This window comes from Protopterus annectens, chromosome 5.part1 (genome assembly GCF_019279795.1).
Source record: "Protopterus annectens isolate FY-2018-M chromosome 5.part1, PAN1.0, whole genome shotgun sequence".
In the NCBI taxonomy this organism is placed as follows: Eukaryota; Metazoa; Chordata; order Ceratodontiformes; family Protopteridae; genus Protopterus; species Protopterus annectens.
In genome coordinates, this window is record NC_056736.1 from 21,577,439 (window position 1) to 21,721,617 (window position 144,179).

Genomic DNA, 144,179 nt, shown 5'->3' on the forward strand with positions numbered 1-144,179 from the left:
GTTAATATAAGAGGTGGAATGGTATAGAGGAAGAAGAATGAGGAGTAAGAGTAGTGCAGGGGCAAGGATTATAGTAGGAATGGAAGGCATCATAGAATGAAAGATTGATTAGGGGTGTAAAAAATTAAGTAGGTTAGATAGAGTTAGGTAAGGCAGGTGGGTGGGAAGGGGAGCTGCTCAGAAAGATAAGGTTGGTGGAGGGGGAGGTAGTTTTTAGGGCAGTGGGTGGAGTAATCTAGTGAGGGGATTGGGTGATGTAAGTGGGAGGGAGTATGGGATGGCAAATAAATGTAGGACCACTGGGGGCGGGTGAGAATTGGGGGCAGGGTAGGGGAGCGGAGTGAGCCTGCAGGGCAAACAGAGCGGGATAGAGCAACAGGGCAGAAGAGTCCAGCTGAAAAAGTGTCAGCCACTGCAGGTTGGAGCTGAGGTAAGTAAGTAGAAGTACAGAAAGACTAGGTGGAAGTAAGTAGGGTTTCAGCAACTCGGGGGAAGGAGAAAAACATAAAGGTGGGGAAAGTGGAGTAAGGTAAGGGGAGGTTTGGCCTTCGAAGGATTTAGAGGTGTAGTTGGAATAAAAGATTAGAGTGTAGTAGGAGCAGGCAAAAGGTGGAATAGTGCTGCCACCTAGTAGAGAAAGGAGAAATGGCAGGCATAGAATGATAGGGAGTAAGTTAGAGCAAATGGACCACGCTCAAAGGTTGAGGGAAAATAAAAAGGGCTAAAGGGTAAGTCTTCAGAGGGGTACAGAAAAGGGATAGGGGGCCGGAGGTCAGTAAGTACCACTGAGAGGGGAGTTTTTGTGGTCTGCGATAGGCTGCTGTGTCACGCTCACTGAGGGATCGGCTAACTAATATGAAAGCTTAGATATATGAGTTAGGTATAAGGCTACATACATTTACTGAAAGATATTGTAGGGGTTCCACTCTGATGTTCTTTTTCAAGGAGAGCCCAGTTTAGTAAGCAGAATAAGTCCAGTTGAGCTGCCTGAGCTTTTTGCAGGAGGTAGTCTGTATGTTCGGGAGGTAGAGCAGGACCTTCAGGGGTGGAGAAACTGTAGAGAGAAAGGGGGGAAAAACCAAAATAAGTATTTGGGGGAGAGAGGAAATAAAATGTAAGTAGTAGGGAGAGAAGAGGAGCAGGAGGGGTGTAGATAGTAGGAGTTAGTGTAGAATATGGAGGAAAAAAATTGAAGACAATGAGGATAGATCTAGAAGAAGGGTATGTTTGAGGGAGAGTTAAAATTTTTAAAGGTAAAGATAGAGAAAACAGTTATTGAAAATTGAAGGCGAAGATAGAGAAAAGCATTTATTGAGGGAAAATGCAAGAGAAGGCAGGGAGAGAAATGCAGCAGAGAAAAACTTATGTTTATTGCTATCATCCAGTACAATTTGAGTCAAATGCAGTTATGCAATTCAGCAGATAAATACAGGAATGGTAACACATTATCAATATCAGGCAAACAGATACTTTTAAAACAAGGTTATGAAAGTAGTATACCTATATAAAATATACAAACAAATGACAGGCACTTTATATGGATACTGTCAGAGCAAGGAATACCATAGACTGAGAATCTTCAACAAACATTAGTTTAGGCAGTTAAATAGAAAAAATTCCAGACAACCTGTCAGGTTTTATGGCAAAAATGACTAGGCATTATGTATATTTCAGCTGTTCAATAAGAGGCTAGACTGCTGTTGGTTAGAACAGAAAGGTAGGGCTCTATAAAATGCAATGTTCAATAAGAGGTTAGACTATATAACTATTAACTAAATGAGGAGATCAAAACATTGAGTTATGTTTAACTAAGTAAAAATAGAGACTTGCTGTTGGTTACAACAGATAGGTAGGGCTCTATAGAATGCCTATAAAGGAGAAAATGTCAGGAACTGTGGGAGAAAAACAATTGGTAGTGCTTCTGTGCTACAATGTAACAAAACATGTGATTAATGGGGGTATTAGCTAAGAAAAGTATTACTCTGAGCGCCTGAGGGGGTGCACTTAGTAAAAGGTATCAAAAGCAGGCTCACGAGTAGCTAAAAATGACACCTTGTGGGAATGGCGTTCAAATGTAAAGGGATAGAATAACATTAGGCCTTTGGGGTAACATTCAAAGGTTTTCTTATTTGGTTAAAAAGTAAACCAGCAGGCTTCAGAAGTTATTGTAAGGTCTTAGAAGGCATTGAAGAAAAAAGAGCAAGTCTGCATTTGTAGGCTGCAGTATAAGCTGCGGATGGCTCCTCTAGGAAGGCTATTTTCGAAAAGGCGGGAATTAGGAGTCTGTAGTGAAAATAAAGTAAAAGTTAAGGTTTAGAAAGCTCCAGCAACACTCATGGAGCTCGCAGAACTCTTGGGCACTAGCGGCTTTACTCTAGGAAGGCTATTTTCTAAAAGGCGGGAATTAGGAGTCTGTGGAGAAAATAAAGTAAAAGTTATGGTTTAGAAAGCTCCAGCAGCACAATCTGTATACTGTCCAAATTATATGTTAATAACATATGAGTGGGTGATACAAAGCTTTACTGACATCAGAGACTGTCTGATATTTTGCATATACTACAATGTCATTTCAATAATTAATGGCATTGTAATGGTGCAGATAGTGCCAAAAAATCAGTAATGGGAACTTTGTATAATTATAATGCAGAAGGTTCCAGGGATGGGTTTATCACAATCACATTTAAACCAAAGTCATCTGTTTACATAAATAAACATTCATGCACTACTACACTACACACCTCTTAAACAGTAATTATTTCCATGGATTGTAGTTCTCTATTTTATTTAAGCTCTGCAGTGTACTGTAAATCAAATCAAGCTTTGCTTCATAGGTTCATAAGTTCATAGGCAGGTACTAGGCTATCTGCCCGAGGGCATTTTTAAGCCTAGCCAGAGTGTGTCAGCTTTCATCTCCCCATTGATTAATTAACTGAGCCTCTGTCAAACAGAGCCAATGAAGTGATCCCAGGGGTGTATTTTCTGTTACCCATCCACTCATCAATGCTTCTCTTGAAGAGTGTTAGTGAGAGGCTCTGCCTAATGTAGTTAGGAATTTTGTTCCAAAGCATGGGGAGTCTCTGTGACAGGAATCTATCCCTCCAGCATGTTTTATTTATTGTTGTGGTGAGGTTTAGTTCACTAGAGTGCATGGCTCGCAGTGACTTAGATTTCTTTAGGTGGAGCATGTCCATCAATTCTGAGTTGGACATGGCTTTGTAAGTCAGGCAGAGATCACCTCTGAGCAAGCGATATGCCACTGAGTACAGCTGGAGTTTTTTCAGTCGGGCTGCATAGGATATATGTTTGAGGGCAGTAATTCTCTTGGTGAGGTGCTTTTGTGGTCTTTCCAGCTGTTGGAAGTGTCTTGTGAGGTACATCCCAAATGGGGCATTGTACTCTATGATGGGTCTGATGAGTGACGAGTAGAGGGGCACTATAACCTCTTTATTTCTAGATGCGAACCCCTTAATAATTAGATGGGCCACATAGAAGGATTTCCTAACTACTTTGGCAATATGATTGTCAAAGGAGAGATTACTATCTACCTGGGTCCCCAGATCTCTTATTACCTCTTCTATATTAAGGGGACTGCCGCCTATATGGTAATTTGTGGGTGTTTCATTTTTCCCAAATGGGATGACTATGCATTTTTTGGCATTTAGCTTGAGGCCATGACTTTGACACCAGGTGTCTGTCTCAGTAAGGCCTTTTTGAAGGATGTCCATGTCAGCCGGAGAGTCAATTATGGCTCCCAGTTTGCAGTCATCAGCAAACTTGGTTAGCCATATTCCTCCTGTGTTTGCCTGTACTTCTGAGAAATATATGTCAAACAGTAGGGGTCCCAGATCCGAGCCTTGCGGACACCACTTGTGACTGGTTTAGAGTCAGATCTGGAGCCCGCTATTCTTACGGTGTGAGATCTGTCTGTAAGACAGTTGGCAACCCAACTTGTGACGTAGGGGTTTATGTTCAGGCTGGTGAGTTTTCTATAATATCCAAGTGAGGAATGGTGTCGAATGCCTTGGCGAGATCAAGGTAGGCTGTGTGAACCACCTTTCCTTCGGCTATGGCCTTGGTGACTGTCTCGAAGAAGTCAACCAGGTTTAGTAGGCATGATCTGCCCTTAACAAAGCCGAACTGGGTCGAGTCAAGCGTTTGGAGGTTCCCAATGTCTTTGTTAATGAGTTCCATGATGATGCACTCCATAGCCTTGCAGACCAGGCTAGTCAGGCTTATGGGGCGATAGTTACCAGGGTCAGTTATGGCCCCTCCTTTGTGGAGTGGAATAACCGTTGCTGTGTGCCATTCTATGGGCATGTAGCCTGTGAATAGGCTGAGGTTGAACAGTGTGTTTAGGTGGAGGGTTAGTTTGTTCTGTAGTTCGTGCAAGATGCAGCCTGGGACACCATCCGGCCCCATTGATGCTATGTTTTTGGCTTTTGAAAGGGCTGTTTTCCCCTGTGCTTCTGTGATTTCTGGGACAATACATTTTTTTGGTATTGTGGGTCCTTTTGAAGGAGAGAGGGAGGTGAAGTTTGCACTGAATCTATCTGCCAGGATGTTGGCAATATAAGTAGGTTCAGTATATTTTGTGCTATTTTGCACTAACTCCAAGCATATCTGCGAGTTGCCACTTAGATTCTTGACATAGTTAAAGAAGGCTTTGTGGTTATCTTTCAGATCCTCTGCTATTTTTCTTTCGAAGTTAGCCTTGGATGATTTTATGAGGGACCTTAGTTTCTTACTGATACTGATCAGGGATGTCTTTCCTTCTTGGGATTTGCTTTTTTTCTGAACTAGTTTCCTCCTTCTGTTGTATAACCTGTTTTTGGCAGGGGTCCACCAGACTGGTTTCCTTCTTTTAGGGTAGTGAGTCTTGGTCTTGCTAGGGATGGCATGATCCATGTATCCTTGTAGGTGCTCAAAGAGTGCAATTGTAAAAGATTCTACATCTTGGCAGTGTTATCCTTTAGTGTGGGGGCTGTGAAACTTACCACCTCTGCCTTAAGTAAGGTGAAGTTTGCTTTAGAAAAGTTTTTCACTGTGGTTTCCTTGGTTGGGAGTGGTGGTGGGGTGTGGACATCCAGGCTGATTAGTTTGTGGTCTGATCTAACCAGTGACGGGTTGACCTCTGGTATGGAACACCTGTCGCCCATGTTGGTGATGACCAGGTCCAATATGTTGTGGCTTCTGGTAGGGGAGATTACCAGCTGATCCAGGGCATTTGAGTTGATAAATTCCAGGAAGCGCTGAGCCTGGGAGTTTGTACTCAAGTAGTTTTCCCAGTTAATGGTAGGGTAATTGAAATTGCCCAATATCAGGGTGTTCGGTAGGACCTTCATGTTTTCCAGTGTCACCAGAAAGGCGGAGTGGTGGTCCTGGGTCATGGATCTCAGAGGTATCATGCTATGCCACTGACCTGGAGGTGTGAGTTTCCTTGATGAATATGGATACATCCCCCTCCTTGTGTGTTCTGTGGCCAAAATGTGTGGTATAAGTTGTAGCCCAGTAGTGCTCAAGTGCTCTCTGGAGCCTTGAACCAGGTTTCAGTTACTGCACAGATGTCGACGTTCTCCATACTTAGGAGTGCTTTGAGTGCATGCATTTTGAGATTTAAACTCCTGGCGTTGAGTAGCATAACCCTCATTTTTTTTACTTGTGCTGTTTACGGTGGTGGGTTTGAATTTTGAGCCTTGCCTAATAAAGGCACTATGGGGGCAGTAAGAGCTTTGGCCAGTAATGTCACAACTGACAAAATGGAATGTCATCTTACTTGTCTATCCTCTGTTGCTAGCTTCATAGCAACTGCCTTATGCTAACAGATACTCAGCTTTTACTAAACAAAAATAACTCTTGTTTGTGAGACATGAAAATATTTAAGTGATATGGGAAGCAACTTTCATGAAAAAAAAAAATGGACTGCAACCTTTACAATAGCACACATCATGCCATTCACACAATCTGACACAGTGAAATATCATATGCTGATGCTATAAAGAAATCCTACCTAAGTCTTCCAGACCATTAAGGATTACGTCAGGAAAAATTTAAATCCAACTTCTCATCACATAATACCTCATCTTCAGCAATGATTCAATATGAGACAACAGACCTAATTTGCAGTACACCAGCCCACCCCACAAACAAAAATGATTTAGTAATTGGTGGCTCCATAGTGAGATACATACATTTCTCATTCATTCACTAGGCTGGACAAAAAAGGGTGACAGTAACTTGCGTTTTATGTATCAGAATCTCAGATGTCTCAAGGGCTCTTAAGACCCTTGCACCAGACAAATATACATATGGCATGGAAGTTGTGTATATGGAGATGAATGTCTTGCGGAAAAAAATCATGAGGGAGATGCAGAATGACATGCCGGACATTTCTATTCATGTTGTAAATGCAGGCGAGAACCTAATACTGAGTGGAATCCTCCATTTTCTATGAATGATGCCTACTTACCAAGACAAAATGATTGGCTTCAACAATTGGCTGAATAATTGGTGTCATTTTAGGGGCATATAATATGTGTCAGCTTGGAACATGATGCTTTACTTTCCTACTTGCTTTGAAAGTAATAATCTGCACCTCTCATTCAAAGGCTCCCACATACTGGCTAAAGCCCTTTCTTCCCCCATAGTGCCTTTTTTAAGCAAAGTTAAGTTTATGAACATACTGACATAACAAACACATCAGTATAGAACCAAAATCAAATTAATGTAGTTCTGCACAATGCATGAAATCTAACCAACAAGCTGCCTAACCATGAGGTACTCCTGCATTTGAAGGGCATTTATATATGTGTAATCACTGAAACTTAGTTTGAATGTTCAGAAACTGATCTCTCCATTCTGGGGCTTGGCGCTTTCCAAGCCTTAAGACCTATTAGCAATCATGGAGGTATGTCAGGATTTGTCAGAGACCATATCACCTCTAGGCAGATTCCCAGGGACTCACAAAAAGAATTTATTGACCAACAAATCATACTAAACAAAGTCAGCTATCAGTTTATCACCTATTAATGAGCACCTTCTGTGGCCACTGAAGTTCATATTATTTTCTCATATGACATGGGTGAACTTCACATAGAAAAGAACTCCATCATTCTAGGAGCCATTAACTATTGATCAACTGAGCTGAGCATGTACACTTCAAATGCGGGGATATGCACAAATGTTTGAAGGTCTAATAAATCAGTCTCAATGTACTAGTTTGTTACTCAGCAAAGAGAGCAAAATGTTGTAGATCTGGTACTTAACATGCGGTATCATCATGCATAGTTTCACTAGTCAGACAATAAACTAATAATCTCTTCCTTCAAACTATCTAAACCCACTGAAGCAAATGTATTGGAATCAAATAGTGCTAGCACACAAATCTCCTCAAAATCTATGATGAGATTTCAAAATTAGCAATATTACTCCATGGCATCACTTCTGCCTATAGATTTACAAAGTAGTTGTACACCCAAATAAATAGATGCATAAAACTGGCAGAGCTATGTTAATACAAATATAAAGGAAAATGTAATAAAAGCAAAATAAATCTGTATACAATGTGTGTTAGGTGGATTTAAAACATTTATAAAGGAACATCTTTTTGTTAGTGTTCACCTGGTACAATGTGCTATGCAGAGTTGTTGGAGTACACTATGTATATAAGACATATGATAAATGATTTTTCAGTGTGATGATGTAAGCACAAATCTTTTAAGCATGCAATAATATTAAATGCTTATTGTTTGGAATATCGTGAAAAAAAAGAAAAAAGAAAATTCTAAAGAAAACCACCCTGGTAGTACAATAACACATTTGATTTATTTTATTTATCACTCCGCAACAAAACGGGAAAAAAAAAAAACATTAGAGCATGCAGCAGATCTAAAGACCTCAAGTTGTGTAACATATTAGGAATATAAATAAGAGTTAACAAAGAAACCTGGTAAGGTAGCCTATGAACTCAAGTAAGAATTTGAAGCAAAGGGTAATTACAAATACTTCTGTGTAAATTAGTGTCAGAAAAGTAAGAAACAACATTCAGAAAAGTACAGAGCTCATACCAAATGTCAAAACCTACTTAGACCCGGTGAGCATCACCAATATAACAACAAGTAAATTTAGTGCAAACTTCATACCTGAGAGAACTAATCAGAGCCTCACAATACTCATATCTCTCAGCCCTTATCATAAATAATGAAAATCTATTGAAAATGCTGTCCAAAGTTAAGAACAAGACCTTTATAGAATCGGATAACAAATCTGGAGGTGTGTAAAACAGTACTATACATTCCCCTGGTGGAATCTGTCCATATATTTTATAACCTGAGCTTGCTTACAGTCTCTGTCCCAGATGTGTACTGTTCAGTAATGGTGATGCAACTCCATAAAGGTAATTCCACTACTGAGCCCAGGAACTAGAGGCCCATCGGCATAATAAGCCTCATTTGTAAGACCATGGGACACATTATAAGAGGCTCAGTTAACATAGACATCAAACATCTCATCAGGCTAGATTTACAGCAATTTGGTTTGTAAAAAGTAGATCTTGTTAAACTTCATAAAGATAACACAAGCTGTTGACAGTATACACACAGCCTGTCTTGATTTGGCCAAGGTATTTGACACCATCCCATATGCGAGCATAAGTAACGGACTAAATGTGTTACAATTTGACCCCATATGCAGTTAGATAGATTGCTAATTGGCTAAAAGACAGAACTCATATTGCGTGGTTGACAGGGTCAGTATCAGGGAATATGAAGGTCACTAGTGGTGTTTCATAGAGCTCAGTAATAAGACTATTTTTTTATAATTTACTTCTCTGTCCAACGGGCTAAAAAATAAGACCTGTGGACAACAGCAACCTGGATGTCACTATAAATTCCCTACTGAAACAGAACCCCTCCAGCAGAAACTTACACTTACAAATGTCTGGTGCATTGAACATATATCTAAATTAAATGCTAAAAAATGCAACATTGTCACATTTGGCAGGCAGATCATACTTATAACATATAGCTTTAATGATGCAAGATATCAAATTGAAAGTGTAGACCCTCTTTCCTTTAATCACCACATAGCAACTTTAGTCAGGAAATCCTTCAGTTTGGCCCAACTGATCTCCAAGGAAATATCATCCATATCTAAAAATATCATTGCCCCCCCACCCTTGCATTCAGCATTGGCTGATTATAGAACATAATATCCCCATTGGGATGTATCTGAACAGATATAAATAACAGCTGAAAAGACTCAAGAGTTTCCTAAAGAAGAGCACCACAGACATAAATCCCTTGGTTACAAGAAAAAGTGCAACCACTGTCCCTCTTTTCTATGCCTTATAGGCTCCTCAAGGAAGACATACACCATGCCTTCCAAGAAATCAGGGAGCCAGTAGTCCAGTTTCTCTCTTGTTCATTCACAAATCAAACAATCCCACAAAACGCTGAGCTAGTAACATATACCTGCTTCAGAAAATCAATCAAGGTCTCTTTAAAACCTAAGTTAAAAGCAAGGACACCTTACCATGTAGGTCTAGGATAAGTGGTCATGTGATTTTAATAATTTATTTTATCAGTTGATAGTTTATTCATGTCTGTATTTAAACCAAGATTTTGCTTTTATGTGTATGGTTTGATGAAGTAATGTTGCTACAAAAGTGCTTACCACTGTTTTTTATTTATTTTTTTGTTATTAAAGTTTTATCTCAGTATTGTCTACTGCTGTTTGTAGCACTTTCTAATAATTAATGTTAAACTAATTTGTCTATGATGTTCTACTAAGTCCTTCTTCCCCTTTGCATATATTGGTGTTATACAGGAAGACTTCCAAGAATCTGGCACAAATCTATTTTCTAATACCTCATTAAACAACTGATATGAAATGGGATTATTTATTTCACAAAGATTTGATATCAAGTCCCATAACAGAGGACGTATTCATTTTAACCAAAGCCTTAGCTATCATATTTACAGAAAAACCTGGATATTTACCATATATATTTATTAAGGTATCTTGTCAAGATAGTCCAAATGTTTTGCTATGATTTGTAGAGAAAAGGTTGTGAAATTAATTTGCAATTAACTGTGGGTCACTTATTACTACATTATTTATTATGACCTGACTATTGATTGATGTATCATTATTTAATTAATTTATATAGCTATAAAAATATTGTTTTATTTGCTGTATCTTGAGCTAAACCAGTTTCATAATTATCTCTTATCATTTTAATTTTATAATTTAATTCCTTATCTACTTTATTATAAATGGTCTTATTCCCACTTGTCAGATATTTTTCTCTGTTTTGCATTTTTTGCTATTCTTACTAAGAATTCCCTGCAGTTCTCTATTACATCAAACTGATTGTTTCCCTTTATTTTAAAATGTAGTCAACAATTTTTCCACACTAGCTAATAGCAGATCTTCAAACGTGATAAAATTAATACAATTAAAGATAGAATTTTTTGCAAGAGTCATCCCAGTGTATTTCTTTATTCTGATCTATCAAGTTCCCAAAATCATTTAAACCATACTTGCATTTTTTTTTAAATGTAGCCCTTATTGTGTTTAAATTCATATACTATAGATAGATTTATGTTCAGAATTCCCCAAAGGCATGTTCATAGGTATGTTTTCCATTAGATCAGACTTATTAGTTAAAACATATGAACATGTTCAACTCTTGCGTTATTACCAACAAATTGCAACAGTCCATAAAATTACAACATATTAATACATTTTTGTTTAAAAACTGTTTTGAATGTGAAATTATCCAAGGATATACCAGGTAGTTAAAATCCCCTAAAAGTACCATATGATGATAATTCATAATACTTTCTTCCTTGCCCAAATAATCATCACGCCATGAAGTGTCCATGTTTGGATAACTTTACATTTATCATTTGGCTTGAATAGTGTAAGGATATGTTTATAACGATTTATCCAGCAGTTTCAAAACATCTGACTTTGCAACAAACATGTGGCTTCTTTAAACCAACCAAGGAGATGTCTTGCCTCCACCCTCAGAAATCTAACCATAACAACTGCTAAATGACATCTTACCAAGATGGGAATTTTAACAATACCCAGGAATTCAGTGTAATATGTAATAGCTTTTATTTACCCTTGGAAGATTATCTTATCTTCCCTAAGAACCTTATGCATAATGAGTGCCATCTAACAATTTAGGGAGTAAAATATAGAAATGAAAGATGTGATATGTTCCAAAACATGTACAGCTAAAATATCATCTAAACAATGACTAATCTAGTCTTACTGTCTGGAAAAAAACTTTATCCTTGACTGCTACAGCAGAGTATAGTTTTTAGTATGCATCTTTCAGATTCCATGCTTTGGAAGATGCCAAATAGACAAGACACAACACAAGCTTGACTGGAATGCCTTCTATAGCAACGAATGAGAAGATGCGAACATACTTAAATTATCTTCACTAATTGTAAGGACAGACAACTGATGAAAATCCTTCAGAGTCTGCAATAACACAAGATGAGATAATCAAGTCACTAGTAACAGCCATCAACATTAGTGCACCTCTTCAGTGCTGGTATTTATTGTGGATTTGTTGGCACCTCCTCAGTGCTGGTATTTATTGGGGATTTGTTGGCACCTCTTCAGTGCTGGTATTTATTGTGGAATGGTTGGCATGGTTGTGCTTTTGGCACTGTATTTCCCTGAGATTTTTCAGCCATCAACATGCAAGTACATGTTTCTAGCACTAGAAAACAAGAGAAGGTAGATGAAGCTTTTCAGTTAGGAAGTCAATAGGAATGTTATATACAACTGCTGAAGAGCTTAGTCCTCGGTCAAAGGGAAATGTAAAAGAGGAAATTTCTGGTTAGTACCCCTATTATTTGAGTAGGAAAAGGGCAATGTTCCAGTATCGGCAACCTTCCTGCATTTGGAATCACATATCAGCTTAACCTATGTTGGAATTATCTGGAACAAGTTTACCTCTTTCCAAAGCTGTGTAAATATAAAACCAGTCTACAGTAACCAAAGTTTTAATGACATTAAGAAGGTTTCACCATCACAGTCAAGTAATCTTTGAAGAACTTCTATTTTATGAAAAAGTAAAAAATGTTATCCAGACAGATCGGTACTATACCTAACAGATCAATTAAAATAAATACAAGCAGCAAGAATCTCGATGTTGATTAAATTAGTTGGTCTGTGACTATCTACTGATTGGTGGTTCATACTGGGATTAGACAGGAAAGTAATGGGTTTACTGTCAATTGTGCGAATGACAAGCTGTAGGCATGTATGCTGCCAAAAATCAAATTGTTGTTTGCACGATGTCAAATGTATTGGATTGTCGAACACACTTATATGAATGCAGTAGTGCATTTGCATAAGTGTGTTTGACCAACTGTAATTGAAATTGTGGTACAGTGAGGATTGGAAAATTCATCCATATCCCAACTGTATTGCAATCTTGCAGTTGGAATATATTATTAGCAGGGGGTGTGGGGGTGCTGGAAAAATGTGATATGTCAGATAGGAATTTGATTTACATCAGCTCCTATACAGATATCATGTAATGTTTTTGGCGACAGTGTTGACTCAAATGTGCTGATCATTTGGGTCGACATTTTGTAGGAGTCGAGATTCCGGGTTCTGTGGTTTATTTCAGTATTGCAAATGGTAAATGGTTTGCCTTTCGCAGTGTTGATAGTAATCCAAGTAATGAGATAGCCTAGAAACTCAATGGAAATTATTTTTCAGAACTATCTTTATTATATCCTCATAGATATAGTGGAACACACTCATGCCTTAACAGTTTACAAAGATCACTTGAAAGTTCATCCAATTCTGCAAGCATGTAAAATATCAGATATTTGATTTCTGTCTGAATTTTAGTTAGTGAGATTGACACCTTAAAGAGGTAAGAGAGACTACTACCAAGCTGCATATCCTCATCGGTGTTATTATAAAACACAGTGAAAGAAAGCTAGGAAAAGGTCTATTGATATTGTATCTACCAAACAACACACTATCATTTTAATCTTTCACAAGAATAATATCCTTTCTAAGTTTTTTGTATTTGCCTATTTATGAAAATCCTTTGCAACTGACCCAGAAAATTTTGCACATCATAATAGGAGAAACACTCTTCTTCCTGATAGAATAAAACCATTTTTTCCACAGTTAATTGAAATGGATCTGTGAGAGAAATACAACTCTTGTATAACTGACACTTGTCAGCAAAAGTCTATTAAGAGTGACACTTATGAAAATATTTGAATTTGAAATAAAAGTGTTTATATTTCCAGCAGGGCTTGGTCTCCCTTACATAATGACTTTAGGATTTATGCTCCCTACGCCTTTGTCACTTACATATGCTAACTCTAGGAATACTGGATCTTGTGGTCTATTTCAGGAAAGGAAACATCCCCGAGATACTGCAATCTTTATCTTTAAATATAAAAGAAACAAATCACACATCTGTTACCACACATTACAGTGCTGATCCATACTGTTTTACATTTCAGCCTGCCCTCTTTTGCAAATGTATTCTATAATATAATGAGGGATTCATTTTGCATCATTTGGATTCTTACTTTCAAGAAATATCCCCGTCCAACATGCGTTTATTAGGAAAAAAAAACAACAACAACATTACTCTGTGCTAATTAAGACATTCATACGACTGAAAACTCAAAATATTGAATTTCACTTGATTGAGACTACAATGCATAATTTTCAAAATACTGAAAACTCATTTGACTGTGTCTCATTATACTGAAAGCTTACAATGTTTAATTTCAAAATACTGCATTACTGTTTACTAGTAATTCTTTAGATGGTGTTAATGAATCAGTGTAGACATTTTCTAGACATAAAAATTATGAAGTTATGTGCCTGTAGTATAAGAAGGAGGTTAATGAATATCAGACTGAGTTGAAAATTTGTAAGCATAAAAAGTATAACCATGATATGAACGATTATAAAAGTAACATTGTTTATTCTTGGAAGGCAGCTGTGCTGTGCGTTTTGCTGAGGGTGATAAGAAAAAAAAACTGTTAGACTGAAAAATAAGAGAAGTCATTCAATATTAAAATGTACATTGGATGCAGTTGTCACAGATTCAAGTGTTTGAGTTTTTTTTTTTTGAATACACACATTGACACTGATATGGGTGATTTGGGTGAGGTTAGCTCACCTAAAAATAAGACATTTAATATTTCAAGAAGCCCTTTAGGTGAGTTGGCAGAAAACATTGAAGAATAGGACGAAATGCTGTTTCAGACTATGTTATGAATAATGTGAATTATGATTTAATTATTAATTTATCATTCACAAAATTTACATAATGATGAAATTGGTGTATTAAATAAAGGCTTGGGTTTTCTATCTTATGTTTCACTATACTCTACTGTACTTGATATTAAGTATTTTTGTAGAAAGTAAAATTTAAAATTTTACTTCAGTCAGTGACATACTGAAATGTTTGATTTTGGGATAATTTTTTGTTTCTATAAATCTGAATTTCAACCTCCTTATTACCCTGCTGTTAAGTTATTTGAGCAAAATGCTGCTACTTGAGTTACATAATAATCAGACCATGATTTTTAAAAATTTCAGCCATAACCTAAGTGTAAACCAAAGGGGTGCACTTAAGGGTTTGATTTCTAATGATCAGACTGTAGCTGTTAAGGCTGTTGTGTGGGATTCAGCAGATTATGATAAAGAGGTTTTAAGGCAGATTAATGACAAGATTTCTTACTATAAACTGACCTTTGGACCTACCTGGAATTTTAAGGGTTATATTGATGAATTTTTGTATGATGTGAAAGCCTGTGGTTTTCCTTCTGAAAATCATTATTGTCAGCTTGTAGTAGATGTGCCAGGGATTCAGAGGTTCTACATTCTAACTAAAATTCATAAATCAATAAATAATCCACCTAGTAGACCTATTGTTTCAAGTTGTGGTTCCTTAAAGGAACTTTTATGGGTATATATGGAAAGTCAGTTCAAACCTTTACTACAGTTGGTCATGGCATGTTAAAAGGACACCGCTGAATTTTTGAAACTGATGGCTGATATACAGGTTTTGAATCATGCATATTTTTGTATGCCTCATATCCAGTCTCTCTATGCAAGTATTCCACGAGGGGAGCATAGTGGCGTTGAGATGCTAGCTTAATCGCTCCCAGCTGTACAATAAAGAACACTGTGATTTTTTTTTTGTTCAAACATTTGGGTTTGGTACTAGAACATAATGCATTCATGTACATAAATGGTTGGCATTTACAGTTAAGAGAAACAGTGATGGCAGTTACGTTTGCCTTTATTTATGCTAATTTATTTATTATATATTTAAAAGGGAGCTGGATTTATGGTTGAAATAACATTTATAAACAGTATATGGATATGTGGCACCAATATCTGGATGATTGTTGGCTTATTTGGACTGGTACACTGTAGTTGTTAAAACTTTTTCTCGACTATTTGAATTCTAGCCCTTTTGGTTTAATGTTTGTGGGTAGGTTTTATTCGTTTAATGTGGATTTTCTAGATGTGAGTGTTACAAAATTGATTGACACTATTCTGACTTCTCTATATCGTAAGTCATTAATGAAAAATTCTTTGCTTCAAGCTATTAGTTGCACTCAAAACATATTATTGATAATATTCATAAGTCTCAGTTTCTTAGATTACATCGCATCTGTAGTTAATTGGATAACTATTAGAAAGAAGCTGACAGATCAGATAAAAGATCTTTTTTTCAGGGGCTATGATGCACATAAGGTTAAACAGGCACATTTGTTGTCTTCTAATATTTCCAGATAAAGTTTATTATGGCCTTGTTTGCCCATTGCACTCTTACTTCAAACAGTTTCATCTTAATCATTTTGACGAACATCAAGTTATATCCATGCGGTTAAAGAAATTATTCATATCTCTAAAACCATAACAGATACTAAAAATGTTTAAATGACAAACTTTATACTCATAGCATTCACTAGATTATAGGTCTTAAACTGGGTTGTATAAGCCACAATGAAGTAATAATGTTGTGCAATTTTCTGCAAACAGCTAATGCTATATTAGGAAACACATAAGCTGCTTACATGCTGTCAGCTACATTTTGTGCATGTACATGGGAACATTTAAATGGCACAGGCATTTCTGTATGTATTGCTTGTTTACTGGGATATTTGCAGAAACATGAAAATTATGACACTGAAAAGTAAATTTTCAAATTATGAAAAAAGATAAGTTAGTCTAATATATATATTTGTGATTATCAAAAGTAGTAGTCTCAAAATAGCATATACAGTACATCATTCTGGTTCTGTCTATTTTATGGTAATGACATAGTTAAAGAAGATATTTACACATTTCTCTCATATTACTTTTAGCATGTTTAAAACGGATAATGATTTTTTTTTGTAATATTTACCAGCTCATTCAAGTTACAGGAAATACCATGGTATTTTAAATGTCTGTTGTCATGGTATGCTGAGTTCTAGTAAATTGCATAAATATTCCTCATCATGAACACTCTATACTCTGCTAGAAAACAGAGCAGCATTATTTACTTCCAGTTTCATTCTGAGGCCACCTTCCAGGATGAGTGTAGTTAAAGGAGAGTTTAATTAAATGTTAACTCCTATATTTATGTATTTTGATTATTTTCATGTTAGAGTTCCTGTACTTGTACAGGGATTCTAGCTATGATATCAGTGTGAATGGAGTTATGGCACTGGAAAACTGGACTATCAAGCTACTGTTTAAAATAGATAGAACTTAAAAATCTCGGCTAAAGACCTCAGATACTACAGTCCTAAAAGAGAAATATTTATTTGAAAAATATTTAGACAATCTTGAATTAATGGATTAAAGAGTCTTAGTAAATTCTTCTTTTCATGATAATGAATAAGAAATATAATTTTATGATGAAATGTAGCTATCGTGGCAAATCATTATTTATTAAATTAGTAACTATAAATAAATATTTTTAAAGGTAATAAACTAATATCATAGTATATTTGTTATACTAGGAAGTCAAGACAAAATATATGGGATACCAGAACCTTCAACTAAATTTACAAAACATACTCAGGCATACTATCTAAAAATTTAGAAGCCAATCTGAATTTGCATGAAGTGCTTTCACTTGTATATCTATCAGCTGTTATAAAACCACCCAGAAACCGAATTACTCTTTTGAGGCAAATTATTTACATTATGTTCCTGAAACTTACTGTTCTTTCTTTCTTTTTTATTATATTTAGCACATCATTCATGTTATCTGTTAATGAAAAGGAATTCATGTGTGCATGCAACAGATATCATGATAAAAGTGCATTTCCATATAAGTGTATAGGAAGTGGGTTAGAAGCATGCACCAAATGGGAGAGAATATGAGTTATTTGACAACATGCATTGCAGAACATGTGGCACAAATTCAATAGGAAGGCATAGGCTAACACATGATATGTGCCTGCATGCACAGAGTAGACATGATGTCATAGGTATGTTTGAGTAAAGGAATCCTGATCAGACCAATGCAGGCCTAAATGAGCAACCATGGTATGATGGTGATCCTGCAGAATATTGTTATAAAAAGATGCATGGATAAAATGCATATAGAGGTCAGGAGGCTAGTAGCATAGAACATGATGTGAAAATTGCCATATTATAGCAGTATAAGCAGATATATAAGACAATACTATTATGGACTCTAAAGGTCCCATATATTGCAAGACAAATACAAGCTTTAACTGGAACCCATTGCTAGCCCCTTCTGCATTTTTCTAATTCAGGTCCCAGCAGAAACACTAGGCAGCTAAACTTCTCAATGTGAGCTATTACTATTTGCTGTCAGACCTGCAAGTTACCAACCTGACTCTGACTGATTGTTTCCAGCCAGTAAAACCCCTGGGGTGTTTCTTCCTGCTCCATTCGCCCTGCGGGCTCACTCCACTCCCCTACCCAGCCCCCAATTCCCACCTGCCCCAGCATACCTACCTTGATTTTTCCCTTTGTCCACCAAGCTAACCTAATTACCCAATAGAAGCTCTTCCCTCATTACTCCACCTACTTACATCCATCCCACACAAACACATCATTCTATCCTCCTCTATCCTCCTCTCTAGCAATTAAAGTCCCCTCCTTTTTCTCACAATTCTAAGAAAACCTTACCTCTTTCTAAATTCTGTCTTCAGCATAGCCATTCTCTCTTCTCCAAATCTATACCTATCATTCTCCCTTTGCACCAGTATGCTTTAATTCTCTGCACCCTGCATGCCCCTTGCTTCCTCCTTGTGCTCCTAATTCCCTTATGCTATGCCAGCTCATACTCCTCCAATGCTTGTCCAATATTACCTGCAAAAATAACAACCACACAAACCCATCTTCACCATCTATCTTACTCTCATTTCCACTCTATCTCCACTTCGTTCTTTCAGCCCAACCCTCTGTACCTATTTCAACCTAAAATCGCCTCCACCACAGCTAAGATACTGACACCTAAACCAATCATAGAGCTACCTAAACCCTTACTCTGCAAACCTAAATGGCTAAAGTTTATTTCCTTTAACAACCTAGTCTTAGCTGGAGATATCCCTTCCAACCCTGGACCCAGTTCCTTTATTAACAACACCTACCCCCTACCCCCCCCCCACAACACCCTAAAAATCTTTACTATCATCACCTAGAGTCTTAACAACAAAGTTCTCCAATTTCAAGCTTGGCTAAGCCATAGCCAACCAGACACCTTAGCCATCTCTGAAACTTGGCTCAAACCCTATATCTCCTTCTCTGAGATCCTTCCCCCAGGATTCCATACTCTTAGAAATGACAGATTAAATAAAAAAGCTGGCGGCACTGCCTTGTTCTACTCTAACCTTCTCACCTTAATTCCCCTCCAAATTCCAATACTTCAATTCAGAAACACTGAACTTACAGCTGGACTACTAAAAATGAATAAATACAAAAATATCTGCATCATTGTCCTATATATCTCACCTGGTAACAATATCTCTACCCTCAAATATTTTCTCCTATGGGCATCAACTGAAATTAACTATGAAAGATACATCCTAGGAGATGTAAATATTGACTGGAATAAAGTCAATAGTCCCTCTCCCTCCCTATACATTAACCTCTATAACTTTACACAAATAATCTGCCCCATAACCCGACCTAACAAAACATATCCCCCTGGATCCTAGTCTCTGACCCAAATAAAATAACCAACTCTGGCACAATTCCTGACTCCATTAGCGACCACCTCCCAGCTTTCATTCATTGCTCAACTAGCTCTACCCCACACCAGCACCAATATATTCTCACTCGCAACCTCAATAGCTTCCACCCTACAATTTTCTCAAACATTTTCAAGCAAATTCTAAACACCCTTCCTCTTGACACTGCTATAGACCACTTCAACTCTGTCTTCCTAGACACTTTAAACTCTCTCGCCCCACTAAGAAACAAAAGGATAAAAACCTAATACAGCTCCTTGGTTATCCAAAGACACAAAACAAATTATGCCCCAAAGGGACAAATTATGGAAGCCTTACCAAAACAATAAACTGCCCAATATCTTGCTCCAATATAAACAGCTCCATAACTTTGCAAAACAGCTAATCACTAAGGAAAAAAAAATCCTACTATATCACGCTCCAGTCTGATAACAATAAAAAAACAAGCAATTCTGGAAATCAATAAATGCACTTCTCAATCCAGACTGCAAGAATAACCCCTGTCCTGACCCAAGTAAATCCGACCTTGAACTAGGCTCTGAATTTAACACATTTTTCATAGAAATTATTTCTGACCTAACCAAGACTTTCCCCAACAACAACACCCCCCCACTCTTCTCCTTCTAGCTCCCCTAATAACCCTCCCCTTATGTTCGAGCTCAAACCTGTCTCCACTAACTTGGTAAAAAAAAACTTCTGTCTTAACTTAAACCTTGCTCTAACACACCTGACAATATTCCCTCTTCCTTCTTAAAATGTGCTGCTGATGGTATAGCCCTCCTAATCAGCATCATTATTAACATATCTATAAAGGAATCTTACGTCCCCAAAATCTGGCACTCAGCTTATATTCTTCCTCTTCACAAAGGAGGCAAAAACACCGGCATTTCAAACTTCCACCCTATTGCTTTGCTCTCATCAATCTCCAAAATCCTAGAAAAGTGCATCCAGCTCCAAGTTATGCCTTTCCTGACCCAAAGCCATCTTCTTACACCTACCCAACATGGCTTCCGCCCAGGCCATAGCACTATAACTGCTCTACTCTCTTTCCTAGAAACTGTCAATCATGCCTGAGATTCAGGACACTTGGTTTCTACTGTTTTGCTTGATCTGTCTAAAGCATTTGATAGTGTTTCCCATAAACACCATCTCTTTCATCTCTCAAATCTTCATCTCTCTCCAAACACTATATCCTGGTTTTCCAGCTATCTATCAGACAGATCACAGGCAGTCAATTGGAAGAACTCCACCTCTTCCTTCCTACCCCAACATGTGTACCCCAGGGTTCCATCCTTGGGCCTATGCTTTTTAACATCTTCATCAATAACTTTCACACTGCCATTCCTGATGCCAAAGTCCTTCAATACGCGGATGATTCAACCTTAGTCTGCTCTGCCTCAAACCTCTCTGAATTGCTGACTAAACCCCAAACTGCTTTTTCAACTACCGAAAATTGGATGTGCCAAAATCACCTCTCTGTCAATGCAAATAAATCAAACATTATGCTGTTTCCCCTCTCAAAGACTTATTCCTATGACAAAAATGCTTTCAAAGTCCTCAGTCAAACCAGCTCACCTGTAGAAGTGGCTCTTTCCGCTAAACTGCTTGGCATTACTATTGATGAACACCTCAAGTTTGAGATCCATATTCAACAAAATATTAAGAAAACCCACCAAAAGCTAGGAATGCTATACAGAAACAATCGCTTTCTCTCCAACTCTACTAGACACTACTTATCTTCTTCCTTCCTTATTATACGAAGCCCCTCTCATAACCAACCTGTCCTCCTCTCTCACCTCCAAACTAGAAAAATGCTACAATAAAATCTCTAAATTTGCCACCAAATTCAAAAATTCCACCCATCATTGCCATACCCTACAATCACTGAATTGTCTAGAACTTCCAAACTACCTAGACTGCCTCCAACTCACCACTGCACAAAGACTTGTATTTCACCCAACAAAATGTCCAGCTCTAACAAATATCCTTCCCCCTTACACCCCTAACAGAACTCACAGATCCAAACATCAAAACTTAATTGCTATCCACAAACCCAAATGTCCTGCTGGCCAAATTCTACTCTCCTTCTCACTAGGCAAGAAAATGAATTGTCTCCCTTCCACTCTAAGAACCATACCAAATTCAGAAAACTTAAAAACTCAGCTTTTCAAACATTTGTCTACTAAATGGAAATGTATCTGTCTTCACCCTACCTAAGTCTATCTAAGCTTATACCCCAAGGAGGTTTTCTCCCAGATTCCTAAGCTCTCAAACTCTCAAAGCTATTTTCCTTCGAGTGTATCTAAACTGTCTGCAACCCCTATAGCTACTTATCTCATGACTGAACTGTGTAAATATTGTAAATAGACTCTTACTTTTAATGAGTGTATGTAAAGTGTTTCCACATACACCTCAAAAGTGTGTATGTCAAGTGTCTCCACTCCTACTACATAAGAGTGTTTGCACAAATTAATCTGTATAACCCTCAAGATCAACCACAACAACCCTTGTTAACTATGCATGACACTGAATGTGCATATCTGTTAACTGTTCTATACAATGTATCTTTTACTACATTGGTATCTTTTTTAATCTGTACTGTATTGTGTATCTTGGAGCTTTTCTCCTCGGGCCTCCACTGAAAATGGGTCATCTGGGCCCAGTGGACTTCCCCGGTAATCAAACTGGAAATAAATAAATAAATAAATAAAACATTCATAATGTATTTGATGCAATATTATGTTTACACCGAGGCCACCAAGGTTGTCCACTATACGTGTTCACACCATGGTCAAGCTAACAATATCCATTCTTATCAGCATGTCCTTACTAAAGTATTATATCCTCATTATATGATATGCCCAAGTACAGTACCACTGCCTTTTTATTATCTTTAAAGAATTTCTGGAAATGTTTATACATGCATAATTATTCCACTATCTGCTCAATAATAATCAAGTCTGCACTATACAAAATTACTTCTGTACTGGCACAGATGCAGCCTTTTTAGCTTTAACATAATACATAATCATAAAAACAATAACAAAATAGTTGCCTCATGCTATCCATACATCTCCAAAGATTTCAACACAGTATCATATGCAAATATTATATACAGACTCTCTGATCCTGGCCTATCCCATCCAACCATAATGCAGTTTAATATCTGTGTACATGACAGAGTACTCAGTGTTAAAAGGTTAAATGTCACCTTGCCCTATCTTCTTGCCACTCAAGGGAGCATACTAGTTTATTAATATTCAGCATCTTCAGAAATGACAAAGTGATAGCCTGTTACAGGTCAATAGTAATAAATATGCAGATGACTCTTTTCTGAATATAGTTTGCCACCACCATGTCCAAACTTCAAGTAAGTATTCTGTAATCCTTTTCCTATATATTGCTGTAAATGATTAAGTCACATATGTGGTAATGGAGCAACAGAGTTAAAAGGAAAAGAAGGAAAAAGAGGAAAATTGTGTAACTTACTTTGAAAACTCTCCTCATGCATGCATGCCATGTCCCTCTTGACTGAATGCCAAAAACATGTGATGCTACATGGAAATGAGATATGATTGAGATATATGTTATCATGACAGATGCAACTGTGTTGCTTGCCTTATCTTGTGTTGATTTCTATAACTAAGTGTAATAGTAAACACTGTTTTAACAGTAATGCTTTTCATGTGCTTCCTTTCAGCTTTAATACAATGTATTATTTTTACCTTAAACATAGTGCTATTAGAGCAAACTGTATTTATTTATTTATTTGCTCAATTTTTTTATTTAATTTTCCAATAACAATAGAGAAAAAATAATTTTGCAATTTAAATGACAAATTGTAATAAACTATGTGCAAAATTTACAAAGGCCTCAAAAGCAAAAGAGAAGAGAATAGAAAAATAATATAAACATATAAAGAAGGTTATACAGTATTCAACAATTCTTGTTTCCAATTTGATTAATTAGATGAAAGTGTACCTGGATTCATTGTCTTAATCAGAGAGAAAACTTTCTCCCAAGGATTATTAGTCCATTTTCTAGGAAAAATTCTTAATTCTTTAGCTTTTATTTCCGTTGATACTACTTCGTCCAATAGAATCATGAATTCTTCGAAGGCTGGAATGGAGGATTATTTCCATCTTCTTGTAATGCATTTTTCAGCTACTGCCAAAATTGTCCAAAGAAGATATTTATTTTTGTTATTCATTGTAATAGATTAATTTACATTCAAACAATTTAAGATTTTGATAATATAAAGCAATCAGTAAATATAGCTTGAAGGACATTACCAATATCTTCCCAAAATTTCATAATGAGAGAACATTCATAAAAAAATATGAGACCAATCGGCCTTGCATTTCAGAGAGCATCTCCAACATGTTACCTCCTTAGAAAGATTAAATTTAGCAATTTTACTAGGAGTATAGAAAGCTCTATCCAAGAATTTCCAGGAAAAAATCTTCCAAACTTGTAAATTAGAAGTTCATTTCATGAAATGTAAAAGATTAGTCTTATTGTCAGAGTTTATGGACAATGTATAATCCTTAGTAATAAAATCCCAAAATTTCTGATTAGGGATAGTTTTATAGTTAATAACGATTTTATAAAGTTTTGAAATTAATTTTTTCCAACTAAATTCTCCATGCAGTATATCATGTATAAGAAGTATAAATTTGGGCGAGGATTTAAAGGAAGAATTCTTTATTGTTCTGCACAGACCTTGAGTAAATGGAAGTATACTGTTGAGAGCTAACCAATCTGATTTTGAGAAATTAAATGTTTTACAAATCCACAAACATTACTTAAATACCCAGTTCATTAATTTGATTAATTAGATGAAAGTGTACCTGGATTCATTGTCTTAATCAGAGAGAAAACTTTCTCCCAAGGATTATTAGTCCATTTTCTAGGAAACATTCTTAATTCTTTAGCTTTTATTTCTGTTGATACTACTTTGTCCAATAGAATCATGAATTCTTCGAAGGCTGGAATGGAGGATTATTTCCATCTTCTTGTAATGCATTTTTTGGCTACTGCCAAAATTGTCCAAAGAAGATATTTATTTTTGATATTCATTGTAATAGATTAATTTACATTCAAACAATTTAAGATTTTGATAATATAAAGGAATCAGTAAAGATAGCTTGAAGGACATTACCAATATCTTCCCAAAATTTCATAATGAGAGAACATTCATAAAAAAATATGAGACCAATCGGCCTTGCATTTCAGAGAGCATCTCCAACATGTTACCTCCTTAGAAAGATTAAATTTAGCAATTTTACTAGTAGTATAGAAAGCTCTATGCATGAATTTCCAGGAAAAAATCTTCCAAACTTGTAAATTAGAAGTTAATTTCATGAAATGTAAAAGATTAGTCTTATTCTCAGAGGTTATGGACAATGTATAATCCTTAGTAATAAAATCCCAAAATTTCTGATTAGGGATAGTTTTATAGTTAATAACGATTTTATAAAGTTTTGAAATTAATTTTTTCCAACTAAATTCTCCATGCAGTATATCATGTATAAGAAGTATAAATTTGGGCGAGGATTTAAAGGAAGAATTCTTTATTGTTCTGCACAGACCTTGAGTAAATGGAAGTATACTGTTGAGAGCTAACCAATCTGATTTTGAGAAATTAAATGTTTTGATTAAATTTTGTGCATACAGGGTAACTAAGTTCATTGTGCAATGATACCAGAAAGTACATTTTTCGCTTCCCAATTACTAAGAGTATCTGCACTGATATTATTAAAAAAGTTTTTTTTTATTTTAAAGGGCTATAGTAGTTGTATCCATTGTTTAATATCAATATTGTTGTTAACAAAACTTCTAAAAATATTGTAGATATAGTTAACATAATTTAGATTTGTGGGTTTAATAATATTATATTGTATATTGACACATAGTGCATACCAAAGTTTATTACTCAGATCATTTAGTTGTAAATTTTTTATTAATTTATTTTCATTTAGGGTAATAGTTGCGTGTAGGGATTTCCAAACTGAAGAAAATTTTGGATCAATCCAATTTAATATTGTTTTGAGATAAGAAGCTTTAATATAGGATTCTAAATCTGGAAAATGTATTCCTGCAAGCTCCCAGGGTCTAATATGATTTGATAAAGCTATTCTATTTTTTTTTTGGATACCATAAAATTTTAAGAGAATTCTATTTATTTCTCTTAAAATATTTTTACTGGGTAATATAGGAATAGATAAAGCAAAGTAAGTTATTTTTGGTAACAGAATCATTTTAATTAATTGTAGCCTATCTTCAAATTTTAAATGTAATGTATTCCATTTCTCTGTGTAAGAATTTTTAATATGTTCACAATGTTGTTATAGTTTGTATTTAAAGTTAAATCAATATTATCACATAGTACAATCTCTAGATATTTTAAAGAAGAGACCTGTTTCCCAACTATTTCATTTATAGTCTATTTAGTGTTCTCATTGAGGTTTTTTTTTATTTAATAATATGTGGTTAGATTTAGAACTGCTAATTTTTAATCCTGAGCTACAGTAAAATTTTTTAATTAATAAATCTAATTCTTGTAAGGATTCTTCTAGGTTTATTAAAGTAAGTAAGATATTGTCTGCAAATAGCATTATCTTAGAGTCAAATTGATTATATATATTAAAGCCTTTAATTTTGGAATTAGAATGAATTGCCAAAGAAAAAGGTTCTATTGATAATGCAAATACAATTGGGGACATTGGGCATCCTTGTTTGGTACCTTTAGTAATTTCAATAGATTCAGACATAAATGGTCCTAATTTTACATAGGCTAAACTATTATTATAAATATATATTTTTTTATAAAAGTAATGAATTAGATAGGGAACTTATATTATTCAAGAATTTTAAAAAGAAAATTCCAATTTAAGGAGTTAACAGTTTTTTTCTATATAGAGGGTGATTATAAGAGCTTCTTGATTATCTCTATTTAAGATATCTTTGGTGGTCAGGATGCTTTGAATCTTGTCTTGAGTATATCTATTATAAATAAATCCCGTTTGATTTTCAGTGATGAGATGTGTTAGTGATTTCTTAAATCTGATAACTAAAATAGACATTAACATTTTATAACCGTTATTAATCAGAAAAATTGGCCTATATGAGCTGCACAAATGAGAATCTGTATTTTCTTTTAGTATAGGGGTAATTAATGAATATCTCCATGAAGGTGGAATTATACCTTGTAAGCATGATTCATTCAGAGCCGTATGTAAGACTGATATAGCTGAGGATGGTAGAAGCTTATATATTTCATTAATAATACCATCTATGCCTGGTGACTTGTTTTTTTTTGCTTTCTTTAATTTTTTCATTAATTTCCTTTAGGGAAATTTGTTTCTGAATCTCAATAATTACATTTTCTGGTAATTTTTTTAGTTTAGAAGTCCAGGCCATGGTCTGAAATACTATGTTGAAAATCTTTGTTTTTGTACTGTTCTGAGAAGTGATATTTAAAGGCATCTAAAATATCACTTATGTCAGAAACTTTTTATTATTCCTCCCTTTGTGAACCACACTCACAATATTATTTTCAATGGAACATCTTTTTACTCTCAATGCTAGGTTGCGCATATACTTTGGAGATACAGAGTAAGAATTTAGTTTTAATTTTTCTAGGGCAAAATTAGTTTTGTGAGTTAAAATGTCGTTATATTTTTTATTTAAAGATTCAATTTTCTTTTTCTTATTCGAGAAAATTCTTGTATTATCATTATTAATTAATACAATTTGTTTTTGTATGTTAGATAATTCAGATACCCATTCCTTTGTTTTATTATTAAACCATACAGTAGTTTTGCCATATAAATAAGCTTTCAAGGAATCCCAGAGGATTACTACATTTACCTTACTGGTTAGGTTTGTATCTAGGAAAAATGTTATTTCTGAGTCTAACCAAGGATTAAACTGTTTTAATTTGGTAATATAGGCTGAAATTCTTTTAGTGAAAGCCAATTTCTTAAAATCCGTTTGAAGATTAAAAATGAGTGCATTATGATTAGACATAGGACACGGGGTTATTGTAAAGTATGATATTTTTGTTTTTAGATCTTGGGATATAAAAATGTTATCAATTCTAGTCTGTGTCTTATGTCTAAAATCACAGTGAGAGAATTCTAGTGAGTTATCATTTTTGAGATAAAATAAATCATATAGCTGTAAGTTATCTGCCCATTTTTTAAGATATTTCCCTATAGAGGTAATATGAAAAGGTCTTTTGTTAGAGGTTTCTGAATCATTAAGTAAACAGTTAAAGTCCCCTCCTAGAATCAGGCTACCCATAATATTTTAATGATAAGTTCTAAGTGTTTTTTATTGTTTTTACTCCAGTTCCAGGAAACCAATAAGCATTAACTAATGTCCAAATTTGGTTACTAAATTTTATTATTATAATTGATAGAAGACCCTCCTTATCTTCATACTTGAAAATAATTTGATGAGATATAATGTTTTTCTTCCACAGTATTAAGACTCCTCTAGTTTTTTTAGTGTGTGAAGAATTGGATAGTTTTAAGTATTCATTTGGATTCCAAATAAAGCTATCATTTGTTTTAAAGTGAGTTTCTTGTAAAAAAAAACTACTTGTGCTTTATTTAATTTCAAGAATTTTAGCAAATTAATTTTTTTCCTTAGGTTATTTAAGCCATTAACATTCAGAGAAAGAAAGGTCAAATCCATCTTATTTACTCAAAGGTTAAGAATGACAGAATGATATAATGGCAAGCATTTGTAATATTTAAATATTGTGGATCCTTCTTGGAAAGGTCATATTTTGATGACAAATTGCTAATGTCCATTAAAAAAATATAATTTAAAATTAGATTGAGGTCTGTATCAATTTATTAATGTGTAAAATATATCTGTTTACTGAGTTTAATTCCATTGCACTTTACACATGCAGTGCTTTGCCTTGTACTGTGGCTGTTCAGGCTCTGTTATTAATTTCTGTGTAACCTTTTCTCTGATTGCAATGTATTAATGTATACAAATACATTGTTTTACTATTTAAATTTGTATTTTATTTCACAGGTACACTGTTTTGAATGGCTTTCCTAGTTTACTTTATTTAATTACCAACACTGCACAATGAGTTATTCATCTGAGCACGGAGATTGACAATTTAAGGCATTACTGATTAGTGACAGAGAACTATCCTGTATATCCATCCACCCATAACCCCTTTTTCCCATTTTTGCATGAGGTTGGAGTGTCACTTCAACAGTGACAGTCATCCAGAGCCACAGCTTACACCCCCAGGTAGATAGCATATATTTAATATATATACTTTTTCTACTTTGCATTAATGCTTTGTTTACAGTTTTTCTGTAATGATTACCTAATGAATATTGATGAGGCTCCTGTTGAGATCCTCATGAATATTCATTAGGTATTCATACACAACATCAATTGGGTAGTGGTGGTCTGAGGTTTGGGCGGGGTTTGATATTTTTCATCCAAAGAGGAGGGGGATGAGATACTACAAGCAAGTTATGCCCTTTGTGTCAAAATGCAATTTCATTTAGAATTAATGAGGTGAATGAATCCTATTATTTTACTCAGAGTTGTTTGCAATAAGGGTGTTTTTCAGATCCTGAAACTGTGGTAATGGACAAGAAGATATATTCTAATTTTGGAATTAAAACATTGACAGTAACTGAACAATGTGCTTCAGATGTAAGGACAATATACTGTAGGTTGCATTAAGTTGCTACAACACTTTGGTATTATTTAGTTCAATGTGACTTTGATAAAACAGAGCACAATCTACCGAACACACAGATACCTTTGTTGTTTACTAAAAATGATTAAGGTGCTTGGTGTGTAAGCAATTTTAATGGTGTAATTTTTATTAAGGCTTTGGCAGTGCCAAAACCCACAGCTGTGGATTTTGTTGTATGGATAGTCAGTTTGTTGGTAGTGATCCAGTTCCAAATTAAAAGCAGGTATTTTCTAAGGCTATATTTAGATAAGTCAATAAGTTATAATATGTTGTTAGCACACTATTAGCATCATGTATAGTGATGTTCAGGCTAGGAAAGTTTCAGTAAAGGTTATTTATATAAACTGAAAAGAGTACTGGTCCTAAGACAGGCACTTGAGAAACAATACATGTAACAGTTCCAGTTTCAGATTAGGTCTTGCCTTATCAAGAGTAAATTCTATATGTTATATAAATAATTGCTGAACCATGAGTTGTATCTCCTGGGAAACTGTAGTCTGTTAACTTTTGAATGACGAACCTGAAGTTAAGTATTTTAATGTTCTTTTGTAGGTCCAGAAACATTCCTCATATTAGTAACCATTTTTCTATATTTTTATTAAATTTGGGATGCAAATGTAATGATTGGTGTCTGGTATATTTTGAGCAGCCGCCATTTTAGCTGTCAGAAAACATACCTGATTTTTTTTTTAATTATTCAAGTAATTATTAATAGGTAAGATCTTGTAATGTTTTTATTAAAGAGTAGAAGTTTGGGATCGGTCTGTAATATGGCACATAGTTAGCAGCTGATATCTTAGGAAAACATATAATAATGGCTTGTTTCACACTTTTAGGCATTAAGATTATTAAAGATTATAAATATAAGCTAGGGGTTTAGAAAGCATTTCAGCCTCTATTTTCTTCAGTTTTCTTGAAGGATAAGGTTTATAAGTAAATTGATGAGTAATGAGGATTTATTTATGTAAAAGGGAGTTGAAATCTTGGCCCAGAAGTAGGAACTATGCATGTTCAACATAATTATTGCAAGCTGTAGCTTCATAGCTTCATAGGTGAATACAAAACTAACTGCACTGAAGGGTAAAATTAAGCCTAACCAATAACTTGAGGTCAGAATCAAACTCTGCACATTGTGTCCATAACATGCAGATCTTAACCATTATGCCAAATCTACCCCATGAACATTGTAGCACGAACAAATGCAGAGATGCTGAGTATGCAACTGTGGAAATACTGGGTGTACTTGCATAAGCACAGTTCAAAATATGTTGAGTAACAAAACCTGCATATGTTCCATTGATGGAACATAGTATACAGTTGTTGAGTGTACCATAATATTGTAAGACCCATACAACAGTCACAGCACAAACTTAGGCACAGGAATTTGATAGTAGTATATGGTTTTGCTGGCACACTACATACCATATGCACATCACTGGTTAGAATTCATTCTCTGTCTTTCAGGTAATAGATATGCTTAGTAATTTTTCTGAGGAAATACACTACAAAACAATGATGTCATGGAAGGTTCAATCACATCTTAGCAGGGAATTGTATTTGTTTACATGACCCCAATATTGTCTGTGTTGGTGCACTGTGTAGAGTTAAGAAAGGAAGTGTGGGTTCTGTGTGCTTGTTTCCTGTCTCCTAGGTCTGCACAAGAATACATTGCATTGCAACATAGGATGAAAATAGAGGAAAATGATGCACCTGCATGTTACGTTTGTTATGGGCACAATGTGGGCATGTATGTATGTATGTACGTATGTATGTATAATGCCAGGTATGCATCTAGTATGGTATCGGTACATACTGGGACAGATGCAGTGATGTATTTCATTGCCATTGCACAGGCTATTAGTGACATGTGTCAGTCATACATGTGTACAACCCTGACATCGTGCATCCTAATAAATATAGCAGCTAAACTATTCTTTTGTTGCACACTGTCACATCTCATTCATTGAACACTGGATATTCTTTTCCCATGCGACTGTATATGTGGCATACATAGACATAACATCCAGTGAATGGGCACATTACAATGAAGGGGCATTAAGGAAGATGGGGAAGGGAAATGCATATGCTGTTAACTGCTCCTGCTAGATTTCTGAAGCATCCGTTTTCCAAATAGAACACTTTAAGGAGATGTTCTCAGTCAACCAAACCCAGTCTGGAACAGTGCCAGGAAAAGTGTCATGTATGCACTGTAGGGAAGGTGATGGAGAAAGGATCCAGCCTGTGTGATACAGTTCTGATGCTACAGGCAAGTGTAATATCACATTCAATGTATAATCGTTAAGTGAATATCTGCTTCCACATTGTAGGAGATGTTTGAGCACCACAAGTAAATAACATTGTGTGTGAGAAGTGTGTGCAGTCATGGCTGCTGAATGGTAGGATGCACTGTGAAAGGCAACGTAGTAGAAGTATGATGTAGTGCAACACAATCTTTTTTTAAATATTTATCATTGATACATTGGCATATACATGCCAGTTCTAACCATATTGTACAAAAGTGTATCAGCATCAAATATTATTATGAAACAGTTTCGGTGGTGTAATCCTGTCTTCATCAGCATACTCTATCTTAGCTAAATTAGAACTACATAAGCGTATTAATATTTTAAATATGTCACTGGTTTTGGCTAAGGTAGATTATGTTGATGAAGGTAGTCTTATACTACCAAAACCAATTCATAATTTTAGTCAGTGTAGATACATTTTTCTAGAATACAATAATGTTTGGCATGCATATAACAATGCATCTTGGCCACTGACTTGGACAGAGAACACTGAGTAACTGACAGATCTGTTTTGTTTGTGTGTAGCAATGAATCATTTGAATAGAGACAATCCCAAGTGGCATGTCCTTGTATAGGAATTCACAGTGTCAGTGGTACAGCCTAGGATTCAACGATTATGTAACGACTGCATCTATAAAATATAACTGTACATTGAACTGCCAAGGAGAGAAAAGCATGATTTATGCCACTGTACAGTATAATAGGTGTGCAGCCAAGTAATAGCTGTACATTGATGGAAGCATAGATGTCCCTGCACCCACAGTTAGCTGTGACCATGGCCACAGAAATGTAAAAAGGTGTTTCTCAAGGGAAACATAACAGTGTGATATAACATCAGTATGTTACCTTCCCCCAGTGCAGATGCATACAGACAGCTGGAGTAATATGACTCAGTTTATTCCATGCAAATATCATGCAACTCAACACAGTACCGCCACCTTTTTCACACTATGCAATTACAAATAAATGCAGCAGACCATGTTGTCTGTTTAACAGTGATTACAGCAGTGTACACTGGTGCTACGTTACCCTTGCAGAATGCCATATATTGTGCACCACAACTCGTGGTACAATATTACTATGTGCATAAAAATGTACCTGGTTGTACCTGATAATACATGTAGTATGCAGTGGAACACAAATGCTGGTAATATATGACTCAACATTGATTGTGTGAAGCAGTGGGTATGTCATACTTGTGCGCAAGTGTGAATGTTACTGAAAATAAATATGTCACACTACAAGTAATTATCTTTTGCTTTGCCTAAAAGTATGCACATGCTTGAAGGTTGATGAAGAGGTTACTACTAACTGACACCATATATGCATTATCATGCAATATATTCTTGTTGTTTCCAACTAGCTATTAGCATAACAAATAGTAAATACAGCAGCTGTGCATACCCACCTATGGGTGGTTGCACTGGTCATAAGGAGTAATGTCTAAAATGGCCACAAACTGCTGCATGGATTTATTTATGATGCTCTACCTGAGCATGACCAGTAGGATTCATGACATGTCCCCTGTATTATACAGAAGCCACTTCCTAATACAATGGCCAAGATGCCAAGTGACAATCCAACAAGAGGGGTCCAGTGTAAAATATTATAATAGGGGTTTAAATGCCAGACATCAGACAGGGTCTGCTTTACATGTTGAACATACAATAGAGTGTATATAATACTTGATGTGGAGGGAGGACTAGAATACAGATGGTGTTAATAACTTTGCATGAAATGCAGAGGTGTGAAACTTTTTGCTACACAGGCTGTACAATACTGGAACATGCTTGCAATAATGTGAAGGATAAGGGAGAAAGAAGAAAATGCAATCTCATGATAGGAATCTTTCTGGTTGTGCTTACCCTGTTACACATGGTTTCATAAACAATAGTGAAGGTGTGATTCAAGGAGGTGGTTTGCACACAATTACTACTCAGAGTAAATAAGTGACGCATACAAGTCATTTAGTGCAGACCACTACAGCAGCAACGTATGCGGAAAGATTGCACCATGTTGCTGTCCTAAAATCATTGGGAATTATTGACTGGTGTAGCATCTTACTGCAATAAAGCATGAGCCTTAAAACCGTCTTCACTGTGCTGATGCAAAAATAGACACCACAGTGTTAATTTAAAGGTATTGTAAAGAGACCATTTTATTATGTTTTGTGAGAAAGCCATCCATCAGGAGGTATTTAGCTAATATTACAAATGTTCACTGACCACTACTATTTCACTGCTGGAAAACAGATGATTGATTTTTTTAATGTAATTTTCATCTTTGTTATCATTTCCAAAATAAAAAGGTATTTTAAACTGAGCAGTACATTTGTTTGTTTTGTGTTGCCATTTCCAGTTACCATGGCAATGTTGCACTTGTTATAAACCATTCTGAATACATAATGTAGTATCAGAGCATGAATACCCACTCACTGCTGCTTAAAAAATTCTGCCAAAGCAAGGAATTCATGCTAGGGAGACTCCATAAGTATAGATATGCATACATATATACATATATATGTATACACAAACATGCACACATATAGGTGTGTGTGTGTGTGTGTGTGTGTGTGTGTGTGTGTGTGTGTGTGTGTGTGCGTGCACATACATCTATGATAATATTTGTGTGAGCTAGTACCTATGTTAGTTATACCAGCCACATTATTCTTGCCTACATCATTATTAACATGTTGTCCTGTCAGCTCTGTTCTTTCTGTTCTGTTTTTTTTTTCTCCTGCTCACACTCTCACAGTCTTCTGAGTGTGTGCCAGTTGTCATCAAGGTGCATTTTTGATTCCATTGCTTTGCAGAAGACTGACAGCCAGTCTCAGATGATAAAACTGGATTTTTGCCATTGTCTGTTTTTATTATGGGGTGAGTTGCTTCCACTCCTATGGAAGCAATACACCATTAGAGAGTAAGAAGTCATAGTGAATTCCTTTCATAGCCATTTTAAATGCTCCATTTACTTAATGTCTTTCAGTGTTCCTAGGAAGGGCAAACTCAAGCTATGTGAGCCTTGATGACGAGCAATGATCATTCAGTTATCTGTGTAGTACTGAAAACGTAAACTTAATATCCCTTTATAAAATAAAAACAAGCTCCATTTTGCACACATAAAGATGTTCCTTTGTACTGCATGTACTAGAATTGCCCTATTGTCCTGCAGTGTTGTATAAGAATTAAGAACAGCATGTTACTGTATAGGCTTTTAAGACATGCTAGAACTTACCTGAGTTTCAGCCAGCTCTTTAGTTGTGTTGCAGTCTGTCAGCTAGACTTGCACCTGTTACGTAATCATGAGTAATGCATTCTAGTCTCCCTGGTTCAATGTGCTCTTTTTGAGAACAGTGCCACATCACTGCCATGACAGATTTTGAATTTTAGCCCTAACTGGTTGCAATATTCCATGTGTCCATGCGTGTCAGTAGTCACAGCACAATTTTACAAAGTAATAGTTAAGGTCAGTGCTGTGTAGTTTACATGTCCATGTACTGCATTTTGTAGAAGTGGTATGGGCTTTAGAATTAGTATTATATCCTGCTGTAAAATATTTAAATGCAAGTATTTTTTTTCCTTTTTTATACTTTTAACAGTGCAGTGCTTCTAATTAACTGCAATTATAAAATATTCAGTTTTTGTAATATGACAATACATATAAGACATACAATAATGTTCTTGGTGAAACCAATACCTTTATTTGCCATGTCAGCATGGTAGAGAAATGTCTGGATAAATTAAAAAAAAAATTAAAATGCATTCATTGGCATAACGTGTTCATCTCTTTCCTAATCTGTTACTTATTCTGCTGTTTAAAATGAATTAAACAAGGAGTAAAGTACAGAATAAAGTAAAATACAAATGTTACATGTAACGTGTCACTCGTACTGGGTTTGTTCTAAAATAGGCAATCATTGGCGGATGAAGTTACAGAAGTGAGACTTGTGTTCACAAGTCTTTGTAATTACTCATACATATTTATATACATTTGTTGGCCTTGTATAGTCCTGAAGAAGTTGTAAAGGGTTATAGAGTTACTGAATCTTTTACTAGTATCATTTGCTTTCCCTTACAGATAGGTCAGTCTTCTGTTGTTTTTGTTCTTGCTTCTTGCCTGTTTCTCTTTTTTTATTATAGTTATAAAAAGTTTACAGGAATTCTTTCTTGTATTAAGCTTTCCACATGTTTTTGATATAGCTAGTACATAGCCCGTGCCAGCTGTTCAAACTCAGCGTTAGCTCAAAGTGAGATAAGAACCTGGTGCAGCAAAACCTGTGAAGAACCACACTTCTGCTGTAGTAACAGATGGCTCAGAAGCATGTGCAGACATTCGGAAAAGGAAGTTCTCTCTGGCTAAAATTGTGAGCTGCGAAAATAGCGGGATGTCTTGATATACTTAATAACACTAACAAAAGTACTGTGATGCTGCAAAAATGGAGACGCTACTGGCCATATTCTCAGTTCAGTACAATGGGGTTGCATATGTAAATTGTAGGAATAGAAATAAAAAAAAAAAAATAAAAAAATAAAAACACAGAGTGTAAAAACTCACAGGGGGTTGTAGAAAAATATTAGAGACAGACCTTTTTCCATTATTTTCATAATGCTGCAGAAGGAAGGATACTATCATAAGTCTTAGGGAGATATTTTAGGAATGACTGTAATTGAATGTATTTTTACACATCGCTATGGTTGAATGGGGTAGGCATTGAAACGACATGACATATTTCTGTGTTGCCTGTACGTATTATTCATCTTAGTTAAATGTCGTCAAAGTATTTTAAATAAAATTTCATCATAGCTTTATGTTCCAGGACTGTACTTATTTTGTTTATAAATTTTAATTCAAAAATATATACAAAGAGCAATAGGCCTTTCCAAACCTGGTAAGAGTTTTCCTTTAGAGCACATATGTTTTGCTTTTTTATGTACATTTAGCAGCATTGTATTGTTTCTGATTTTAGCAGCATTGTTTCTGATTTTATTGAAAATATGGAGATAACATCTGAGATTCTTTGACTGTTAGCCATTTGGTAGCTTAACTTGTTGTCAACTGCATAACCTGTTATCTGATGATATGTTTGTAAAACGTTTTGTAAGAAAAATTGTGTTTTTAGAATGGGATAAAACAAAAACGTTTTCCCTTGCCTGACTTTAAAATCTTTGAATTTACCCATTGTACTTTGTCATGCTTCTTTTCAATGCTTGCTTTTACTGTATCAGCTCGATGCTATTTGGGTTACTTTAGAACTTAACTGTCACGATGATTGAATAAAAATATAACAAACACAGTTATATAGCAGACAAATTATGTTACTCACTCTGTACTGGTTAAACTGTCCATTTTTTTGAATTCTAGCCATTATGTTCCAATACGTTTCTTTATTTTTAACCATTGCATAACCCAACTCTTCACCGGAACACAGTACGTCTTCCAGACTACCATTCTTGTGCATTATGCAGTGCACTACAAAATAAAACAGTTTTTATATTTGCGTATTTCACTTGTTTAATGAAGAATTTATAAATTCACTACACATCTTTGTAAGTGTGTTCTGTGACTCAGTACATGTAGAAACACAGATTACATCCTAGGAGATGAATACAGTCCATTGTAGAACTTATAATACATATTGCATAACAGTACTGCAACCTTTAATTTCATGATACCAATATATATTTAAAAGTATATGTATTAAACAAGACTAGATACATAGACAGTTATCTATATATTTAAGAGGTCTACTACTATATGCAAACATTAGTAGCATGTGCATTACAGTTATGTCTTTAAATATAGAGTCCATTATGAATGGTTAGGTTATGAGCATATGAGGAATCACGTCACTTAACACAAATGGAAGAAAAACATGAATGATGAAAAATTACCTCTATGGTTTTGCAGAGAAGCAAGGCCTTTATACCCCTAGATCTTGAACTTCTATATACCATCTACATTGTCACACAAACAGAAAGCAGGGAGAAGTCTCCTAAAGCAAAGGTCTCTGTCCTAGTGCTTGCAGATAAATGAAACTGCAGTGATTTCTGACAGAGAACAGTTACTGGTGTTTTGTGCCTTGAGAATCAGGAAATTTGTTGTTGGAGAAATGTAAGTTTGTTTGTCTTTCGGCTTTTTTCCGGTTAGGGGTCGCCAAAGCGGAAGTTCGGTCCGCTAATGATTGGCAGTAGATTTTTTACATGCAGAGTTTGCCAGCCCTGACGTACAACCTTCAACAAAGGTACGCCCATTCACGCATGTCTCCACACAGAAGACGCTCTAGCTGAGACTCGAACGGCACAACGCCTTGCTGTGAGGTGACAATGCTACTGCACCACCACCACCGTAGTCTGTTGGAGAAATGTAAGTATGCCATCTATATGTATATAAATGGACAGCTAGGCAGACCATATGGGAGTGCTTCGTGTATTACCCAGACCAGACTTCCAAGTAATCCATATCACTATTTTGCTTCTGTGAATTATTGTTTTTCTGTTATTTTAAAGAGATGCAGTCAATTGTGCAGATTGTCTAGTGAAGTGTTTTGCATAGTTTCCTCTAATTTTACATACTTTCTGATTTGGGGTTGGTTTTATTCTTTAACTCTGATGATAAATTATTTATTAATTTTGTCAGGTCATTTTTTCATATGTGGCCAGTCTGTTTTGTGTGTGTGTGTGTGTGTGTGTGTGTGTGTGTGTGTGTGTGTGTGTGTGTGTGTGTGTGTGTGTGTGTGTGGGTGTGTGTGTGTGTGTGTGTGTGTGTGTTTACTTTGTATGTGCAGTACATGAGTTTTTTCACCTTCCATTTATGTTTCCTCTTTTACTATGTGTGGATGGACTAACATGCATATATTTCTACTTGAAGCCTCTGAGTAAAATGTGATGGATATGTGGTATAGGTTTTAACTCCTGTACTGATACATTTAATAATAGATGCAACAAAACCAGCAGTACTGGATTTGACTATATCCACTGGTACCAGTTATCATACAAAGGACAACTGACCTTAAGTTCATATAGTAAATGTGCACTGTAGCTTTTTATAATACCTGGCAGTACTACACCCAAATGAGGTCTTCATGAATATAATACTGATGAAAGTTATAATCAATTATCCAGGATTTTACCCATCCCAGACTGAATCCAGTGGCACTACACGCAAACACAAACAAATCACAGTATAATTTCAGAACAGATTTTTTTTTATTGTCAAAACAGATAACATAATCACTAAAAACATACTCCAGAACAACAGCTATACATATACATTGTGATCAGATATCAAAGATCATAAATAAAATTTAGATGTACTGTATTATATTACATTGTTTTGTGAACTAGGCTAATCTTAGGGTGAACCAAGCTAACAAACATGGTGCAGTGGAACCTTAATTAAAGATCCTTGGCATAGTTACTAATATCTGAGAGACCCCAAGGGGTTTAATTTTCATGTCGTCTACTCCCAAAATGCTAATATGCTGGCACTATCCTGACCCCTCTGGTTATGCTGATATTGTCCGCATGTACTAGTCTGCATCTCTAGTCCTATGTGATTGGCATATTATTATTACAGAATGTTATATGCCTGGTATAGAGAGTGATCCTGGTGACTTCCATTTGGAAACTATATAGAGTCTGGTAATCACTGATTGCTAAAGAAGGCAGATCTTCAGAGCAGCTGTTAATTTTCATCACAAGGAGCATTTAGATGGTGACCATGATCATAATTTTAACATTCAAAATCCTATATACTACATCTACTGTATATCTCCATAGGCCTTTATCCTGCACACAATCCCAAAACATATGCATATGATCAGCGAACTCATCTGTGCATATCTGATATTCAGCAGATTTACTATGGCCTCTTTCTACTATACAGGCTGGAGACCACAGGCCTTAAATATCAGATTTGTTTTATGAGTCAGAGGTCTAGGTGTCTTAACTGAACTCCCATCAAAGTTGTAAAAATGGTCATTTACCATTTGGATAGCCTTATCTAGACTTGCTTTAAAAAAAAAAAAAAAATAAATAAACATGAACACATGAGAAGCCTTTAGATTAGGTATGATAATTCCATGGTCCAGAAAGTCTCCTATTGCTTGCTGAAATGTGATGCATTGAACAGTCATGCAAGCTAAGTATGGGAAATTATATAAAGCCTACCTCCACTACAGATACTTCCAAAGGTCTAAAGAATGAAAACTGTACACATACCAGAGGTGACTAAATGATACAGACCATAAGTTTCCCTTAGTGCTGTTCTATCATTTGTAGACCCCTACTTTTCCAGGACTTCCAGAGAAGTAGCTTGCTATCTGTTTTTAAGTATATGTAACCCAAAAGGGGGCTTTCATATACCAGACATCCAGAGTGAGCTGCCAGTTGTACTAAGTTATGTTTTCAAATAACAGGTAATGATTTTTGTGTTGAGCTTTTGAGCACCTTCGCTTCCAATACAGCCCATAAAAGAGTAGAGGAATTTGATGATGACATAAACAAGTAACATGCTGTTGCTTCTGTCATACTAAAGTAGCCCTTCCCATTCACAACTTCTTTGGCAGAGAAGATCTAACCTCAGTATCTTGTATCTGCTGAAAATTTTCATAATAAAGTGTGGCAAATGATGGCTTTCAGACATCAACAATGCTTACGAATTTATAGTACACTACCACAAGTTAGTCAAATCTATCAGATCATCACCTTATTGTACATACAGAATTTAGCTCAAAATGCAGACATAAAAATCCATAAACCCTTAAGCTAATAAATACATTATCAGCTACATGTGTTTATGGCTATATAATAAAACTCTTTACTTGAAGTGAATAAGTTAACAAATATGCAAACAGTGAAAAAGACTGCACATAAATTTGAAAATAAAATATTCAAAAAGAGAGAGAGGGAATGATGAGAATGACCTAATAAATATTTATTTCTGGTTATAAGACATACTGTGTCCATTTTAATTCTCATGTCTATATTCAAAACACAGTTTGACAAGTCCATACAGATAATGTACTAAGCTTAGTTCACAAGGGTATGCAACAGCAGATAATGCTATGACTCCTATATTTTCTGTGAATCTGTTACCATTTGAATTAATAGTCAGTCAATATAAGTCCTTAAACAAGATTTACTGTGTTTGTTTTACTATTTATAAGGCATTCTCCGAGACTCCTTTATTGTATACTTCAGACAGGTCTCAACCAGCAGCTGTCCAAATAAGTCCTTATCATATGAAATAGTGTACAACTTCCAAGCAGCATTAGTCTTGCAAATCAGATTTTCACAGAGAGGAAACACAGCTTAGGTGTTTTTCAAATGGTAATATATTATTACAGTGACAAATGCACTGGTATGCATTCTACATTGTTTTATTTTACAAATTACACTTTTAAAACCAGTACAATGCCACTTTCTTTATAAAGATTAAATTTGGTTTAGTACAAATTATTCTGTGCTTTGTTATGTACAATATTTGTTTTCATTTTATTGCAGCACTTTTACATGTCCACCGCATTCCAAGACTGAAGTGAATTTTGTTGAGATATCCCAAAGAAATCAAACTTAAAATAATGACATCTCATGATGAATTCAAAGAGTTTCTTGTAGTGACAGGATAGAAGGTGTTTGCCATTTTTACCTAGTATCTCTTAGCCCTGAAAGACAACTCTGCATTTTAATCTATTGTTGCGTCTTTTCTTCTATATGGTGTTTTACTGTCTTGGCAACCTATTGCTTTATCACCTATATTAACACACTTTTAACATTGTTGTTCATGATTGTTTCAGTACCTTTTCATTTCTTTTATAATACTTGACCAATAACAAGTTTTTATTTACCAACCTCTTTGTATGTTTTACATTCATACAGCCTGCAAAAGAAATCCAATGGCCAATCTCTAGAAGTGCCTGATCACAGGACTTTGAGACTCTCAATCGATGCAGTGCTTCTTCTTATTCTTATTCTTTGTGAAACTCACCTTTAGTCCATTATTTATATCACTATATTTAACCAAAATGAAAATAACAAAATGTCAGAAAGCCAAATGGTGAAATTCACCAGGGTAAGTAATTATATGGCCGACTGTCAATGTAACTCGCGCTGAGGTAAGTGAAACCACCCCTCAACTAAATATGCCAACTCTGGGATCACACAACAGTGGAGAAGAGGGCAATCTCAGCCAAGTATTTATTTACCCTAGTAAACAGTCACCATACGGGTTTCTGAAGTTTCATTATTTTTGTCTCGGCTATTTGAACGTTGGTTATGTGGTAGTTGATCATGTGATGTAGACCCATATACATATATATATATATATATATATATATATATATATATATATATATATATATGTATATATATATATATATATATATATATATATATATATATATCTACACACACACACACACACACACACACACACACACACACACACACACACACACACACACACACTCTCAGCCCCTGAGGCCCTTTGGCTATCTCTCTCAAGTTTTTTTTTTTTTTTTCTAGCCTAAGTGCTGTGCTTGCTTCAGCTTTCTCTCTTTGTAATCCTTCAAGATTTTCTTCTAGTGCAAGTCCAATACTATTTGACAACTTTTTTTTTCAGGTTTAGATTTACTGCTATCAGCTATTTCTTCTGCTGATTTAAGTAATTCCAGTGGAGCTCCATTAGCCTCTATCAAATGTAACACCATTGCAGGCATTCACTGCCAGCTAGCTCATTCCTTGATGTGGTCACATTGCTAGCCTCTACTGAAAGGACATGCACTAACTGGTTCTTATTCTTACTATTTTTTAATGTGATTGCTTCCAAACATGGCAGGACTCACCTGGCAAGTGGTACTGGTTACCAAAGTATTTTCCTTTCAGAATATATATATATATATTTATTTATTTGTTGGCTTTTGTTTACCAGGAAAGCCCATACTGGGTCAAGAAGAGACCATTTTCAGTGGAGGCCTGCAGAGAAAAGTTCCACAAAGGCAGTTGGTATGAAAGTACATAGTATTCAGAACAGTTAGCAAAACAAAATGCATTGTGCAAAAACACAACAAAAATGCATTATAAAACCACAAGCAGTACAGAGAAATACAATACAAGGCACATATTATAGTTTAAGCTAGTCCAATTACAATACAGTTCAAGACAAACTTAGATGTATAAGCCATTGCATTCACATGACAAATACATTGAAAACACATGTAGCAAATATAGTATTACAAGGCATGAGTATTGAGTATGCACATTAGCAGGTGTAGTTGGGTACAGGTAAGGTAAGTTGGTAGAAGAATAAAAGGGTGTACAAAATATATAATATAGGAGAGATGAATAGGTTAATACATGAGGAGGGTGAAGTATTGCTATATTAAAATAGCAATATTTGGGTTATAGAGTAGGTAAGGAATTATAATAGAGTGGTTGAGATAGAGCTTATCTGTTGTATTAGGTAAGGAGAAAAAGAGAGGAGAGTTTAGCTATAAATTAGACTGTTTGAAAAGAAGTGTGTTTAAGTTTGTAGAGAAGTATGTGTGAAGGGGAAATAAGAGTGGATAGGAAGGCTCTTGGAATTAGATAATAGCTGGTGGAGGAACTGAACAGTTATAAGTACATTTGGAGAGGACACATACATGCAGGGCAGTTTTGAAGGTGGCATAGCACTGATGTGTGCAAATGCATGTCGGTAGGCTCTTCCATGTTTTAGCAATGACCCAAGAGCATAATAGTTGACCAGCAGGTTATTTGGGTTTATGAATTTGTAGAAGGTGTAGGTTTTCAGATCTTAGGGGCCTATTAGGATTATAATGGATGAATAAGGACTTCAGGACAAGGCAGCCTTGAGGTTTATTAATTAATTTGTATGTGGTACTTAGTTGAAGACAGGTTAAGTATTGGGGGAATTCGAGTCAATGTAGGTAATTTAGGGCAGTGGTGGGTGTAGTGGTGACTATTTGTTGTAAATTTAGCTATCTTGTATAGCACGTTTCTAGTTTCATTTTCAGGGAGGACTGAAGGTTGGTTAATAGCAGTGCATCATAACCTAGGGGAGGAAGTAGGTAAGATGAGGCAAGTCTTTGTTTTGTGGGGAGTGAGAAGTACGGGTTATGTCTATAGAGTAGTCCTAGATTGTTATGGGTCTTACTGATGTTATAAACATGGAGATCAAATTTGAGGTTTTTGTTGATTATTACTGCTAACAGTTTTGCATGGATCACAAATTCAATTGTAGTGGAGTTAAGAGAGAATATTTTGAAATGGGAATTGTTAAGGGGTGTGTTTTTCTTCGGAGTAAAAATCATGAGTTTGGTTTTATTAGGGTTTAAGGAAAGGTGATTGTTGTGGAGCCAAGTCTCTGCAATAGTAAATGCAGTTTGGATGATTTGCTTTAATAGAGTTGGGTTGTCAGTAGTGCAGATTCATCTGCATACTGAACTAGTGATGCCTGCTGGATTGATTGATAGAGATTACTGTTGAAAATGTTGAACAGAAGGGGTCCTAATACTGAGTCTGGAGGGAAGCCAGTAGAGTTTTGAATGTAAAGGGATGTGGGGTTCTGCCATTTGACAGCATGTTCCCTGTTGGAAAGGTAGCTTTTGAACCAGTTAAGAGAGGGGGTTGATAGTCCTATGTTGGGAAGTTGAAAGAAGAGGATAGTGTGAGAGATGGTATCAAAGGCTATAGATAGGTCAAGAATAAAGCTGAAACAATGTTCCCTGAGTTACGAGCTTTATTAACTATGTCTAAGAAGGATATTAGAACAGTAGATGTGCTATGTCCTGGTCTGAACTCATAATGTGTTTGGGAAAGGATTTGAGTTTTAAGGAGGATATGTAGGAGTTGCTTCTGAACACATTTTTTTATGACTAGTGTGTTGGGTACATTGGTTTGCTTTATGGGCTGTGATTTATTGGCACACTGAGTCTGTGGGCTATGTGTCACTTTGGTTGTGTTGGGGGGTGGAGATTGCTTGAGTTTCTGCTTTGGAGGTCTCTGTTGCTTGAGCAGATTATTGAAAACCTCTGTGAATGTTTTTGTGTTTCTATGTGTGGATTTTGGTGGTGTAGGTTTAATGGGACTATGTGATGAGTGTGGTGTGGTGCAAGTGTTTACCTTCTCCTCTTGACTGTCAAGTACAGTCTTGGTTGGAGAGACCTTTACCTCCAGTTTGGCTAGATAAGTGCATCTCTCACAGGTTGTGGTTATGGGTGGTAGGAGGATAGGGTTGTCTGTGTACATGAAGCAATTGCTACATTGCCTTATGATGCCCAGATTCATCAGATAGGAAAAAACACTGGGAGCTAACCCTTGGACATGCCTAAATAAAAAACTACTTTCCTCTAGACAAGTGAGGAAAGTGAGTTTGAGAGCTGTTTTTCTCTAAGCAAGTGAGGAAAATAAGTACAAAAACTGTTTTCCTCTATGTAAAGACGAAGGTTGAGTGCTGTAGTAATTTGTAGCTCATTTAGTGCTAACAAGAAGTTAACAAGTGCTGAGCACGAATAAGCAAATTCAGGTGCTAAAACTAAGATTCTGTACCTGGATCTTGTGGTAGATAGGCTACCTAGTGCTTACCACTCCCACTGATAAGCTAGAATGCTTCCCTCCAACACACATCTTATTTAAGCTATATGGACACCAAGTAGCCTGGGGTGAAACTGGAACCCTTACCGATCTAGTCTTAGACACTATAGCCCACAGTACTTACTGGATGTGCCACAGCTTAAGTCTGAGTCTATACTGTCAGCTGATAGTCTTAAGGTGGATGACATCATCAGGCTTTGCAAAAGACAGCAGTTTAGAATACAGCAGCAAGTTACAGGGCCACAACGTGCATAACCAGTGCAGGCAGATAGTCCATGAGGGCATTTCAGTTGTTTTGCAGACACACACACACACACACACACACACACACACACACACACACACACACACACACACACACACACACAAAGTGGCTTGGAGTGCGATTAGAACCCCTACTTATCTAGTTTCATAGACTATATATTATAAGGTTTATCACACATGCCACAGATAAAGTCTATTTCGTATATGATTGCAGGCACAGTACTTGTGGATTACACAAACTAGGCTTGTGTTGAACAGCATCTGTGGTCTGCAGAGTGATATTGCTTCATACTGTTATCTGCATCTAGTATCCTAGCAGTAAGATAACTAGCTATGTATGTACATTTACCAGTATGGTCATATCTGACTGTTTGCACTTAGGGAAGCAAACATGTGGGCAGGAACAATGTGCACTGTCCATGCTTGCATGGACAACATTATACAATATACCATCTGCTCACCTTTGTCTGCCTACGTGGTGACATCCAGCAGGTACACGTGTCTGTAGGTAAGTTGATTATGTACTATTGCTCCCTTAGTTTGGATCCTTTGAGCAACAGTATGGATGCATGATAGTGCAGATTTATGAACCATTATTTATGGCATGTAGGACAATACAGCCATCCACAGACATATTTATGTATATAACAGGTTTTTATATATATATATATATATATATATATATATATATATATATATATATATATATATATATATATATATATATATATATATATATATGTAGCTGTGTGTGTGTGTGTGTGTGTGTGTGTGTGTGTGTGTGTGTGTGTGTGTATGTTATGTAGATATGTGGGGAGAGTCTGTTTCATTTTTAATATATATATATATATATATATATATATATATATATATATATATATATATATATATATTTGACTCTGCATAGAGATAGATATACTATGTATGTGAGAGAGAGATAGTGGCAGATGGATATGTATACATTTATGTCTGTATGTATAGACATATCTGTACATAACAGGTCATTTTGATGAAGGGGCAACAAAATTGCGTTCATTTTAACAAAGTGTATGGTCTTGGGTCTATTTACTTCGACGAAACGGCAGAAGTTCAAACACCATATGTTCGAACTTCTAGCCTCAAAGTGCAAAACCATCAAAGGCTTAAAACAGCGATTTTTTTTTTTTCCAGGGAAAAAAAAATCACTGTTCCAAGAAACACACATGCCACACAACACAAAACACACAAGCACACCAAAAAAAACAGCAATCCACACACATACACTTAAAATCCTACATCTAACCCTACACTAAACTGTACATACACAACTATCAATCCACTTACTTTAACCCAAACCCTAACCCTAAGGTCCGTCACTATCGCACACTCACTTGACCCGCGTCCTAACCCTAACTAACCTATCCTGCCCTAACCCTAAAGTCTGTCACTATCGCATAGCCATCTCACCCACACCCTAACCCTAATTCACCTAACCCTCACCCTAACCCTAACTCACCTATTCCGTCCTAACCTTAAAGTCTGTCATTACTGCACACCTACCTCACCCGTGCCCTAGCCCTAACTGACCTAACCTGCACCCTAACTCTGACGTCTGCAGAATTGCACACTTACCTGAACCCGACCCGTAACTTTCCACCACAGTGCTGCAAATCGCAAAGCCGCAGAAAAGGCCAACCGAATTATTTTCCCTGGGAATGAATTTGGTGTTCCGTGTCTTCGAGATAATCAGTTTTCGAACTTCACAGTTCGAACATATGGTGTTCGAACTGCTGAAGTTTCGACGAACTGATAGGAACCCTATGGTCATGCCTAGTGGGACTGTCAGTACTTATAAACTGACTCCAGGCCACACCTACCTGTACTCCAGTCCAGGATTTTGTGTGTTACAGACAATGACATATCTCCCTGTTTCTGCAGTACTGCAGTTCACTCAAAATATCCACAGCTTTCCCCAGCTGTCTGCTGTACTCGGTATGTGACTGAGGTTCATAATGTTACACCACACACAGACTGACAGTCTGTGAAACCACCAACATAATAATACCACACATGCAAAAGATGTGACTACTTCCAGATGAGAAGCAACACCAGCACTCATGCTAGCTTCCCTAGTCCACTGAGCCACACATGCTGCTAGAGACAGAAGAGCCATTCATCACAGAATCAACAGCATTAATGTGTACTTTGTTTTTCCTGCATTACGAATGACTTACAATGTGTGACTGAGTTTTATATTACAGCCCTGAGATTGCCTGGTCTACTGATTTTCCATTGTTGACTTACTGTTAAAACAGTTATATGGGAACACTGCTGTGTTGGGGGTGGGGGAACAACAGCACATGATCTGCTGGGATACACAGTAGTCCAAATATCATGTGACCCTACTCTTTAACATCTCCCTTTACTGATGTAGTGAATTCCACCCATGAGGCCTAGTGATTATTAGGGAACACATATTGTTGGACTGGGTATTTGTAGTTCCATGTGGATGTTATTTCTGTCCACATAGCCTACTATATTTCCTTTCATAAATGCAGTAAATCCATACATATGACACCATATTATAGTAATCCTTATAAATAGTGCATAGGTTAGAGACTTACCTTGCGAATGCAGCAATTGACAGAACTGTAGTTCAGGGCTGACTCTGTGTGAAGCAAGCAGTACACAGCCAATACATGGATAGGTACAGGTTGTGTGGGTTATCTGGCATCAACAATTTTAATATATGTATGTGAGTAGGAGAAAAATGTCAGACACTAGGGCCCTAAGTGAATGTGCTATGTGTTATCTCTTAGCCAAAGCTAGGGCATCCCGGCACGCTTACATCTGCCCACAGAGACATATTCAGGGGTTCATCTTCTGAGTCCTCCTGTGACTGTGGCTGTGGTGACCTAAGCACTGGTGGGGGGCTGTGTATCTCTTCCCTTTGCTGAACCTGCTACAACTGTTTCTGCAGGATCATTTTGTGTAGCATGGCACATATTGTGAACATATGTGCACAGGTGGCTGGACAGTATTGCAGGGCTCTACCAGATATATCAAGGCACTGAAACCGTGACTTCAAAAGCCCAAACGCACATTCCATGATGTTTCTTGTTTGTGCATGTGCCTCATTATGGCATTCTTCTATGGGTTTGTGTGCATTTCTGATGGGTGTCATCATCCATGGTTCCAGTGCATACCTAGCATCCACCAGTAAATGGCCATGTGGAACATCCCCCTTGCAAACATCTGGTACAGCTGTGATGCGTGCCAGATATGGGAGTCAACTGCCAAGGCTGCCAGCACATACATTCATGATAATCCGCTGGACATTGCACATGACCTGGCTGTTGATGGAGTGGTACCCCTTGTGGTTGTTGTAGATTTTACCCTCCTCACCAGGTGGTGACTTGATGTACCTCAGGGTAGTGTGCTACATGGTAGAAATGTTGGATATTGCTGTCCCTTGCCTCAGGAGTGAGGGGAAAAATGTGCTCCCTGGCATGTGGTAGCATGGCATTCAGGAACTGGTGGAGTATCCTGGATGCTGATGCCTGTGGGATCCCCATCATGTCCCCAGCTGGTCTTTGGAAAGTACCTGTAGCAAGTATCCTAAGGACAACACATACTTTTGTTTCCACTGGGATGGGTTCCCCTTTGTTAATGCTGGGTCTGAGTTGAGGGTGGTAGAGCTCAGTGAGTTCTTTTAATATGTCCCTGTCCATCCTGTAGTGCTCTGTATTCTCTAGCTCATGTAGCTCCTGGAAGGTTACCCTGGACCTGAACACTCTTCTCCTTCTCTGTCTAGGCTGATTGTCAGCAGCAGCATTGACCTCAGCATCTAGCACATACAGATGTAGCAGACCAGCAGCCACCAGCATTCTGTCACTTAAAATTCCAAAGTCTGTACTCCAATGATGCAGAGTATGGGGGAAAATCAGATTTTAGGGTGTATGCATACTTTATGGTGCTCTGATGTAGGTGCTGACTGTGTGATTGGCTACCTATGATGCATTCCACCTGCCTAGTATATCATTAACATCATTAAATGGCCCTAGTTTAAGTTAAACAGAGGTGAAAACCAATTAATATGTCATTGGCTTTTAGATACACTCAGCACTGCGGCACCCCACTCAAACGCACACCCTTTAGGTAAACAAAGCTTAGCACTTAGTATACACCCCCCCAGAATTCCACACTCAGCATGCTGGTATGCCATCCAAACACGCAGAAACACATGTCCCTTAGCTAAACAAAGCTTAGAAATTACTGCACACCCCCCCCCCCAAAAGGACATGCTCAGCATGGCGGCACACAGCACAAATGGGCAGCTAAGCTGAAATAAGCTTAGAAGTCATTGGACACACCCTCCCCCAGCTACCTTCTCTGTAAACACCAACATGGTTCTCTGATGCTATTCAGTAACTCCTCCTCATTTGCATAGGGATCTGTGCTCACAGCCTGGAAACTACATGATTCATAAGCCCTACCACATTAGCAACAGCACCAATGCACCATTGTAGATACTCCACACAAGGTCCTGTAACACATTTTTGTCATATATTCGTTTTGTTTTTTCCAGAAATTTTTTTTTCATAAAGTATGTTTGCACTGCACAAACATGCCCAGATTATTAAAAAAATTAAATTAATTTACCTTATTTCCTTTTATTTTTCAGACACACAGGAGGATAGTTTCACTCATGTCTGTGTGTGGTATGCCATTTCTGTCCATATATCTACATTTTTACAGCCCCTTTTGTCTGTCTACACAGACACTGAAACTAGGTCTGAAGAGCTGCCTATCTGCTTGCTGGATCACTCTACCTGACTCATTTGCATGACATTCATCTACTTATGAGGTGATTTGCATGCCATGGAACTTCACATGTTGGCTCAACTGTGCGTACTGAATCTAAAACCTGCTTTGCAGCATTGTGCAGTGCCTACATGATAAAAAATGTGTAGGCTTTATTAAATTCCCCCCATGTTTCCCCGATCTCATATGGTTGGTATTTTGTGTATTTCCTAGCATATTCTCCTGTACCCAAATGGTCAGTTTAGTGAAGTTCTTTTGCATAAATGAATGATATATCTGTAACAAATGCAATCATTTAGTGCATTTTCAAGTCATCTGCATACAGACTGTGGATCACCTCAGATAAAAAAGATAGATGTGAAAGATGTAACCTAAATAAGCCTAGGACAGACCCCTGTGAGACACCCTGACTGTAATCTAGAATTTCACCTGTCCAGTTGCTGTATGATATTTGTCATATCCTATTTCTAAGCCATGCTGTTGTCCAAATTATTAAGATTACATCAATAACTAGTTGTTCTAATTTATTGATAAGTGTTTTGTATATGACCTTATGAAATGCTGAAGTTAAATCTACATAAATTACATCACAGCACAATTTTTCATTTATAGCTGTCAATGCATTGTTATAGAACATCATGTTATAGTTGGATGCAGATCTATTTTCATCATATGCATGCCAGCATATGTTTAAAGTCCCAGTCTTTCCAGTTCTTAATATAATTTTTCCAAAATAAATGTGTCATCATTTTTCCACAAAAATAAAATAAAATTATGTCTGTATGACCATGAGATTTTCCTGTTCCACTTTCATTTAAATATAGGATTAATAAGTGCATGCCATCAATCTTGAGGGATCTCTCCATACTAAAATGATCTGGTATATAAAATATATAATGGTGCTGTAAGTTCATGCTGAAGTGTTCTCAGGTCATTATTACTAATTCCAGCTACACCCTGTGCTTCCTTTGGGATACTGTTGCATTGCTCTTTTTTCAATATAATCAAATTTAATTTCAGTATCTGAAGTTACCTGGATGCTATTTGGACAGTCTACACACATTTTATCAGTTTGTATGTCTACCACATCTTACGTATTTGTAAACTGGCTTCTTATTATGCTGAGTATCTTTATATCATTTTTCTTCAAAGTTTTTTTTATCTTGTTTCACATTATGTTTAAAATGATCAATCCGGATTTTTTATTTCAGTTATCAAATTCATAGTTCAACCTTTTTCCAATTCTTATATTTTTTTGTCTATCACCTTAATCAACTATCTTGTTCATATGGAAATAATAGCACCCTGACCTTGTGTACCTAGATCCAGATGTTAAGCATTTTTTTGATTCTATATATTCAAGCAATTTCTCTTTCAAAACCTTAAACATTCTTTCTGCAGTTTTTCCATTGAACTGATCATTGCAGTTAATTTTACATAGTGCTTGTTTTGCGTACATACAGTCTGCTATTAATCTGCAGTACATTGGTTTAGATTTCAATTTTGGCAAAACTATCTAGGAGAAATGTAACTTTTATAACCCCATGACCACAACAAATCAATGGTGGTAAAACTTGACATGAAGTAACAGTCATTTCTTTAGGAACACAAACAGTGTCTAGTCTGTTCTGTTCCCTAGTAGACTATTTTCTGATTGTAAGGGTGTTGGGCATTTATTGGCCTGTAACATAAGGATGCACCCTACATATAGGATGATATTTAGTGGGTGTAAATCATTTGAAATGTCTTTGATAATAAGTGAGAACAGTAATGTCCCTTGTACAGGACATTGAGGGACTCCTGTATGGAAGGTTCCCGTTGTGGAGATTTAATTATTAATGTAAACTTGGAAGTTTCTCTTCCCAAGGTAGCTTTGAAACAATTTTATGATGTTGCCAAAGTTTAATTTTCTTAGGTTATTATAAAGCATTAAAGCCCATATATATTGCAAGCAAACCACTATTTGTACACACATGCAGACCAACACACATGCGCACACACACACACACACACACACACACACACACACACACACACACACACACACACACAAATTGATGCATGCTGAAATAGTCAGCCCAAACCATAAACATACAACTAGTATTGTAAATTTCACACATCCAACAGACCTGACCTTGCACATGCAAGCAAACATAACAAACATTTCAGACCTTGCTCAGTCCTTTAAAATTTGATTCAGCACATACATGGTCATCAAGAAGGAGGATAACACCCTAAATCCACTGCCTTGCAACCAGACACAGATAGGACAGGCTCTGATTCTCCCTCTAGCCCACATTAAATTTATGTGTGTGTGTGTGTGTGTGTGTGTGTGTGTGTGTGTGTGTGTACTTGAACATGCATTTGAGCATGCATGTTATATATATAATTATGCCCAGGCATCTAATCGTAACCAAATTATTATGCGTTCGAGACGTGGATGCAGATGAGTTCTTGGCATCCATGTTAAGAACACATAATAATTGGTTAAGGTCAGTGAAACCTTATCATGACTCTTTGTAGTGCATGCAGTTCTGACAATATGTACAACCAATTACAAAGAAAAAAACGTGAAGTGTTTTACCTACTTTGAAAGCACAGACACCATGTAAATATAATTGGAGAAAAAAATGCAGGAAGCAGTTTTTAAATATTGTTCTAATTTATCTACAGACTGATGTCTGAAAATTTCTGCAGACAGAATATAAGGCAAGATATTCCAGAACAGTTCAAAGTGAAGGATCATCCCCTGAGTCAGACCTGACTGTAACAGCACTTAGAGGGTGTGTAACAATTGCTATACACCTCTGAAAATGCTGTTACAGTCAAGTCTCACACTTCAGAAATGCGTTATGGGTTTATAGGTTTATCTTTTTTTACAATTTTGGAGTATAATCACAGCACTCCATGCACTACATACATACACACACACAAACACACACACACACACACACACACACACACACACACACACACACACACACACACACACACACACACACACACACATATATACATATACATATTTTATGATTGTTATGTGATTTATCACTGCATACATTTAATCACCTGCAGAAGCACTGGAGTTTTCATCTTTGTTATAGTACATCAAATTATATAACAGTCAAACTTCAACAGATTGATCATTACATAGCTCCAGGCATTTTCCCCTTTCTTTGAGTTTGTGTAGCAATGGGGTTAATGCATTTAAATTCCAGGAATGTGTGGGTTGAGGTCACACATCAAGGAATGCTGGCTGTGAAGCTCCAATATAAAAGGTTTTTTTTTTCTATTTTTAATTGCAAACACTAAAACAATCTTAATTTCAACACTTATTTTTACATCAGTAAAATATTGTTTTAGGGAGGATTTGCACCAGTACATCCCATGTTGGCTGTGAAGTACCCATATAAAAGTTTTTTTTTTCTTTTGGTAATTGCAAATGTAACATTTTGCTTTACATTTGCAATTACTTTTTAGATTATTTTTAGTTGTGATTAATGATAACTGATGAATTTTTTGGATGCTTTGTTTTTGATCAAGCTCACCAGTAGTTATTCATTATACATTCTTATACATATATATTTATATGTATGTGTGTGTATATATATATATATATATATATATATATATATATATATATATATATATATATATATATATATATATATACACACATAGCTAGATATAGATAGATGCAAACACTAAAACAATCTTAATTTCAACACTTATTTTTACATCAGAGAAATATTGTTTTAAGAAGGATTTGCACCTGTACATCCCATGTTAGAGGCTCTGGCCACACTGCCAATATTAGCAATGCTAACCTCAAGATCCCTCTACAACTGACTAGGAATTCTTGCTGACATATTAAAATTACTATTCATTTACCTACCTCTGAAGTTGTTTCATTTTTCTGAGGATAACATTTATGGTCATTATGATTTCTATAGATATCTCTTAGATGCAGTAACAACAACAACAAAATGCTTCATATAGAAATAAAAGTATTAAATAGCAATTATTCATTAAATTTATAATAATTTCAAAACTTAAAATAATCAGGTCTGCAAGAATAGTGGTAATCACTGTAAATGAAACATGAGTAAGATAAATGCAAGGTTAGTCTATCCACTGTATTAACTGTTGTAAGACTGGAGGCAAGGTATGTCTACTAAGGAGATCAGACTTGAATGACAGAGATAACAGCAAAGATGTTAATTTTATAAGCATGCTTTCAATAAAACACAAAACTCAACAAGGACACTCAAAGTACAGTGGTGAGGGATCTGCATGGAATTTGTTCATATGATCCACACTGGTCATAGCAGATTTGAGTCCAGCAAGGTAATTTTATATATTTTTTCTAATACTTAATTTGAATATGTTGCAAAGGTCATATAGGTTGTTGCTTTAATTCACAAAGTTACTAAAATAAGACTAAGTCTTACCTCACTAAGAAAAAGAGGGACTTTCTGCACAGTTTAATGACTAAGAAATTAAGATAAGAATCAGTCTGGACTCAGTTATAACCCTTCCACTCAGGCATTTACAACCCTATTAATTTTTACTGTCACTAAAATGAGATCTGATAATAATTTCCTTTTGGACCACCACTGCAAAATTCAGTATACTTTTCTGGATAATATACCCATAGATATTAAGTGACAGGGAGTATTTTGGACAGAGAAAGTAGACAGTGAAGTTGTTTACCATCTCTCAAAAGTGTTAATGATGGATAGGGCAGTTACTGGGCTTTTACAGAAATAATAGATTCCTTTACAGTACGATCATGTCCACCACCATAATATGATCATTCCTACAGATTGTACTATATTGTTGACACACTTAAAGCATTTAGCTTGGCTTGAACATGTGTTTGAAAATAAAATGGATGGCACAGTGGTGCAGTGGTAGCGCTGTCATGGCAAGAGGTTCTCTGGTTCGATTCTCAGCTGGGGTGCCTTCTGTGCAGAGTCTGCATGTCCTACTTGCGTTCATGTGGGTTTCCTCCGTGTGTTCCGGTTTCCTCCCACATTACAAAGACATACGTCTAGAGTGTCTCTCCCTGGGCCTCTGCTGAAAATTGGCTTTGTTCCAAGTCAGACTTTCCTGGTAAACAAATGATAAAGTAAATTAAAAAATTAATTGAGTGCTCATTGCACATTATTTCAATGGTGTTCGCACTGTGGATGCAAATGAGGAGAGAAAAAAGTACATGTCTACTGTCACTTTAAAATGACCGAGAACTGCCAGGTCAAATGGCTGGTCCAGTGAAGCCCATATAGTCTCTGTAAATCATTTTGACCTGGACGGACTTCAAGCAAATTGTAGGCAAAATATAACTTCCTTTATAAGCTGCAATTTAGTGTAAAGAAAATTATGTCTGGTAATATCTTACATTGTTTAGATAATTAGATTATTTTTGGTTACAGAATTAAACAGGGTAAGGCATTATCAGAGTTATTTGAAATGCATTAGAAGAAGTGAACTTGAAAATCAGTGATGAGTAAGTATTATAGAACATACCCCTGAAAATGTAAGTATGCGGTTGAAATTTAATTGCAGTTAAATGCTGCAGTAGTTTGAAGGTTATCTAACCAAGAAATAGAGCTGCACAATGATAGTGTGGGTGCCTAAATAATACAATGTCACATTAAAGGAGGTGTTTCTCATGCCAAGCATAATGCCAAGGTTCAGTAATTATTATTTCGAGAATCCAGTCTTTCTTGAAATCATGCAGTGGCATTTGGGAAAATGAATCGTAAGACAAGAATGCAGTTTACAAGTTCAGTTAACAGGCAGTAGCATGTATGGTGTGTAAACATTCACCCCCAGATTCAGCAAGCCCGGCATGGTGTGTAGGAACAGTGCAGGAGCTCTTGGAGGCAATATGGCTGCCGGGCGATCCAGGAATAAGCTGCAGGGATGTGCACGAGCACTCCTGCACTATTCCTGCACGGACACAGCTCCTATATGCAAATTACCCCATTTGCAGGTGAAAATTATGCAAATGAGGTGAATTTGCGATCCGGGAAGCTGTCAGCTGGCTGTGTTGGACTAGTGTAGCATGCAGAAATGTACTTGGTTAGTAATGGCAGCTCCAAATAAAGGGTGTGCATTATGTAGAAACCATGCCAATGGCCAAAATTATGGCCACTGGCATGGAAAAAAGTTGCAAAAAAATATATATATATTTTTATTTTTTTTAGCCGATTTCGGCTGTTTAAGCATAGGACAGTGGTGCACAAACATGATCGGGCTGAAAATATAAAAAAATAACCTGAAAAAAGCATTGTAACCAAAATCACTATTTTGCCATTATACTCTATGTCAGGCAGAAGACAACATGGCCAGTGAATAGTGGTTGCTAAGTGGGGAGGCTCAGTGTGGGACCTGTAACTATGCATTAGTAGGCAATCCTATGCAAATGAGGGAAATTATACTGAATCCCAGATTTCCCCTCAATGCTAGTCAGCACCCAACAGTATAAGTGCAGAACTAACATGGTTCAAGCCTAAGAGTTAGCTGACATCATAGGGGTGTGTATCAGGCATTCTGTAAGCTTATTGGAGCCCTGTGGCTCAGGTTTGCCCTTAGTTTAGCAGAGCAAAGTAAGAGGGTGTGTCTGTGGTTGCCTAGCACTCTTTACATTGCCTAAGTGGGTGTGCATGCCATGCACCAGGTTTTAAAGGGAAAAAAAAGTAAACCAGGAAATGGCATTTCTGTGCACATGTGAGCACTGTGTTTTTGCGGCATGCCCCTGGGGTTAAACAGGAAGGCAATGGGAAGGAAAAACAGCAGTAGAAAGTAATCAAGGAGAACTAGCATAGCTGGCAAGTGAAATGTATCAGAATCAGCTAATTACACTGGCAGCAGCCCAGCCCAGAACACTACTATAAACTATGCAAACACCTTTCTCTCAGGTTTTAACCACATAGTCTACACCACCGGTATATGCAAGCGGGAAATTTTAACAAAGAAAAACAACAAAATGATAGGGGCTGCAGCAGCTATCATACATCAACATGTGGAAGAGGCTGAGGGTGGTAAGGATGAGAATGCTGTCGACCAACCCAGAGTGAGGAGATGGAGAAGAGTGTACAGACCCAGGGTAACCTACCAGGGGCTACATGAGCTGGAGATAGTTGATAGCAAATTGTTAAGCTGTGCCAGCTACGCCTAACACACAGAACTAACAGAGGGGAACCCCATCCCAGTGGATACCAAGGTATGTGTAGGCCTAAGAATACTAGCCACAGGTACCTTCAAATACCAACTGGGGATATCATGGGGATCTCACAGGCATCAGCATCCAGGGTACTCCACCAGTTCCCAGATGCCATGTCAGCACATGCTGGTGAGCATGTATATTTCCACAACACCCATGAGGCGTTGGCCAGCAATATGCATCTCTTCCACCAAATAGAAGAATACCCTGAGGTAGTGGGTGCTATAGACTGCACGCACATACACATCACAGCACCACCCAGTGAGCAGGGTAGGGTCTACATCAACCGCAAGGGCTTCCCCTCCATCAACTGCTAGGTTGTGTGCGATGCCCATGGCATTATAATGAATGTGTGTGCTGGTTGCCCTGGAAGCTATCATGACTCCCACATATGGCATCTGATGCAGTTGTACCAGAGATTTGACAATGGGGACATCCCTTATGGTCACCTAGTGGGGGAAGCTGGTTATGCACTGGAGCCATGACTGATGACACCCATCAGAAATGCACACACACCCAAACAAGAACTCCATAATGAGGCACACGCACAGACCAGAATTATAATAGAGCATGTGTTTGGTTAGGGATGCTCAAGTCAAGGTTCCGGTGCCTTGTCACATCCGGTGGAGCCTTGCATTACTCACCAGCTACATGTACTCAGATTGTCATCTTATGTGCCATGCTACACAATATGATCCTGTGGAAACAGCTGCAGCAGGAACAGCATGGGGCAGGGCCACACAGCCCCCCACCATTGCCAAGGCCTGCACAGGCACAGAGTGACTCAGAGGAGGAACAACCTGAGCCTGCCCCAGTAGGCAGAAGGAGGCATGCCCAGTATGCCCTGGCCTTGGCAAAGAGGCAACGCATAGCACATACACTGAAACAGTAGGGACCCAGGGAATGACACCTCTCTCTGACTCACACATACTGTAAAAGGGATGCCAAACATGACACTATCTGTGCTCAGTCATGTATAGGGAATGTACTATGTGCATCCGACATAGGCAACCCTCCAGCACCATCCTTAATACTGGCACAACCACAAGGTAAGTCACTTTTCCTAACAATTGCTGAATGGAGTAGTACTTCTTGTTACTTGTATCTATGGTATGGATGTGAGCATGCAAGGTAATCGGGTGGCTAAATGGGATGCCAGCAGATAGTAGACAAACATAGTTGTAGCATGAGATCTGTAACAAATACTGGTTTTACCATAGTAGCCAATACTACACATGATGACAAAACCCACTGCAGGAAATGTACTGGGCCACATGTGTGTCCATATGACACACACATGCCAGTCAGGGAGGCTCACATACCCAACAACACTCTCAGCCAGCATGGCAGGTGTAGACAAACACAAATAAAAGCTGTGTTAAGGCCTCTGATTGATGGCCATGGGTAATCTCCCCCCAGGCCTACATAGACAGACTACAACAGGTCAGGCAGTGGGATGTTTGTTGTGAAGGGTAAGAAGTCAGAAACTGAAATGTAGATCAATCAAACCTAAGACCTGTAGTGCACTGATATGCCTCTAGTCAGCATGATAGGTTAAAATACAGAATGAAATGGAGTACCTGACATACCAGTATAGTCATAGCAAATGTGTACAAGTGACAGGTGTGCCCTCCAATCTTATGTAGAAATGTAGTAACATGTATGTATAGGTATAATAACAGCGGAGCACAGATTACCTGGGCTGGCCAAGGTAGCAGGATAGATTGTAGCACATGTACAATATTCAGGTGTGTGTGTTAGGTTGGTGTGTGTGGTATATTGTGTGAGAGTGGTCAGTATGTATGCATGGTGAGGTTTGTCCTGGTGGACACTGCCCAGCACTGCCAATGACGGGCAAGTCCTCACAACTGCAGTGCCAAACACAATGCTTCTCGGTCTAACATATTCTAGCAGTAAGCCATTGTAAATGTTTGGAAGCAATATGTGTCACCATCTGAAAGATGGACATGGCATGGCTGTCGGGTCAGATATACAAGCAGTACACAGGGGGAAGTACCTCAGGCAGACAGTGTATAATATGTAACTGTCAGATGGACACACCCTTGGAATTGTACATACAGGTTTGTAGCACATTATCTGGGCTTGTAGAAGGGATTACTGATGTCATCTGGCCAAACACTGGCATACCACAAAGTTCATAGGAATGATGTATTGAGAAACAGCTGATGTCCCTGCACAAGCCAACATAAGTGGAATGTCCCATGCATATCTGTGAGACAGATGCAAGTAGTGTCCAAAGCACAGATGTACCCAGCAAACCCAACCACCTCCCATAGGTATCTCTCCGGACTTATCCCTGCTGTTGGGAATGAGTACAATATGACCCCCACCTGTGTATGACAATAGCAAAAGAATGCAGCATGTAGGGCAGGTATCCTATGCAGGTGTGTCCCTAGCTGTAAGCAGCACCCTGCCAGCATCCACACCACTGGATCAATACTGACAGAAAGTACTGGCATGAACACCTAGCACACCTACCCTGTCACCCCAGGGGAATATATGGTATTGCATTCTGGGACTGTAGGACTGACAGAATGCAGAGGCCTGCTACAGCTAGCCTGCATCACTACCAAATGGTCTATAGTCCTCTGCCAAAGGCCTGTGTCTCACCCATACTGCCAATGTATGTTATGTCATGGACTCCCAAATAACATAACACAGTCCACAGAACCCATATGGAAGGCCATTTGGACAAACCACAGTAACATGTTCACCATGTCCTACTGCATGAACTGTGGACCAACAACAATATACAATGCTGTGATGAGGTGATAACTATAGGGAAAGTATCAGAGAATGTTTGCATAATGTATGGAAGAGGATAGAATAATAGAGGAGGGGTAGGAGCATGGGGAGCATGCGGTGTGTGAAGTCTGAAACACAGCCATCTGCACATACTATCTCTGGCTGCAAACACAAGAATGGGTGGCTACAAACCTGCTCTTAAACCACAATGTGTAGGAGTAATGTCCTGAAGTATGACCCCTGCTTCTGGGTAACCTGTGTGAATCTGTACAGCTGTGAGGTATTGCCACAGCAAGAGAAGGCCATAGTGTCATGTCGATGGATGTGCAAGTATGAGATCCTCTGGCACAACTGTACCAAGGTGCTGAACCAGTTACACAGCCCCAGCAGCAAGTGTCTGCAGCTCCCCCTCCAGAATGGCATGGGTTTGCAAGAATATGTAGGCATTTGACCACAATACTGGACACAGCTGCATTCACCCTGTGTTCCCCAGGACATCACTGCAAGCAAATATGTCTACATGATAGTACTTGATGACATAAAACATCACAGTGTATGACAGTACACGTTTGAATATCTCTGCTAACACCAGCACCATGTAGCAGAAGCAGCACAAACACAATTACCTACAGTACCCACTATCCTTTTCCCATTTTGACCACATGTTGTCAACTGATCTACAGATATCCTGCAGAAACAGTTTGCTAGCTGTAGGTGTGGAACACAAAAGTCTGTACTGTAGTACAATCTACCTGGAAAGGATTCACACATTCAATACAGAAAGTCATACTGGGCATGCTCACACACTTAAAGAAATGAAGCCCATATCTGGCAACAACAGTGGACCATACATATCTGACAGTTGCAGATGTTAGTGCATACTCTCCTCAGTATGCACCAGTCATGCTTTGCACACACATTGGATAGGAATACACACAAATATCCAAAGTCAACACACTATAATATCCCAAAAGTACACATATACAGATGTGTGGAAGAGAGTGACAGTGACAAAGAGCTTTCCATCATGAGGTCTGTCCCACCCAGCACACAGCCAAATGGCTACAACAACATGATGTGTAAATGTCACTCACCATAGACATTTGCCTCTGGAATCCCTTAGCATTATAGACTCTGGTGCTAGTGCTAACTGTGCAACATGACTGTACAAAGCAGTAGTCATCTAGCAGTTGTATACACATACCTGGCGAATATAAACCTGTGTGCCTGCGTGTGGTATGTCTGCCTCTAGATAAATGGGTTATGGCCCATCCACACACACTGCCCTCCCCATTGCCCTACTCTGGCAAGCCTGCTGATGCATTAACTTTGAAATACACCTTTGGGGAATGAGTAGCCCAGTAATCTCGTTGGTGCATCCTATAACTGCATAATGCTGTAGTGTGATAAACCAGGGAGGTAGGAGTTCTAATCTCAGACGTGGTTTTTGTGTTTGTAGAGATCAATGCTTTTTAGGCTAGTCACACTCACTGCAATTTCAAATGCCCTAATTTGGCATGCTCATTCACTTTGAAATACACCTTTGGGGAAGGGAGTATCACAGTAATCTCTGTGTTGTGTCATTTAACTGCATAATGCTGTAGTGTGATAAACTAATTAGGTAGGAGTTCTATTCCCAGACATGGCAAGTGTGGATGTTTGCGTGTCTGTGTGTTTATTTTTCTGTGTAGGGAGCAATACTTTTGAGGCTATGCTCATTCACTACAACCTTCATTGCCCTACTCTGGAAAGCCTACTGATGTCATTCACTTTGAAATACACCTTCAGGAAAGGAGTAGCACAGTAATCTTCATGGTGCATCCTATAACTGTGTAATGCTGTAGTGTGATAAACTAGTTAGGTAGGAGTTTTGTTCTGAGACATGGCAAGTGTGAATGTTTGTGTGTTTGTTTGTTTGTGTAGGGAGCAATGCTTTTGAGGCCATGCACATTTACTACAACCTCCATTGCCCTACTCTGGCAAGCCTGTTGATTTCATTCACTTTGAAATACACCTTTGGGGAAGGAGTAACCCAATAATCTCTGTGGCACATCCTATAACTGTGTAATGCTGTAGTATGATAAACTAGTTAGGTAAGAGTTCTAATCCCAGACATGGAAACCTCAAGTGTGTTTGTCTGTGTAGGGATCAATGCTTTTTAGGCTAGTCACACTCACAACAATTTCAGATGCCCAACTTTGGCATGCCTGCTGATGTCATTCACTTTGAAATACACCTTTGGGGAAGGACTAATCCAGTAATCTCTGTGGCACATCCTATAACTGCATAATGGTGTAGACTGATAAATTACTTAGGTAGGAGTTCTATTCCCAGATATAGCAAGTGTGGCTGTTTGTGTGTTTGTTTGTCTGTGTAGGGAGCAATGGTTTTGAGGCCATGTACAGTCACTACAACCTCCATTGCCCTACTTTAGCAAGCCTGCTGATATTCATTTTGAAATACACCTTTGGGGAAGGAGTAGCTCAGTAATATCTCTGTTGCATCCTATAACTGCGGAATGCTGTAGTGTGATATATTAGTTCAGTAGGGGTTCTGTTCCCAGACATAGGAAGTGTGTGTGTGTTTGTCTGTGTAGGGAGTAAGGCTTTTGAGGCCATTCACAGTCAACAGCAGAGAGGCTGGAGATGCCAATCCATACCTCTACATGTGACATCAAGGCCCACTGAACAAATTAGGAAACCCTTTTATTACCCAGAGAACACTCTCAACCCATGTCTCATACACAAACACACTTGCCTAGGCAACAGCCGCTTTGTTGGTAGTACCCTGCATATTGCCCACAAATAGTAACCATGGTGTGATTGCAGCAGACTACAGAGGGCATGGCACCCTGTCCCTTCACAACAATAGGCACATAATTGCAGACAGTGCGCCTTTACTATGTTCCCCACTGGAGTCCTGCAAAAACTGTAGTGCCATGAAATGTGACCCACAAAGGACATAACATGCCTTAAACACATGCCCTTTATGGGCAGATGCCACTGACACTAGGGAATACCTGTATCATGCTGTCAATTAGGTGCAGAGTCAACCTGGTATCCATTGCCAGTTTCCACCACATGAGGCCAGGATTGGCACATCTGATGATAATCTGTGTACACAACATGGCCCAGGCACCCCAGATACAGTTCCACATGTCAAAGAAAATGCATATGGGCCATGTGCACATCCCAGATGCCATCCATGTCATGGACTACAGAACACATACATGGCAAGCATTGCACAGCACTGACCAAACAAAATAATAACCCAGATGACTGGATGGCAATCCAGACACTACATGCCTGAGCCATACTGCATACCATTGTCATGTGGCCTGATGCCAAGGTATACCCTTCACCTAGCCTTGTACAGCCTTCTGGCACAGTCAACCACTACACACCTATGAAGCAATGCACCCATGCATGTCAGTACTGGCCCCCTGTGTCTGTGTGTGTAGAGTATAATGATTTCTACACACACAGACACAGGGGGGCCAGTACTGACATGCATGGGTGCATGTCAGTACTGGCCCCCTGTGTCTGTGTGTGTAGAGTATAATGATTTCTACCCCATTCAAACTCACTATAACCCCAATTGGCTTACTGAAGCATGCCCTCTGATGTCAGACACCTTCACATACCCTTTGGCCATATATCATCCAGATAACCCTTGTGGTGAATGTGATACCTGCGTATTACTGTATTGTAGCAAACTAGCTAGTTAGGAAGTCTAATCCTGACCCTGCCAACTGTGTTAATGTGTGTGAGTCCCTGAGAGAGTGTGGCTGTGTCAGCATTGACACCTGTTGATGTGGACAGGCACGTGCACTACACCTACCTTATTGCTCCTATATCACTGCTGCAGATGTCACTCACCATCAGATATACCTTTGGACAGTTCCCTAACATGTAAGCTATGTGATGCATGCAATAACTGCATAGACATGTTATAGCAATACATAGTCAGTCAGGGGTTTGAAGCCCTGTATTGGTAAGTGTGTGACACACACATGCTTAGGTTTTACTCTCCCACCCCCTCCCTGACTGACTTTGTCTCTGTCTGTCTCTCTCACTCCCTCTCTGGTGGATGTGGAGAAGTACACCTGCTTTGCTTAGGCAGCAGCTTTTATTTTGTAAGTGATGCTCATGATCAGCTGATGGCCTCAGCACGAATTGAAGTTCCCCTCTAACTGACTGCATGTGGAACAGCAGTGGTAACATTCCCATAGCCAGTTGCATGGAAACACACACCAATATCTAAGAACATCATTTGGGTGTTGGGCCTTTTCATTCACTGTGAGCAGGACCTCATGTTGGTGTTTGGCAAACAGCGTCACAGATGGTATTGGGATTTACCTCAAACAAAATACACTGTGGAGACAGGCCAACAAACAGGAGGGAGATGTGCCAGACATGACTGCAGAATGTAAGTGTTGCTCTTCTGCATTTGGAGTAATGTTGGTTTAACAGGGTGTGTGTGGATATGGCTGGTCTACATGATTTAATACCTGTCATGATAGTGTTATGTGTTTGAGGAAACTTCCACCTGTAGGGTTATCTGCAGACTGGGCAGTGTTTGAAGGCTTATGTTTCTTGTGTGAATCACAGATCACCAATCTTAGAACTGCAGAAGCATAGTCTGTGGATTGCCATGAGAGTTACTGACTTCATATCCCTCATAGGACATATGTCAAAACAAACCCTGTTATGACAGTAAATATATAAGGGTATCACAGCAACATGCCGATATTGGCCCAGTGTTTTTGGCTCCAGCCACAAGTCTGTCAACCTTTGTACATATGTCATGTAGTAAGAGGTGCATATGTTCTGTACACCATTATTTATTGATATCATAACTGATAACAAGCCAGTCAGATATCAGACTGCTAGACATGTTATGTAGAGTAGGTGTTATTTCTGAGGACATACAAATATATAGATATGTATGCATATATAGTTATGGATATCTACATATATCGACATAAATAGGTATATCTGTTTAGATATGTATGCACATATAGTTATAGATATCTACATATATATTGACATAAATAGGTATATCTGTACATGCATACATATATATCTATATCTCTATATATATATATATATATATATATATATATATATATATATATATATACACACACACACACACACGCACACACAAACACACACACACACACACACACACACACACACACACACACACACACACACACACACACACACACACACACACATCTATAAATAGTGATATATACGATGCACTATACAGATGTATGGAAATACATATATATGAATATATATGTGTATGTACATGTAGACATATATCTACGTATGTATATGTATATATCCTTGTCATGTGTAAACATTATGGTTGTGTATACCTTCCCAGATCTATCACACCGTATGTATCTGCTATGTGTATATTTTGATATAACAGCATATGTGATGCAACAGTAATATCATTAACAAGTACTACACAATTGTGGAAGTCACAGCAATTGTTCAACACTCTTCAATATGTGTACTGAGAGATATATTGGAAAAACAGTGACTGTCTTCACAGCTGTCATGGTGTAGTGGTTAACTGTTGTGACTGTAGTGTAATGGGTCCTGGGTTCAAGACCTGCAAGGGTTGCTTATTTTATTGCTGGCCAGAACAAGAGCTGTTGGATGCAGAGTGGTTAAGGCAGTTTTGAGCAGCTTTAAGCTGGTTTGTATGGGTTTGCATGAAGCTAAGTGGTGCTTAGGTATGGTTAAATGTAAGGGCACTTACACCATGTAGGCTTCACTTACCAGTGTGCAAATTTGCTCAGCTGTTATATTGCAGCAATGTTGACACATGTGAAGCATGGCTCAGCCCTGGCAACCAGTGCTCACATCCCAGTCTAATAACATAACAGGGTAATAGCATCTGTAATAAGTGTATGTAATGCCATGTACAAAACATGCATCTATGTGCCGTCATTACAGTAGCAAGGGGTGTGAGTGTCATGTCTGGGACACTCAAGTATATAAGACCTGTACGTCACTCTTATCCATGTGAATGTGTTAATACTAGGGTAGTAACCCAGGTTACATGCCATCACACTGGCATGTAGTGTATCATGCCATTACTATTGCTGAGAGTGCTTTCCCAGACAAGAGTAGATTGCTAAATTTAGTACTGGCAACAAGCACCCTGCAGGCATAGCTGGACTCCGAGGCCTCACTGTTGTGTTCTTGGTGTGCGAGCTGTGTCACATTATATATCCCCTACTGGATAATGATCTGACATGTGGAAAGTAATTGTAGACTACTGTCTGTACAGCTCATGTCAGTGAGGGCTTCAAACATGTAGTAATGGCATACATATTGGTGTCAGACTTCTATCTGTCGATACATTCATCCTGCTGCATAGGTAATTGCCAAGATGATGTCTGTCAGTCCCTGTACAGATGTGCAGATGGCAGGTATTTGGCTTCGATACATACAGGCAGCCTATGCTTGACTGACACTGACATGTCTGCCCAGCTGTGTTATAACTGGCACAGATAGGACACAACACCCTGTATGTACAACATGCCATGGGTACCTCCACTATATGACCACAGTCAACAGGGCATGAGTGGGTACAAGTCTCCATCACAGACACTAACCATGTGCTGTAATACATGCTGCATACATGTCAACTGGATCACCTCAGTGGCCATTTGCAGGAGGCACCCAGAGGATTGGCTGATGCATGTCATATTCACCCTGAGGGACACCATATTGGTGTCTGTTGACAGATTGCCTGTTGGCACATGGCAGGCAGCATGATGCCACTGTACACACATCCCCTACACTTCCCATCTCTCCATGGACAATAGCCAGGTACACAGCTAAGACCACCTGCAGCGATGCACCCGACTACTGACAAATGTTTTCACATGCATTACTGAGGATATCAGTGTCTGTGTGTTAGTACACCTGTAGCTGGGTATACCATGAGGGCCTTCACACCTGCTGCAACACCCATTGCCATAGTAAGATGTGGCTGCTGCTGTACCAGACATTACATGTACTCTGTTATGCTCATTTCCCTAATGGCTACATGAGCTTTGCAGTACCAGCACAACAGTGTTATACAAATGGGTTAATAGGCATGGGATACCCATTGAGTTCTTGCAAGTGCATGTATGCGTACATGTCTGTATATCTGTAAGGCACAGCATTCTGAGGCCACATACGCCTATTACTATACACATTCCCACACAGTATTACGGATAGTGATGTTGCTGCTCATAGGTGAGGCATGACAGTGCATCACCCTACTATGCCTGTGGCATATGCATTAGATACATATCCCTGTAGTACCACTATTGAGACAGAGAATGGGTTGTATCACAGTTATGGGTAATGTATGATGGTGGGTATGTCAGAGTGTCATCATGGGTTCCAGTTTGTACAATATCCACTGTGAGGTTGGGTGCTGTGTACACTGTCATTGCACCATGGTACCCCTGGTACATGTCCCATTTACCACTGTATGGTGACCACTGTTACCATCAACCATACAGGTAACTGATACCACAATCCAGCCCAGTTATGCATGTGCTGTGTGCAGCCTACCTGTTATACATTGGACACACTGACAAGTTAGTTTGCACCGATAGGCCCAGGTCTCTTGGATGTGTGTCTGCCTGTTATGTGTCTGTAAATGTGTATATGATGGTATGTCACACTATGTATTGTCCATATACAACCATTACACCCCCCATTATCAGGGTCTATATTAGAACACCAAAATGTCGAGTGTTCTAATATCGAACCCTAGCAATTGAAAAAAAAATCGAGCATTCGGAACAGCTAATTTTTTCCTAGGGAAAAAAAAATCATTGTTCCAAAACACATACACACAACACAAGCACACCAAACAAACAGCAATCCACACACATACACCTAAACTCTTACACCTAACCCTACACTAAACTAAACATACAACACTAACTATCCACTTACCTTAACCCAAACCCTAACACTATAGTCCGTCACTATCGCACAGTCACCTCACTTGCGCCCTAACTCTAACTCACTTAACCTGCCCTAACCCACATGTCCACACAATCGCATACTTACCTGACCCGTGCCAAACTCACCTACACAATTGCACACTTACCTGAACCCAACCCATAACTTTCCACCAGAACGCTGAAAATACCAAAGCAACAGAAGCGGACAACCAAATCCTTTCCCTAGGAAAGAATTTGGTTTCCTGTTACTTCAATATTTTCAGCGTTTGCTGAAAACGAGTCAATATTAGAACACTCGACATTTCAAATGTTCGGTGTTCTAATATAGACCCCATTATGATACTGTACACATCTGGGGGTGTTCTGCATGTAACATGTAACCTGGAACATGCCTCACCCTAAATGCTATGTGGTGTGTGCAATGAAAGCCACACACATCAGTAGCGCTACATACTTAGGTAGGGGTCTAGTCCCAGTGTTGCCAAGTAAGAGTGTGCGTGTATGTGGATGGATCTACATCAGGTTCCTGATTATACATGTCCCAGCGGGTCACCTGTCCATGTGGCATAGACAGTAACTGTTATACATACCTGTGACATGTGTTCAACAGTACCCAGGATATGTCACAGCCATGGTGTCACCACAGTACCATATCCCTTGTGGAATATGACTGCAGACCATCCTCCTGCTGACACATGTACACCTACAACACAAATGGATAACATTACGGAGACTACAATCACTCAGTGTTTCTAACAGCTATAATGCATCATGGCTGAACAGCTACACTACCTGACATGTATGCATTAAACATTACTGTTGACAACATATTACACAGCAGTACATTGGTACATTGTAGTACAGTCACCATGTGCATCAGATCCATATTGGCTTGTACCTGCATCAATGTTATGAATGACAGGGATGTGTCACAGGTATCATCATATGCAGAGGGGGTGTTGCTGGTTTGCCAGAGACCGAGGATGGGCCATATGTTTGACACCATGTGTGTGGGTGAGGAGTGTAATTAGCTAAAATGGGCATGGTGATGTGGTGTGCGTCGGTATAGGGTCATCTTAGGAGTGTTTGTATAGTGTGTGGGTACGCATGCACACAGTTCTGCCTTGTGGTGCACTACACTGGTGTTTCTTGGACAGCCGCAGACCATACCTGGCAGGGTGTGCAGTTTATGGCCTCCAGCCATGGACACCCAGACTGTGCCTGCCTGGGGTTCCATGAGCACATCCATGTACAGGCCTGGATGTGCTACTCTCCCCTGATGATGACAGATGTCTGCTGGAACCAGATCCCTCCTGGGACTGACTGCAATCCCTCCAGGGCCACATGCAAGCCTGCTGTGGTGTGGTGTGGGCAGTGCCCCCCCCCTGCAATGCTGGGGCTGGTACTGCCACTACGGGAGCACCTTGGTGTCCTAGCACATCCACATTGACTGCCAGATGTTGGTGCTGCTGGCCTATGTCCATGTGGCTGTCACCCCACTCCCACTAGTTGTTCAAGTATGGACAAACCACGGTCGATGAGGGTCACCATCTCATCCAACCATCTATCCATGATCCATAATCACGGAGGACACCTGCAAGTTCATGGAAGCTGTAACTTACAGATGAGAGAGCAGCCCTCTGCAGCCTCAGGCCCTCTCTGGTGTATAGTTCCATACATGCCTGCACCCCCATGACAGTCTGAAACATGCTCCTGGTGGTACGAGTTGTGGCACTTCTGCCAGGGGCATGATGAAGTGGCCCTACCACAAGCACTCTGGTACATCTGCCTATGTGGTGCCCTGCCAGACATCCGGCTATGCCTGCTGTGCCCAAAACAGTAGGCATAGATACCACACTCTCCTGTGCACTGCCACCAACCACCAACTGTCCCTCTGCTATGGCCACTGGTGATGGGGTATGTACAGGCACTGTAACTTTGTGGGGTTGGGGTGGCTTACAGAGGGATGTCAAAGGATGGTGCAGTTTTGGCCTCTGACAGCCACGCCTGTGCCTCAACAGTCCTATCATCATCTTTGGTGTCTGTATGGACCAACATCAGATTGCATGCAGAAAGGACCCTGACCCACCTCGCCACTTGTGGGGGAAAAAAAGAAATGCATTTTAAGACCTGTACAGCATTGCATAACAGTACACACATACACACACACTTTGACACATACACACACACACGCACCACATCCAGATACACACACACACACACACACACACACACACACACACACACACACACACACACACACACACACACACACACACTGAAATTCCACCATAATACCTACCTGTCACTGAGTTTACAGACAGTCCCAGGTTCATTCAGGTAAGTTCCCCATCCTGCATCACATTTGGTAACATACACTCATTAATACCACTTATTAATGTATCATTCCTCTAAATGCCTAGACGAGTGATCACAACACAAGACCTGTTACTCCATTACCTTGTTGACTTGTGTGGGGTAGGTTTTACATGACCTCACTGCTGTCATCCAGTGTTCACCATGGGTATGTCTGGAAGTCATGAGCATGGCCCCCTTATGTTAGGGGCTACTACGTTCACTCCATAATGTCACACACTGAAGTGTCATCGTAACTATTGCTCAGTACATGCCAGATCTGCTGCTCAATCTACTTATCATGTGGACAACAGTAATATATGGATACACTCCCTGGTGTTATCTAGTAATTCCCCAATGCATCTGTATTGCTACATATGTGGGTAGTCGTTCACCTTTCTGCTGATTGCAATATTAAGGTACACCTGGTGTCTAGTGTCCCTCTCAATGCATGTTCCATGCTACAGACCTTATTATACTATCAGCTGTCCTGTGATCACATATCAGACAAGTATTCCTGGTGTCTCATGTGTCAGATCATGCCCATGTACTGCACGATTCCAAAGGTAAGTACTTCTGTATGAACAACCCCACAATCACACATGTCCATACATTGAGACCCACACAAACACACACACATCCTACATACATCAACCCCCCCTACTCAACCAGATTGCACTTACAGACAAAATACCCCCCCACACATACACACACACCTACAGGTGAGGTTGCATGAAGGTAGTACACACAGTCCTCTCATTACTCATCTGTCAACATGCATAACATACAGTACCCAACAGCATGCAGTGCAGCTATAGTCAATCCATGTTAGCAACAGTATACATGTGTGTGATGCATGGGCTGTGTTACTAGGTGATGCCCCTTCCCCTGGAAAACACTGCACCCATGTACACAGTATTGCTGTGCACCTTTTCTGCACCCTGCCATGTACTGCGCACCATACCTCACAGGAGTACAAACCATTGCTGAATGTGTATTATTGTGTCAGTTATATCTGGTCTAATGCTCACAGTCCCTATGTGTTTGTGCGACACATATCTGGGATGATATGTGGACAGATGTCATTTGTGAATGCCTGATGTCTGGTTTACAGACCGCAACATCAGCGGTGCATGTATGACCAATACAATACTATTACAATGACAACCGTTAAACTTTACCATGGCTATGTGGAGTGTACACACTCTTATTGATATGATGCACTCGTCCTTGATTTGCCATGGGACCACATATATTAACATTACATGAGCCTGATATGTGGCATATGTCCTGTAAATTCACATGCAGTGTCTCACAAATGTGTTAGGTGTGCAGATGCTGACCGTGATACATACACTCAGTGGGTGCATATGTGTGCATGCTCTTATCATGATGGTTTGTTGCACATATTATGTGTACTACAGCAGTTACTATTCCTGACTGGGGTATATTAATATGGGCCATCTGCATTTGCTAGTATATGGTCAGTCTGCCCTACACATGTCCCACAACTCTGCATGATTGCAAGGTCTAATTGTGCACATCCCTTGGAGTTCACACACTGCCGTCACTATTGCTGTGGAGTCAGGGTTACATCTGCCATAGTTCCTGAACCTGACTTTGTGCAGATACAGCCATTTATAGCATCCTTACAATCTCTGCTGCAGTGCACTGTTGTGTTATGATAACACACCCTCCCCACCTTCAGCCTTTTTTCAGATGCTTGACAACTATGGCCTACACATGCTTGTTAGTTTGCAGCATCCAAAACACTGAAAACCACATGTAACAGCCTAGTCCCAGCTAATAACTGGCAAACATACAGATATACACTGGCACTGGCACAGTACAGATGGGGATGGTGGGCCTGAGGTGGGGTGAGGCATTGGTTGTGCAGCACCTGCATCTTACATGATACTGTCTGCATGTTTCCAACATGGTTATGGTATACCAGTACACATTGCAACGCATGACTGTTTGAGACCTCTTCTGTTATGCATACACTACCTGTAGAGAGGCCTGGATGATGTTTCCTGTGGTACAACTGATACATCTGATTACCCTAACCCATAGGCCACATGCTTGCAGAGTTCTGGCAATTTCTGACACTGGTACCTCACAGCCAGTATTTGCTGGACATTCATGCTACCCCTTCAGTGTTGTGGCATGTTAGTGGGCATCCCGCATGACCAGTTTGCTAGATGTGACATAATTTGTCTTGGGTGGCCATCTGTTTATTTCATACATAATTCCTGTCCCATACATCCTTGCCACATACATGGCTGTCTGCACTGTTTGCCATGGCATATGCAATGGTGAGGTATGGCTACATGTGCAGCTCACGGGTGCTACCTTTTGGGTTTGGGGCCACACCATGTCATGTAAGATGTGTGCAAGCCACACCTGCCTCTGTTGCAGGTAAGTGTGCACATTTGGTGGCCAAACGTCTTGTACAGCAGACCAATACATGGTGTGACATTGGGGATGTGTACTTGCTGAAAAGTGCATTTCCATGACAAATGCATGCAGGCAGTACCTCAACAGCTGCCTCCACTATATTTTCTGTGGAGTGTGTGCACACACATCCTTCCAGTGTTTGTGAAGGTATGTATTCCCCATATTTGCTGCCCTAACCTACGATTCCGTATTACACACTCAGTGCTCATGTTGGGACCACATTGCAGGTGTTAAGGGTTGTGGACCACAGTATTATGATATGGCATAGTGTAGATCTGTAACAGTTGCCATTGTAATACTGGTATATACACTGTTGTAGCACTGTATAAGGGTGATGTTTCACACATGTCCCTACTGTAGGCCATGTGTCCCACCATTATGTTCATTCCTGTGGACACATTTTGGAATGACAGGATGTTAGTTATCTTGCAGGTGTCAGACATACCCTTCAGATACCCCATCATGGTCATCACTGTCGTGCAGTGCAGTTAACAGCAACAATACGTGAACATATACGGCATGCATTATGGTTAGGTGTGTTAGATGTGTGCATGCAATATACCATGGCCATTACATGATCGGTGTATTGGCAAGCATGAACATAAACCATAATCACCAGCTACAGGCTGCTGCCTTGGTGGTACACCAGAGGGACCTACATAAGAGTGTGAGAGATGTGATGTCAGTGGCCACAGCTGTGGCATTGCTACAGGGTGGATGCAGCATTACAGTACATCAACAGTACAAGTCCACAATACTACAGCTTATGCACATCTGTTTATTACTACTATGCAGCAACGGACTATATATATATATATATATATATATATATATATATATATATATATATATATATATATATATATATATAAATATATATATATATATATATATAAAACATCTCACATATGCATGATCTACCTGTACAGATGTGGATGCATACACAACAGTGGTCTACTGATGTACTCTGTGGCCTTACCTGCACACTCCTCAGCCAGTGTATGGGTAGCACGCACCTCCACTATGGTCTCCGACAGTTGTTGCGTGTGCAGGTGCCACAAAGCTGGTCAGGAGCTCCTCAACACCTGGTAGGGGGATGGATGGCATGACCCCCCCTGTTGTGAGGTGATCCCCCTGGACTACAGCAGCACACTGACGGGCATTGCAAACTATGTCGCTATAATGATGCCGGACCTGCTCAAAACTGCGGTTATGCAGGCCGACATCATTGATCCTGTGGACTAGATCATTCAACAGGGTGGTCCACTTCTGCTACTCATGGACTGTGTTGCTGAAGAGAAACTGGTAGTGCTGTATCAGGTGGTTAAGAATGACTTATTTTCTGCCTCTAAATACACCTGTAACCGTGTGACATCTTGCCTGAAAGACATAAAGATGGAAACAGAAAAGGTAAACTAGAGAGTACCTCCCACTGCTGCAGTACAGCTAGCCACAAGCAAAGTACAAATGTATAAAATACGGCATGCTGTACTTCCAAGACTAAATACACAAAAGTCACTTGTTTAAAACAATTGTTTAATACAGAAACGAGCTTAAAAACAAGAGTACCATGATTAAGTCCCTCTATTTCACATATGATAAGTGCTTTCGATTCTTTTTCAGATTGTAAAAGTTTTGGGACTCCTAGCACACTGCATCAATTCATGTTGGTTAAAAGCATTCATAAAGTGTTATATCAATCACTGTCCATTATTCTTATCCACCCACTTAATTAGCAAATGAGGTATTCACTCTGCCCAGTCTATCCGTTCATTCATAAAATTATCTGCCAGTCACTGGATTCTATGGCTGACACACCTTTGTGTCAGCCAATAGTAGGTCTCCTAGCTTTCAGTGTAGGTTTTAGGGGGATGATATTGTTTAAACCTGGTGGTCGATCAGCCCATAAGTTTATAAACATACGGGCTGATCAGCCACCAGGTTTAAACAGCATGATGGTCAAAGACTAGATTACTATGTGTGTCCCTAAGTCCCTGATTACTGGGTCAGCTCTAAGGGGTGTTTTGTCAATATGATAGTTACCAGGGATGGATGACTTCCCAAAGAATACTATTATGAATTTTTTGGCATTTAGTTTTAGTCCATGGCTCTGACACCAGTTGTTTGTCTGTGTCAGCCCCTCCTAGAGAACATTTATGTCAGTGTGAGATGCAATGACAGATCCTAATTTGCAATCATCTACAAAATTAGTCAGCCAGAGATCACTGACATTGGCCATGACTTCAGAAAAGTAAATGCTAAAAAGGAGATGCCAAAGACTGATCCCTGAGGGAGTCTACTTGTGACAGGCCTCTTTGTAGAGGTGTGCTCCCCAATTCTAACTTCCTGGGTCCAGTGTTTGAGCCAGCTGGCTATCCACCAGGTGACATACAAGTTTGTACCTAACCTCTTGAGTTTGTCAACAATGCCCAAGTGGGATATTGTGTCAAATGCCTTGGCCAAGTCAAGGTAGGCAGTGTGAATGATTTTAACCAACGTGAATTGATGCATTAAAAAGGTGCCAGGGGTCCCAAAACTTTTATGATCTGAAGAAGAATCAAAAGTGCTTATCGTATGTGAAATATAGGGACTTAATCATCATATTCGTGTTTTTAATCATGTTTCTGTATTAAACAATTGTTCGAAACAAGTGACTTTTGCGTATTTCATCGTGGAAGTACAGCACACCATATTTTACATGCTTGTAAAGATGGAAACAAGTCTAAGCAACACATACAGCAAGATTACCATAGCTCTTAATACACATCTCTGTCTCCCCCCCACCATATCAGTGACAACAAACTCAGAAGGTATGTCTACAGCTTACCTACCATTAGGACATATATCGTATTGTACCACGCTTGGTGCTATGTGTTTGTAGCCATGTTCCCTGTGGGGACACTATCATGGCTGGCCTGTTATGGACTATTTCACCTGCATGCCATTGTCACACCCACTATGGTTCCATATATGCATGTGATATGCTGGCTATGTGATTGCTGCACATCTGTCGTTATGTGTTATTGGGGATATCTATGCATGCTGATGGACATGTTCCGGGAATGTGCGGACTATTACTACCCACATATATTCTATAACAGTGACACAATAGCATGTTTAGGGAATGTGGGACCCACTCTGGGGCCTCCTCATCTCCTGGTCCAGCCCTACTTTCAGGTGGAACCACCTCAGGGGATGGTGACCACCCCCGGGGACACACACTGACATGATCCTGTCACCCGAGGTCAGGTTCAGGGTCTGTTCCATAGGAGGCTACATAGAAACTTGTGGGATGTGCTACAGCACCTTGAGGCTCTCAGTACACAATCACAGGGTCCACATGCTGCTCCTGCTCAGCCTCCAGGCCAGTCACCTTCAGGGCCATGAAACAGCTATGACTAGCAATGGGTGGGGGCCTTGTTCCCATTGTTTCCATATGGGGGCTCATGAGGCTTCCACATCGCAGACCACACCCACCATCCAGGCTGTTTACCCACCGCATGTGTCATATACCACCCCTGCAGGCTGTCCTGTATATCTACCAACCCAAACCACCTCTACAAATATACCTGCTATACTCCCCCAAATTCCCATTCCCTACTTCACAGAAAAGGGCAATATGGTCCCAACAAGGGGTTCACATGTGACATAACTGTCCATGTTGCATGCACTCACAGCTGTATATATCTGTGTGTATTGCTAAGTGTGATTAAGTGTGATGTTCCCTCACACACAGCATGCAGCACTGTGATGGAATTATAGGGGACATGTATTTATATACATATGTCTATGTTTGTATATATGTAGACATATATATATATATATATATATATATATATATATATATATATATATATATATATATATATATGGGTCTACTTCACATGATCGACAGTTCATATGATCGACAGTCATTTGGTCGACAATTCATTTGATCGACAAGCTGTTTTATGTGGGGGGCTTCACCCCACACCCCAATGTGGGGGCTGTCCCCACTACCCCCCAACTATATATATCAACTCCAGGGTCGCACAACATTGTGGAGGGGGGCAAATCTGCCTGTCGATCAAATGACTTGTCGACCAAATAAATGTCGATCAAATGAATTGTCGACCATCTCAGGTAGACCCATATATATCTATATATATATATATATATATATATATATATATATATATATATATATATATATATATATATATATATATATATATATATACACATATATATATATATATATATATATATATATATATATATATATATATATATATATATATATATATATATATATATATATATATATATATATATATATATATATATATATATATATATATATTATAAATATATATATATATATATATATATATATATATATATATATATATATATATATATATATATATATAGATATATATATATATATATATATATATATATATAGATATATATCTATATATATATATATACATGTAAATATATATACATACATGTAAATATATATATATATATATATATTTATATATACATGCATTATATATATATTATATGGCCCACTACCCACAGGGACAGCCTCTATTGTCCATAGCAGTTGTACAGCTGAACATCATTTCAACACCTGATGGCACATATAAATCATTCCACATCATCTATCCCATTATTATGAACCAAGTACTACAGTCAATTACATGCATATGTGCTTCACATACCTATTTTGGGAATGAGGTCTGTTTTGGATAGTTTCCTTGTAGGAGGTTTTTTTTTAACTACTTTGCTTTGGCTTTAACATGCTTTCATTCTAGGTTTGTTTGTTTATTTGTTTCTGTTTCAGTTTCGGTTTCAGTGTCTCCCTCTCTCTCTCTCTCTCAAGTAAATGGATTCAGCTGCTTGGAACAGATTGCAGCATGGCTTTTGTAGGTGATGCACATGATCAGGTGATGGTGTCTGCACCTATCAGTGTCCTCCACTTGCTACCTGCATGCAGCATGCTGTGTAGTACTTACCAATACCACTGCCATGGCAACCCACTACTATAAGTCCCTACATCATGTGGGCATGGTCCCTTTACCTTTCCTGTATGTTGGACATCCTTCCTGTGTGTTGGCAGCAGTCTTACAGAGAGCAGGTAGCAATACCTCTTACAAGAGAACTTGCACACTCAGGCCAGCTACATATTTGTTTGAGGTTCCAGAACTACAGACAAGAGTGTGAGTAGTGTTGTTGTATGCATTGTATCACACCAGTGTTGCAGGTTTTTGTGTACATACTAGTTTAACATGGAATGCAGTCTGTCTGCATAGCTCTCAACTGCGGGCCTATCCACTTGATGGCCAGAGGTGTGCCTTTTATGTTTTGTCTGTCCATCAAACAGGTCTTGTGTCAGATATATCACTGGCAGTGTGTGTGTGTGTTGAGTGCTGTCAGTATATGGCTACATCCATTTGTGTTTCTGACTTCATATTCCTGACTAAGGGTATGTTGTAGACTATCCTGTAACACCAGCAACTTGCTTAGTATATGAGAAAACTATTTCACATATGGGCCTGTGTTCCAGCCTCTGTCATCCACCTACATACCAGGCTTTGTCCATATGACATGCAGTCAGGGGTTGTTATGTAGTGGCCTGTGAGTATGTCATGCTGCCATTCCTGCCATCATTCCACTGTTATTGTGGCCCCCTCACATATTGTGGGGTTGGGACCATATATGTGTGGGCTTCATCTGCACAATACGTGTGCCCTTCTGCAGTCCAGAGGTCAGTGTATTTAACAGTGGTATATGACCCTGTAAGACAGTCTATGGGGGTGAAGCACCATAAATAACCTAGGCTGTAACAACATGTGAATGATATCTGGAGTAAGCTGCCTTAATGTATGTGGATGTACAATACCATACATTTCATCTTGGGAAAATGCTGGCCTACTGCTTCCTGGCATACAGACTGTTCTGTTTGTCAGTGTGATTGTGATGGTTTCAGTAATGCCTTGTCATGTAACAGATACATCCCATTGTGTCAGCTTAGTCTTTTCCACATAGGGATTGTATACAGCATGTAGTTAGAGGCTTTCGGACTATACATTTGCATTACTTACTGTTGATTGTTATCCTGTGGCCCAGTTTGTCTTCACTGTTGTACTACTTGAAGGATTTAGCCTGGACAGCAATATATGTTACGCTTTTCGGAATACTGTATTAAATGATCTTTCTGAGAGTTGCATTAATCTGTTTGTATGTATTTCAAAGTCAAACACCTATATGACATGGCATATACAACTGTAATAGTACACAACTATAGCTTTCTCGTATATGCAAACCTGTATGTGGTGTTATATCCTTTGACCTCTCTGTGGGTATATGTTTCAGGCAACAATTGTTGTTTGTATGGGTGACTCAAGCACTGTCCATTTGATAAGGTGGCAACTGTAGGAATACTGGCTGTTCCTTATGGTGTGCACCTTCTAAATATGTATCTTCCTGTACATATCTCTGTGTGTGCATGTGCAGTTACTTATATATCTATATATATGTATGTATGTATATACATATATTTATATATATATATATATATATATATATATATATATATATATATATATATATATATATATATATACATACATATATAGATGTATCTGCATATCTGTGTGTGAATGTGTATGTTAGTAATGTGTATTGCTTCCACATTGTACATTCCATATGGTAGCCAGACTGCAATGCATGATGTTATTGATACCAGCCTGAAATCATACAGGTGGGATGGATTACTATTAACATTGTGTGCCCTTGTTGTGTCGGGTCCTGGTTATGGGACTTGAAACAGTTGGTACTGTATTGCAGGGCAGACCTCTTTGGCTGGGGTGGGGAGGGGGGGGGTAATATCAATAAGTACAATACGTATGTAGCCTGGACCCCCTCACTCCCATTAGCAGTGCCTGTGGTCATATATGTAATTGTTATGTTCTCTTTTATATCTATAGATATGTATCTGTATATACATATACATATGTAAGCTTCTGGTGTCATTCTAAGGGGATCCAGTATCTGTCTGCCTGGGATGACATGATCGACAAACCACGATGCTTTGCCAGAGATGGCCTGCACCTGTCACCCCTGGGATTCCAGATATGGCTAAGGCTGTAGCCACCCCTATAGTGCTTTTTTTAGGCAAGGTTCAAATGACAAGTTCACCACCCTAACAGGTACAGGCAAGAAGAATCTGAGGGTATTGTTACTCAATGCTAGAAGTCTAAACCTCAAAATGTACTCACTCGAGGCACTCCTTAAAATGGAGAACATCGACATCTGTGCAGTGACAGAGACCTGGTTCAAGGCTCCAGAGAGTACTCCCTGCATTACCAGGCTATAATTCATACCACACCTTTCGGCCACCTAACCTGGACCAAAACACTAAAGGCGGAGGTGTGTCCATATTCATTAAGGATATCCACACCTCCAGGCTAGTTGCTCAGCATAATGCATCCGAGATTATCCATGTGCAACTAACTCTGGGAAAGACTGCAATCCAAATTGTAGCTTGCTACAGATCTACCACCATGCCCCATGATTCCCACTCCTCATTTCTTAATACACTGGAAAATATTAGGGTACAACCTAAAACCCTAATAATGGGCGATTTCAACTACCCTACCATTAACTGAGAAAACTACTCATGTACCAACTCTAGTGCTCAACGTTTTCTGGAATTCATAAATTCCAATGCCATGGATCAACTTATCCACACCCCCACCAGGGGCAGCAGTATCCTAGACCTGGTTATTACCAACATGGGCAATCGGTGCTCCACACCAGAGGTCAATTCCTTCTTGGTCAAATCCGACCACAAGCTAATCACCTTAGACATCCACATCCCTCCCCTATCCCCCATTAGGGAAACCACAGTAAAAAATTTCTCCAAAGCCAACTTCACGCTTCTTAAGACAGAAGTGGAAAACTTCACGACACCCATGCTGACGGACAATATAGGTATGACTGCTGAATTCTACACAAATGCACTTTATAAGCACTTACATGAGTGTATGGATCATGCAATCCCTAACAAAACCAAGATGCTATCCTCCAAAAAAGGAAGCCAATCTGGTGGTCCCCTGCCATAAACAAGTTCTACAACAGAAGAAAGAAACTGTTGCAAAAAAAGAGTAAAATCCCATGATTGGAGAAACTCCCCGGTCAGCCTCAGTAAGAAGCTGAGATCCCTCATAAAACCCTCCAAAGCTAGTTATGAAAACAAAATCACCACTGACTCTAAAGGCAACCACAAAGCATTCTACAGCTTTGTCAAGAATCTCAATGGCAACACTCAGATCTGCTCTGAGTTACAGCACAATGGCACTAAATATACAGAAACAACTGATATTGCCAACATCCTGGCAGATAGGTTCAGCGCTAATTTTACCCCCCTGTCATCCCCTAAAGGCCAATCTCTATACCAGTAGAATGCAAAGTTCCTGTAATCACGGCTGCACAGGTAAGAAACACACTATCCAAACCCAAGAACACAGCATCCATGAGACCTGACAACATCCCAGGCTGTGTTCTACATGAACTACAGAATGAATTGGCACCCCACCTAAATACCATGTTCAATCATAGCCTCACCTCAGGCTATGTCCCCACTGAATGGCGCCCACCAACAGTTATCTCACTCCACAAAGGGGGAGCCACCACAGACCCCGGAAACTACCGCCCCATTAGCCTAATGAGCCAGGTCTTCAAGGCTATGGAACGTATCCTCACGGAACTTATAAACAATAACATTGGTAATCTCCAAACTCAGGACCCCACCTAGTTCAGGTTTGTAAAAGGCAGATCCTGTCTCCTAAACCTGATAGACTTCTTTGAAGCAGTCACCAAAGCCGTAGATGAGGGTAAGGTGGTTCACACAGCCTATCTAGATCTCACCAAGGCTTTTGACACCATCCCCCACTCTGGAATTATAGATATACTCACTAAACTAGGTATAAATCCCTATGTCACAAGATGGCTTGCCAACTGGCTCACTGCAGTACCCACACTGTGAAAGTAGCAGACTCCAAATCCAACTTCAGACCAGTGACAAGTGGGCTACCACAGGGTTCAGTCCTGGGTCCTCTCCTGTTTGGTATCTTCTTCTCTGAAGTACAGGCCAACACAGAAGGTCTTTGACAAATGAAGTTTGCAGATGACTGCAAACTAGGAGCCATAATCAAAACACCAAAAGATGTGGACATCCTACAAAAGGGCCTGGCTGAGACAGATGCCTGGTGTCAAAGCCTTGGCCTCAAGCTCAATGCCAAAAAGTGCACTGTCATCCCTTTTGGTAAAAATTCAGTACCCATGAACTACCACATAGGCGGTAGTCTACTTAACACTGAAAGTGTGATAAGAGACCATGGGACACAGGTGGACAGTAGTCTCTCTTTTGATAATCACATCGCCACAGTAGTCAGGAAATACTTCTATGTGGCAAACCTCATCAAAAAAGGTTTCTCATCCAGGAAAAAAGAGGTCATTGTTGCCCTCTACTCATCACTCATTAGACCCATTATAGAGTACAATGCCCATTTTGGTATGTACCTCACAAGACATCTACAGCAACTGGAAAGGCCACAGAAATACCTCACAAAGAAGATTACTGGCCTCAAACAGATGCCCCATGTAGACTGTCTCAAAAAACTGCAGCTTTACTCCGTTGCATATCGCCTACTCAGAGGCGATCTCTGCCTAACACACAAAGCTATGTCAAACCCAGAGCTTTTAGACATGCTCCACTAAAAGAAATCCCAATCCCTACGAGCTACATGGTCTAGGGACCTAAACCTTGTCACTACAATAAACAGAACATGCTGGAGGGATAGATTTCTGTCCCAGAGACTTCCCATACTCTGGAACAAACTACCTATCTATATCAAACAAAGCTCCTCATTAGCGCTCTTCAAGAAAAATCTTGATGATTGGATGGGAGACAGGAAATTCACCCCGGAGATCACTTCTGTGGCTCTGCTCAACAGTGGCACAGGAAAATAATTTTCTTGGGTGGTGAAAGCCAAGGTACCTTTGGCTAGGCTTATATAGGCCCAAGGGCCAGTAGCCTAGTACCTACCTATGACCCTATGAACATATATATATATATATATATATATATATATATATATATATATATATATATATATATATATATATATATATATTATATATATATATATATATATATATATATATATATATATATATATATTTAAATATATACATATATATATATATATATATTTACATATATATATATATATATATATATATATTTATATTTATATATATATTTATATTTATATATTTATATTTATATATTTATATATGTATATTTATATTTATATATATTTATATATATTTATATATCTGTTTAGATAGAAATGTATATATACACACACATAAATCTACATGTTTAAATACATTTCCTGTACTGTTAAATGTCTGTGCTGGACGGTATGTTTGTGAAAACATCAGGATTATGTATTATGATATATTATGATATGGCTTAGTAATAAATCACTTTGGCTATGGTGTGCAGGGTCCTGGGTTTGAGCCTTGCAGAGGTTTTTTTTGCTGGGCTGAACAAGCGCAATTGGATACAGAGTGATTAAGGCACTTTTAAGCAGTTGTAAGTTTGCGCGGGTTTGCGTGGAGGTAAGCACTGCTAACTTCCCGTTACAATGTCTTATACTGATTTAGCTTCTCAATTGCTTAACCTGTGGAGACATTGCTTACCCCTACACAAACAAGGTTAAACCTGCTTACTGCTGCTTAAAAGTGCTTACTCCCGCTTACCCCTGCACTAATTTCTTTAAAAGAAATGAAAAAGGGTTGATAAGAAAGTGGTGAAAAAGGGGCACAAGGAGGGAAAGGCAGTAGAGAAAATAGCTAGGGATGTGCAGGAAGGGTGTAGGGAAGGTCCATAGCTGCCCATTTCTTCTAAGCAACAGTTGTGCATATACACTGAATTTGGAGATATATTTGGACACTCATACCTCTGGGCGAGGAGTGAGGACAACAATTATAATTTATTAAGCCAATTAGACCAGTTTAAATGGGTCCAGTGGACACTTGTACAAAGTGGAGAACTATGTATGAGTCGAGATTTTTTTTTTTGGGGAGCAGATTGCCCTTCTTTTTTTTTTCAGGAGAGAGTGGAATGTTGGAGGGGGTAGTAGGTATATTTGGGGAGGTAGGTTGGGTAGGTTAACAGACAAACAAACAAGACACATACAGGAGCAGTATATGACACATGTGTGGGGTAAACATCTTGATCATGAGGGGTGTTTGGAAATCGATAGCCCATGAGACCCATAGGGGAAACAATCGGACTGAGGTCCCCACCCATGGGCAGTCACCACTGCACCTTCACAGTCCTGGGGGCTGAGTAAGAGGGCCAGGCCGAACCTCATGTTGTGACACATGGCCCTCAAGCTGGCTTACCAGATCTCCAAACTCCCTTCAGAGCTCGCTACGCACCACGATCCTGACCTGGTGATGGGTGACAGATTCCTGTCTGTGCCTGCTCCCAGGTGCAATGAGCCCCATCCCCTGAATCGGTTCCACCTGAAGGTGGTGCAGGACCAATGAATGAGAAGGCCCCGGGTTGGGCCCCAGACGTGCTGGTGCCTGGTGCCACGGCCAGCTGCGGTGGACAGGTGGGTTCACTGGAACCGACTTTCCCAAAAAGTGCTATGGTGTTTAAATTTTAGCAACATATGTGGGTTAGTAATAGTCAACTCATTCCAGGATTAGGTATAACAGCATGCATTGATATTCCCATTAACCCAAACACGAGATATGGAACAGTTGCATAGCAAACAGAACACATGCATATATGGAACCACGGTGGCTATTACAACAGCATGCTGGTACATTGATGGCAGCATGCCACCAATGTGGGTATATTTCAACATGGCACATGCATAGAAAAAAAAAAATAATTATCAAACAATAGGACATATGTCCCAACAGTAGTTTAATGCAGCACATACCAATTGAGTTGTGTATTTCGTTTATTGTTGCAGATATGGTGTGGGGGAGAGAAATATGTCAACTAACAACTAATATATTCCTGTAGTTCGCATTACTTTCCTAGTCAGTGCTGTGATCTGTACATTACAGATATTAGTAAACTACCCTATCTCCTTAGTTTGGACACTGGTATGGATGTTGACAACTATATACATGAACTGAGTTTTACCTGCAGTATACACCTCTTACCTGGTATACCTGTAGAAGTTTGTTTGTTAACACTACCTAACTGTTTCTACACATATTCCCAGATTCAGGGTTGATGTTATGCATATACCTGTCCATCTCTTATTGCACACACTCTGGGTATGTCTTCACCACATGCAGGTGAGCAGGGACATATTTTCACTATTGTCCTCTTAAACCTTTAGTGAATTGTACAATGACACATTTGTTTTCATTGACATTTTCCAAATATATACAGGTCTGACAGTCAGTTATATGACATGAAATGCTGCCTACGTGTCAGAGGTTAGCACAATGATATGCCAGGGGGCCAGGGTAACAGCCAGCAGATATGGGCCGATTAACTGCACATTCTGGACAATTCTGTACACTTGTGGGGTATGATTCTGCATACAGCTTACTACCACTCCCAGGATTCGAACCTTGGTTGTGTCTGCTAAAAATAAAACACTGTCCATCACAGCTGAGTGCGCTATATTGATATTGCTGTGTATCTCTTGTCTGATTTATGTCTATACTTCTCCTGTGGCTTTACATTCTGACCTTGTAATTGCAACACTTTTATACATGTTTTCCTAGACAGTTGTATTATGTAGTATAGTGTGGGTGACAGTGAGGAGTAATACCTTATTATTCAGAGTAACTGCAACACTAACAATGCCATACAATACCAGAGTAAACAGTACTAGTACAGGATATCAATCATTTCTTTCTAGGCACAGTGTTCATATTTGACAGACCTGTGGGAGCAATGTTTGTTAGCTGAATGTTACCACTACCTGAATGTTACCACACAAATTACCAGATTCCACATTAGTATTATGCATATACGTCTCACTCTGTTACTCTACACACTCTGGTCACAGCTTGACATCATGGGGGTGGAGATGGGACATATTCGACTAATTACTCTCATTTTGGGGAGTTGATAGAGTGACAGGTTTGCTCTTATAGATGTCTGACAATCAGTTGTATGTCTTGTTTGCTGCCTAAACGTCTGGGATCATACCACTGATTTGACAGGGGGAGAGGTTGACAGGCCACAGATATGGGCCGATTTACTGGACATTCTGGACACAGCTGTACAATTGTGGGCTATGATGCTGCATACAGCCTACTACCACACCCAGGATTCGAAGCATGGCTGTGTGTGCAAAAAATACAACAGTTCACATCGCAGTTGAGTGTGCTAGTTGGATTTTGTTGTCTGCCTTTTCACTGTTTTCTGTCTAAGTCTCTCTCAGTTGTACTATACGACCTCTTAGGATTGCAACAGTCATATACAGACATCCCTACAGATTTTATTTATGTAGCACAGTTTGGGTAACAGTGCTTAATACAACAGTACTATTATGTGATTGCAACTCTACATTACCTTATGATACCAGAGTAAACACATGCAGTCCAGCAGTTAGACCTTTATTTTCAGGCTATTATGCTTTTATTTACATACAACCTGTATGAAACTCTTCCTGCCCTATTCTCTGGTGTATGCAGTACATGCCTTAAATAATATAGGTTTTATACAGGCAATTAACTTACTGCTACTTTTAGATTTATTTCCTATGACAGTACATGCAAGAGTATTACTAACCTGCCTTGCATTGCAACCAATGCAGTCTACAGGCATGGGCTTCCTGGTTCGCAGCCTGCTCACCTGCCATTGTGAAAGATATAAGAGGAATATTTAGCCATACCTATCCATAATATACGTGAGCTGGCAATTATTAAACAGGTAGTGGACTGATACTTACACACGGTTGGGACATCCCCTGTCCTCCTAGCCTCTTGGATCCACTGATCCAAGAGATCCCCCTTTTTTCACTTCAGGTCAGCATAGTGATGATTGACCTGCTCAACAGTTTGTGGTATGCTAGTGGCACTGGTGAGGTCACAGGTGAGACAGTCTCAGGCTTCTGCTTTCTATTGGGAACCCTGGTACTGGCCCTGCAGCAGTCTCTGGTCATGGTTTTTCACAAGGAATCCCACCATAACTCTGGACTCCTGGATTCCCCAGCACTGTACCCAAAAGTGCACACCATCTCCCATTCCAGACATAGTTCCTACAGGGGGAAGCTACAACCAGTTATGAGATGGATTCCCACCTGTTGGGTTAAAATAGGGCCAGTTTCCCACATTTTGCTGTGATTGGATGGTTTTGAAAATGCTAAGCTATGGGCAAACCTGCTTAGCTAAGGTTGGCATTGCTTAAAGGGGTATACCAATGGGCAGACTGAGTTAGCTGGCCTACACATTGCTTACACCTACGAAGCTGGGCTGTGCAGTGCTTAGCATTGCTTAATATTTAATTTGCATTATATTTGCTTTTGAGCATTGCTTTATTATTCATTACATGTTATATATGTGTTTGGTATCCATGATCCATGTGTATGCACACTGTATGGGGTCCTTGTGTTTATTATGGGGATTTCAGCACTTTATTGCAATGACACCTCACATCTGGGCTTACTGCAGTACTGCAGTTCACATATTTATGTTATGTAGCATTTTATACAACATAAAACTGCATAGAGATTCCTTTCACATGTCCAGTTTGATTTTCCTATAGTGAGGATCTGTTTGGTGATACCTCAATCTTATGTACTGCTGTGATGGCTTAGTGGTTAACTGCAGTGATTGTAGTATACAAGGTCCTGGGTTCAAGACCTGCAAAGTCTGTTTATTTTGTTTCTGGCCAGGACAGCGACTGTTGCATATAGAGTGATTAAGGCACTTTTAAGCAATTGTGTGCAGGTTTGCACAAGGGTAAGCAATGCTAACCTTCAGTTAAATATGCTTCCAGAGAGTTTGTTTCAATATTGCTTAACCTGTATGTGCATTGCTTACACCGGAGTAAATGGGCGTAAACTCACTTACTACTGCTTAAATATGCTTACTCCCACTTACTATTGCTTAAATTTGCTTACTCTTGTTTACTACTACGTACTCCTGCTTATCACCGCACTAATTTAAACAGTAATATCATATGGTTCTTGGGAAGGTGGTGGATTTGGAAACTGTATGGATTTATCATTCATTACACATTTTACCTTCCATTTTTATCCCTGATTCCTGTGTACATATACTGTATGGGGCACTTGTGATTATATGTGGACTTTACAACATTATGAAAATGACACCTCACATCTGCATTTAGTGCAGCACTCCAGTTCATAAATATATGTTATTTAGTAGGTTATGCAACAAAAAATTGGTCATAAAGTGATTTGACATGGAAAAGGGAATGTATTGGAGTGGGACTCGAACCAGGAATGACTGCTCAGAAGGTGAATGTTCTGCCCACTACACTATTGCTGTACTGCTTAATTTGCATATATCTTGCTTTTTATCCTCTTGTGCCATTTAAGCTGCATTAACTGTAGCTAAGTGATGAGCAAACCCACACACCTATGGTTAAATTTAATCTGTTTCATAAAAAAAAACACTTCTTTATATTTAATGTTTTAACTTTTGGTTTATCAAACTTGGGGGGATGTTGCTGGGGGTATGCAAACACCTATGCGTGGTCTCGATCATTCTTGTTCATACACTGCTGTTCTTCATTGCAGCGGCATGTATATTCTGAGAGCTCTGCTCTCAGAAATGCCCCCTGCACCCGTACACACTCCATGTCCATTTAGGAGCTCAGGCAGTGTTCCTTCATTGATATGCATGACGTGCTGCCATCCTGCTCCTAAATAGCCACTTCTGTGCAGGACTAAGCTAGTCATGCATAAAAGGATAGTGAATCCAGGGGTCAGTGTGAGGTACAAGAGTTAGTATGTTTACCAAGTGAATACAATTAAACATATTACAATTTTACCTGACATTTAAAAAGTAATTCCATTTTCCACTCCAAATTATACTTGTGCACTACAAAATATTATGTTTTAATTTCATTCAATGCTTTGCTATAACACCTGGCTCAAATATTATTTTTCTGTCTTCTATATTACTGTGTTTTTATTAGTTTTGAAAATTGTATTATATTTATCTTTGTTGATATTAGCTTTGTAATATTTGTATATGGAACTTTTCCCCCGGGCCTGCATTGAAAAAAGGCTCATTTTGGCCCAATGGACTTTCCCGGTTAACAAACTGCAAATAAATAAAATAAAATAAAATAATTTTAGCATCTTGGTTGCAACTGCTGGCTACTGAGTTCATTTTCAGTTTAACTAGTGCCTAGGATAAGACAAAAAAATGAAATATAAAGGGGAAGAGTAGTCTACCTGTCAAGCTGTGTAGCAGATCCAAGAAACCAAGTGCCATAAACCAAAAACGAATACACTAAGGCTAACTTGAGAGACCAGAATAGTTTTATTTAATTATTTATGTATGTATGCATTTATTTATTTATTCATTTTCTCATTAAGAAAATACTATCAAAATAAGTTAATGAGTCATGATATAATAAAAGGCTCGAAGAACTAAACAAAATCCCATGCTGGAGATGTTAACGCTTACTAGATTATGTTAATTATGGAACAGTGCATTGAGCATAATTAGAATAGACAATGTCAAGATGGCTGCATCAGCAATTTAATAGGGGAATCCTGAAAAGATGGCGTCAGAATGAGTCAGAAAAAGATGACATGCATCATGGGTCATTGGAAGAGACTTTTTGCCAGCATCCTTGGAATGTACAGGTAGCATATGCTTTTTACAGAAAAAAAAGAAAATGCTGGCCTTCACTAATGAACATATATGTTCACTTAGCTTTTAAATGGACTTGGTAATCATGGCTTGCTACTGCACCATTGGAAGCAAACACCTTGCAGGGAGTTGTAAGTCATAATAAAGTATTGCATGTCAAACTGAGATCAGTTAAGAAAATGGTATTCCAGAATAACTCACAAGTAAAGTAAGAGGGAAATTTACTGGGTAACAGTGTCAGGTAGAAGAAATATCAGGTGACAGGGTTTGGGCTGTACAGGACACAGTACAGAAACATCAAGATGAGATAAAAATTACAAGGAGATAATTGGTGTTTGCGATAAAGAATGCAATATGATTTGCAGATGTGGATGGCAGTGAATTAAAAATTCATTCCTATAGTAGAGACAGAGTAATGAATATATGGTATAAAGGTCAGACAACTGACTACCTGAATGTAATAACAAAATGGATGGTGTACAGGTAATGGGAATATATATGAATAAAAAAGTGTAACATTTTGAAAAAAATCTATATCATTAAAGAGTGAGTTTGTTGAATAGTTGAAAAGGTATCAATGAACCATAAGTAACACATTTCTGTTTTAGTAAGGTATGAAACAGCAGTCAAGGTGGGACAAACTTATATCCACTGGGCTACCAATAGAATGACAATCTGTTGAAGTAAACTCATATTTGGAGAAGACAGTAGAAAAGGTGAAATAATATTGAAGGCAGACTGAGGCATGCACTGCAATCAGCTTTTGCAATTTTCTTACTTAAATACCAGAAGGACAATGCCAGAAATTCTGATAATTTGACAATGACACTGACATTATCACATGCATCTGATCACAAATATGGAATATCACATCTATCACCAGGATAGAATTCTGTTTCTTTTATCCCTTATCTATGCTATGTAGGTGAATTTAAGAAAAGTAAACAAACAAGTATGGAAACATGTACACGTGTCATGAAGACCTTACTCATAGCATTCCTGGCTCTTCCACATAGGTGTGCATTTAAGCAACAGAACTGAAGTAATTTTCAGAATGGATTAAAATAAACTATGACTTTGGATATTATGAAACATGCAGGCAACAGTAGAACACAGCAGCAGATATTTCTGGTGTATCATCTTGATAACAAACTAAATAAACTCATTAGCTCCATCTTAAATTACAATCCAGATGTGCAGTTGTCAGCCATGTATTTTATTTGACATTTGTTTACTGGGTTGGTCTGACTGGATCTACAGAACTTGTTTTCAGCAGAGGCCCGGTGAGAATAGCTCCACATACAGTACAATACAAATACAGCAATATTGTTCCCAGCAATATTGTACAATTTTTCAGAATTCTGTCCTTCATAAGTTATTCTGAGAATATTTATATATATTTTGCTGGATGTCTATACTTACTTGCAACGTAGGGGATATATTCAAATTAATTATTTTAGTTATCATTTTAATTTATTCATTGGACCCTATACTCTTTATTTTAAGCCACTGTTCACTTGTGTTCATATAGGGGCATATTAACAACCTGCTAGTTTGTGGAAATGGTTTCATACTAACTCATATAATATCCCCAGCAGTTAATAAAATCTGTGTAGCCATAGTGTAGTGCCTACACAGAATGGTACTATGTCCATGTACATGGTTCCCCCTCAGCAGAACTCCATGCATACTAATCATATCACATTGAAGAGGGAGAGCCATGGAACATGATTATTAAATCAGTGTAGGGAGTGCAGTGCTAACTGTGTCTGCAGATAAGTAACACACTCTCTGCACTGACCAATTGTGTTACAGCAATGTAAATTAATTTTTTTTTAATTTTTTTAAACAACATGTTTGCGCGGAGCTGAGAGCAGCAATGTTAAGTGGCACTGAGACACAAAACATCTAAAAATAGAAACCAGATGTATTTAATTATTTATGTAAAGGTCACATTTAAGTGAAATTGAGTAGGTTTGCAAGGTGCAGTGTGGTGCTCAGTGCTGCTTAAAGGTAGCTCATAGGTATATGTAAAGGTATAGTAAAATTCCACATATCCATGTAACTAAATGGGTAGAGTTATAGCCTCATGTGCAGGGTTTGAATACATGAGAGGGAAAGGTAACATTTTTGTTCGAAATAGAAATTATGCAAATTATTTTTAAATACTGGCCTGCTGCACTCAGCTAAGCTCTGCTAAGACTTGCTAAGCACTGCATAAATGAAATAACATCTAGTAATGTTTATGCACTGCTTGAGACTACTTGGTTGGTTTGCGCACTGCTAAGCACTGCCAAGCACTAAGCACTAAACACTGCTTTTCTCAGCCATACTGGTTTGCATGGTGCTAAGTGATGTGCCACATTTTTTAAATAATGTCTAATGGTGTGTGAGGGCAGGAAAACAGGCTATATTAAGTCCAATAGGTGGGAATACACCATACTCCATTGGATTGTGCCTCTGAAGGATACAAAGGCAGGTGTTTGAGTGAGTTTGCACTTTCAGGAATGGCAGTGGGGCATTCAGGAGTCCGGGTTCATGGTTGGACTCCTAGTAATAAAACATGAGGGATGGCTGATGCAGGGAGGTTACCAGGGCTCAGAGTGGAAGGTGGACGCCTAGGGCCAGCTGGCAAGAGACCTCACCAGTGCAACCGGTATCCCCCCACACAGGTGAGCAGTGCTGTCACCACCATGATGACCTGAAAAGATAAAAGAGGGCTCCCTTGGACACTTGGATCTAAGAATTCTGGGCTGGGAATGTCCCGCATCTATGTAAGTACTATTACCTGTGTTTCACCAATATCTAATCCTGTCTGCTAAACTGATATTCATAATGGTGTGCTTCTCTTCCAACAGTTGCAGAGGAGAGGCGCATGCTGGGTGCTTGGCCAGGTTGTGCCATGAGTCTGGTGAGTACAGATGTATTTTGCTATCTATAGTCAAATAAGCATGAAAGAGTAAAGCATTAAGTATATACAGTAAAGATTGTATTGCAGTGAATGTGGACTTACATTTGTACTGCAAGAAATGCATACTGTCAACTGTAGTACCATAAGCAGGAATGACTAAAGCATTAACTGTAATGAAGTATATGCAATAAAGCTTGTAGTGTAATAACTGTAGAATTACAGCTGTATTGCAACACCTGCATAATGACAACTGTTGTGCAGTAAAAAGTTGAAACTGTACCATTAACTGATTGAAGGTTTCTCTAATAAAGTCTGCTCTGCAACGGCTGTAAAAGTAGGGCTGTTTTGCAAGAAATCAATTATGAAAACTGTTCTGCAATAAAAACACAAAATAATATATCAGTACCTGCATGAAGGTATATCTAATAAAGTCTGTTGTGCAATACGTGTAGGGTCACAGCTGGTTTGTAAGAAATTACTTATGACAACTGCTCTACAAGAGCACATGGACCAATAGCAATAACACCAAGGTAAACTGTGTACGTCGGGATTGTCTTGTTTTCACTATTGCATGTCAGATGCAAGCATTCAGGCTGTGAGGTACGATGCTGCAGTCAGGTATAACAGTGTAATAGTTGTATACTGCAAATAATAACCCATAATCAGATATTGTTTGTTAACTTCACAGATATTTCAACACACTAGCAGCGTACTGTGTACACCTGCATTCTATGTAGTAATGTATAGGTTACATAGTCTCTCTGTCATGCTTGAACTCTCTATGCAGTCTAGTATAAAACTGTACTGCTTTTACTAAGTCATAGTTTGGTGCCAGGTGAGATTTAGGCAATATCAGTCAGTAGTGCCTTAATAGCTCAGTTTGTTAAATGCACTGTAGGAAGAACATTTTTGCCACACACAGACCAGGGTTTGAATTCAGTGCTACGTAGCACTAAATATAACAGTACTAGTCATGTAATGTTTAGAGATATTCCCGCCACAGGAACTACAGGTAAATGGGTGAGGTAGCCCATATTATCAGTAAATTACTGTGTGTTTAGATGTCACAGACTGTTACAATCATTACCAGGAATGTGAAAATAGAGCATAAAATAAAGGAAAATATATTACTGCTCAATGCTAGAAGTCTAAACAAAAAAATCCACTCCCTAGAATCCCTCTTTACCCTAGAGAATGCTGACATCTGTGCAGTCACTGAGACATGGTTTAAACTGCAGAGAAAACACCAATAGTGCAAGGTTATAATGCCTTCATATACTTGAAGGCTGGTCAAACAGGAAAATGCAATTGAACTGCTCCATGTTCAAATAAACTAAAATTGTCTGCCTTACAGGGCCTGATAAATAAGGTTTTTAATGTCACACTGTTTGTAAAGCTTTTTAGCTCATTTCACTGTGTGAAAGGTATTAACAGGAAATTTTCTCTGCTTGTTAAGCACCCATTTCTTTGTTCTGATTTCCTGCCAAGGAGTGTATCATATAACTGATTTGTTTGCAGTTAAAAGCATTCTGTAGAGTCTCCTTTCTCCTTTATCTGTTTAAAAACTTTCATTCTGTGGTTCACTGGTGTTCTTCTGCTGTGATAAACATCTCTGTAGTGCTTATCCTCTAAAAGATTGTAGGCTAGTAGCTGTAGTATTGCTCCTCACCCTCCCTGTTGGTGTCTTGCTGTTATACCTGGTGGCTTTGCAGTTGCCCACCCTATCTGGGACACTCCTACCAGTCTAGTGTCATTAGCTTATTCTGCCTAATACAGAGAGAACATTTGAGAAGGTCAACCCACTTAGTTACCTAACCTTGAACTATCTTCTGCTTCTCCTCTCTCCCTTTCATTTACAAAAAAAAAACTTTGCTAGAATCTCCCTGTGTCCTGCTTAATTGTAACAAAACAAAAGAATTACACTTGTTTCTTGCCTTTCCTGTAATTAGTCTAGTCCAGATACAAATTTGCTCTATCCAGGACTGTTTGTAAGTGCCTGAGGCCCCCAAGCCTTTCTGTGTTGGAGGAAAGCCTGCTAGCTTATCAGTGGGAGTGGTAAGCACTAGGTAACCTATCTACCACATAAGGAGTGGTTTCTGGCCCAGAAATTGTAGTTATTGTCCATTTTGGCAATTTTTCCATCTCTCTCAACTTTCTGATTTAAAAGCTTGCATTTGCACTTGTTTCTTTCCTGTAACTAGTCCAGTTCAGATACAGATTCTTAGTTTTAGCACTTGAATTTGCTTATTCGTGCTCAGCACTTGTTCAGAACTTGTTCTGAGCACTAAATAAGCTACAAATTACTACAGCACTCAGTCTTCCTCATCACCTAGAGGAAAACAGGTTTTGTACTTACTTTCCTCACTTGCTTAGAGAAAAACAGTTCTTGTACTCACTTTCCTCACTTGTCTAGAGGAAAATTGTTTTTTATTCAGGCATGTCCAAGGGTCAGCTTCCAGTGTTCTCTCTTGTCTATCTGATGAATCTGGACATCTTGGGGCAATGTAGCAATTGCCTCATGTACACAGACAACCCTCTCCTCCTGCCACCCAACACTTCAACCTATGAGAGATGCACTTATCTAGCCAAACTGGAGGTAAATGTCTCTGCAACCAAGACTGAATCTGACAGTCAAGAAGAAAAAGTAACCACACTCATCACATAATCTCACTAAACCTACATCACCAAAATCCGCACATAGAAACAAAAAAAATTTGCAAAGGCTCTCAATAATAATCTGCGCAAGCAACAAAGACCTCCAAAGCAGAAACACAAGCAACCTCCATCCCCCAACACAATGCAAATGACACATAGCCCACAGACTCAGTGTGCCACTCAACCACAGCCCATAAGGCAAAACAACGTACACAACACACTGGTCATAGGGGACTCTATAGTCAGGCACACTGATGTCCCACTCATCAGGCTAAACAAGGAGAAGGTTACTGTCAGCTGCCTGTCAGGTGCCAGTATTCGCCACATAACCCATGCACTCAGGTCACTCTTCAACAGGTACAAATATGACTCTGTCATTGTCCATGTTGGTGTGAATGACCTGAGACATACCTCCCTGGACTACATGAAAAGAGATATGGAAGAGCTCTCCAATCTTGTAGCCCAGGCAGGTATGACCCTAGCCCTGAGTAGCATCCTTCCATCACCCAGAATGATACCACAGTACAAGGACAAAATGATTATCTTCAACAATTTGCTAAGCTTCTGGTGTCATTCTAAGGGGATCCAGTATCTATCTGCCTGGGATGACATAGTCAACAGACTATGACACTTTGCCAGAGATGACTTGCACCTGACTCCCCTGGGATTCTGGATACTGGCTAAGGCTCTTGCCACCCCTATAGTGCTTTTTTAGGCAAGGTTCAAATGACAAATTCACCACTGTAACAGGACCAGGCAAGCAAAAACTGAGAGTAATGCTACTCAATGCTAGAAGTCTAAAACTCAAAATGCACTGCCTCGAGGCACTCCTTAAAATGGAGAACATCAATATCTGTGCAGTGACTGAGACCTGGTTCAAGCCTCCAGAAAGCACCCATGCATTACCAGGTTATAACTCATACCACACTTTTTGGCCATCAAACCTGGACCGGGACACCAAAGGCAGAGGTGTGTCCATATTCATTAAGGATATCCACACCTCCAGGCTAGTTGCTCAGCATAATGCATCCGAGGTGATCCAAGTGCAACTAACTCTGGGGAAAACTGCAATCCAAATTGCAGCTTGCTACAGATCCCCCACCATGCCCCAGGATTCCCACTCCTCTTTTTTTGATATACTGGAAAATATTAGGGTTCAACCAAACCCCCCTAATAATGGGTGATTTCAACTACCCCACCATTAACTGGGAAAACTACTCATGTACCAACTCTTGTGCTCAATGCTTCCTGGAATTCATAAATTCCAATGCCCTGGATCAACTTATCCACACCCCCACCATGGGTAACAATATCCTAGACCTAGTCATTACCAACATGAGTGACTGGTGTTCCACACCTGAAGTCAATTCCTCGTTGGTCAGATCTGACTATAAGCTAATCACCCTAGATACTCACATCCTGGCTCCACCCCCCATTAAGGAAACCACTGTAAACATTTTCTTCATAACCAACTTCATGATTTTTAAGATAGAAGTGGCGAACTTCATGACACCCATGCAGATGGACAATACAGTTACGACTGCTGAATCCTATACAAATGCACTCTATAAGAACTTAAATGATTGCATGGATCATGCTATCCTAAACAGAACCAAGATGCTAACCTCCAAAAAAAGGAAGCCAATCTGGTGGTCACATGCTAGAAACAAACTGTACAACAGAAGGAAGAAACCGTTGCAAAAGAGTGGAAAATCCCATCAGTGCAGGAACTCCCTGGTGAACCTCAGTAAGAAGGTGAGATACCTTATAAGATCCTGCAAAGCTAGCTATGAAAACAAAATTGCCACTGATTCTAGTGACAACCACAAAGCATTCTATAGCTATGTCAAGAATCTCAGTGGCAACACCCAGATCTGCTCTGAGTTACAGCACAACGGCACGGAAATTACAGAAACAACTGATATTGCCAACACCCTGGCAGATAGATTCAATGCTAACTTTACCTCCCTCTCGCCCCCTAAAGGGCCCATATCTATACAGGAAGAATGCAGAGTCCCTGCAATCACAACTATGCAGGTAAAAGCTGCACTCTCTAAAGGCAAAAACACAGCATCCATGGGACCGGACAACATCCCAGGCTGCGTTTTACATGAACTTCAGAACAAACTGGCTCCCCACCTAAGCACCATGTTCAATCATTGCCTCATGTCAGGCTTTGTGCCCACTGAATGGCGCACAGCAGCAGTTATTCCACTCCACAAATGGGGAGCCACCACTGATCCCGGGAACTATCATTCTATTAGCTTGATAAGCCTGGTCTGTAAGGCCATGGAACGTATCATCGTGGAACTTATAAACAAGGACATTGGTAACCTCCAAACTCTGGACTCAACCCAGTTCGGGTTTGTGAAAGGCAGATCATGCCTCCTGAACCTGATCGACTTCTTTTAGGCAGTCAACAAAGCTGTAGATGAGGGTAAGGCGGTTCACACGGCCTATCATGACCTCGCCAAGGCTTTCGACACCATCCCCCATTTTGGAATTATAGCTAAATTCACTAAACTAGGTGTAAATCCCTATGTCACAAGATGGGTTGCCAACTGGCTCACTGACAGAACCCACACTGTAAAAGTTGCAAACTCCAAATCTGACTTCAAACCAGTGACAAGTGGAGTACCACAGGGTTCAGTCCTGGGACCTCTCCTGTTTGGTATCTACTTCTCTGAAGTACAGGCTAACACAGAAAGCCTTTGGCTAATGAAGTTCGCAGATGACTGCAAACTAGGAACCATAGTCGAGTCCCCAAATGATGTGGGCATCCTACAGAAGGGCCTCACTGAGACAGATGCCTGGTGTCAAAGCCATGGCCTCAAGCTCAATGCCAAAAAGTGCATTGTCATCCCCTTTAGTAAAAACTCTGTACCCATGAACTATTACATAGGCGGAAGTCTTCTTAACTCCGAATGTGTGATAAGAGACCTTGGGATGCAGGTGGACAGTAGTCTGTCCTTTGATAATTACATCACCACAGTAGTTAGAAATCCTTCTACATGGCACACCTCATCACAAAAGGGTTCTCAACCAGGAAAAAAGAGGTCATCGTTCCCCTCTATTTGACACTCATTAGACCCATTATAGAGTACAATACCCATTTTGGAATGTACCTCACAAGACATCTGCAGCAGCTGGAAAGGCCACAGAAGTACCTCACATTGAGGATTACTGGCCTCAAACAGAAGTCCTACACTGACGGTCTCAAAAAACTCCAGCTTTACTCCATAGCATATCGTGTACTCTGAGGTTATCTCTGCCTAACATACAAAGCTATGTCAAACCCAGAGCTGTTGGACATGCTACACCTAAAGAAATCCCAATCCCTCTGAGCTACATGCTCTAGGGACCTAAACCTTGTCACCACAATAAACAGGACATGCTGGAGGGATAGATTCCTGTCCCAGAGACTTCCCATACTCTTGAACAAGCTACCCATCTATGTCAAGTAAAATTCCTCATTAGCACTCTTGAAGAAAAATCTTGATGAGTGGTTGGGAAATAGGAAATACATCCCAGGGATCACTTCTGTGGCTCTGCTCGACAGTGGCACAGGAAAATAACTTTCTTGGGTGGAGTAAGACAGGGAACCTTGTTGGCTAGGCTTACTTAGGCCCTTGGACCGATAGCCTAATACCTACCTATGGACCTATTAACCTATGAACAAACTTCCTGGATCAGATAGTCAATACAACAACTAGGGGTGCAACCAAACTGGATCTTTTCCTCACTAATATGGGAGAGTGCTGCAAACACCTTACTGTAATGCCTTCCCTGGTAAGGTCAGACCACAAAATGATCTACCACAAAATGATCTCCTTTGAAGTAAAAATAAAACCTGGACCCCCCCCCCCAGCTAAACCTGGAATATTCAAGAATTATTCTAAGGCTAACCTCCTGCTATTAAGTGAGAACCTGACAGAATGTCAAGCCCCCATAAACCCTGAGAACACTGATGCCTATGCAGAACTGTTCATAGAAACCCTGTACAAGCATGTTAATAGCTGCATAGAGACAGCTGTACCAACCAGGAAGCAGTACAGAACTAACTCAAAAAACAAGACATCCTGGTGGAATCACAAAATCAATAGACTGTATAATAGGAGGAAGAAAATCATGGCAAAAATTAGGAGGTGCAGCACCCAGCAGGATACAAGCACTCCCATCAAAGTAAGCAAACAACTCAAAGGACAAATAAAGTCAACCAAAGCCAAATTTGAGTTGAGTTTGACTTCCCAGGCCAAGGACAATCACAAAGCTTTCTTTTGGTATGTCCACAACCTCAAAGGCAATACACAGTTGTGTGCAGAACTCATTGTAAATGGAGCAACCTATACTGAGCCTGAATATATAGCAAACCTCCTGGCTGATAAATTCAGCTCAAACTTTAGCCATCTCTTCCCCTCAACCTTCCCTCAGGGAATATCATCAAATATAATTCCCCCTATTATCACTAGGGAAGAGATCCTTAATGTTCTTTCTCTCAGACCAGCAACACTGCATCAATGGGCCCAGACAGTATCTCAGGATGCCTTCTAAATAGCATGAAACATGACCTATCGTGTCCTCTGGAATTATTATTCAACTGTAGCCTCCAAACAGGATTCTTGATTCATGAATGGAGAAAGGCAACAGTCATCCCTCTGCACAAAGGTGGACCATTTACCAATCCTGGGAATTACAGACCCATAAGTCTCACTAGTCTTATATGTAAAGCCATGGAAAGAATTATCATGGAGATGATCAATAGAGATATAGTATACCTCCAGACACTGAACCCAACCCAGTTTGGTTTTGTCAAGGGCAGGTCATGCCTACTCAACCTGATGGATTTCTTTGAGAAGGTCACCAAAGCAACTGATGAGGGCAAAATCATTCACACTGCCTACTTTGACTTGGCCAAGGCATTTGACACAATACCCCACTTGGGCATTGTTGATAAACTCAAGAGGTTAGGTACAAACCCATATGTCAGCTGGTGGATAGCCAGCTGGTTCAAACACTGGACCCAGGAAGTTAGAATTGGAGAGCACACCTCTACAAAGAGGCCATTCACAAGTAGACTCCCTCAGGGATCAGTCATTGACCTCTCCTTTTTGGCATTTACTTCTCTGAAGTTACGGCCAATGTCAGTGATCTCTGGCTTATTAAATTTGTAGATGATTGCAAACTAGGAGCTGTCATTGCATCTCAAACTGACATAAATGTTCTCTAGGAGGGGCTGACACAGGCAAACAACTGGTGTCAGAGCCATGGACTAAAACTAAATGCCAAAAAATGCATAATAGTATTCTTTGGGAAGTCATCCATCCCTGGTAACTATCATATTGACAACACACATCTTAGAACTGACCCAGTAATCATGGACTTAGGGACATGCATAGATAGTAATCTAGTCTTTGACCATCATGTGTCTACAGTGGTGAGGAAATCATTCTATGTTGCACAACTTATAAACAAAGGTATGGCATCTAAGTCCAAGCAAGTTATTGTCCCACTGTACTCAGCATTCATCAGATTTACCACTGAGTACAATGCCCCCTTTGGTATGTACCTAACTGGGCATATCCAACAATAGGAATGTCCACAATGGTCCCTCACAAAAAATGTAGGGCATAAGTAAAATGTCCTATGAAGTCCACCTCAAGGCCCTATCCCTGTATTCTGTCTCCTACAGACTTTTGAGAGGAGATCTATGCCTGGCATACAGGGCATTGTCAAACCCCACTCTGATGGATTTCCTGGATATCCACAAAACAAACAGCACCATAATTACCCATTCTAAAGACTTAAACCTTGCCTGTGATATAAATAGGACCTTCTGGAGAGATAGGTATGTATCCCAGACACTTCCCATCTGTGGAACAGACCCCCCCCATCCATGTGAAGCAGAGTTTCTACGTAACCGAATTCAAGTGCAACTTGGACAATTGGATGGGAAACCAGAAATTCATCCCTGGCTTGGTGCTTATGTCTCTAATATACCAGGTAACCTGTAAGTGGTTCATCTCCCATCACATCCTTACACTTAACAAGGGTATCAGAACTTGTCAGAAATTCAGGATGCATGGCTTGGCTTAAAAAGCTCATTGTGTTCATTAGCCTAGTAAACACCTATGAACCTATGAAATTAATATGATAATAAAATAAAATAAAATAAATAAAATATGTAAACTTTGGTATGGCTGCATGCCTGGAGTGTCTGTTAAAGGTTGCCACAGTCAATTAATACATTTGATGCAGATGTCCTCTGTAGTCACTGTTATTGGGTTCTACCTCCATGCCTGCCAAGCAAGTCATCAAGGCATGATATTTGTTCACCCTCTGTACTGTACACATACATGTGTCTCAAGTGTCATGCTCTCATGGAATGTAATTACTAGTGTATAACTCCTCTGTCACAGATGTATTATTGACAAGAGTATGTAAATAGCAAAGTAACACTACATCAACCAACAGTACACCTTGGTAATTCTGTAGGTCCACCTGATGTGCAAGTGTTCTGTGTAGTCGTGTACCTGTGGTTGTTACCACTTGCCAGTACTGTCCCATGCGGATAGCTTGAGAGGTAGGTACATGCTACAGCAGCTATAGGGCACTTTTACACATAAAGAAAGGGCAGTCCTGTAGAGTAGATAGCAGTACTGTTGTCAACTATATAGCCTATAATTGTATTAATTGACTGTGATTATCTCCATCCCCACTCCATATCTTCATATATTTATTATTGTTATTAAATTGGTTATAGTTTACTATTAACATATGTTGTTCTACAAGTTTTATTTTGTGGCATGTTTGATTATTGTTATGTATTAAAATGGTTGCATATTAACATATCTTGTTGAATTACCTATACTGTTGGCCTCATGCTGTAACTGTTAGTGGCATGCTGTTAAAATGCAGATTGTCCTGTTATTTATTGTTGTGTTTCACATCATATGTATTGAAATGTAGCAGGGTTGTTTCCAATGTTCTGGAATGTTGTTATTACTAACACTGTTTTTTTCATAACTAACCTATATGTATTGTTTTACCTCCATCACCACAGCACGACAGGTAGGATGGTTCCCAGTGATCCACCTTCCCTACCTCAGCTGGCCATAGCACCAGGTCCTAGTACATCTGGGACCCAGGCCAGTGGTGCCCCCTTCACTGCCCCTGCACCACCTTTGAGTGGAACCACCTCAAGGGACTGGGCCCAGCCTCCCCTGGAGGTGGTTGCAGAGGGGCGGTAGTCACCCATCAGCAAGTACTGGCCATGGTGCACAGGAGCATTCATTGGAGCTATGAATGTCGCCTGTGCCAGATTGAAGGCACACTGATCAAATGGTGGGGTAGGCTAGCACTGGCACACAGCCTCCAGCACAGTCACCTTCTGGGCAGCGAACGAGCAGTGTCAACTGCCCATGGGTGGGGATATTAGTCATGCTGCTGCCATCTGGATGCACATGCTCCTCAGATTCCACAATAACTTCCCCATCCAAGGTGTTTACCCCATGTGTCACACACTGCTCCTTTCTACTGTCTTGTTTGTCTTGTCTGTGTGCAATTGCATCCTCTCTTACCTAGCTTACCTACCCACACATAACTATATCCCTTCCCAATCATTCCACTCTCTCCTTATAAAAAAAAAATGTAAACCTGTCCCAAAAAAATAAAATAAAATAAAAACTCACCCCATACATAGCTCTCCGTTTCACACGTGTCCACAGGACACAACTAATTTGGTCCATTAAGCTTGTCAACACATTTATGTTGCTCTCTCTCTCTCTGGGGTTTATGATTCCAAATTCACCCACAAAATCTGTCACAATGCACAGCTGCTGCTGCACTAGAAATGGAAAGCTATTGTTCTGTCCTACACCCTTCCTGCACATCCCTACCTGCCTTTCACTGTATTTTTCCACCTGCTTGCCCCCATTTCACCACTATCCTATCACCCCCTTTTTCTTTTCTTTATAATTTTTAACACATGTTTGCGCAGAGCTAAGCAGAGCGCCACACTGTACAAACCCACTTAAATTAGCTTTAAAGTGCTTTAATGAACTCATGTGTTTCTCACAGTGTTAGGCACATGTACAAAATAATCACCCCTGCCATGTACCAAACCCAGGCTCATAATAACTACAGCATACTGCACTAACCCACTAGGCTACACAGCTCTTAATTAAAACAGGTGTTTCCATTAATACATACTGATTGTCACTGACACACTGAAATCAAACCTAATGTGGAAAATGGGATTGTACCTTGGACTCTGTTCCAAAAATACACCAGTATACAGCCAAATACATTATAATGGCAGTATGTGATACCCGGGCTAGCAGGTAAAGCTTCCCTTTTAGCTGCAACATCTTTAAACACACCCACTAAGGCATTAGTAGCACAGTACATTTGTTCAACTGGGACGCTGCTGCAGAACAACTGACTTTGAAAGCCATGCACATACTGATGGATACAGAATATGTGTCACAGCCCATATGTCTGCACATATATCTGGCAAATAAATCTGCTGCACCATTGCCTCAGTAGCTCAGTCTGTTAAATGCCTTGCATATAGTACATTTTGCCACACACAGTCCTGGGTTTGAATCCAGTGTGTTGCACTTCAATTACATTGTTGTGAAGAGAGCAAGTAATGACTGAGTCATGCACTTTTAATCCCCATAACATACTGCTACTGAATTATCTGCTACATGGTTTTGCAAGTCAAAGGCCTGCAGGTAGGGACACATTGCACATATTCGTATGCCCTAATACATAGCTGTAACTGTTACTGACATACTGTTAAAATGCTGATTGTCCTGTTATTTATTGTTGTGTTTCACATAATATGTATTGAAGTGTAGCAGGGTTGTTTCCAATGTTCTGGAATGTTGTTATTATTAACACTGGTTTTGTTCATAACTAACCTATATGTATTTGTTTACCTCCATCACCACAGCACGACAGGTAGGATGGTTCCCAGTGATCCACCTTCCCTACCTCAGCTGGCCATAGCACCAGATCCTAGTACATCTGGGATCCAGGCCAGTGGTGCCCCCTTCACTGCCCCTGCACCACCTTTGGGAGGAACCACCTCAAGGGACTGGGCCCAGCCTCCCCCTGGGGGTGGTTGCAGAGGGGCGGTAGTCACCCATCACCAAGTACTGGCCATGGTGCACAGGATCATTCATTGGAGCTATGAATGTCGCCTGTGCCAGATTGAAGGCACACTGATCAACTGGTGGGGTAGGCTAGCCCTGGCACACAGCCTCCAGCACAGTCACCTTCTGGGCAGCGAACGAGCAGTATCAACTGCCCATGGGTGTGGATATTAGTCACGCTGCTGCCATCTGGATGCACATGCTCCTCAGATTCCACAACAACTCCCCCATCCAAGGTGTTTACCCCATCATGTGTCACACACTGCTCCTTTCTACTGTCTTGTTTGTCTTGTCTGTCTGCAATTGCATCCTCTCTTACCTAGCTTACCTACCCACACATACCTATATCCCTTCCCAATCATTCCACTCTCTCCTTATAAAAAAAAAAAAAATGGGAACCTGTCCCAAAAAAATAAAATAAAATAAAAACTCACCCCATACATAGCTCTCCATTTCACACATGTGTCCACAGGACACAACTAATTTGGTCCAATTAGCTTGTCAACACATTTATGTTGTCCTCTCTCTCTCTGGGGTTTACGATTACAAATTCACCCACAAAATCTGTCACAATGCACAGCTGCTGCTGCACTAGACATGGAAAGCTATTGTTCTGTCCTACACCCTTCCTGCACATCCCTACCTGCCTTTTACTGTATTTTTCCACCTGCTTGCCCCATTTCACCACTATCCTATCACCCCCTTTTTCTTTTCTTTATAATTTTTAATACATGTTTTAGCAAGAGCTAAGCAGAGTGCCACACTGCACAAACCCACTTAAATGAGCTTTAAAGTGCCTTAATGAACTCATGTGTTTCTCACAATGTTAGACACATGTACAAAATAATCACTCCTGCCATGTACCAAACCCAGGCTCATAATAACTACAGCCTACTGCATTAACCCACTAGGCTACACAGCTCTTAATTAAAACAAGTGTTTCCATTAATACATACTGATTGTCACTGACACACTGAAATCAAACCTAATGTGAAAAATGGGATTGTACCTTGGACTCTGTTCCAAAAGTACACCATTATACAGCCAAATACATTATAATGGCAGTATGTGATGCCCAGGCTAGCAGGTAAAGCTTTCCTTTTAGCTGCAACATCTTTAAACACACCCACTAAGGCATTAATGGCACAGTACATATGTTCAACTGGGATGCTGCTGCAGAACAACTGACTTTTAAAGCCATGCACATACTGATGGATGCAGAAAATATGTGTCACAGCCCATATGTCTGCACATATATCTGGCAAATACATCTGCTGTACCATTGCATCAGTAGCTCAGTCTGTTAAAAACCTTGCTTATAGTACATTTTGCCACACACAGTCCTTGGTTTGAATCCAATGTGTTGCACTTCAATTACATTGTTGTGAAGAGAGCAAGTAATGACTAAGTCATGCACTTTTAATCCCCATAACATACCGCTACTGAATTATCTGCTACATGATTTTGCCAGTCAAAGGCCTGCAGGTGGGGACACATTGCACATATTCGTATACCCTGACAATATGTCGCCTACTACTCTGCTATTGGTACTGTTGCATAACAGATTACCTTAAACACATGCCTTGATTGGGCTATAATGACAGGGCTGCCACTGCTGCCACAGTCACACGTATAGTCTGCTGGCTTCCAAAGTGGTCACACTTCCCCCTTTCTGTCCTGGGCTCTAGCAGCAGCTGCAGACTGAACCATATTCAGTTGTATGTTAAAGTAGCTGCTACAGACTGACCATACCACCCAATCCCCTATAACAAGGGATCTGGACACAACCACACATAAAGTTGGTCAAAGGCTCAGAGATAGGTACATGTTTCACAGTTTGCCCCTTCAAAGATAGTACGTTGATAGAATAGCAGCTACTGCAATAACATGCAGATTCTAATGGGTATGAAGTGTGAAACTCGCATGTCTCTCTCCCCTTACAGACTTCAACCTACAATGTTTGCCAGTGAACTGCCAAAACATATGAGCCACAGCTGTGGGACATACATCATATATCTGTACAGTGGACAGTATTTGTACTTACCCTCTGCGATGCTGTAGTCTCCACACCTCAGTAATGTCCATCTCAAAAATGAAGAAAGGAGCCAAGGCCTACATGAAGGCCTTATATATTGCATTGTGGTACCATGTCAGTGGCTAATGAAAGTGAAATTAAGCTGTTTTGGATGCAATTAACAATTCAGAGCCACATATTGGTGCAGAGGCAAGTACCTGTTAATGATCATTACCTACAAAATGCAAGCAACTGCTTATGGGGAACAGGTCTGTATATGGACTCAGGCCAGCAACACCATCTGCTGAGAGTCCATGCGGCCATACACACTCACGCTCCCATAGTGGCAGTACCTCCAGTGCTACACAGTGAAGTGTGCTTTTCACACCATGACATGGCAGCCCATGGGCACATGGTTCTGGGTGGTCCCATGGAGGGCACAGGCCCAGCAGGCAGCAGTCACTGATGCTGCCCGTGCTACTCCTGGTGAAGCCAGTTCCTGTGTCCATGGCTGGAGATGGTGAACTATCCACTCTACATTGTACAGTCCAAAGCTCTCCACCATACACATTTGTAGGGATAGCATTGGGCTTGACTGTGTACATGCACACACTCCAACACCACTGTTACATGAAGGTCACCTACAGACACACATGGAACCTCTCTATGGCCCATCTAACCAGCACCCCTTCCTAACTCACACACATGCTGTCAACTGTTTCCCACAGCCTGGATTTATGGCACCCCCACATAACACCCTTTGCATGTGATGATACCAGTGTCACAGCCCTGCCATCCATGAAACCGATGTGGGGACCTGCATATATGTGTCTGATGCACAGGGTGACTATATAACATTACATGTGTTTGTGTTGTGCAGTAGTGTTATGCCATGACAGCTGTTGTGGGCTACGGCAGTTATTGTATGCTGGTATGTGTCAGGACTACACATTAAATGCTGTGTATCTTTGCTGCCTGATGGTACATTGGTGGTAGTGGTACCGAATGACAGGTGTGTCATGGACCTAGTGTGGTTTTGTCCCAGGAGTCTGAGCGGTTCAAGATGGCAAGGCAGCAGAGCAGAGATATGACATCAGCAAGATATGCCAATATACCTGCATTGCTCCCTAGGTGCATGTGTGTAGAACAGTGTGTCAGAGACACTGGCGACAATCAGGGTCATCATGCTTTCATACCCTGTGACACACTCTACTACCCGTGTTACATGTCACCTGGGTATTCTGCATGTGCAACTCTAGATGGTGGTGTACATCAATTATGTTTATGTAGAGGAGGGAAATCTAGCGCCAGTGGCTAGTCACAGGGTCATAAAATGCATAATCAATGCACAGGAGTATGCCACATGGGCATGTCTTTAGTGCTGCAAGGTGAGATATTTACACAAACACAAGTTGGATGCTGTGAGAGTAGAACTCCTACCTATCTAGTAGTACACAGTACCTATTGCATTTGCAATGCTGTTTACCTGATATGACATTGTAAGCCTGTGCTCTTAAGGTGGTTGACATCAGCAGGCCTTGTACAGAAGGTGTATGTTGAGGCAAGCAGCTAGTCACTGGGCATAAACATGCTTAACCATTGAGCAGAGCTAGCCCATACAGGCTTGTCTGAGGTGCTGCATGGGAATATATTTACACATACATACACACACACACACACACACACACACACACACACACACACACACACACACACACACACACACACACACACACACACACACACACACACGCACACGCATACACACACACATACAGACACACAGACACACACACACACACACACACACACACACACACACACGCACACAGTTGGGTGATGTGACACTGCAACTCCTATCTACCTACTTGCACACACTATAGCTATAACTTGCAGAACTTATTGCATTGCCACAGAGTTTATCTGTTGTTAGATTGTCAGTCACTGCCGTTAAGATGAATGACATCTGGAGGCCTTGTACAAGACGGAATTTAGAGGCCAGCAGCCAGTCACAGCACAATAAAATGCATACTATTGCATGGATACAGCCCATATGGGTTTGTCCACAGTGCTGTGAAGGGATATATTGATAAACACACACACACACACACACACACACACACACACACAGTTGGACAATGTGAGATAAAAACTCCTACCTATCTAGTATTACACACTACAGCTCACAGTACCTATCACATGCACCACAGGTTATGTGTGTTGTATTTGTTGTTGCAGGTACAGTATATTCGGAATACACAAAGTGGCCTTGTGTTAGACATGTGTGGCCTGCAGAGTCATACTGCTTGGTACTGTTATTGTATCTAGTGTCCTAGGGGGTGAGATACTTGGTCATATCCCTGCTATGTATGTACACTTACCAGTCTTGTCATATCAGGCTGTTTGCAGTTTGATATGCGAACATGTGGCCAGGGACAATATGGCCTGTGCAAGGCATGCATTGCACCCATCATACATCACATGTGTATCTATGTCTGTCTACAGCGTGACAGCCTGCAGGCACAGGAGTCTCTGGGTGAGTGGATTATTTACTGTTGTGGCCTTGGTCTGGTGCCATTGGACAGCTGTTGTGTTTTGTGTGTGTGTGTGTGTGTGTGTGTGTGTGTGTGTGTGTGTGTGGATAACTCCAGCATTCTGGCATATGTGGAGACATTTGCACATCCCCCAGCCGTGTCTATATAAATGTGTATAACAGGGATGCCTTCTTAAATGCAGTTGTGTTTGTAAGTAATGTAAATGCGTTGTATAGATGTATGTGGGTAGTCAGTGTATCATTGTACTTTATATAGCTATATATACATCTTGTTATTTTATATATGTTGTTGTTGTTGTCTTTCGGCTTTTCCTGGTTAGGGGTCACCACAGCCTAACTCCGGTCTGCTAATGATTGACAGTAGATTTTCACAAACGCCGAGGTGCCAGCTTGACATTCAACTTTCAACAAAGGCATGCCCATTTACGCATGTCTTTCGAATGGACACCCAACCGCGTGGAGGACATGCAGACTTCACAAACAAGGCTCTCTCCACACCACAGCCGAAAATCGAATGGGAGAACCTCTTGCTGTGAGGCAACAATGCTACCGCTGCACCACCGTGGAAGTCCTATAGATATATATATATATATATATATATATATATATATATATGTGTGTGTGTGTGTGTGTGTGTGTGTGTGTGTGTGTGTGTGTGCACTGATAGAGACACTAATCCAGTGTGAATTGGATGGGGAGAGACAGATATGTGTACATAGCTGTATGTATATATAGACATATTTCCACATAGCAGGCATTTGGGCAGTAGAGACAACAGACTTGGGCTCAAATTAGCTAAGTGTAGGCGCATGCACAGTATGGTTGTCAGTACTTACAACGTAACTCCAAGCCAGAGCAACCTGTTCTCCAGTCCGGGATTATTATGTGCTGCATGGCATTGCCTGCTGCTCCTTCTTCCACAGTACTGCAGTTCCCTGATATCATCTAAGGCATTCCCCGTCTGTTTGCTGACCTTACTACGTGACTCATATTTCATAACTGTACAGAGCTTCACAGACTGCCCACACTTTTGCCTCATGTTTTTGGCCCATTTCACATAACATTGCGGTTTTCTGGCAAATTAGTGGCAAATCAGTGAAGATTGTAGTAAATATATAATGACAAACATTTGAGTTTCAGACTACATGCACATCAGGAGAGTCATGCTAATGCAAGATCTGTTATTCTATTGACATTCTATATTTGTAGGTGCAAATATTTAAAACCTGTCCAAATTTGTGGGCCTTGGTCCCACTTTTATTTATGGCTTTGGCCAGGTTTTCTTGCTCTAAGACATTGGGCAGTATGATGTAACACCAAACACAGGGTGACAGTCTGCATACCTCTCCTGGTACATGTTTTTACAGAATGTCCAGCATTTCACCCCATATGTCTGCTGTGTTCCTCATACATTTGTGGTTTTCTGGTATTATATTGTAAACAGTGTTCACTGACTTGTTGTACCTGCTGATACATTTAGGTGATGGCCTTTACTTCCTACAGCTAATCTGACCTGTTGCAGCCTACTGTTATACTAGCCACATGATAGGTTACTCAGACTGTGTGTAACGTCTGTATGTAGGTATGGCCCTTGTGCCCCCATTCACTCTGTCTTTATCCAGCTTTCTTGCAGTAACAGATTGAGGAATTATGACAGTCTGTAGGACTACCATGATATGAATGCTTCACATGCAAAAGATGTTGGATGCTGCCAGATTTGAACCATCAGCACCATCACACATGCTACTACTGTCCCTGGCCAAGTGAGCCACACCAGCCTCCAGACAGAGAGGTTTCATTCCACACACTATCAAAAAGATAGAGGAATTGTCTGGTCTGTTGGTGTATCATTGCAGACATACACTTACAGCAGTTGTATTACAACACTGATGTGTTTGGGGTGGTAGATGACCAACCTATGCTCTGCTGGCATAGACAGTTGTGTGACTGTCCTGTGACCCCACTGTTTTGCATCTTCCTTGAATAATGTTGTGGAGTTTCTAGTCATGTGGCCTACTGGATATTATGGGGCACATACTAGTGAACAAAGTAGCTGTTGTCCCAAGTGGCTGTTAGATATGTACAAGTAGCCCGGTAGCCCACTATAGATCTCTGCAAGTAGCCCATTAGCACACTACATATATCCCACTATATTCCCTTACATACATACGACAGGTCCATACATATGCTACCATATTGTAGTATCCCTTACAAGTGGTGTACAGGAGAGTGACTTACCTTGTGAATGCAGCAGTTGGCAACCCTGTAGTTTGGGGTTGACTCTGTCTGATGTATGCAGTCCACAGCCAATACATGGTGAGGCAGAGGTTGGTTGGGCTGGCTGACATCATTGTTATTAATATGTAAGCAAGTCAGAGTAAGGTGTCAATCCCCTGGGCCTTAGGTTGTCAGTGCATGTGCATTGTCTCTTGGCCAAGGCCAGGGCATATTTGGCATGCCTATGTCTGCCTTCAGGGACAGCCTCAAAGAGCTCCTCTTCTGATTCCTCCTGTGGGTGCAGCTGTAGTGATCTAGGCACTGGTGGGGGGCTGTGTATCCCTTCCTTTGCTTATCCTGCTGCAGATGTTTCCACAGGATCATACTGTGTAGCATGGCACATACTGTGAACATCTGTGCACATATGACTGGAGAGTACTGCAAGGCTCCACCAGATATAGCAAGGCACCAGAATCGTGACTTCAACAGCCCAAACACATGCTTTATGATATTCCTGGCTTGTGAGTGTGTCTCATCATGGTGTTCTTCAGTGGGTATGTGTGCATATCTGTTCCATTGCATAGCCAGCATCCCCAAGTAAATGGCCATGGGGGATGCTCCCCCTAGCAAACATCTGGTATAGCTGTGATGCATGCCAGATATGGGAGTCATGATAACTGCCAGGGCTGCCAGCACACACATTCATGATAATGCCCTGGGAATTGCACATGACCTGGCAGTTGATGGAGTGGTACCCCTTGTGAATGACATAGATTGTACCCTCTTCACCAGGTGGTGCCCCTTGATGTGTGCATGACTGCAATCTATGGCACTCAGTACCTCAAAATAGTGTGCTACATGGTTGAATAGTTGCATGCTGCTGGCTCTCTCCTCAGGGGGTGTGGGGAAAATAAATGTGCTCACTGACATGTGGTAGCTTGGCATTCAGAAACTGCTGGAGTACCCTGGAAGCAGATGCATGTGAGACCCCCATCATGTCCCCAGTTTGTCTTTGGAAAGTACCTGTAGTTAGTATCCTAAAGGCTTCACATAACTTTGTTTCCACTGGGATGGGTTCTCCTCTGTTGGCTACGGGTCTGAGTTGAGGTCGGCAGACCTCAATGAGTCTTGTAGTATGTCCCTATCCATCCTATAGCACTCTACAATCTCCAGCTCGTGTAGCTCCTGGTATGTTACCCTGGGCCTTAACACTCTTCGCCTTCTCAGTCTAGGCTTAGGGTCAGCATCAGCAGCAGTAGGGTGTATGCATATGTTATAATGCTCTGCTGTAGGTGTAGCCTGTGTGATAGGCTACCTATGATGCATTCCACCTGCCAAGTATATCATTAAGGGGTTTAATGGTCCTAGTTTAAGTGAAACAGGGCTCATCAGTAATTAATTTATCATTGGCTTTCTCATCAACTTTTTTTTTACAGCTTTCCTTGCTGAGCACTGAAGCACACTGCACAAACTCATGTTGCACAGATAAATAAGGCTTAGCAGTGAACAGACGCACCCCCAAGAAAGGACACATTCAGCATGGCTACACACCTCTCAAACACACTCAAATACACTCATACCCACTGAAACACATTCCCCAAAAGTAAACAAAACATAGCAGTCACCAGAAACATGCTCCTGCTGAGCAGAGTGGAGTGCCACACAAACAGGCACTACTGAGCTCCAGTTAGCTTAGAAGTTTGCAGACCCCCACCCGTTTGATGTCAGCTACCTTTTCTGTGGACACCAACAAGCTTCTGTGCCTACACAGATGGGATCTGCGGACACAGATACCCATTTCTGCTATTCAGTAACCCCAGCTCATTTGCATACAGATTAGTGCACAGTACCTGGAAACTACACGGTTTCAGGCCCTGCCTCATTAGCAACCACGGCAGTGATACATTGTACATACCCCACACAGGGTCCTATACTGCATTCATGTCGCATACTCACAAATTCTGTTTTTTACAATTTTTTTTATATTTTTTTACATAACAGCATGTTTGCGCACTGCAGTGCATCAGACAAACATTGCTATGGTATTTAAAAAAATAAAATTATTTTACATTATTTTCCATGCAGTTTTGGACACACAGTGGTTACTTTTGCACATAATTGTGTCCTCCATACTATTTCTGCTACTGTATGTACAATTTTACAGCCCCTAGTGTCATTTTTACATCCTGTACATGGACTTTTTCCATGTATATTATGGACACCAACACGGGGTTCGCACAACTACCTATCTGCTTGCTGTATCACTCTATCTGACTTATTTGCATGCATTCCATCTGCTTATGAGGTGATTTGTATGGCATGGACACTTCCATGTTCGCACGCACATGCATTCCCCTCAGCTCCATTTACTGAATGGCACATCTGCTTACTTTCATGTAAGCAGTGTGCCACTATGCCTATACAGAAAATAAGTCTGAGTAGGCTTTATTAAATTCCCCCCTATGTGTTTTGCAATTCCCTTCCTACCATAAAAGAGTGTCATTAGGCTTTCCTAAATTATATAAACTTGTTAATTACTTGAAATGTAAGTTAGTTTATGAAACAAACAGTGCAACCATAGTAACAACATTCTAAGCAACACCATGACATTATATTTTGTTGTGCATTAATTATATATTGGTATCTGAAAATTTCAACAAACTATAACTAACTTTGACATCTGCAGTGATAAATCTATGTTTAGCAAAAGATTTGTGTTTCAAAAAGTTCTGATAAGCACACTTTAAGTCTTGCAAGAATAAATTCTGGAAGAGTAATATAAGTTTATTAATCAGATTATAATTTCCATCTTTTTTACAACTATGTGCTATTAGCAATACATATTTTATTATTACTTTCTAACAGAAATATTGACAGTGATGTGCTGTATAAGGCTTACTAGATTATATTAATTGTGGAACAGTACATTCAGATAACAGTAATATTACCAATGCAGTAAACACTTTCTAAGTAAAAATTACACATTTTCAACTGAAGATGGTTATTTTTAAATCAGTTAAATCAACAACTAGATGCATACTTTTCTGTTTTACTGCATGGATACCAAGAGGGAATCTCACTTGTAAATTACATTAAATGATTATCAGTACCTAATCCATGAAAGACTAATTTTGCTGTCCTAATAAAATTAATTAGATTTCAAGAAATACATTTTGGGGAGACAATTACTGGATTAAGTACTCTTTCATACTATTATCTTGTTGACTGCATTTATGCTATGCTTAAAATTACTTACTGTTACCTTACTGTGAAAATAATATTAGACATACAGGAAAAATATATTGCTTCATATTTGTACTTTGTTGAAAAGAAAACAGTATTTCGGTTCTTACATATCCATTTCCTTTGAGCTGTCATTCAAAATAATAGAACAATACTGAAATTGAGTTAGACAATTTTCTTTAATGGTTCAGGCATCATGGTCTTTAAATTATGTTCCCAACAGCAGCACATCTGGTTCAATTGGGGTTAAATTTAGAAATAACTATCCATTATCTTTTGCACATCATAAACACGTTACATACATCTTGGCTGAGATTAATGACCGCCTACACGACAAGCAAAGCTTGTTTATGTGATGAACAGCAATGACCACGCTTTTTCCTGAAATATAAACAGCCATGCAGACTGCAAAACAAAGGCATGTGTATATAAATAGCATGAAAAATTATGAACAATATGCTGAACTGATTATATAAATGTGGTACATGAGTTAACATCCTGTGTTGCATCAATGGACAAGGTAAGGTATTTGACAAAGTATGGTTATGGTTTTGCTATTTTAGTAAAGGCAGGAAGAGCTGTACCAGTCTTGGACAACAATGGCTGGCAAGCCAGTCACACCAAGCTGTCATTTGTCCAAGGCAGGTCAGCTCACCCTCAGGATTTGGGGGTGGGGTGTGGGGAACAGATAGGGATAGGATAGTCAGGAGGGTTAAGGTGGGTTGGACTGTTCTTGTAGGGGATTAAAAAGGCTGGGAACAAAGCAGATCAGTCTTTTCAATCTCTACCTTGGCAACTTTTCCCACCCAATCCATCCCCTCGTAAAAGCAGTGGGATTGTTGCCAGTCCGTTTAGGGTCAGCTGTAAGGTAGTTAAGGTATCTGCTGACCTGCAAAGGTGGTCACATTAGGGATATGTAAGTTCCTGTTTTTTCCCACTGTTTTTCAGCTTTTTGCCTTCTACTCCAGGTAAGATAGACAGGTTAGGCTAGGTTGTCGCAGTCATGTAAGTGGAAGGCAGGAAAGGTAAAGGAGGCCAAGGTAAGTGTGAGGGGGGGAGGTCTCAGGACCTTCCACAGACCAGACAGCCCTGAGGAATTGTTGATAGGGGAATTATCAGGCTGGCAATGGCTCCTTGGCAGATTGTAAGGCTTGAGCATTAAGACCATTGGCTATGTAATGCTGTGCATGTGTGACTCACTATCAGTAATGGTCATTCAATTACTTTGTTAGCACTTTTGCTAATAAAAAAGGCTGTGTTGTCAGGAAGAAAAGCCTTACTGAGAAGATAGAAGTTATATTTCCGGTCTTAGTAGAGCACCTTAATACACACTTCAGTTAACATTTTGCAAGAAAATTAGGTGCCTCTTATGGCAAAATGGATGTAACAAATAATCTCTCTCTCTTTCTCTATGTGTATATATATATATATATATATATATATATATATATATATATATATATATATATAACATATATATTTACAACACACAGATGGTGTGAGGAAGAATCCAAGATTTTTGTTGGACTCTTTGTTAAGTGATACAACAGAAGTATGCTGCAGAAAACTATACTGAGTCATAGTTCAAGGCTATGACTTGGAGTTGTTTGCAAAGGCCAATACCAGTACAACTGGCATTTTATGCACAGGTGAATAATGCTGTTATACATATAACATACATTTCTAACTTCCTAACATGCATATATATATATATATATATATATATATATATATATATATATATTTAGTATGTACATAGATAGTAGAGTGTCTAACTATCTATATTGCTTCTGCCTGAAATCTAACATAGGTTTAAGTGTTATTCTATTATTTAACCCTGGTATTCTATCTGCTGCTAGTCTTATTATCCATCTGTATTCAGCTATATCTAGCTTATTATTTTGATCACCCATGCTTAAATTCTTACATACAACCTCCAATACTTTAAATTTAAAATTATGAAAACTACCTTTCTCTATTCTATGCTGTGCCAATGCATTGGATGGAATATTTCTTTTCATATCAGACCTGTGTTCAATGATGCGATCTTTTAAACACCTTGAGCTCTTTCCGACATAGAATCCTTTACATTTTGAACATGTAGCTAAATATACAACCATGGAAGTAAGCAAAAGGAATGGAAGATCAGTGCAAAAAAAACGCCAGCCAGTAAACAAACCAAAAGCACTGAATAGAGGAAGAGTCGAGCACCGGGCAGCTGAGATAAAAAAACAGGTTTATTGTAAATCACAAACTCCACAAGACGTGAAATGCAAAACAGTCACACAGCATTTTTCGTCATATACAACAGACTTCATCAGACAGAGACCTTGAACATAGACAAGCACATATATTTATAGTGAAGTTGAACAATTCAAATGGACCAATAGCGCAACATCTCATGAATAATGAATAATGACATATAGATCTGAGGTTCGTACCTCAACACAAATACATGAATTGAATCCAACCATATATGTGTGTAATGTATTAGATATAATCCCTAGGGTAATAGTCATAAAACAAGGGATGAGGTAAGAGAATAAGACACTCAAAAAAGATAAAAAAATGAAGAAAAGATACATGTATATACATAGAAATAAAAGTAAGGTGTATGAAGCTGTCTATCAGTCACAGAAATATATACAAATATATATACACTTTAGCTCACACCAGATTCAGGTCCAAAATGTGTGTCTAATAGAAAGGTTACCTCTTCCCAATCCTCCTCCATTCGCTCTGTTGAAAATTCCCTTCCCTCTGATTCCTTATTCTTTCCGATCTCCGGAGTGGGGGAAATTCTAAAGGGTCTACCTGATCTTCCAAGTAGTAATCAGAATCCTGAATGGGAACTTTTCTTTCCAAAACACCCCTAGAAGCATAATTAAAATTACCCCTAGGCTTAGGATAATGCACATGGTTTTGCTACTCAAAAGTGTCCCTGTTAATTTTCCTCTTCTTCCTTTCTAATATTTGGTCACATTTAGAGTCTATAACTTTCCTTAAATCATAATATTTTCTCTTTTCTTTGTCAACAGTGAATAGAAAGTCATTTGTAATACGCTCATTAGTAACCTCTATCTCCTTCATAAGTAAAGCCATTTCTTCTTCATTATTTTTTATAATCGCCCTTAACAGGTCAAAACCCCAGTTGTCAAACATGTGCAAAAGTGAAGTCTGAAAAGATGACCCAGCTATAACATTGTTCGGAAATTTAAATACACGTAAGCCCTTAGGAACCAATTTCTGGTGTAAACATTCCTTCAAATACATGTTGTCAATGTTTAAAATTTTGTATTTGAATAGTAAACCATTCAATGTATTTAAATTACAGGCATAGGTAACAACGTAACCATCATTTCTAATCAAACAGTCACCTAGGTCTCCTTTTTGCTTAAGCCAGTCTTTTAAAGTTGAACTAGTAACTGTAAAGTCACCTTGCTGATCCAGAGTGGTGCCTTCTCTCCTTCACGTTTCATTAACCTCGCCTGTGTTTTCATTGTTGCTAACATTACGTAAAATGTGAGGAAAGTTGTCCCCACGATCAATGGTTCCCACAGGGCTGGATTGCAACCTTCCAAAAGCCCCACCAGTCACACCACCATTAGGTTGCCCGTTTTGGATAAAAGCGCGTTGATTCCCAGGTAGCGAGGACATGCCACTGCTACGAATGAGTGAATCAAATAAAGGAGTCAGTAAAGCCACCAGCTGACTCAGCTGACCAATGAGTGCAGAAACCTCTTTCACCTTGATGGAATGCACTTCCTGATGTACCGGGGAGTCGGTGGAAAAACTCTCCTCTCCTTCCATATCAAAACAACTAGTAAGCAAAAGGAATAGAAGATCAGTGCAGAAAAAACGCCAGCCAGTAAACAAACCAAAAGCACTGAATAGAGGAAGAGTCGAGCACTGGGCAGCTGAGATGAAAAAACAGGTTTATTGTAAATCACAAACTCCACAAGACGTGAAACGCAAAACAGTCACACAGCGTTTTTCGTCAAATACAACAGACTTCATCAGACAGAGACCTTGAACATAGACAAGCACATATATTTATAGTGAAATTGAACAATTCAAATGGACCAATAGCGCAACATCTCATGAATAATGAATAATGACATATAGATCTGAGGTTCGTACCTCAACACAAATACATGAATTGAATCCAACCATATATGTGTGTAATGTATTAGATATAATCCCTAGGGTAATAGTCATAAAACAAGGGATGAGGTAAGAGAATAAGACACTCAAAAAAGATAAAAAAATGAAGAAAAGATACATGTATATACATAGAAATAAAAGTAAGGTGTATGAAGCTGTCTATCAGTCATAGAAATATATACAAATACTCCCATCTGGTGCGCCCGATAGTAGCTGCTGAAGGTTCAGCTATTTTTCCTTTGGCCAAATATATTGATTCCAAATTAAAACAATCTTTGGTGAAACACAATTCTTTTTTAAAAGACTCTTGGGATTTTTTAAAGAATGTTAACAATGATTTGTTTAAAGAAAATCTTATTTTTGTGACCATTGATGTAGTGGATTTGTTTGGCTCTGTTCCACACGACATTAGATTGGAATGGTTTGAGGAAGCCATTAGATGTCCTGGTGATATATCTGATAATGATATTTACACTTGTATCACTTTGATGGAGATGGTGCTCAAATTCAATTATATTTTTTTTCAAGGAGAATATTTCCAACAAAAGAGTGGAGTAGCAATGGGAGCAAGATGCTCTCCCATTTTTGCTAACATGGTACTTAATACCTGGGAAAATAATTTTATTTTCAACAGTATCTACAAGGACAGTTGGTGTTTATACAAACGCTACCTTGACGATATCATTATCTTATGGACAGACACGAGGGACAAATTAGAAGATTTTTTATGTTATATTGGTAATACTACCGAATTCTTAAAATTTACACATGTAATTGGCCTTGTAGAAATTAACTATTTAGATATCACTTTAAGTAAGGATGGTAACCACTTCAAATCAAGGATTTTTAGAAAGGACACTTTTTCCAATTGTTATTTACATTTCACCAGTGGACATCCTGTCCATCAGAAAAGACGCATTGTGAAAGGTCAGTTCGTTAGGATTTCAAGAATGACCTCTAATGACTGTGATTTTCATAAGGAAATTGAATTTGTGGTCCAAATGTTTCTAGACAGGGGTTATCCCTTAGACCTTATTACAAGGATTAAAGATGAAGTAGTTAAAGGTAGGGAAAACAGATTTCAACCCATCTTAGGAAAGGGAAGTGTAGAATCTCTACCTGGTGACAGTACAAACACTATAGAAGGTTTGAACATTGCCACCAACACTGACAAAAAATACAATAGAGCTTTTATTACTGATTTCAGTGGAGATGGTGGCATTATTCAGAACACTTTCATTAAAGAATGGGACAATTTCACTAGAATTAGTGATTTAGGACTACAAGGCACAACCCCCCTTAGAGTTATTTTTAGAAAGGGACGTAATTTAAAAGATTGTTTGTTGCCCATACCAATTGTGAAAAAGAATACTGTTAAGCCTTTTGGTACTTTTTCATGTAAAATGTGTGCACAATGTTCCTGGTTGGTTGACAATACCAGTGTTTTTATTGAAGCGAGGGGAATGGAAATTAAGGCTAAGTCTCACAGTACTTGTGATTCCATAGGAGTGGTATACATTGCGTTATGTAAAGTTTGTTCGAGTTTTTATGTTGGCAAAACTGAAAGAAAGATTAGAAGAAGAATATATGAACACATCAACGACATAAAAAATAAGAAAACAACTAACGCACTATACAAGCACACACTCACTTGTCCCCTAGCCAAATACAATTTTTTTATTATTGAAGAGATACCGAAAGATGAGAGGGGTGGGTTGTGGGAAACAAAGATAGAATATTGGGAACTATATTGGCAAATCATTCTTGAAGCCAACAGGTTCCCTGGATTAAATGACAATGTTTCACTTGCCCCCATTTTAAAACTGAGGGCTGCTAGATTGTGAGTGTCCCTTTTTCTATTTTAACTTCATTTTACACCTACGCATTTTATATTGTTATCAAGATAATATCATTATTTATTAATTTATTTTTAATCATATTTTTAGTACTTTTTTACATCAATTTATACAGTATGTTATTTATGTGTAGGATATTTTTAGGAAACATTTTTTTATCTATTTTGCCACTTCTGCCTTTTCTTATTTGACCACCAGATGGGAGTATTTGTATATATTTATGTGACTGATAGACAGCTTCATACACCTTACTTTTATTTCTATGTATATACATGTATCTTTTCTTCATTTTTTTATCTTTTATGAGTGTCATATTCTCTTATCTCATCCCTTGTTTTATGACTATTACCCTAGGGAGTATATCTAATACATTACACACATATATGGTTGGATTCAATTCATGTATTTGTGTTGAGGTACGAACCTCAGATCTATATGTCATTATTCATTATTCATGAGATGTTGCGCTATTGGTCCATTTGAATTGTTCAATTTCACTATAAATATATGTGCTTGTCTATGTTCAAGGTCTCTGTCTGATGAAGTCTGTTGTATTTGACGAAAAACGCTGTGTGACTGTTTTGCGTTTCACGTCTTGTGGAGTTTGTGATTTACAATAAACCTGTTTTTTTATCTCAGCTGCTCGGTGCTCGACTCTTCCTCTATTCGGTGCTTTTGGTTTGTTTACAACCATGGTCGTCTTACAAGTTGCTGCACACTTTATTTCATACCTTAATTTAGCAGATAACTAAATTAAGGTATGAAATAAAGTGTGCAGCAACTTGTAAGACTATATATGGTTGTATATTTTGCTGCATATTCACAATGTAAAGGATTCTATGTCAGAAAATACTCAAGGTGTTTAAAAGATTGCATCATTGAACACAGGTCCGATATGAAAAGAAATATTCCATCCAATGCATTGGCACAGCATAGAATAGAGAAAGGTAGTTTGCATAATTTTAAATTTAAAGTATTGGAGGTCGTATGTAAGAATTTAAGAATGGGTGATCAAAATAATAAACTAGATATAGCTGAATCCAGATGTATAATAAGACTAGCAGCAGATAGAATCTTCTTCTTCTTTTCCCAGTTAGGGGTCACCACAGTAGATCATCTGTCCACTCATGATTGGCAGTGGAGTTTTACAGTGTTGAGTTGCCAGCCCAGCACCCAACCTTCCACAGAATTCACACACATGCACACCTAGGGCCAATTTAGTGTGTCCAATCCACCTACTAGATGTCTTTGGGAGGAAACCGGAGCACCCGGAGGAAACCCATGCAACCACAGGGAGGACATGCAGACTCTGCACAGAAGGCACCCCAGCCGAGAATTGAACCGGAGAACCTCTCGCTGTGAGGCAACAACGCTAACTGCTGCACCACCGTGGCCACCCTTAGCAGCAGATAGAATACCAGGGTTAAATAATAGAATAACACTTAAACCTATGTTAGATTTCAGGCAGAAGCAATATAGATAGTTTGACACTATACTATCCATGTACATACTAAATATATATATATATACATATATATATATATATATATATATATATATATATATATATATATGCATGTTAGGAAGTTAGAAATGTATGTTATATGTATAAAACATTTTTTATTGGAATTCTCTGAACAATGTTGTTACCAATACAGTGACTTGGAAATGAGCAATCAAGGTCTTCTTCACCGATGGAAGGAATATTATCAGACTCTCAAATTACCTGAGTTGAGTAAGTATATAGGCCCATTACCAGGCAATGCAATACCATGACTTCTCAAAATAAACAAGTGCTCATTGTTTTCTTTTTTTTACTGTTGTACTTCCGTGGTGGTGCAGCGGTAGCGTTGCTGCCTCACAGCAAGAGGTTCTCCCATTCGATTCTCGGCTGGAGTGTGGGGAGTGCCTTCTGTGTGGAGTCTGCATATCCTCCCTGCAGTTGGGTGGGTGTTTGAAAGACATGCGTACATGGGCGTGCCTTCATTCAAGGTTGAATGTCGAGCTGGCAACTTGGCGTTTGTAAAAATCTACTGCCAATCATTTGAAAACCGGAGTTCCACTGTGGTGACCCCTAACCGGGAAAATCCGAAAGACAGCAACAACTGTTTTGTGTAGCTTCTGCACATTGAGGAATTAGAGAGATGAATCAGGTGATACTACAATGCCTCAGAGAGGCACAAGGCAAGTATGACTTGGTTATAACTGATAATCATAACAGCAGTCACTTTAAAATTATTTTTCAAGTTATATGGGTATCAGTCTATAATTGTTTATCATAGTTGTACATGTGTATGCATGTTCTGTGTATGGAAATTCTACATACCTGCATGAATTGCTCTGCAAACATTGTATTAGCCCATGTTTCAGTCAACATATATGTTTGTGGGATGAAATCAAAGCAGTAGCAATTAGTCTGAACCAATTAAATGTTCATTATTATGCAATTAGTAATTTAGAATAACATTTAATAATTTCACATAGATATTTATAAGTTGTAATTATGATCATGCATACAACATCTCTAAGATGGACAATAAAAGCACACTATACAGCCATATCTGTGGATTCATTAATGGCATGTGCATATCAAGCTGAAGCAAACATGATCAGCCATCTTTGCATGACAAGCAACATTGCTAATGAAATATGCAAGAAGCCAAGGGGCACAAAATGAACAGCAGTCTCAGTTCAAACCCACAGCACAGGTTTACGGCCATGTTGAGGTAAGGAAGGGTTTGAACTATGTGTGTACATGATATAAACAAAGGTGTGTACCACAAAAAGTCAAGATATATAATCAAGTGCATAAGCAGGGCAGAACAACAGATAGGAAAATTAGGTATACATGAAAGCAAGGTGAAGCCTACCAACAAGTGGACAAGGAAAGTTGATACTTTTGTACATTGCATGAAGTGCATAATGAACAAGGGGAACATCACCAGCATTGTCATTCATATAAAGAAAGACAAAACAGTCAGTAAATAATCAGAAGGAAAATGTTTTTTGAAAAATCATGAGTATATGTATCAAACTACCAGTGAAGGAATGCTGGAAAGCAAATAAGCAGATGTTTGGACAACTGGAAAAAATTAAGAGCACCTGTACATACTGCTCACACAAATAATGAAACTGCATACAATAACAGTTATGGCAGTAGCATGCATGTTGCAAAGGATAGGAAGTGATTCACATAACTCATCCATATCATTATAGAATGCAGTCTTTGAAGATATGCCACAGAAGCAGGAATGTCATGTGGAACAGAAAATAAATTATGATGCATAAATTGTTACAACTGTGTAAACCATAACAGATGAGATGTATGTTCATGGAAGATGTGAGACATGCCAAGAAACCAATTCTAAGAAAGAAATAATACCAGAAACAGTCATGTGGAGATAGTTCCTTGCCAACTGTGTGTATGTTTTGCATACTTCTCAATTGTACAGATTTGTGCAGAATGTTCAGATTTTTGTCTCATATGTTTGGTCTTTTTAATAAAATTGTGATTTACTGGCAGTTCATTGACAATTCTTTAAAGACTGAAGTCAGAAAATAATAACAGACAAATAGTTTCAGACTTTCTACCCTTCAGAAAGTTCATGCTAATGTAAAAACTGCTATTCTATCATCTTTCTAAATTTATAAGAGCAGTGCTTACCAATGTTCCCTATTTTTGGGTCTCTGCCCCCCTTTATTCATAGCTTTTGTGATGTCCCCACACTGAACCAGTAATCCTGGAGCCTGAATCCTCATCACTGACACTGGAGAGGGACATTCACTTGGAATACAAATGGATACAGTATTTCCAGATGCAGATGTTTCTGCATCAACCAAAAATTCCTTTAAGAACCCACAGGGCACACACTCATCCCAAGGTCTGGGTGTCTCTGTCTCTCCCTAGTAAAGCTCCCCACTGCCATTGTGAAACACGTGTTTCTTGTCCCTATCACAAGTAGCAGACACTCACACTCTTTGAGATTTAATTTTTGCACACACACACACGCAGACAAGCACACATGCACACACACACACACACACACACACACACACACACACACACACACACACACACACACACACACACACACATGGGAAAGGCTGGCACAGATTACCTGCTCTACCAACTTTGCCCAGACTATAAGGTAGATTCACTGCCACCAGTCAGTTACTGTAAGGCTCTTAAAAGGGCATCCAGTTATGTTGAGTGAAGTTAACATTAATACAAATGGTAATGTTGACCAAACAGCCAGGCTTTCAGTAGTGACCAGACTTATCACCAAATAAATATATGCAAATACTCTCAAAGCTTAAGTATTTTCTAAAAAAAAGACCAGCTACACTGACAATTTTACATATAATTAATAATAAATAATAATAAAAACATAAACTACTAAATATCTATTTACAGTAAACACCAGAGTTTTAATCACAGGGAATATTAAAAATAACACCAATGGAAAGTTTCACACAGTTATAGAAAAACAATTCTAATCTCACTATATTTTCCTGACTAATATAAAAGAATTACTGTTTCCTACTTAAGTTACTTACTACTGCAAGGCAAGATGATGTGGGTGAGGGTCTTCCTAGTCAGGTTTGCAAGATCAGACTGCCCAGTCTGACTGAGAGAATTCTCAGTATAATATCTAAATATTATTTCAGAGTTGATTACACAATGACATCACATCAGGTCATCTGACTTCTGGTTCTCCTGCTATCACCAATACTAGAAGTTGATAGGATTTTAGCACCTATGTGTTACCATACACACAGACAGAGCTTCACTCAGATCTCCTGGAAGTCATAAAACCAGAAAACCATTTTACTCTTCCTGCAGTAGCTATTCTCTAAGATAGATGTTGCATCTCTGGCTCCACTCAAAACTGGGGGATAACATCTTTATGGCTTAACCCAGAAAGTGATTTAATTTCAAGAATATTTTGCAACATCAAGTGGATTAAGATTAACCTCCTCACTTCCACTATATGCTGTTACAATGTATACATTTAATTTTGTTACAAAAATGCATGTACATTTTTTCCTGCCAGCAGGGCACACTGTGGATACATTTTAACACAAGTGAACCTCAGAAATATATTTTCAGTGCAAGCATCTGTACAAATCAGTTTGATATACAAATGTCATATATTATTTACAAAATTCCAGCTAGCTGTGCTGGCATGTGTTACAAATCCACTGCCCTATTTCTCTTGGCATGGCAGGCAGTACCTCCTATCATCACAGCTTTGTCCAGATTTTTTGCTCTAAGAGGTTTAGGGGCATGTGTCTCTGTAAGAATATGAACATGATTACAAATGTGACAGCAAGACTACTTATGAAAATTACCTTTAAGGAGAAATAAACACAATACATGTGTGCTTTATTTCATTATTCTGTAAGAACAACTGTTGCTTGCACTGTTTCAAAGTACGAAGTAATGGGGGTGAAATGCGTGTATAACTATGTATGACTTGTATTATGTGTGCATTAGCTGCTGCTGCTGCCCCACATCAATAATTAACACACTAAAGACAAAATACACACCTGAAGGCTTTTTGATAACATTTTGGAAAATGACTACTGAATTAAGCCTTGTACATCATATCCTAATACTGGATCACAATATGCAACATACCCTAAAGGCAGTTACAATATCACATCAGGTTGTAAATGAACTGTGCAAACTGTTAGAGAGTGACATACAACTTTTAGACAGGTCTAAAATACTGTTGGTATCCTCCTCAGATTGTATGCAACCTCTGTTGTACAGCAGATACCAGATCCATGTTGCCAAAGACAAATTCTAAGCAGTTTTTGCCACAAAATGAGAAGTGTATTTATTTATTAATTTACTTATTTATTTATTATTTATTACATTTGTTGACTGGTATATCCGACTAGGCCATAGGCCCATTTTCAGCAGAGACCCGGGCAGAAAAACTCTGCAATAATACAAAACAACAAACAAACAAAGCATAGTACCAGCAAAACATTAGTACAACAGAATTATTTTACAGTATCAAGAAAATGTGCTATGCAAGGTCGTGTTGACTAGAGGACAAATGACAATAACTAGTTCCCAGTGTTGATTGCTTATGGCACTTTTTGCTAAGCATTGTACAAAAGAAAATGCAATACTTGCAAAATTATGCTTTGCATTCTCACAAGGGAGTACAACAATCAGGGAATAAAGATCAACCACCCATCCAAAAACTCAAAACTATAGGTCTGTGGCTGACAAAGCTTGCTGATGACTGCAAATAGGGAGTGGTCATAGAATCTCCCAATGATGTCAACATCCTACAAGAGGGTCTTTCACAAACAAATGATTGGTGCCAAAGTCATGGCCTTAAACTCAATGCAAAAAAAATGTATTATCATCCCTTTTAGTAAGGGCAATGTTCCTGCTAACTACCACATCAATAGCAACACCTTAGGTATGCACTCAGTCATAAGAGAACTGGGCACATAGATTGACAGCAACCTCACCTTTGACCACCATGTCTCCACAGTGGTAAGAAGGGCATTCTGTGTTGCTCATCTCATAAGTAATAGCATTGTCTCCAGAAAAAAAAAGAAGTTATAACCTCCCTGAACTCTTCCCTCATGAAGCCAATAATTGAATACAATGTCCCACTGGTATATACATTTCCAAGCACCTGCAGCAATTGGAAAGATCACAAAGGTCCATCACAAGGAAAAATCTACTTCTTCAGTATCTGTCCTATGTGGATTGTCTGAAATCACTGTCACTTTATTCTTTTTAATACAGACTACTCAGCACTGATTTCTGCATTGCATATAAGGCTATCTGTGACCCTGCTTTATTGGAAATGCTGCATCTCCGTAAGTCAAATGATACATGGGTTACTTGCTCTAAAGACCTTAACCTGGTATGTGACATTAATAGAACCTGCTTGAAGGACAGATTTGTCTCCCAGAGGTTACCAAACCTTTTGAACAGGCTCTCACTTCATGTCAAACAGACCAGCTCATTGGCCCTCTTAAAATTTAGATTGCATTGGTAACCATAAATTCACACCAGGGATTCTACCTGTGTCCCTCTTGGGCAGGGGCAATAGGTGCTGATCATGATAATAAAGGCAGAACCTGGCTAAGCTTGTAAGGACCCTAGGGCCATTAGCCTAGTAATGTCCTATAATCATATGATCCCATATCAAAATATCTGCTGTCTATCTCATGTGTTGATTAAGCTGTTCTAGAATATCCCCAATGTTCTTATTGTTTTTATATTTTTCAAACACCCATGCAAAGTGGATAGTGCTGGCTATGAACACACAATTATTTAAGTCAAACAGTCTTCAAATATGTGATACACCTGCTGACACCACAGAAGTTGTTATAACACTGTTGTAGGAATAAACAGAGTTGAATGGATAATCTGAGAATTGGTATCAATGCATACTGGCTGCTTTAACTCATTGCTTCCCACAAGAGTATAGTCATTAAGAAAGCAAAGTGCATGTGTATCTTGTAAGCGTATATTCGTCTTTACAACAAATTTCCCCGAGTTCCTGAAATGAGTGGCTAGCCAATCTGGCTCACTAACATGACCCAAGATATCAATATAAGAGAGTCCAGACACTACCAGAGTCCACCAAAGCTCGGTACTAGGCCTGCTCATTTTTGGCATCTAATTCTCTGAAGTGGAAGCAAATGCTAAAGGTTCATGGCTGACTAAAATTGCAGATGATTGCAAGCTGGATGTTATCATCAGCTCCCTGGTGACATTAACATTCTTCAAGAAGGTCTATTTCTCACTAAAAATGATGCCAAAGCCATGGTCATAAACTCACTGCTAAGAAATGCATAATTGTAGCCTTTAGGAAGCCAACCATCATGGCTAATTATCATGTTGATAATATGCCCCTAGGAGTCAACTCAGTGGTCAATGATCTTGGAACACAGCTAGACAGATACCTTACCTTTGACCACCATGTGTCCACAGTGGTGAGGAAATCCCTTTATGTTGTGAAACCTATAATTAAGGGCATGGCATCTAGATCCAAGGAGGTCATAAGTCTACTGTACTCTGCTCTTATCATATCAATCACACAGTATAGTGCTCCCTTTGCTATGTACCTGACCAGACACACAAATCAACTAGATCAACCACAAAGGTTACAAAAAGAATACACAGAGTAAGAAAGTTGCCTTATACAGAGCATCTCAAAGCCATTCCTCACTACTTTGTCTCTTATAGGCTGCTGAAGGGTGATTTATGGCTGGCTTACAAGGCATCCACAAACTACAAATTTATGTATCTCCTGCATATTCTTAAGTCAAACAGTACACAAAATACAAGGTCTAGAGACCTGAATTTTGTCCTTGACTTAAACAGAACATACTGAAGAGATAGCTATGTGTCCCATAGCCTGTACCTCCTAAGGAACAGGCTTTCTATCCATGTGAATCTGAATTTGTCTATTATCCAATTTTAGGGCAACCTAGACTGGTGCAGGGGGAATAAGAAATGTATATAGGGCCTGGCACCCATGTCCCTTATAGACAGAGGTAGCTAATAAATGACTGGCTCTCAATGTTCTATTTGGATACAGGACATCTTGATTCTTTGGGAAAACTTGGCTAGGCTTAGAAAGGCCCCATATACATGCTGTTAGCCTAGTAACAATCAATGAATCTATGAATTTATGAATCTATAAATCTATAAATGCTACCACTAAAGTGGACATGTACACATCATATCTGCTGGATAAGCCACTTCTTTCTATCACTGTTTTCACAAACACTCAAACTAGGTATACATTGCTGGATTCAAACATCTATCTAAGTCCACATTGTATTAAGTGTATTAACGCGTTTATATCAAGTTATTGAAAGATGAAAATAGTGAACGTTATTTCATCGACCCATAAACATCTAAACATGAAAATATCGAACATTCAGAACAGCAAATTGTTTCCCATGGAAAAGAATTGCTGCTCCAAAATACATACACACAACAAAAGCACATCAAACAAACAGCAACACACACATACACTTAAATTCCTACATGTAATGCTACACTAAACTAAACATACATTACTATCTACCCACTTACCTTAACCCAAACCCTAAACCTAAGGTCCGTCACTATCGCACACTCACCTAACCTGCGCCCTAACCCTAACTAACTTAAACAGCCCCTAACCCTAAAGTCTGTCATGTCGCACACAGGCCTAACCCGCGCCCTAACCCTAACTCACTTAACCCACCCCTAACCCTAACGTACAAACAATCGCACACTTACCTGAACCCAACCAGTAACTTTTCACCACAGCGTTAAGAATAGCAAAGCCACAGAAACGGCCAACCAAATTCTTTCCCGAGGAAAGAATTTGCTGTTCTGCAGCTTCACTATTCTTAGTGTTCGCTGAATAGTGTTCGACATCAGAACATTCGAAGTTTTAATACTTCAATGTTCTGATATAGACCTGTATTAACTGCTGACACCACTGGAGAAGTCTTCTTACAAAGGTTAGACAGCACATATGTTAAGGTTTTTGCTTGGGCAGTGTGTTGCAATGTATGTTTTACCTAAAATGGAGTTGGAGGATCCCTTTCCCTGAGTAAATGTTGCCACTAAGTGAAAGTGTACGCATTGGATCTTTTGGATAATCCAGTCCTTACTAAAACCAATTTCATATGCAGTCATTCTATTTTTTTATTGCTGGATTTGAACATCTGCCTATTTAAGTATACATTCTCTATAACAGTGAATTAATCGCTGATGTCACAGGAGAAATCTTATGTGTCAGACAACACATAGTTGTAGATTATATGACATACGTATGGGGAAATGAGCAACGTGGTCTGACAGATAGACATCACTGCTTTGAACCCAACTCACAACATACTATAACAACAAGTCATGCACTGTATAAATCACATTAACTATGTTAAGAATGATACATGTGTGTCACATCAAGATGCAGTAAACAGGGCCAACCCATGCATCCCTGACTGATCATCTCCACATTATTGTATGCAAGTATTGTGTTTATGAGTGGATCACTACATACACACACACACACACACACACACACACACACACACACACACACACACACACACACACACACACACACACACACACACACACACACACACACATGCAAATATTTCAAGCATGGGCATTGCTGCCCTTCTAGCCTGCCAATACATTCCCACACTGATATATATAAAGTTGATCTGTGTACAAAGTACAAGGTAATTACAACTCATAGGTTCATAGGTAGGTACTAGGCTATCAGCCCAAGGGCCTACATAAGCCTAGCCAGCAAGGTTCCATAGCTTACACCACCCAAGAAAGTTATTTTCCTGTGCTACTGTCCAGCAGAGACACAGAAGTGATCCCTGGGGTGTATTTCCTATTTCCCATCCACTCATCAAGATTTTTCTTGAAGAGTGCTAATGAAGAACTTTGCTTGACATAGATGGATAGCTTGTTCCAGAGTATAGGAAATCTCTGGGATAGGAATCTATCCCTCCAGCATGTCCTGTTTATTGTGGTGACAAGGTTTAGGTCCCTAGAGCATGTAGCTCGGAGGGATTGGGATTTCTTTAGGTGTAGCATGTCCAACAGCTCTGGGTTTGACATAGCTTTATATGTTAGGCAGAGATCAACTTGGAGTAGGCGATATGCACTAATTAATACTACTGCTTCGCAAATATGTTTGCAATTCTAACACCTGAAATAATTTCACTTGGAAGGATAATGTGAGTGACTGTCACACTCATTTACATATGGAATGCATTACAATTGACTCAGAGTGCATTGCAGTTGACTCCTTATATGTGGGATACAATAAGGCAATAAATTATATGCAACTAATAGAGGCCACTGACATTACATTTAGTCTGTCACAATCACTTACTGAAGCACACTACTGGCAAACTCATTTGTGCTACTGATAGCACATTATTAGTTCATACATATTTTTTTAGTATTTTATATTAGGACAAGATATAGCAATGGGCTTTAAGGCTTGATGACAAGCAATGCAGATGATGAGGACAGACATAGACATTTATATTTCTAGGCCGCTTCTGGTTATGTTTGTGGTGTGTGAATCTAATTTTTGACATGATTAAACTTCTGAAAGAATGTTTTTAGGATGGTGTTTGACAATAGGTAGCAAGCAGAGGGTATAATACTGGAATGCAATTAAGGAACACACAAGAAAGTGGTGGGAGTAACATATCTTTCCATTACTTTACAATGTAAAATGTTAACCTAAAGAAAACTGTTACAGATTTTGTGCACAATGTTGACTTCAAATGCCTGTCAAACTCACTCAAAATGCTCTAGACCTGTGGTTTATCTCAGCACACAATATAATAAGTCATATTTCAACTAGCAGAAATCACACAGTTGAAGGGGCCTTGACAAATGTATGAAGGAAAAGCCTATGTGTGGATCAGACTTCATAACTGTAGTGATAATTGGAACATCTCATCAAAAGTGCATTGAAACTTGGAGTCTGTATAATAATGACTCTCTCCTCATATTGCCATCTGCATTGCTTTCTGTCACATGGTGGGCTAAGTATAATAGAGTGGGGAGCACCATGTGAATGAGGCAGATGGCAAATAGGATGGAAAGGGCACTTATTGTCATGTAACTACATGTAGCTTTGCTGATTGATGCCAAATGTCATAAACATTCTGCAAAGAAAAATACAGATTTTGGTTTATCAGACATTTCTGTCCATGCTTGAGTTGTGTGAATCTATTTTTTAACTAGATTAAAGGTGTGAAATTGGGTTACTATGACAGTGGTGGAAATAGACAGCAAGCAGATGTTAGTACACTTGGAGAGCATCATAGCTATCAACTTCTTCATAAGCTAACATTGTATTTGTACAATGAATTTCAGAAATTGGACAGTCAAATCATAGAAGACATCTGACAGCAACTTAATAATGTCGTGTGCCTAACTGGACCAAATAAAATGTGTCATCCACACACACGTGCAAAGCTGACAGCTATGTATGGGGTGTACTTCATATATATTACTGAGAGTCTGTTAAAAATATTTGTAACATGTTAGAGCTTTTTTCCCCAAGCCTAGGCTGAATTGGAATCTTTGACCAAACCTAACTGGCGAAACCCAGTAAACAAAAGCAAAATAAAATAAAATCAATGAATATTCTTTTTGTGGGACAGATGTTCTTTCTCATTATTTAAAGAAAGGGGGATGTTGTGGTAGCTAATCAGGAATAAAAGGAAAAGGTATGTAAGGTAGCTGAGGTAGCAGGTGCAGACTTGAAGGACATACAGGAGAGACAGAGATGGTGATAAATGTAAGAGGTTGGGAGACACCATAACTGTGGATAAGTATTTGACTTCAGAGGCACATCCCAATCCAGTGTGAATACAATGGGAATCTAGTTCTCACCCTCAAAATTGTCACCCCTAGCTCCTTTCTCAGACACCTGTGGTAGTGCCAGATGGGACACTGATTTTCTGATTTGCTTCAGGATCTTTTCCATCCAGCTGATCCAGGCACTGAAGTCTCTCTCGATGATCTTCTCCACCAGCCCTCTCAGCTCTCATTGTCTGACATGATCATCACCTCCACCTAGTGGTTATCAATGCTCCAGTCCCTGTGGCAGAGTTACCTGATGCAGTTGATGCAGGTAGTGCAGGAGCTGTAGAAGCAATGCTCCCATGTTGTGTCCCAGAAGTGCTGGGTGCCTACACTGCCCCTGGTGGCTCTGCCACTGCCATCTGTGGTAAGATGAAAGTCTGACATGCCATGAAATACATGTGAGAAATGAAAAAAGTTGTTTTGTCTTATTGATTGTAAATGAATAAATATTAAGTCATACAAAAGTAATTTCTGTTGTTTGAATTTGAACCCATAGATACCTGTGCTTACTAAGCCATTGACTCATGGAATGTTGAAAGAACTTTTTGTATAGGCATGTACAATGTGTGTATGTAGAGCATGCATAGTTATGTATTACTCTGAGAAGGAGTTAAGAACTGATGTCACAATAACTGATAATCAATTTGTACAATCAGTGCTATTATGAAATGGCAATCACTCATACTTGAACCCACACTTATGCTGTGACTCCCCGAGGTGCTGTAGTCTTTCCTGATCTGTCTTCCTGTTTCCTCCAATCTTTGTAGAAGCTACACATAAGATAAAAAAGTAGAATAATGAACATATGTTTGTGTTGTCAAGTGTTGGTATTGCATTGCCCCATTATGTACCAGTATACTACCACAGCTGAGATGGAATATTGGTCTGAAAATATTCCTTTCATTAGTGAATGAGATTTTGATTTCACCTTTTTAAGTCACTATAATGGTCGGGGCATTATTCACTCATGTACAGGATGCCATGTTGTCGCCTCACAGTAAGATGCTGTCTGGTTCGATTCTCAGCTAGAGTGTCTTCTGCGTGGAGACATGCATGAATGGGCGTACCTTCGTTGAAGGTTGTGCGTCAGGGCTGGTAACTCGGCACGTAACTACCAATCATTAGCAGACCGGAGTTCCTCTGTGGTGACCCCTAACTAGGAAAAGCTGAAAGATACAACAAGAAGACAGGATGCCAATTGCATGGGTGACAGCCTTGACTATACTATTCCAAGCCTGTTTGTACTGTAGGACTGCATTTTTGTCATTTATGTTTTAATTTATTTGCCATTCTTTTGTACTCATAAGGTTATACAAGTATCTTGATCATCTACCTTTACATGTGAGACTGACATTGTCCTACCCCTGTGAGACAGATTGACATAGATCTGCTTATTCCTGATGCATGGGGTGGCAACAAAATGTATATGAATGTGATGACCTTGTGGGAAGTCAGCCTTAGAAAAACCTTAAGTACAAGGCAAGGATGAGCCCAATACAGTAGTCTTGCAAACTGACAATGTGATCTAAACACACATTATAAATGATGCATTGTGCATTACATACCACCTGGATTAATGGATTGACACCCACTCTACCTATCCCCTTCCAAATTCACTGGGTTAGCCTTTCATTTTGATGTTGGTGCAGTCTATGGCCCCGGTATCTTAGGAAATGGGCATAGAAATGTTGCATGATGGTAGCTATCTCCTCTGTAGTACATGGAAACCAATTAAGGTCCCCACATATTGATCTACTGTATTGAAGAAGTGGTGGCATATTCATCAGGCAGAGACCTGGAAAACCACTACTGTGTCAACTCTAGGTTGCTGAAATATCCCTGTAGCTAGTATATGTAAAGCTGTGCATAATTTGATTTCCAGTGGGATGGGATCTCCATAATTCCCATGGGGCCTCAGTTAAGGATGGCAGATGCCACAATTTCCTGTATAGTATCACTGAAGCCCCTGTAGTATTCTAGTTTTTCAATTTCATGTATTCCATGGTGGGTCAAATGCGGTCTGATCACATTATGCCTTCCAGGCCAAGTTCTTGCAGCAGCAGCCCTGTAACATTTTTTAAAACTTTCCTGTAGTTGCATTCTAGCACATGCTGGAATTCAGAGGTAAAGTAAGAACAATGTACTCTGGCTTGTTTTATACATTACTGAATCACTCCATCATTATTTTTGCTTCATAAATGTACAGCATGGCTGATTATACAGTCATTAGCATATCTGACTACTAACCCTTGTTTTGCAGCTAGTTGCAATATGTACTACTGTTTCTTGAATCACAGACTACTTGATTGTAGCTGCTTGTTGTCCACATGAGCTTAGCAAGATGAGCAGGCATTCATGAATCCAGGCCTCTTGTCTATTTACTGTGCCCAAACACTCATCAAAAACATACATAGTATAGGAATTTTCAGGATATGTCATGTACAATTCTGCAGAAGAATGAGAATAAAATATAATTTGCAGCCTAACATGAGTTACAGCTACCATACTTTAAAGTCTTATTAATATTGAAATCTTCTATACAATTTGCTCATCAGTTTGCCATTATTTTTGTTGTATGTGGCATCAAGAAAGCTAACCTAATGTTTGGAAAGCACATAATTAATTATTGAAGATGCATAAAATACAATGAGAAAAAAAGTCAAGAACTAAAACTTCATTAAAATGAAATGCAGAGTTGGTGGGGGGGGGGCAGTGTTGGCATAATGGTTAAGGTCTTTACCTCAGATACAAGGTACAGGATTAGATTATGACTTCTGGTTATTGGCTAAGCTTATAAAAGTCTCTGTACTGATAGCCTAGTATTTACATATAAAATAAACAAGTTTATAAAGCTTCCTATCTGCAACGGATCAAGCTACCTTCCGTGTAAGTAAAGTATGCATTTGCATCAGCAGGACCTATAGAAGTACCCATGGCTGTATCACATTTCTGTAAAAGTACCCCATTAAATTCAAACATATTATTGTTGGGCATATGTTCAAAACACTGAATACATTAAATAAAATATTTATGGACGCTTTGAAAATGTCTAAAATAACCACTCTATGCACAATACACCTTGTTTATGTGTTATACTTTAATAAAATGAATTAATTTCACCCAAGATAAGAAAAACATCATTTTTTATTATTGCATTCCATAACCTGGACAACAGATCTAGAATGTCTGTAATAAACCCACAAGTTTTTGTAATTACAGGTTTCATCATAAAATTAAAAAAAAAAAAAAAATAGAAATAACTGGAGTAACATAGCTCATCACCACAACAATGGGCCTTAATGGAGTATGTTCCATATTTTTTTGTAGTCCTGGAAAGCCCATTCATATAAACAGATATATTCCTCTGGTCACAATGTATGAGTAAAATAAGCTGGTTGAAATTGTTAAATACCTTTCATAATTAGGCCTTGTCATCATTTTTACACAGTTGTTTATTTTTATTAGTTTGTTGTAGGTTAATCTGCCTTAATGTAGTTGACTATTTGTTGTATAAAATTTTGGAGTTTGTATTCTCTAGCAGGGACAGGGATGTAGGCTTTTGCTGTGGTAGGCACTGAGAGCTCTCTAGTACTGTTGATAGAATTAACCTGTTAAGGCTATCATTGGCCTGCATTTTTGATTGATATTTGATCAATATCTGGAGAGAGAATTTTGCTTAGCCCCCTCTGATAATTTTTTTTGTTCTGTTATTGTTAATTTTACTGTAACACATAAAAATGTGGTTTAAGTTATGAGCGGAGTATTTTACCCAAGATTCTGTTATAGCTGTTATGTCAGGGATTGTGGTAATTTGTAATTGAGGCTTCCAGCATTCATGACTCAAACCCTACATTTGGCTCAGATGTTTTGAAGGACAGATACATTTGGGTAAGGTGGGAATGGACTGGGGTCAATATTAGTGCTCAGTAGGAGTGAAAGTAGATTTTTTTATTTTGAGTTTCACACGTGTGTGTGTGTGTGTGTGTGTGTGTGTATATATATATATATATATATATATATATATATATATATATATATATATATATATATGTACAGAGAGAGAGAAAGAAAACAGGAATAGTCAATAATGCCCTTCTAGACTGCCAATATGCCAAAGCAGCCATCACAATAATAAGTGTCTAAACTGTTTTTAAAAATATATGTAGTAGTGCTTACTTTATTGTAATTTGGTAGTCTACACCTGACATCAGTTACTGTGTTATAAAACCAGTTTGTACATCTCTTATTCCAATCGCCTACACAGATTGCTCAATGCTTCTCTACTACACTGTGATAACCCCAGCTATTCCTAGAGACAGATTTCCTCTAAGTGACCTATATATCTGATTAAAGTCTCTTCCATAAATTATCTTGAGACACTGTACAAGTGAGATAAGGGGAGGCAGGCAACTACAATGGGATGTTTTGAGGGGCCCATCTTTATATATTAAACTTTGAAGAGAAAGTAAGGTAAACTCAAATGATTTTACAGAGAATTACTTTCTTACTGACATTATCTGTATACTAATTATCTGATGATACATTAAACTAAATGCTCATTAAAAAGTTATTGAGAACTTGGATTTTATGGTGAGGTCCTGCTAGCAGAGGATGTAATGATTTTAAAAGACAGGTAATTGTATACAAATAACTATATATATATATATATATATATATATATATATATATATATATATATATATATATATATATGTGTGTGTGTGTGTGTGTGAAAAAGAATAGAACTAATTGTGTGTGTTTGTGTATGTGTATCTCTGTGTGAGAGTGTATCTGTGTGTATGTGCGAGCACACGTGTTTGTGTGTGTGTATGCAGCAGTATCCTGGTGAGCTGATCATTTGCTTTTATGGATGCATTTTGCTTTGCATTGCATCTGAACAATCATGTTGCAGTACTGATTCTATACTTGGTAAGGGCATCTTTAACACAACAAATGCCCTAGCCATTTGTAATTATACAATCAGATAGCTTATGTGAGCCACTTGAATTAATGTTGAAAAACTAGTGGTCATTCTGGTGCATATTACTAACATACCAACTGGCAAGGTAGAGTATGTGAGTTTGTCTTCTACTATGGCTACATTTACAGTTCTATTTACTATTGGAAAATAAGAAAATGCAAGGTCAGTAAAGGCTAAGGGTAAATGTGAAGTGAGGTTTTAATGAGATGATAAACCTTAAGCCAAAATTAAAAGGAAGGAATACAAGGAAATAAAATAATACCAATATTGTTATCATGAATTGTTAGTAAGAAATAGAACAGTGAGGTGGATGTGATGGTGCATATAACAAAGGATAAAGATCATTGGATGTGGAAAGTCATGTGTTTCATCAAGCATTCTTTATTAAGAGTAAAGTGCAGTTCTATTTAATCTAATAAAATCCAGCATTAGTATTGGATGAAATGCTTGGTAATCTAAAATAAAATCAAGCAGCATGGCTTTACAAGTTATATATATTTATTTATTTATTTTATCTTACATTTGTTAACCGGGGGTGTTTGACTGAGCTGAAAAGGCCCTTTTTCAGCAGAGGCTCGGGGAGAAAAGCTCCACAAAGAAAAATTACAGACACATTTAGTTATTTAGACATGATCAGTATACACACAAATTACAGGAGACATGTTTTACAGTGGTATGCGGCACATAAACAGTTACAGTGGAGAGAACAAACAAAAAAATATTAATTTTAAAAATAAAGGTAATTAATAGATTTGTGGTGTACAGCTGAAATTTGGAACATAGGTAGAATACATACATAGTACACAGGTACAGTACATACATTGTAGATTAGCCAGTGTTTGTGAGTAAGATTGAAAACTATTATCAAGGGCTCTAGATTTTGTATGTATGTGATATCCGCTTTCACTAGCCTGGGGAGCAATCATGGCACTGCCAACTTTCCTTGAGATGTTGCCTGATGAGGTCTTTAAAGGAGGCTTTGGATGATGTGTTTTGAATGCTTGTAGGGACAGAGTTCCATTTTTTAGCCACTGAACTACTATATAGTGCATCTCCAAAGCTATTATAGCTGTTGGTGACTTCTAGTAGTAGTTTGCTTGATGATCTAAGAGGCCTTTTGGCTGAGTGATGTTGTACTAGGTTTTTGAGGGCAGGACACTTACTGGGGAGGTAATAGATAAAATGACAGAGGCAGAGCTGATTGTAGGTTAGGAGGTTGGGCACTTCAAGCCAGTGGAGCTGTCTCAAAGCAGTACAGTGATGAGTTCTATATGAGCAATTTGCAGCAAAGCGGGCAATTCTGTTATAGCAGGCTTCCATTTTGCTTAGTTCAGTTTTGTTGAGATTAGTCAGAATGGGAGATGCATAGAGTAGGGTGGATATAAGTTGGGATGTGTAATACACATACACACACACACACACACACATATATATATATATATATATATATATATATATATATATATATATATATATATGTGTATATATATATATATATATATATATATATATATATATATACATATATATATATATATATATATATATATATATATATATATATATATATATATATATATATATGGGTCTACTTTGATTCACATTTCATTGAATTTCAGTTCACACTCGAAAAACACACTGAAAGCTCAAATCACTGAAAACTCATTTCACTGACTCACATTTCACTGAATGTAAGTACTGTTGGGCAAATAAAACATGTATGCCCTTTTCCCCACTGTAGTATGATCCTGGAGTTAGTATATATAGTTAGGGGGTTTCGGGGGCAGAGCCCCCCACATTGGGGGTGTGGGTGGCGTGCCCCCCACCAACTTAGCTTTTATATTTATGAATCTCATTTCACTGAAAGCTAACAATATATTAAATCAAAATAGGTGAGGGGGCTATGCAATCCACACCCAATGTGGGGGCTGTGCCCCCCACACCTCCCCAACTATATATACTAACTGCAGGATCACAGTACATTGGGGAAAAGGGCACACATGTTTTATATGCCCAATAGCACTTACATTCAGTGAAATGTGATTTAGTGAAATGAGCTATTTGGTGTGAGTGTTTAGAAATTCAGTGAAATGAGTTTTCAGTGAATCAAAATAGACCTATATATATATATATATATATATATATATATATATATATATATATATATATATGTATATATTCATATACATATATACATATACATAGGTAGATATAGATAGACACACACACACACACACACATGATGCATATGTTGACACACACACACACACACACACACACACACACACACACACACACACACACACACACACACACACACACACACACACACACACACACGTACACAAGCACACATGTAAGTGTTTGCGTTGATGCTTTATTTCTTCTGATGGTTTTCCCTACATTGACTGCTGGAGTTTAATTTTTCTTTCACATCTAAAGCTTACAGGGTAATTTTTCCTTTATGTGTGAAAGTAGCAGCATAGTCTCTATAACAGCAGTGATCCATGCCTCATAGATTAGAAAGTGATTGATGGGTGCCTGTGGGTCTGATAATGACATTGTCTGTAAAAAATACATTTCATTTGCTTTGAAGAAATATACCAATCCCCAGTGTCTGCCTCCATGTCAAGTGAATGCCACCTGTAGGGAAGTCAGTATCACCCAAATGATAAGATTAGTTTTTGTCAGAGCTAAATGTAGTCATTGAGATGCTATTTATTTCAGTCTTCAGTGCATTTCTTCATCTCATTCTCACTTTATCTTTGAATCCTTTAAGCCTAGCTCATTGCTATCTGGCAGAGACCAAACATAATATATCAGAATCTAAAACTTAACAAGCAACTGAGGGAATTTTGATTTACTGCTTTAATACTAGTGCCATGGAAATAACAATAAGTAAGGCAGAGCCAGCCTCATGAACTTCTCATTTTGCCATCAAGGGGAGCAGCATATTTGAACCATAAAGTAGTACATCTAATTTTGTAATAAAACATGTTGAGCTCTGTCAGTCTAACAAATTTTAGTATAATCATTTTATGCTAAGGTGTACAGTGGAAAGTTTTGCATTTTGTATAATAATAGCATGGTTATGTGCAGACCTAGAGCATAATAGCCTCCACAAAGCAGCATTAATAATGGTCTGGCATTATTTTGGCAGCATAGTAAATGTTTCAGCTGTGCAGGACATTACTGAAATGTAGTACACTTTTAAGGGAATGATCCTGTACATGGATGTTTCATTTAATTCAAAAACACTATACAAAGCAAGACTGTAAATTTAACTTTTAAGGCAGCCTGAAGGAAACTGCAGTCATTTATTTGAAGGTCACTTTTCCAGTGGAAATGCAATCTATACAAGTTATTTTGTGGTCTCAAAGCATCAGTTAATGTAGAACTAACAGGATAAAAGACAGCCTATCTGTGAAGGGCACTTTTTCAAGTTCTGTAGGTTATCTCAGTATGTCGGTGGGGTACATGGTGCATTTCAGTGACAGTTTTTAAAATGAGAAAATAACAAACTGATCTTAATCTGACTAGTCTACAGTATCTTTTGGCGCATTCACTGTTATGTCATGCTGAGGTCATCTCTTGCCACAAAGTTATATTATTGTCTGTTCAGTTTAACCTATTGCCGTCATGAATATTTTCCTCCTGTCCCCTACTGAGGATGCATTTTCCTTTCTTATTTTTCTTCAGCATATAAAACATAGCCTACTATGTTATGTCAATATGACTGATAGTGCAAACAAAAGATTAATGCAACAGGGCATAATGACCCAAAGAACCTTTTATATCAGTACTGGGCAACATTATCGAGAAAATGTACAGGTTTTCAATAAAGCCTAAAACTGGTAATTTTCTTTATCGAAGACATCTGAAAACCTGTTTATCCTTCCTTTTCAGTACCAGTGCTTTCCGTTTCTTCATGGGACTATTTTTTTTAAAAGCAGTCACCTTCATATGCTTTTTTTTTCCCCTAAGGCTGTTTGTTTCACATATTGCTTTAATTACAATATACTAATATTATGGTTGATTTATAGCTATTTTATCATTACATTTATGAGAACACTCCCTGTTTTATAATTATGAACTACTGCTACTACTAAAAAGAGAATCTGCAGCCAAAAGAAACAGAGTGGAAAGAAAGAGTGAAGAGGCATACAGACATAACTCTAAAGTTCACTTGCTTGTGTGGAGTGCAGAGCATGGATAAAAGTATCATCACATTAATTTTTCAAAAACACCTTTTCACCTTTCTTTCCTTATTCTGTTATACTCACTTCAAACTTGATTTCTTTTCACATGATGGAGCAAATGCCTGTAAATTCTAATACTAAATCCCCTTGGAGAACTCATATTTCAGTTATTATGCACTTGAAACTATGCCCTGCAGTTACTGAAGCAAGCTGACCTCCAGTCTGTAGCATGTCTCAAGGTTATTAAATTTATCATGTAAGCTATGGTTATGAGCCTTTTTCTTCATACATCTGTCTTTCCCAAAGAGAAATGCAAGCCCAGAGAGTAATCCAAAGTTTTACAGCCTTTACTCTGAGTAGAGACAGTTATCTGTGTTTGTATCACATAGGAACTTGAATGAAATGTGCTGTCTATGTTCCAGTGTCTAAGACACTAAAGAAGTTCAGCATATACCTAATAATTGTCAATTATGATAAAACATTTTGTTCCACAATAAATGAGTAAAATATTATATCACTAAGAATGAAAATATTTAGTAATAACAATTACCTCCCCTATAAACATGCATGTTTCAATCTCATTGCTGGTGTCACTGTTTGACCAGCGTTTTGCTTCTGAGTTAAGAACTGCTGCTAGAAGCAGTACAATGCCTTCTTTTCTTTTCCATTTTACTCATTACTGTGTATCTGCACATTAGTGATGTAGTGATATTTTTCTGTATGATTGGTTCCCCTAGTTGAATCAGGATTATTTAACTGAGAAATCTAGCAAGTGGCCTATTTTCCTTCAGCTTTTGGGGGTAGGTATTTGATAATCTTTTTCTGTGGTAGTCTGGACATAAAACACGACTTAATTTGCTTTTTCATTTTTTAACTAAACTTGTGTAACAGCTCAGTAGTGGCATTTCTAGGTTTAATTTCCTGCTTAATGAAACATGGACATTTGACTAAGGGCATTAGTGCATGGTAGCTTTTTCTCTAGCTTGCTACCATAGTTGATTCACCAGCCTGCTGTTTGGAAGTTGTGAAATGCAGCCAAAAACAGAACAAAGAAAGCAAACTATTTTATTTTTGTTTCCTTGTCATCATTGTTGTATAATTTTGTTTTTATCTTTATCCTGTTTGCCCCACAGCCCTCAAAATGACTGACTATCAGTTGTTGCCTTGGGGTGGTTGTCAAAGGAGGAAATTGTTAAATCCATTCTCAGAGGAAATGGCTGCAAGTGTGCATGTGGTCCAAGCAGAGGACTCTAATAATAAACAACCCACTAGGTTTGCATACCAAAAGTGTTTTATAATAAAGTATAGGTTTACACTCACAATAGTTCCTTATATTTGATATATCTTGGGAATATTACAAGTCTTACTGTCAACTATAAGTACCCATTTATTGGCTTGTTGTAGCCTAACAGCATCTCAGCCAACTCAATGCATTTCATGGTGCACTGCTCTGAGTTCAGTTTATTCCACACATTAATAAGATACTGTAGATTATATGGATGCCTGTGCTGAATAACAGGAGTTTATACTCTGGTTTCATATCTCTTAAACACTACTTTATAAGTCAGAACCTTATAACACATTTAAAAGGCCTTAAGTCATATACAAGCTTGAATTTAAAAGAATCACTTGCAACATATATGGAAAGATTTGTCAAACTCTGCATATCCCTCATCTTGTAGGAGGGGGGCTATATTTTATTATGAGAAATATTCTGTGCTTAGTAATAACAAAGGCAACTTTGCAAATGTGTCTATTTGGTTGATTTAGAAAAAAAACAATGAATCAGGATGGATTTGAGCAGCAGTGTTTGTAATGTTAACAAAAAATTGGGAAAGCATACTTTAATGCATGGATATCACAAGATGAGTTGATATTCTAAGCATGTGTAGAGTCTGTGCATTCTTATTGTACACAAATATATTGAAATGAAGGTTCAAAACAGGATATATCTTACTGTCTTCATTTATAATATGTCACTGCATGATTCACAGTTTAATTAAGCAAGTATGTTGCATAGCCATGTTGGCACACATTCTGAAACTCTAATCAGTGATTATAGCAGTCCATTCAGAAAATGGATTAATGATATAGTGTAAAAGAGTGCATACCCCAAGCCACTCTCATAACTTGACAGATGATTCCTTAGACTTAGAGGATGTT